Source organism: Amphibalanus amphitrite, unplaced genomic scaffold (assembly GCF_019059575.1).
Source record: "Amphibalanus amphitrite isolate SeventyFive unplaced genomic scaffold, NRLGWU_Aamphi_draft 000278F_arrow, whole genome shotgun sequence".
Lineage (NCBI taxonomy): Eukaryota > Metazoa > Arthropoda > Thecostraca > Balanomorpha > Balanidae > Amphibalanus > Amphibalanus amphitrite.
This window is the reverse complement of record NW_024881773.1, coordinates 1-135000: the sequence shown is the minus strand read 5'-3', so window position 1 is coordinate 135000 and position 135000 is coordinate 1. Positions and strand designations below refer to the sequence as shown.

General features: G+C 53.0%; 2 protein-coding genes across 4 annotated transcripts in view; both read right to left on the bottom strand.

Annotated features, from left to right (window-relative positions):
- Window positions 1–16907, bottom strand: part of LOC122387249 (forkhead box protein J1-A-like) — a 23587-nt gene extending 6680 nt beyond the window's left edge. Inside the window, exons 1-2 of the mRNA XM_043377305.1 lie at window positions 16853–16907; window positions 10097–10645 (exon numbers count right to left, since the gene is read on the bottom strand). Coding sequence (XP_043233240.1) covers window positions 10097–10453 — 357 coding nt within the window. The 5' untranslated portion in view covers window positions 10454–10645; window positions 16853–16907. The remainder of the gene's footprint in view (window positions 1–10096; window positions 10646–16852) is intronic.
- A 10688-nt stretch (window positions 16908–27595) lies between these two features.
- Window positions 27596–116382, bottom strand: LOC122387223 (caskin-2-like). Of its 3 annotated transcripts, none has more exons than XM_043377178.1 (12): window positions 104099–104310; window positions 100478–101369; window positions 79515–79724; window positions 67706–67818; window positions 65571–65696; window positions 54853–54992; window positions 54173–54311; window positions 34035–34145; window positions 31109–31447; window positions 29953–30705; window positions 29443–29561; window positions 27596–28586 (listed from the first exon to the last, which is right to left on the bottom strand). In XM_043377178.1, the coding sequence occupies exons 2-12, from the start codon at window positions 101181–101183 to the stop codon at window positions 28466–28468; spliced, it is 2877 nt and encodes a 958-aa protein (XP_043233113.1). In that variant the 5' UTR covers window positions 101184–101369; window positions 104099–104310; the 3' UTR covers window positions 27596–28465. The 3 variants fall into 3 exon arrangements, with proteins under 3 accessions (XP_043233113.1, XP_043233114.1, XP_043233115.1); XM_043377179.1 differs by having other exon boundaries at window positions 104036–104123; XM_043377180.1 differs by lacking the exons at window positions 100478–101369; window positions 104099–104310 and adding an exon at window positions 116294–116382.
- Between the last annotated feature and the right edge of the window lie 18618 nt (window positions 116383–135000).

Below are 135000 nucleotides of genomic sequence, written 5' to 3'. Positions count from 1 at the left end.
TAAAAACAACTACGTACTGGTAATGGTAAAAGGAATCTGTGTGTAGATAAACAAAGCAGAACAGCCTGGCACATTAGCCAGAATAGCAGAAATGTTGAGGATTGCCGGACTCGGAAGTAAGGACAGATTCACTCAACGTTTCCACCCAGAGGCTAAGTGTTTGTAGGTGCGGCATTAGTAAGCTGTTAGGGAGTGGAGAGCCATGTTATCCATCAGAGTGTGCTGAGGTAGACGATACTCTGCGCAGACAGGTAGTCAGAACAGGATAACGCTGGACAGGTGGGGGGGGGGGGGCGAGTCGGGTAGAGGGGGAGAGGGAGGGAGAGGGACAGAGAGGGGGAGGACGGCCGGCTCTCGCCAGCTAGGTCGATACCAGCCGAGCTGGACATGCCAGTGGCCGCAGGGGCGCGGCCAGCAGGCATACCTGGGGGCACAGGGGCGCGCTTAGGAGACACCACTAGGCGTAGTGGCGCGCTCAGAAGACACGCCTATAGGGGAAGACGCAGGGGCGTACCTAGGAGACACACTGGGGGAGACGCGCTCATTGGAGCCACATGACCCAGCCATCAAAAGACACTCGAGAACGTCCGGCCTGAGTGAGTCCAGCTCACATGACCACTCTGAGCTTATCACAGGCAAGACTGAGTCAGTTGAGTCGCCCCCTGGCCTCCTTCTCAGGACCCCTGGGCGCGCCCCTGGCTCTCGCGTGTCGGCGCCATGTCGCCAAAGGTCCATTTGCAGCAGAGGGACACTGGCTCTGCCTCTGATTTATTGAAGCCCACTCACCAGTCGTGTCCGGGCCATTTGGCCGCGCGGCCGTGGCTTTCTACGCGCTCGGCACGTCATAAGAGTAGGAGTCGTTGATTGGCCGAGCTATTCTCGGCGCTGGCCAATCAGCGTTCAGTGAGAAACCCCAGAGTGCTCCTCGGGTGCAGCGGTTAACCTGGTAGGTTTCTGTTTTGCAACTGGGAACGCGATCAAGGCGGGAAGTAGCAAGAACGTGCTTTGCTGAACCAAGCCCATTGTGTGCTGCTTCTTAGAGACAAAGTGGCAGAGTTTGCTAAACACAGTAGTCAAAGAAATAGGACCTAATGTCATCTTCGAAAGTCAACAGATCCTTTGCTCTGTAGAAGGATGGTGCCTGAACAGGGGCTGAACTATTTAATCTTCCGAGGCTATTCAGATTATGCTCCTGACATAAAGACCGTAAAATGAGAACACGATCAGCCACTCATCCTCCTCTCCTCGAGAATGTAACGCCCTAATTTTTACGAGGCGTGTCGTGATGTGCAATCATCACTGCATTTCCCACCTCAGTCTCACTGCACGTTGCACATACCTACATGCAGTGGCGTACCCAGGAATTTGCGAAGGACCAGGGCATTGGACGAGAGGGCGCCAATCAAGGAGGGCGCCAACAACAAGGAGGGCGCCACATATCTGAAACTTGAATGTGTCAGTTATGTTCGTACACGTGCGGAACGAACATAACTGACATACTGGACAGAGGGGCGCCACCCACCATCATCTAGGAGCGCGACGCTATCGATTGGAGGGGCGCCAATACTGGACAAAGGGGCGCCACCGGCCCACCATATCGTCTAGGAGGGCGCCACTATCACCAGAGGAGCGCCAATACTGCACAGAGGGGCTTCGCCATCAACTAGAAGCGCGCCGCTATCGACTGGAGGAGCGCCAACACTGGACAGAGGGGCGCCAGTCACTGAGGGCGCCGGGGACGATGAGCCAAAGGGACAGGGCATGCACGGAATGTCCTGTATGTGCGTACGCCACTGCCTACATGTCGGTAAAGAAGGTTAGCTCTATCCCAGCGTAGGCCAGAGACTCCTCCGTTGATGTCACTCACTGGCCACTGCAAGTTATACTGCACCGCAGTCACTGATGCTAAGCGGTACAGCCTATCTAACACATCGCAGGCAACGTCTATAACAACGCGAGCTTTGGGACCTACGGACTGACAAGCTTAATTTCAGTCCTCACGAACTTGTGATTTGTTTGATCTCAAGAAAGTCGAGCTAATCCCGCACACATGAATAACGAGCTTGTGTTGAATGAATGAATAACCTGCCGGTCGGCTTTGCATTTCTTTATCCGCAACTTCCGTGCAAAATCCTTGAGAGTTAACTCGCTCTATTTATGGACCCGAGCCACTTGCATCAGGCCCGCAATGCAATACATCCATCACTCATATCTGTTGCCCTCTGAAGCTGACACGTCACTGGATCGAACTGACTGTAACTGCCGCGTCATTAGACCTGGCTGAGACGCATCAAAAATGCAGAGCCCCGGACTGCGGCCTCCTATCAGCTGGTTGCGTGACAAAAGTGGAGGATGTGCGACATATCGTGAAAACGGCACGACATTCTGTGGAACGCCGCCTCGCACGGCATGTGGTCAGTAAAACCGTGACACGTGTGATGACGACATACACGTGCACCGCATGAGCCACGTGCATACACGGCACACACACTGGATCGTTCGGAAGAGCTCTCGCCTCGCGATACCTCTCGGGTGGTACCTACTGTATCCGCTCTGCGTGTAACAAAAGCTTCGAGATGAAGGCCATCGGAGCTTTGGATGCAATTGCTCGTTGACTTCTATTGCAAAGATTTAATTATATTGAAAGGTGATGCCAGCACTAGAATAACCCCAACAGTTTCTAATCATTCAATGAAATAGAAAGACCAGAATCACCTTAATTACACGATGGCCTTAAAATTCAATCTCATGAAGATGAACTTTCCAATCCAATCAGCCATCATGAAGCTCAGACTGGCCATTGCGGTCCCACCGACTGCTCCGTTGAGTCATTTTCAGCCATTTTCACCGCTACAACGTCTGCCTTTTCCAGCGACCCTGCCCCAGGGAGCGGTGACCGGAACATTCGACCGCCGAGCCGCCAATTAGTCCGTGTCTGACCTCGATCGCCACGTGTCGCCGGTCACGGGGTTGACCTGTCAGTCGAGGAGAGATGGGTGTGAGTCCCGCATGGGTTCAGAGACGCCAGAGGGGGTGCAAATGGAGAGGTGTGCAGAGCGAGAGTGAGAGCTTTGTCGAGAATAAGGCCTTCATTTGAATGAAGTTTTGAAAACGTTATGCGTACGATTTCGGGGAAACTAATGCAGATCAAGAGGGTTTGTGTGGTAACCCCCACGAAGTAGAACGTTGTATTCACCCAGTGTTCCCTAATCTCTTGCCCCTTTACGTAACTAGTGATATTTCCACCCCTAGTTTTTGTTTGTTTGTTTGTTTGTTTTGTTTTGTTGGGTTAGGCCCTTTCGGTCGACAAGACCATTGCAGAGCCGGAAGGATGATAGGAATTAGGGGGAGACATTGGTCTGGGCAGGCACCCTAGTGAGTCGCCGGGGCTGAGCCCGTCACCCCTAGTTCCACTGTCTTGGGCTTTATTTCCACCCATGCAGCTCTTAGCCCCACAATGGTTGGGGCGATATATGCCCCTGGCCCAGACCTCGCCGTGAATTGATGGTCGGCGATAAGACTGAATATGTATGGACGGGAGCGGAATTAGACTGGGGACCTGGGGCCGGCCAGGCCGTGACGGCCTATATTACATGAACGGCCATTGTGATAACGACACGGTCCTGCAATGGAACTCAAATGGCCGGCGAATGGCTGAGGTGGTGTGATTTTTATTTCACTAGACACTGCTGAAGTAAGTGGCATGGGAAAATGAAGACTTGTTGAGATACATATCGGCTGCCTTTCTTACAATCTCAAAAAAGACGTACCTATTTTAGAAACACAACCCTGTCCTGGGTGGAAATAAGGCTGGTCAGTGGTCACCGTTCATTGCTAATCGATCCATAGAAAATGACTTCCTTCGATAAATATTGCCACCTTTTATCCATGACTTGCAAAATTTGGTGTGTCTTTTTTTGCGGTTGTATAAGCCTGAACATTTCATAATAAAACCGAATAGCATTCACCATAGCAGAAACTACATGCCAGACTGAACAACCCATCATTCTATTTGCGGCCGCAGCCCGTAGGCGATTATTTCCCATGACGTCACAGAATCAGAGCGGCAACCAATGGAAGTGCAGACCGTTTGATTCTGTCGGCCAATGCATCAGGCCGGGACGGCAGCCGACATCGTTACGGCGACAGAAATGACGTATGCTCCAATCAGTGGTGACGAATGCGCCGCGGATGTCACAATTACGGCCACTGTCATTGGTGCGCCCCTGATAAGGAATGGTGATAGGGACGAGTCTGTTAGACAGGACGCGTTTGGGCTGGCGTAGGACGCATAAAGCGGAGCTGCACAATTTTTTTAAGTTTATTTTTTCGAACGTATGGAAGTTCCGAAACTAATGACATATACCAAATGCAATTAAACTGCCATCGGTAATTGGTGTATCATTTTTACGGGCACTGTTTATCCAGGCTAGGATTCTTTAAAAAATTCAGCACAACTATTTATAATTGATAAAGCCGGGATGTTAAAACAAGACGAGCTTAAATCGTTTCCTTGTCACTTATGTCAGCGGCTAATACACTGCCTACTCGTACTTCATTCTGTTACCTCATCTGTTAAAGGGACCCTCCCACCTTAACATTAGTTTTGAGTTGAGATAGCCAAGTTTGCGGCCAGGCTCAGAAACCACCATTTATCCTGGTCGCAACCCCCGCAGCTTTATGGTGTTCAAGAAATTTCTTCCCTTTACTTGCAGGGTGGGACCAGCGTGGTCCCTATCTCTTAACCATTACGGGAATCTGATGACGTCATCAGGCTTTCGAACGTCCGTTAAATGTTTGACTAAAACGTTTTGTAGCACGCGGTGGTATATGCTGCTTTGCGCGCAACAAATGCCGCACTTTCAAATAAAGTCGCTAGGAACAGCGGAGATCCCAAAAAGTAAACAAAAGTAAAAGTCTAATATCTTGAAATCCGGTGAATATTTTTCGATGAAATTTGGTAGATATTCGTTTTTGCTCTTTCTGAACCGAGCGACATCACTTTCATGCCAATTCATTAACTTTTTTGAAGGTGGGAGGGTCCCTTTAAGTTCCAGTGTCTTGCCCTGAATATTTTCTGCTTTTACCTATGCTTTTTCCCTGGGGCACATTCCCTTACCGATAACTGACCCCGTTCCAGCACCTATTTTTCACTGGACGCTGTAAGGAATGTCTGCGAGCAACTGGGTCACGGCACAGCAGTCGTCCGTCCCTGCCCCCCCCCCCCCGGGTTCAGGGGGGTCAGGGGGCGTCTGTCCAGCGTCACCAATTAGGGGGGGGGGTGAGCAGTAGCCGGTATCGACCGGTGGGCGCCCGTAGGTACAGGGCCGGACATGGGTACCGGGGGTCCGGCGCTGTAACGGAACTTGCACGGCTGTGCAATTGCTGAACATGGGACACAGGTTATGTTCAGATACTGAAGTTGGTTTACTCTGAGTACAACGTGAGAGTGTATGTACAATATCCAGGGGATTTCACAATCATTTGTGTATTCCGAAGACTCCTTCTCCCTCTTCCTTTCCCTTTCTCTTTCTATCCTGTTGTTGTTTCTGTTTATCTTCGTGTTTTCCTTTCTCTATTTCTTTCGCCATATGTTTCCTTTCTCTGTTTCTTTCGCTATATGTTTCCTTTCTCTATCCCTTTCTTTCTCTCTTCCTCTCTTTCTTTCTTTCTTTCTTTCTTTCTTTCTGTCTTTCTTTCTTTCTTTCTTTCTTTCTTTCTTTCTTTCTTTCTTTCTTTCTTTCTTTCTTTCTTTCTCTCTCTCTCTCTCTCTCTCTCTCTCTCTCTCTCTCTCTCTCTCTCTCTCTCTCTCTCTCTCTCTCTCTCTCTCTCTCTCTCTCTCTCCTGTCAATCACCGGACAAGCATAAGTAATCAGCCTTAGTACTCTGTAAGAATTGCATTGCACTTCTAGAGCCTCTGTAACAAGTACTGTCGGAGCTACACTGCACGAGACTGTTCACCGGAACACCGCGATCTGCAGTTGGACAGGGGTCAATGATCGTTCAGAGTAGGAGATTTATTTCCCTTCACGCCACATTAGGCCTTTTCATTTCCCGTCCACAGCAGCCTGTGCTCTGTATATAGTGAACTGGTTATCACCGGACAAATCAGACACTTCTACGAACACACAGGGAAGAATGTCACGTCCCAATAGCTAGTTTTTAGATAATACTTAGGAATCGAACTGATTGGGCAACGGCACACGCGCCAGTCAGTGGTACTCGTATATTGAACTTTTTAACAATGGCGACGCTGTAGACTGACTTGACAGGCCTGTCAGGCATTTCCAATGCCTCTTTTCTATGAAGGTAGCAAGACATATCTGGCTTACTCCTGTTCATCCGCCAGGTCTCTCAATTGAAGAAAACAATACAAATCTTATTGTTTCCCTGGGAACTCGATACGACATGTCTGTGTCTCGTATTCCCGCCGCATTACACCCCGTCCCTTCCCTCTGTATGGCGGTGCCAGCCTTCCCCCTCCTGCCGGCTCGGGTAGCACCCACAATCCGTGTTTTACGCTCGGCTGAATGCCCGATCCATTTCCCGGCGTGGGAGGGATCAGTTGGCGAAAACATGCGCCGCGTTATTAATATTAGCCATCCGTGGGGTAGGTTTCCCACAAAAATATCGCTGGGTAAGTTTATACAATTGCACTGTCCTGGAAACACGTCGTTTCTATTTAAGTATACCGCGCTCTGAATCAATAAGAGATAAGTGCGTTAGTCAGATTTGATGTTTTTAAAACAAATAGACATCCTTCTTCAGTAATCATTTGCAGTTTCTTTACCAAGAATCATGTAAACTGTTGGCATTATTACGCATTCTGTTATTTACGCGTCTTTCCCCAGTGACCAACAGCAGCTGGAAGGCCAATTGGCGTATTTTTACCAGCAAGCTTTATGACAATCGATCCATCCGACCCACCGGTAGTTATATTTACTGCTGAACAAAAATGTCCCATGCGCTACGTGCGCGGGTGTACGGGGTTTTATGTACGTCGTTACATATGTACCGGCTTGGCTACGACCGAGCTGCAAAGTGCTATATGTCTGTTCACGTGCATGAGCGTGTGATTGCACCATGCGGAGGGGCTTAGAAAATCACAAAATTTCCGGAATACACATAGCTGGGACTTGAGTTCGTGAGAAATAGCGTTTAATTGCGCTTTAAATAATTATTAATCATTTTTTTTTTGTAGAGCGACTAGGGAAAATAAATCGTCGGGGTACATGCAAAAGTCATGCAATTCTGGCAGTTACTTTCAACAGTTCACGCAAGCCGCAAGGTGACATGAAGCACGACAACCTCGAAAAACTGATAACCACTAGCCAGTAACGGCGCAAAATAAACCAGTTCATAATAACGTTCTTAGATTGGCATGTAAGGCATACAACTTTCAAATGCCTATTTACCTGTTTATAGTAAAATAAGACAGTAGATCTACGCATAAGCGTGGCACAACACCGAAGCTCGCTAGTTTTGTTCTAAACATAGCTGCTTAAGCATCATCAGGCATAATCCACGCTCGCTCGCCTCTAATGCGCATCACGTGTCCGGCCTATCCACTGCACCGAATGCCATAAGCGTGTCCCTCCCCTCCCCCTCCCCGTCCCGGGGGAGCGAGCCGCATAAAGCGTCATTCAGTGCGCTCCGCACGCCATCCGTTGGACCGGCGCGGTGAGCGGCCGTGCGCCGCACTCCCGAGACTGGTGGTTCCTTTGAGCGGCCGGGTCATTGGATCGCTCCCGGGCGGGGGTGGGGAGGGGGCAGGTAGGTGGGGAGGGGGTAAGGAGAGGGCTCTGAAAGGCCCGATCCAGTGCGCCGGACGCCCGGATCGATGGCAGGTAGGCGGTGGAGCGGCCGGGCCGATATGCGCAGCAAGTCGCCGCTGCCGGCGATGCAGAGGCCAGGCGACGGACGGGGTAAAAGAGCGATCTCGGACGGAAACCAGAGGGGAAAACATTGAGACTGGACATTGAATAGACAGTGAGACTGAGAATGGACAATGAAGCCCAAAGGGCTAAATACAGCCGACGTTCTTGAGATGAGGTTGGACAATCGGCTCCGATTGTTTTAATTTCAAAACTATCCCAGCCTCTCAAAGCACAAATATCGAATGATTCTTTTATATGCGAAACTTCGAGAGAGACTGCCGCTCTTTACATTTCTGGCAACTCGTCGGCTATGCCACGTCGCCAAGTCGCCTAACCAGTTTGTGATTTAATATCGGAGGTTATTCAGCTTCCAGAGACATGCTCTTAGCGAAACGCATATCGGTCTGCCTTTGCGATCCCATTAAAAGGAACTTCAATCTAAAAACCTCTCCGGCTTCCGTTCAAGTCAATCGCGCTGAAAGCTTTCATAATTTGCACATTGCTGACTCCATTAACAGAGTTCACTTCTTGCTAGAGGAAGTCCCATAAGCTCTGGCCAAGTGGTGCTTTCGCCAGTTGGATTGACTGCGTAGAATAATGGTGCATTAGTTTGATGTATGAACATGCGTAGATAAGAAGTCTGCAATCTGCATGAGGTTAAGTTATGATTTATGGAACTTAAAGTCTATGAGCAAATGGACATTGATACGGGTCGGTTATATTACTTTCTCTGATATTGGTATGACATGCACATTAACCCGCGCCCCGTAGGGCTACCGGCGGACCCTACCACCCGTAGGGGGGGGGCCGTTTCGGCCCCCCTAAGATCTCAAAAATTTACCGGCCGATTTTCAAAATTCAAACGGCGTTCGATGGCCCCATCCGGGAACTACCTTGTGACCAAATTTCATTGACCTAGGTCAAACCGATGACGTCACAGGTCAGGTCAAAGGTCGGATTTTCACCGTTCACAGGCATTTCAAGAAATGTGTTGTGAAATCGAGTAAATTTGTACGTTATTGAAAACCATTGATGGTAAATTGTTCGTCAAACACATACTTCGCTATCTGAGGTCACTGATATCAGGTCAGGTCACAGAGGTCAGGTCACTGGGGGTCACAATATGGAAGTGTCATGTGATACATGTTTTATGGTCCATTTTACATGACAAATGCGATTATGTGGGTCAGGCAGCCTTTGGGGCCAGCTTAGGTCACGTTTTGGTGAAGGTCAGGTCAAGGTCAGGTCATATTAGGTCAAATTTCAAAGTTGATATTTTTGCATAAAATGGGTATCGATTCGATGCAGCTCGTCACGGGGAGTCCAATGGTGGTCTTTGTTTTGCCCTACGTGGTCTAGAATTGCCAAAAAATGAGTTTGAAAATTTGACGTCATCATTTTTGAACAGTTTTTTTTTCGCTATAACTTGGCCAAAAAACGAGATATCGATCTGAAATTTGGTATGTAGATAGAAGACAGTGGGTACTATCACATATATTCCGGTTTTTCGAAACTCAAAAAACTTTTTGGATTTTTTGGCTAATATATCCAAAAAATCGCATTTTTGACTTTTGGGGTCAAAACTCAAAAATTTAAAAAATCCGAGATAGTAGTTTTGTAGCCCTGTCAATTCTACACCTTGTATGCCTCGATCATTTTTCTGTATCTTCAAAGCTGTAGGCCTGACAGCTCTTCTCGCGAAGGTCTTTTTTCGGTCGAAAATGGCAGAACATGACGTCATTCTGACGTCATTTGTGGCCAACCTATTATAGCCTCTAAAATTTTTTTTTGTCACAATGTGTAAAATTGATGCCCGGAGGGGTCCTGAAAGTTTGGTGGCGATATCTTTAGCCGTTTAGGAGATATCGACGGAAAAGGACAGGGGGGGCCGTTTCGGCCCCCCCCCCTACGGGGCGCGGGTTAAGGGCAACTTTGCAACTTTCTCTGATATTGGTATGACATGCACATTAAGGGTCACGTAACTTGATTCAAATAGTAAGATGGATACTGTTTAAGATTGTCGCTTTAGCTACGGAATTCGTTGCATCAGAATCAATTCCATTCCAGAACAGCTCCCAAACATACAAGTTCCAGACTCTCCAGACACAGCCCACTCACGCCACTCACCCATGCACCTCACTCCCTCCAACTCATTCAACTCACAAGCACTAAGTCCATCTCACTCACTAACTCACATCTCACACACTCTCTGAACTCACCTGCCAACTGGGATCTGCCGACTTGTAGTAGACGAAATTCTCCTTAATCCACTTGTAGATACTTGCCAAAGTCATTTTATTCTTATTTTCCTCCATCGCCATAATGATAAGCGTAGCGTAGGAGTAAGGTGGCTTCACGCAACACTGTTTGTAGTTGATGTTGGGCAGCTCGACATCCGCCTTCTTCTTTTTCCGTTCCCTCGCCGAGTCTGCCGGCGGGGAGGCCGGAGGGGTGGGCGGGGTGGACAGGGGAGCCAGGTTCAGGTTCTGTAACCAGTTCAGACTGGTGAGATCCCCTCCGTCGTCATCAGTGGCTGCAGGGAGTGGAGAGAGCGGCGCCAGAGGAGGCAGCGCCATTGTAGAGGAGTTGGGAGCTCGGAGGACGGTTTGAGAGATGCTGGGAGGACTCTGTGAGGACTGGAGGCGCTCACATGGCGCGGAGGACGGCGCGGGTACCGCGAGAGGAGATGTAGCTCGTGAGTAGTCTTCCTCTTGGAGCGGAGCGGCGGCCGGGTACACAGCAGCGATGGCCCGCACTGGAGTCTCCTCCTGCGGTGAGGGGGAGCCGGGGTTAACCTCCAGCCATACCCTGTGCCTCATAGTGAGAGGAGGACCGAGCCCACCACTGACGTCACTCAGTCAATACAGGTGACGTCACGGATAGCGACGTCACAGCCCGACACAGCTGAAAGCCGCGTCGGCTTAGTCACAATCACTCCCGTCTTAGAGGCAGCCTGGGGATAACAAGCTCGTCAAAACTCGAGCAAGAAGCCGGATATCTCTCGAGGCTCAATAATTGCCACAACACTCGGATGCCACTCAGTCACAGTTAGAGGCCAGTGACACTCAGAGCCACAGTCCAGTGACAGTCCAGTCCAGTCCAGTGACACACACAGTCGCACTTGAAGCCACAGTCCACAGCCACAGTAAGCCTTAGTGGCACTCACAGTCCCACAGTCACAGTCTCACAGTCACAGCGGGTAGTTCCTGTGACACTGCTCGGCAGTCCCACTCACAGTCCACAGTCTCACAGTCGCAGCGGTCAGCCGCCAGTGACGCCGCTCGACCGACTGCCGGCCCTCTCCCGCTCTGTGACCGAGCAGCTGGTAGGGCGGCGGTCGACCGGTACACCGGCAGCACCCGTATCCGCTGAGCCAGTGCCGCGGGCAGTGAACCGTGGCCTCACCTGTCCCTCTGCTGCCGCTGCCGCCCCCGTCCCCGCCGCCGCGCCCGTCCCCGCCCCGGCTGTCCCTGCTCAGCCTACCCGGGTCCCGCCCGGGGTCCGCCCAGTCTGAGCCCCGCCCCGCCTCTTCCGCCCCACTTATCCTGTCAGTCCGACCATACTGTCCAGTGTCCATCCTGACAACTGACCGTCCTATCAGTTCCCAACGGAAAAGACATCTGTCCCGTCCTTACCGTCCTTTCCACCCGTCACTGTCTTTCTCTGTCTGTCAGTTTCTGCCCGTCGCTGCTCTTCGCTATTCATTCACTGTCCGTCAACTTCAGCTGTCCAGTTCGGCTATATGTAAGTAACTACTTTCTTTAAAAGTTGGCCAGTGTCCGTTCTCATTCGAGGCCGTCTCCCCCGTCTATAATTGCATGTTATGGTTGTTCGTTTCCCATCCGCTTCTGTCCCTTCCAGCGAAACCTTTACTGTCTCCATGCTGTCAATCCCTACGAACCCTCTAGGCCACTGTATCCCTGTCTCGAGTGTTCCTTCTCATCTATGTGACATCTCCACCGTCCATGCCTTTTCCTGTGGGACTGTACTTTTTTTTTGAAACTTGAATTTGTATACTAGATTTAAAAGTGGTCGTTTTTTCTGCCTTTCAAAGAAAGACATTCTAAACACCATTTAACTGAGATATATCTGTGCACTGTGAGATAAATAGGTCCAATCAGTGCGAAGCTCAACTATCATCAGTTCGTATGTTGGGCTTAATTACAATCGATTTGTGTGCCAGTCTGTTTAGATCTTTCCGCACCTCGCCCTTTCAGCGATTACTCACCGCCCCTCCCCAACGGCACGTGCCCTCCCTCCCCTCCCCTCCCCTCCCCCGAGCACGCGCCGAGCCCGGCACGCCGAGCGGTTGGCGGGAACTGAGCACCTGCCTCCGGCTCCCGCCAAAAATCCAGACACGATAATATACCGGATACACAAGGGCTCTATCTGTCTGGCGCTGTAGATTCAACCTTTGCCGTGGGAATCATAGTAAAAAATGAAAAAACCGAGGACCATATGCAATACATACAACACACTGAAACAGAGATAATAAAACAAACTCTGCCTTACCTGATAAATGAGCGAATGATTTATCAATTATAAGAACAAATCGAGATTTGGAGCAGATGACTAGAGGAATGAAAACATACAAGATTTAAAAAGAAAACATTCTCCATGAAGACAAACCTCTAGATTTCGGGTTATAAATGTTACGATCTTAACTTTATATATCAGTACTTATAAACACAGCATTTACAAGCGACCATAGCCACATCTCTAAAGTTGTTGCGTCTCCTCGCGAGCCTCGCTAACCCGCATAGTAGATGCCTGATGGTGAGATAAAAAAGCTGGAAAGAAGGATTTCCCAAAATGTCTTTGCCATAGAAGCGATTGTGCAACTAAAAGACCATCTATACCAAGGCCATCTATAGAAAGTACAGTCACTCCCCCGCCGACCAATCAAGATCCTCCTGAATGACGTCACCCCTGATGCTCGCAAAGGGTATAACTCCATTCCTTTACAACGTAAAAATGACTAATTTTATTTCAAGATTATTGATGGCATTCTACATATACCGCTCAACCATTGATGTCAATGGAAAGCTCAACTAATTTTCTAGCGACAAAAAAGAGCAGCAATATGCTAAGAAATGGCCGGTTTTGAAGATATAGACGATTTAAAAACCCTCTGCAGTAGCAGGAAAGCAACGTAAAAACGCATCGAGCTTATATTTTTACTATGAATAAATCATTTTCCAATAAGATTTTAGATAAGGTATCGATTTAATAAACAACTTTATTACAATATTTTTATTATTTGTAACTTTATTTCAAAATAATATTTTTCAAAAATGGCAGCTGTTGGCAAGTAGCTTGGAAGCGATTGTGGCGCACCGCGCCATTATTGTCCTGAGGCCCCCTTATGATGTCATCAAAAGTGGAGTGACATGGGCCTGATCTATACAGCTATGAGACAAAAGCTTTCGGACAGGAAGCAAAATAAACATTAATTATGTCAAAAATAGCTCATTACCTCAATACCATGCATACGCTCGTCGGCAAGTAATAGCGGATCTTTTTTACCAGAAAACAATTCATATGCCATTAGCTAATTGCCAATTGCCAATGCCATTCATCATGTGTACCAAAGTGGTGAGAGCATTTCGCTACGGTACCAAAATGTATTGTATGTGGCCCGTGGGTGCTGAATAAGTGATGATTTTGCCGGTAAAGATATATCTAGGCACGAAAAGACTACAGTAATGCATATAGGGGTTCTGGCCAGACTATTGCACGTTGACGAGCGACCTCATGCGGATTGAAGGCCCTCTGGAATCGGTTTGAAGACCTGCAACAGATCTCAGTGCAGTGTAAACTGTAGGCCCTCTGAAATGTAGTGTCCTTGTAAAATGAGACCCAAAAGCTTAAATAACGCTTCTCAGTCCTGAAACAAGCTAGCCGCACCAATCCCAGAAGCACCCAAGAAATGTAGCCGTGTTTGCATTCAATTGACTCTTCGTTTATCATTTAGGTAGGTGCGCCTGATTATTTGAAGCAAGCAGTATGGTACTTTTATCGGAAAAGGAATGTGAAAATGACGTAGCGGTGCATCACCTCATCCACCGACATGTCGGTTCGAACGTGTGAGAAGCGTTCCGGGAACGATTGAACCGCACGTCACAGCGACATTATTCAGACGGCGACTGTCCGCCTCTGACGTCACGCTGATGACGTCAGAGGGGGGCCGATGAGCCTCGTTGACGCGTTAAACTGCAGTTTGGTGTCGGGAATCTACCGAAGACCGTGAAATTATGGTGGATCAAGGTTAATTCTCAAATGTCATATTCGTGGAGAAAAGGGCGAGAGAGAGAGAGAGAGAGAGAGAGAGAGAGAGAGAGAGAGAGAGAGAGAGAGAGAGAGAGAGAGAGAGAGAGAGAGAGAGAGAGAGAGAGAGAGAGAGAGAGAGAGAGAGCGAGAGCGAGAGCGAGAGCGAGAGCGAGAGAGAGAGAGAGAGAGAGAGAGAGAGAGAGAGGGGGGGGAAGAGAAACCTACTAACTTGTGCAATTGTTGATTTAATTGAACTGCTTCGTTGGAAATGGTTTCGTTGAATCTATTTCCAGTTCCAGTTTAGTTAGTTCCTTTTAGAAAACGAGTTTGAACATCTATGATGATCCAGAACTTTTACCCGGCCAAAATTAGAGCTATTAGAGCTATTTACCCTCACCAAAATCTGCATTGACAGCTAACAAAAGTCAGTCTGTAAACTTGCACAAAGGCAGCTGTCTCAAATTTCTTTCCGCGCGTGCAAAAGGCTGAACAAATTACAGCGCCACACGCTGGTAATATTCAGCGTGTGCTGCTGCGAGGAAGTGAGCCTTTTGCAGGCAAATTACTCTGCCGACCTCCGCTCTGCCCGGCGTACTTGTGATCTGCAGATAGTTGCCGCAGCTGCCCCTCTCACTAATGACCCCCCCTCATCAGGCCCACCTGCCCCCCCCCCCCCCCCGCGCCGCCGGACGCAGCGGCGGCTGGTCTCGGACAATAGACTCGATGTAGCACCTGCCCGGCGCGCCTTCGGGTCTCTGCTGCTGCCCCGCTCTCTGCACCCGAGCGCGAGTGATCAGAGTGAATAAAAAAACACCGAACGTAATAATAGAGCTGCCCAGAGCTCACGTAATGACGGCAATGTTTGGTATTGTGCCGGTAGGTATTCTCCCGTGAGCAGCAGTAACTAGCTTCAGCCTTCAAAGTAATTTTTGAAAGCGTTTCATTGCCTTATTTTCTTCCTTATTTTCCCTTTTGCTTACCGTATTTCAATATTTTCCTTACTTTGTTTGCCAGTTCTGTAAGATTTTAGCACTTTACATATTCTTCCCTTCCCTTACTTCATTACTTATCCCTCTTTTATTTTACTCTCGCTTACTCGTCAGCTCCTTCCTCTCGGTCCTCTCGTATAAATTTCCACACGTTGGGACTTGTGAGCAATATCTGTGTTCAATAACTACACCCCACTCATGCTGTAACGTATTGTTAGCCGCAGCACCAATCTCTATCAACACCTGCCACACGTGCGGCGTGTTTTACTGCAGCGATCAGCAGTCGCCTACACCCTCCAAAAATACCCCGGCAGCTGCCGAGCGGTCAGTCCGTGTCCGCAGCGCGGTGACTGCCGGCGGAGAGAAATAATGAGATACCTAACGAGGTGAGATCCCGAGGCCAACCGAGCCGACCAGACTCCCCAGCTAGCTACAGAGAGAGAGGTACCCGAGGGAGAAATATGTTAACGGCGGCGTGAAGGCCGGTATTCTACTATCAGTTCAGGAAGTTGGGTGAAATTGGGGGTCTGATTTGGTTTGGAGATATTGGTTCTCGACTATCGGTGAAAATTGGATGTAATCATTCGGTGAAATTGGTTTTCGGTACGCTACTGGAACTTGGTCTGCATAGGTTGACAGGTAATAGTGACCAGATGACGACAGTCTGATAATTTTGCGACTGGTCTCGTCGCATCAATGCTATGGTGAATGGTGATATCTATCCGCTATCAATACGTTCTTTGTGCAGTTCGGATGCCAGTGAAGCAGCGATTTCACCTAGCAATCAACACAAATATCTAGGGACATTTTGGAGTATCGTCTTTACGATCCCATGAGAATGGTAGCACAGCTGCCATTTACGAAGCCTGAAATACACCATGGCTCTCGACCGTCAAATAGTTACCAAGTATTAGCATACACCGCTACCCCATTCCCATTCGTCTTAGTCAGTCTCGTTAACCACCCAACCCATCTTCAGTCGTTCTCTATCTTTTGTCCTTCAGTCTCCATTACCTAAATCGAGATTCCCTGATTTCTGGAGATGAATTAGCTCCCCTGAGCAATCAAGCCCAGGTGGTGAGTGCTCAGGTGGAGCCCAGGCGGGGCCCCGCTGAAGCCCCAAAGCAAACCAACCTCATTCAACAGCCCGCCTCCAGCCCCAATGTCGTACACCTGACTTACTCATTCCATTTCCAGACCCATCCGGATTCTTGGGTTCAATACAAGAAACTAACTAGATCCAACCTACCTGACTATCTGTATCCAAACTTACTATCAAGATCCAACACACCTGACACCACATCTCCAACCCCTAATCCAACCCACCTGACTCCTAAGATTCATCCCAGATCTACACACCTGACTTACCGCATCCAGCCGAGATCCTACCTGCCTGACTACCCAGATCCACCCCCCCCCCCAGATCCAGCTCACTCGGCTCCCTGATCCAGCCACCTGACTCTAGAGACTCAACACACCTGGCTGAAGATCCAGTCCAAGATTCAACACACTTGACTCCCAATGGATCCAGCAAAACTGGCTCTCTGGGTCCAGCACACCTGACTGTAGATCCAGCTCCCCAGATCCAGCTCCCCAGATCCAGTCCCAGATCCAGTCTCAGATCCAGTCCCAGATCCAGTCTCAGATCCAGTCCCAGATCCAGTCTCAGATCCAGTCCCAGATCCAGTCCCAGATCCAGCCTCAGATCCTACTCACCTGTCGTCGCCGGCGCCGGCCCTCGCGCGGAGCCTCGTCGAACCGCCGCGTCGGCAGCACTGACCACCTCCGTCGGTGGCGTCGGTAGCGTCGACGTCGACAATCAATACCTGTCGGGTCGGAACGCACGCGCCCGCCGCCGCCGACGACGGGGCTACCACCGCCGCCGCCGCCGCCGCCGCCACCACCGCCAACGATGACGATGACGATGACGATGATGACGATGAAGATGACGATCAGCTATGAACTTCCCGCGCTGAGTGCGATTTCAATGCTGCTGGTAACGATAAGAGTTAGACAGACCTAGTAGCGGCACGTGCGATAGAGATTTTTTTTTGTTCGTGGTAGAGGCGATAAAAAACTGCGAAATTGAGGTGGACATTTGAAGAGAATGACTTATGGTTGGATGACTTCCAATCCATAAGGGCTTATAACGGGAATCGACGCGAGCTCGTTAGCTTTCACCGGTCTCATGAAGGTTAATTTCGATTTGATTTGGACCATCTCCTGGTCCTGACGCCGGGCCTGTGAATCAGATCATTCATCTTGTCTGACTGGCCTATACAGGGCTCACTATTGCCCCCACTCGTTTTTCGAGCAAGTGTTCCACTGGGAAAGCATTGCCTTTAATTTTGGCGGTGCTTTAGCCTTCTGCCTGCATCTGTCCCATGTCCGATAAGAAATGATCGAAGAAAACGTTCATCACTTAAAAACATTATTCTAGTCACATTTAACTCAACAATTACCACACGTAAAATTAATGACCTATAGCATAGTCATACCCCGCGCCCCGTAGGGGGGGGGGGGCCGAAACGCCCCCCTGTCCTTTTCGGTCGATATCTCCTAAACGGCTGGAGATATCGCCACCAAACTTTCAGGACCCCTCCGGGCATCAATTTTACACATTGTGACCAAAAATTTCTCCAGAGGCTATGATAGGTTGGCCACAAATGACGTCAGAGTGACGTCATGTTCTGTCATTTTCGACCGAAAAAAGACCTTCGCGAGAAGACCTGTCAGGACTACAGCTTTGAAGATACAGAAAAATGATCAAGACATAAAAGGTGTAGAATTGACAGGGCTGCAAAACTGCTATCTCGAATTTTTGAAATTTTTGACCCAAAAATCAAAAAAGCATTTTTTTGGATATATTGCCAAAAAATCCAAAAAGTTTTTTGAGTTTCGAAAAAAACCGGAATATATGTGATAGTGCATACCGTCTTCTATCTACATACCAAATTTCAGATCGATACCTCGTTTTTTGGCCAAGTTATAGCGAAAAAACTGTTCAAAAATGATGACGTCAAATTTTTAAACTCAATTATTGGCAATTCTAGAACTCGTAGAGCAAAACGAAGACCACCATTAGACTCCCCGTGACGAGCTGCATCGAATCGATACCCATTTTATGCAAAAATATCAACTTTGAAATTTGACCTAATTTGACCTGACCTTGACCTGACCTTCACAAAAACGTGACCTAGGCTGGCCCCAAAGGCTGCCTAACCCACATAATCGCATTTGTCATGTAAAATGGACCATAAAACATGTATCACACGACACATTCATATTGTGACCCCCGGTGACCTGACCTCGCTGTGACCTGACCTGGTATCAGTGACCTCAGATAGCAAAGTATGTGTTTGCCGAACAATGTACCATCGATGGTTTTCAATAAATTACCAATTTACTCGCTTTCACAGCACATTTCTTGAATTGCCTGTGAACGGTGAAAATCTGACCTTTGACCTGACCTGTGACGTCATCGGTTTGACCTAGGTCAATGAAATTTGGTCACAAGGTAGTTCCCGGGTGGGGCTATCGAACGCCGTTTGAATTTTGAAAATCGGCCGGTAACTTTTCGAGATCTTAGGGGGGGGGCCGATACGGCCCCCCCCCTACGGGTGGTAGGGTCCGCCGGTAGCCCTACGGGGCGCGGGATACCCTTCACCAGCAACACATCAGCAACTGCAATCGACCCAGTCACCATTCACAAAATGCACCATGATCTGATCAGTGACATGCCATATGAAACTGAACCTTTCCATACAGGCCAGCGGCCCTTCTGATGGCCCTTTGACAGACATGACAGCAGTCCGGCCACGCCATGACGTCACAAAGGGCCAAAACGTGTCGCGCGCACGACCACTTGATGGCAGGGGTGATACTGACCGGTGACACGGCGCGGGGGACCTGGGGCTGACAGCGGCAGGACTCTGTGGTCTGTCTCTGACGGCCATTAGCAGCTGCACCAGGCAGTTGGCTGGACTTTCCTCTGAGAGCAGTTACACACGGCTGCTCAACGATCTGTTCTGCACAGGAGCTGTATGGGTAGGTACCGGAGAGTTCGACATGTAAATAAAAATGTTTCGAATATGTTTTTAGGACAGCCGTCAAGTGATTGCAACAGTTCGAGGTAGCCGCAGGCTGTTTGAAATGAAATAGACAAACACTATTCATTAGAAATGTGTTTTTCTATTGATAGTTGACTCCCTGGAACCCCATTTTAATGGCGCTCGTAACGAAAAAATCACTGAATGTAACGAGGATATGGAGCACCGAAAGCTAATGAGCCTGTTCCACGTCTAGAATGTAGCGACGGTGTACGAGTATTTCATGCCAATGCTCATCTATTCGCTTATTCCTATACAATCATCTAGGGACAAATCGTCCACACATTGATAAGGTTTCCAAATACCCTGGCTTACCTAAGCCTAAAACAAGGTCACAGAATATCAACTTGGCCAGCTCGTGAGTAATCACAAGTCTCGTGAGGCGTGACCATCGCTAACCGCCCCTCCCATCCTATACGTGCCGGCGCGGGCGGCGGTCAGTCGGTAACACCTCCCTTCCAGTCTCGGGTCCAGCACCTGTTTTTCCATCGTCCACGACCCTCAATTTTATCGATTGCGACGGCCCCAAGTGCTGGCAAATCGTCGACCAATCGCCGCACGGCTCTCTGAGCGTCCGCCAATCAGAAGGCGCGACGCAGTTGGTCGGCATCGACCGCCGACGTGCACAGGTAATAGTCGTCCGACGCCGCTCCTCGACCGACGACGACGACGTGCAGGAGCTTGTGGAAGGCTGTCGAGCTCGTCAGGCCCACAAATCGGCCGGATTGCTCGGCAAATGACGGGCTTGTCCGATTGAGCCGGGCTTGTCCGACTGAGCCGGCTCAGAAGCGGCCTACCTGGAAAGGCCGATCGGACGTGCGCACTGGAAGCGGCGGCGGGGAGGGGGGGGGGGGGAGGGGGATGGGAGAGGAGAGGGAGCCAAGGAGCATACGAGGAGATGGGGTGACTGCGGCAATGTGACGCATCAGGTCCCTTATGACCTTGCAGGGTTATCTGAGGATTCTGGGGTCTTTGCCTGTGGCCAGCCTGTAAAAACGAAAAGCGTGGACCGAGGATCGGTTCGAAAAAAAAACTAGGAACCAAAACAAATGGAGCAGTTCTCGAAATTCAAGGAGTTTCCGAGCAATATTTTTTCTGCGTTGGTTATATAAAGACAGGAGAATATCGCCTCATAAAACCAATGAAACCACCTCGAGAAAAGCCACCTCAAGTCACAAACATAGTTTAGGCCCTTCAGCATGGCCATCATTGCCCTAGGGCCATTGTGCAGATGAGCGCTCGTTTGTAATTTTACTTCACTTGCGAGAACTTCTGAGTGGCAGACGCCGACCTCTCCTCGATGATGAGTCTCCTTTTTACATCATTGGGTGATTGGCCGTTTACTGCGAATGAGTCTTTATGGATAACGACCCCGGTCCCCGGGACAATGGTGGTAATCGATCCTCTGAGCGGCCAATCTCAGCACAAGCGGCTGATAACCATAACGGACAATGATGACGCATGGCATTGTGTCCACCGAGTGTCCGCTCTTCGGCGAATCGGTTTGGTTTAGATTTAACCCGCGCCCTGGTGGGGGGGGGGGCTATTTTTTGCCCCCCCTCCAGACTTTTTGATATATCTCCAGAACCGCTGCGCCGATCGTCACCAAACTTTCAGTACCCTCCCGGACATCAATTTTACACATTGTGACCAAAAATTTTTCCAAAGGCTATGATAGGTTGGCCGGAAATGACGTCAGAGTGACGTCATGTTCTGCCGTTTTCGACCTAAAAAAGGGTTTCGCGGGAAGAGCTGTCAGGCCTATAGCTTTGCAAATACAGAAAAATGATAAAAACATAAAAGCTGTAGAATCAACAGGGCTACAAAACTGCTATCTCGGATTTTTGAAAATTTTGGATTTTGACCCCCAAAAATCAAAAAATAAATTTTTTGCATATAATAATCGGAAAATCCAAAAAGTTTTTTGAATTTCGCAAAAACCGGAATATATGTGATAGTCCTTACCGCCTTCCATCCACATACCAAATTTGAGATCGATACCTCTTTTTTTGGCGAAGTTATAGCGAAAAAACTGTTCAAAATTGATGACGTCAAATTTTCAAACTCAATTTTTAGCAATTCTAGACCCCGTAGCGCAAAACAAAGACCACCATTAGACTCCCCGTGACGAGCTGCATCGAATCAATACCCATTTTATGCAAAACTATCAACTTTAAAATTTGACCTTTTTTGGCCTGACCTTGACCTGACCTTGACCTGAACTTCACCAGAAAGTGACCTAAGCCGTACCTGATAGTCTTATAACCAATACCATTGAGTTGGAAATGAAAAATTGGCCATAAAACATGCATCACACAACCTTAGTAAAGTTGGGCTCATGTGACCTGACCTGTGACCCTTGGTGACCTGACCTGTGACCTGACCTGGTATTGTCAGTGACCTCTAATAGTAATATATCTACTAGGCAACTGACGCCCTATCGCTGATTCTCGACAAAATGCGTTTTCCTCGGTGTTATAGCGCATTCCCTAGAAGACCCGTGAACGGTGAAACATTTCATCTTTGACCTGACCTGTGACGTCATCAGTGACCCCGAGGTCAATGAAATTTGGTTTTCCTCGACAAATTTGACAGGCCTTTCGAACGCCGTTTGAATTTTGCGGATCCGTCCAGTAGTTTCGGAGATACGAGGGGGGGCAAAAAATAGCCCCCCCCACCAGGTCGCGTTATAAACAGACCCCACCAGGGCGCGGGTTAATATCTTCAACCTTTATTGCCGTCAGGGACGTGTATTTTCCACTTATTTTCAACAAAAATCTATTGTGTTGAGGCATTGGCCGTCTTTAGTCTATAGGGCATGCCTATCCATGTGCATTGTGCAGTTTGAAATAATCTTCACTGAAGCTTCGAGCGAGCAGAGTTTAGCGTAGTTCTCTTCGCAACTCATAGATGGCGCTGGTATACAGCGCCTGATGGTAGGCTGTACCGCACGACACCAAGGCGAAACGGCACATTGCCCGATTCGATCGAGGCGATCGAATCGGACAATGCTAAAACACCAAATGGCACGGTCTAACTAGAGAGTACCTAGTGGGACTCGTTGATTCGCTATTGAATCAACCATACAAACACCATACCATACAAACAAAGGAGGCTACTACAAATAAGCTTTACACGCAACCAAGCGATATGGCAATAACCCTATTTATAAGCAACTAACCACAAATACTGATGGTCATTCCCCGAAAACCCAGTCCTATGCGATTACCGTAAGGGGCAGTCCCGTGGGGACGGCCGTGCCGTGGCTCAGCTGACTGAGGTCACGTGATTCGGTCACCGGACACTGGGCAGATGATAATCGTCCCTGAAGCTAACGATGTCAGTTCTCTTAACAGGCAGTCATGAGCAAAATTCCGATTTCTCCGCCCTAATCGTAAGATGCTGCGAATTTCAAAGTGCAGTAAAATAGTTAAAGAACAGTTATAGAAGAAATAGAAATAGAGAGAAATGGGCTATTTGATTACCTCATGACTTTCCATACGATAAGCCTTAAATTTAGCTTCTGCTTGGAGCGATGGAAAGGCTTAACCCTATTAGTGGCAGGGGGGGGGGTTGTTTTTATCCACCCCTCAGGTTTTTCGGGAATATCTCCGAAACCGCTGAAGCTACGATGCTGAAATTTTCTGACTTTTCCTAAAACTAAATTGGGCACATTCCCTGAAAATTTCAAGTTCATAACTTTACCAGGGGCGCACTGGGACTGGGACTGGGAATTGGGGGGCACTGGGAATTGGGGGGTCCTATTCGTGAAGCGAGTCATTTGGGCGAAGATCACGATGCTGCACCATTTTTACGAACAGTGAATGAAAGGTATCATGTGGTAACATATACAAAGTTATTGTGCATCCTCTTTTGACACGTTTTTGCTATAATAGGCGGATCCAGGCGTCCAAAAAGGGGGGTTATTTTTTACCTCCCAACATAGGTGCCCTGACACCGCCTATGCATGACCAATACAATTTTAGTCGTTCTCTCATAAGAAAATTGTAACATAACAAGACCATTGCCACCCTTTTTAGAAACAGTACCAACAAAAACCTCATAGGCGTAGGAACAGGGGGGGCCAGGTGGGCAAGTGCCCACCCACTTTTCGAGGTGGGGGGGGGCCAACCATGTGTTTTGGCCCACCCACTTTTTACTCGAGGCCCCTCGTCTCGATTTGAGAGGACGTCGTCACCTTCCAGAATAAACAAACTCGGTAAAAATAAGTTCCACGAATCCCCACGCACGGACTCCAAGGGGCCGTGATGGATCCAACGAGGCCCTCTGTTCATCTTGTCAGTCGAAGCCCCTGAGACTGATGGCCTGAGAGGCCCTAGTGGATCTGAGGAGGCCCTAATATACACACTGGTCTGGGGAGGCCCCTGACACTGGCGGTCTGGGAGGCCCCTCTATCCACACTAGTCAGACGTCTGAGACTGGTGGTCTGGGAGGCCCCTCCATCCACACTAGTCAGAATAGGCCCTGACACTGGCGATCTAGCCGAGGCCCCCTACCCTCACTAGTCAGAGGAGGCCCCTCTATCCTCAATAGTCAGAAGAGGCCCCTGAGACTGATGGTCTAAGAGGCCTATCCATCTACACTGTAGTCAGAGGAGGCCCCTGAGACTGATGACCTGAGAGGCCCTTATAATCACACCAGGCAGAAGAGGCCCATGAGACTGATGGACTGAGAGGCCCTTCTATTCATACTGGCCACAGGAGACCCCCAAAACTTTCGGTCTGGGAGGTCCTCAATCCGGCACCAGTCAGAAGAGTCCCCTGAGACTGATGGCCTGGGAAGCCCTTATATTCACACTAGGCAGAGGAGGCCCCTGAGATTGATGGTATGAGAGGCCCTCATATTCACACCAGTCAGAAGAGGCCCCCGAGGCTGATGGCTGTGAGGCCCTTCTGTTCATATAACTGGCCACTGGAGGCCCCTGAAACCGGTGGTCTGGGAGGGCCCTCTATCCAAACTAGTCAGAAGAGGCTCCTGAGACCGATGGTGTGAGAGGCTCTTATATTCATACTGGCTACAAGAGGCCCCTGAGACTGATAGTCAGAGAGGTCCACTCCTAATGAATCTGAGGGGGGCCTTCTATCCACATTTACACTTTTCTAGGGAGGCCCCCGAGACTGATGGTCTGAGAGGCCCTTTTATTTATACTGTCCACAGGAGCCCCCTGATATAAATGGTCTGAGAGGCTCTTTTATTTATACTAACCAGAAAAGGCCCCTAGGTAGGATTGATGGTCTAATAGGCCCTTCTATCTATACTAGCCAGAGGAGGCCCATGAGACTGATTGTCTGAGAGGCCCTTCTATTCAAACTAGGCAGATGAGGCCCCTGAGAATGATAGTCCGAAGAGCCATGCGGCGGCAACTGGCCGTGGCCATATTTCGGCCCGGTGGGGCCCCACAGAGCTCATGAGAGCACCTCAAGGGCTCCTAAGTAGACACGCTTATCCCCATAAGGGTGCCACGCCGGCTTCTGAAGGCTCCTTGCAGGCATCTAAGGGCCCTTTCCGGCCTCTAACGGCTCCACCCGCCTGTGATGGCTCCACACCAGTGTTTATGAGCGTCACACAGCGGCGCCTTTGAGGGTCATACTAGTGTCTCTTAGGGCCCTATATCGGTGGCTCTGGGGTCCCCACACCGGCGCCTCTGTGGGCCACCACACCTGTGCATCTCAAGGCTCTATAGGTACATCTGAAGGACCCACACCGACACCTCGGAGGGCCCCACACCAGTATCTCGGAGCTCTGAAGGCCCCACACCGGTGACTCTGAGGACTCACCGGCTCCTGAGAGCACCATGTTGATGTCTAACGGCTCCACAAGGCCACTGAAGGCACCACACAAGTTCTCACTGAGCTCTAATGTCCATGTACCGGTCTCTGAGGGATTTAAGCCAGCGCATTCATAGTTCCACACCAGCAATTGTAAGGGCTTCACACTGAAGTATCTGAGGGTTCCACACCGGTGTCTCTAAGGGCCACATACCGGCATCTCTGAGGGCCCCATACCGGCGTCTCCGAGGGTCCACATCTGGCGGGCACCCATCAGCGACTGAAGGTCCCACACTGTCGACTCCGAGAGCCCCATCTGCGTCTGGGAGCAACATGCCGTCTCTAAGAACCACAGCGGCTCCTCCGTACGAAAGATGGGCGTCTGCATGCCAAAGGGGAGCGGTTCTGAGACAGTAGGGCACCTACGTGCAATATCTAGAGGGGCGCCTATGAAGCCCATAGGGGCACCTCAATGCGCAAGAGGGGCGCCTCTGAGGCCTACATAATATATGGGCGTCCACATGCAATAGAGGTCTGCATTGATCAATGCCATGGGGGTGCATTCATAAGAAACATGGGCGCCGGCATGGCAAAGAGAGGCGCCTTCAAGTGTCCATAAAAGAGAGACGCCTATGATAAGTGCACATTGTATGCGACAACGGGGCGACTGTGGGACATATAGGATGTCTCTGATGACTATACATAGGGCGCTTATATGCCAAAGAGGGCGCCTATGAAGCTAATGGGGGCACCTGGGAAACGAGGAAGACATTTGTGTAAGGGTTTTCAGGGGTCATGCGCCGTTTGCGGCAAATAGATTCTAAAAAAAAAATCGGAGGGGGAATAAGTTTTAAAAATGGTGCGGACTTTCCGCACTGTTCGCTTAAGCGGTTACGCCCCTGGGTACATCTGCCCGAGCCCCGATCTCAGAAGCTAGATTTGGAGGTCATACTTGAAAGCAGCCAGCAGGACGAGGCAAAAGTTGGAGGCCCCTGAAAAAGGAGGCCCCTTGACAGGGTGGCCCACCCACTTTTCATGACGTTCCTACGCCCGTGAAAAACCTTACTTACTATACTTTTTGTGTACCCCCAATCTCGATGATCTGTATCCGCCTATGATTTTTGAAAATGCATATTTTTAGGATCCATGTAAATTCCTGGTTCATTCTCTATCGATCGGCAAAAGTTGCGTTAGGATTGGTTCAGAAACCTGGCCGTGATAAACAGTCTAAAATGTATCTGCAATTTGCCCGTTTTTACCCCCCTCTACCCCCCTATTGACATTTTTTAATTTTATTTTTTTTAGAAATGTAGATCTCGTTGAGTCAAATCGAATGCCGTTTGAATTTTGAAAATCGGCCGGTTAGATCTCGAGATATCAAGGGGGGGGGGTCGTAAACAGCCCCCCTGCCACTAATATGGGGTAGCCAGGAGCCTGCCACTAATAGGGTTAACTGCTTGGAACTATTAGCTCTTTCAAATTTTATAGCTGCAATACAGCAATCATAGAAATTGGCAACAGCTCCGATCAACCATCCCATTACCTGTTTCCAGGAAACGTCTCAATAATTATCTATACAGCGCAGCCTGTCCAAAGTCTGATACCACCTATCTCTTTAACTGATTTATTTGGTCGGGCAATGTCAGCTTAGCCAACAATCATCTGGTATTCGGAACAGCGCGGGTTACCAGAAATGTCCTTTGTATCTGATATACGCTCGTATGCCTACTTTTTTAATGAATGTAACATGCTGCGCAAACTTAACTGTTAGCGAACGACATTGCCGCATCTCACAAATGAACCCGAAAAGAGTAAGCCTCGGAGATTGAAAGACTAGTAGATGGGTAAGAACGGGTATTGTCGTCTTTAAGCAGATCGCCTCATGCGGTCGTATCATAAAGTAACATCCGTTGGCATGAGGCCAAGTGAACAAGCAGCTTCCCGCATATTTTGGTGCCGCTGATATAAGTAAACTTCATACTAAAAAAAAAAAACCACTTTGGTTTTCAATAGAAAGAGGGCATTTTATTAGAGATAAAGATAATGCCTAACACGTGAAACCCCGAATGGACTGCCAGTCAGTCAGTCAGTCAACGAGAGACGTCTACCGCGGCCGTCCACTACAGGTAGCGGCTATATGGGGGTAGCCGGCTATATAGCCGAGACGTTCGAACTCCAGGCCGGGATATTCAGTCACGGTTTGGTAGTTCCTCCCTCTCTCTATCTCCGTCCTCCTCGGTTCTGCCGTAGTGCTATCTCCCTCTCCTCTCTCTCTCTCTGTCTGTCTCTCCCTCTCTCTCTCTCGCTAATTTTGTCTGGCACGTAACTAGTTAGGGAAGCTGCACCTTTCCTGACTAAATTCTTACACAAGCGCTAAGTCGCACATCGTGTTTAGGATTGATCGTTATTTCTGCGTGTGGCGATCATCTAGGCAGACTACATAATGGAGAGAGCAGTTCGTTCCACCATTTGTGTGAATAGCTGTGTATCTGCAGGCGTCGTGTTCGTTCCAAATCTTTCAACTAAGTACCCCATCCTCCCACAAGACCAACACCATTGAAAGTGATCGACTCATCTTATATTCTTGAACAATGTCAGTACAAATATGCTCTGTCTCTCAGTCCGTCCTCTCACTCCCTCTCGCTGCGACTCACATACGGTCCGAACTTAAGACGCTGAGTACTAAGAACAACCGCCAAAACAGATAGGGACACCCAGACAGAGGTGAACGAACGGGGGCCAACTCCGGACAGGGCTACATAGAGGCTCCAACACATCCGGGCCGCGCTGCCCGGGCAGAGCGGCCGCCCGAACAAAACACTTCCTCGCTCACTAAATACAACACAGACCAAGGAGAAAACTCGGCGATCATCGCAAAATGGTTCAGAAAAACAGAAAGCTGACGCTTCTGGCGGCAAGCTTGACACGCCCTCGGACAAACAAGCTCATTATATTAAAACAAATGCGTTATTCTTTCGATAAGAAGCGGCTAAATGCGATACAATGCGGCGACAATTGAGCGAACACAGCAGGACAAACCTCGCGCCGCTCCCGACAGGAGCAGAGGGACACCACACACGGCAGTAGGTCTCACATCTTCCTGTACATCATACAACCATCAAACGCGCCACATTGGTCGAAACCGCGCCGCGCTCAGCGCTCCGGCGGCAAACGCGGCCAGCCGTCCCTAGTCACCGTCCGGTAGCGCCGGCAGCGGCCGCCATCTTGGCGTAACGTCCGCCATCTTTGTTGCCCTACTGCCGCCGTTTTCACAGCGCTGTGACTGTGCCGCTCGCACCACCGTGGTGATATTTGCACCACAGCACCAGCACAGCAGCACCAACGTACCCTCCAGTCGCGGCCGGCCTCTCTCGGTCGGATCGGCCGGCGCGCGCGCAGAGACAAACCCAGTCCGTTCAAGATGGCGGCGCTCAGGGCGCTTCACTCTCCAGTTCCAACATGGCGTCCAGCTCGTCGGTCAGGTCCGCCAGCATGGAGCCGATGTCGTTCAGCACGTCGCCCTGGCCGGCGCCGGCGGCCGCCTTTCCCGACCTGCGGCGGGGACGTGTCACTAACGCCGACTGCAGCGCCGCACCGCGGTAGACGAACGAACCACACACTGCTGACACTACGCAAAACAGTACAGAGAAGCAGAAACGTCGGTGACGAGCCTCATTATGCTCACTATGGAGAAGAAACGTTACGTTTCTGTACTGACCCGCTCAACAGAGGCAGGATGATACAACGGTGATAAGTGACGCTAAAAATACAATACATCGCTCTACAATTGTGCCCAATACAGTAATACAGTAACCATTATCGCTAAAGGAACTCAAATGCTAAGAACACAGGACAACTAGAAACTAAGAGAAAAGCTCTTAACAAAGCCCAAAAATATGGGAAGGTCCAGCAGAAAGTTGCACCAGAAATGCATCGCCAAACAAGTGATACAGATAGACCACCAGAAATCCAGACCAAAGTGCATACCGCGTGCTTTTTACAGGTGCAGAGAATCATGCAATGTGCAAAAGACCTCAACCGGTAGGTGAATGACAAGAGCATGCGTTTCGAACTAGGAACACCACAGGTAATCCAAACAGAAACCAGGTAAGTCACAGAGAAACCCGTTAACCGCTCGACCCATGCAGAGGCACAAATGCCTCAGTTTACATTAAAATAACGGAAACATCACGAGAGATAAAAGTCCAATTCACACCGTGCAGAAATGTGCAGCGAGGAAATCTACACAGTCACGCATGAAACCCTCGAAAGCTCGCCATGCATCCACTTCCATCACCGCCTCTACCACCACTAAATACCAGGCACAAAGTCACCGCCACTACGTCACAAACTGACGTCACTATGACGTCACCCAGTGTCCTGCTCAAGTCCGTCCACACACACTCACTTGGCACTTAGACTAGACGGCAGGTCTCCGGCGGTGTGGGAGCGCTGTGTGCGCTGTTTGATGGTGCCCGCGTTGTCGTTGGCGAACGGGAACGAGTCGGACTCTGTGCTCGACGTTGACTGCGGGAGAGACGAGAGGGTCAGAGAAACACATCCATTTAACAATGCCTGAGGGATAGGGGCTCGCGGCCCTCGAGGGGAGATATAAAAACAAATGAAGTGGGTGAAGAGTACCTAGCATTGAGACTAGCAGGAAATACGATGTAACAGGGAGGATTCATCTGAGCTTTTCACACTGCAGAAATGAGACGTGACCTGTCTTCCAAGCGTTATAAGAAACAGCGTATCCGGTCTATGAATAATGCATACAAAGAAGGAAATAAAGCGTTCCAAGCACACAATACGTTTTAGTCTCACTGCCTATACAGCCGAGTCAGGCCTTCCCTGCCAGCAGGCATCAGACGCCACTAGCGCCCCCCACCGCCCTACCGCCACCCCAGCCGCCACCTACTTTGAAGCTGGCGCTGCTGTCGTTGCGCGTGGCCCGCCCGGTGGCCGGGCTGGCGCTCTCGCAGTCGGACGCGTCGCTGGCGTCGCCAGAGTCTCGCACCACCAGCGGCAGCGGCGGCGGCGGGAAGTCGTGACGTGCCGCCGCCAGCGCCTCAGCGCGCAGACTGTCGCGCCGCGGCGGCGCCGGCACCGGCTTCCGCGGCGTGCCCTGGGGCGTGCTGAACGGCGCCGGCGGCGCGCCCAGCACCTCCATGCGCTTCAGTGGGTCACGCGGCAGGCTGCCGTACTGCTTCACCGGCTTCACCGGCGCGTCGCGGTCCGACTCCGGCTCAGAGTCGCGCGTCTTGGCCACGATTTTGGCGACGGGCCGCTGTCGGCCGGCGCCCGGACGCTGACGGGGGAGGGTGCCCGACGCCTCCAGCGGGACTGGCTCATTGGTCGGCGTCAGGTCGCCGTCTTCGTAACTCCTCCGCCACGAGCTGGGCCCCTGCAGAACATACCTCTGCTGCTCAAAGTACTGCAGCTGGGTCTGGGGCGCCGGCGGCGGCGGCGGCTCGTCACAGCCCACATCAGCCGAGGTCTCCACCTGCACCTGAACCTGCTGCAGCGGCAGCGGACGGTACTGCGAGAAGCCCTGGTAGCGGCCCGGGTCGGCCCAGGAGTCGGCACGCGCCGCCGCCGGCTGCTGCTGGAACGTCTTCAGCTGCTGGTAGGTGGGCTCGGTGGGACTGGCAGTGGCCGGGATGGCGATCTCCTGAAGGCAGGGAGACGGGGTCGTCAGTTGGGGAGGTGGGAGGGCCGTGGGGATGCTCGTCACAACCTGCCTGGGTGGCATGAGGGCTGAGGACGCTCGCTGTATAAAAATAGCGCAGTGTCGCGGCTCCAGACAAAGCGAATGATGCAAGACACGGTTTAATTTGTAAATGGGCTTCAACAATTTACAAGCAACACCTGCTATGAAAATAGCACGCCAACACGCGGTATTATGAGTTCAGTGTCTAGCCATGCTATCAGTTCATCCAATATTCATCCAGCACTCGTGAAACTTTTACACGTAACATCCAGGACTCCAAGAAAGATGCGAATTACTCCCAAAATTATCAGCAAGTAACCAGTCTCTCTCCCCATCCCAACACCGCCCAGCCTTTTCCACATACCTGCGTAGTATACTGATGCTGGTATTGTGACGGTACCCTCTTCCCCGTCAGTATATCCTTCGCCCTCTTGATAGCCAGCGTGATCTTCTTCTGGTGGCCGAGCCGCGAGATGCCGATCTCCTCGAGGTCCTCCCAGGTGATCTCTGTGGCCTGCTGGACGCTCGAATAGCCCTGCGCCCTCAGCAGCTCGGCGTAGTCGCTCAGACGCAGCAGGTGCAGCCAGCCATCCAGACTGTCCGGGATGAAGTCGGGGATGCCGTCCGAGATGTTCAGACGAGCGATCTCCGCCTTCAGCTTACGCCGGTGCGCTGGCTTGGTGATTCCGATGGCGGTTAGATCCTGCGGATTGCGGAAGATGGTGGTGGTTAGATTATGCGGAAAATGACAGTAGCCCTACGCACGCAAGCGCTCTGCATAGGGGAGAATACGAGACACACAAAGACCAGACTGGAATTAATATAATGAAGTAATTAATGTAAAGAAGTGAAGAAGTTCATCTAGACAATGCAAAAACAGAAATGCCCAGGTAGAGGACCGAACACCTAATCAATGATCAGCTAGCTCCCCAACCACAAAACACCGTCTCAGGTGACGCTATTACGGCCGCTTCCCTGCGGCAAATCCAAGAAACCCGCAATATTCCTCGTCTGGCGGCAATACCTCGCCCGACGCGCACACAAACGTCTGTGAGAGTAAACAAAATAAACAGACCCGCCGGGACGCGGAATAAAGACACACACATACTGTCCAGGCTCTCCCGGGTGGTCGCACGCGCGGCGGCCTCTGGAATATTCCGTGGTGCCCTGATTGGTAGCGCCAGTTCAAGCGCCAGTTTAGGTCAGCGTCGAGCATCACCATTGCGTGACTCCAATTTACAGATAGGTTTTGTTCCAAGAAAGGAGTGTTTACAATGCCGATATGCACCATTTAAAGGAAACAGTTCACTTTCCTGAAATTAGTATTTTGCTATTGATTTATGATTTTTTATGCTCAAAATGATCATGAAATAAAATAAAACCTTTTTGTAAAAACAATTATTTTCTATATTTTAATATAGGACGAACTATATTCTATGTAAAATGATGTTTGACGCGGAAGCTTATTACGTGCTGACCAATCATATTGCGTAGTTCAAACCTACGCATACTGCATTGGCTGTAAGCAGCATGCTGATTGGCTGACGATGACGTGGCTGCATTCCTGTGCAAGGCACGCATTCCTCTGCAAGGCACTCTTTTCGGAACGAGAAATGGAATATCTTCGTCTAGGGTGATCGTTGAGCCGTAAAAGCTCCTGATTTGTGCTAGTCTCAGCTCAAGCTACGAAACTGCTATTCCAGTTTAAAACCCCATGTTAAAAGTGAACTATTTCCTTTAAGTGCCATACGCCTGCTTGGGCAGGTAAGTAAAGGCAATTGCAGACATGAAAGCGCCGCAGTGGTTCCAGTACGAGCATTCGATGAAGTTCCGCAAAACCTGCTCAGTTGGCATCCAAAATATGAACATTTCCGTTTAACGGATCCGTGAATTTGTATATTTACATTTCACAACCCGCCTGAATCCACGTCAGTTGCAGCGGGTTGCAGCATTCGCGGAGCAGACTGCACATCCGGAGTGGCAGAGCGTTTCCACCTAATTTCCTGCGCCACGTGCCGTAGCTGGTCGGCGGGCCGCCGAGCCGCTAACATTAGCCACCGTCCGACGGCCGTGTCGCTGGCCGAACGTCTGTTCTGCATTCCGCCCGAGGGCGTCCACGACTGGCTGATTAATGGACTTCCAGGCCGGTACCCGGCAATGGCGGGCCGGCGCCGGCAGGACTCCGGCCGCCGCCCGCTGGGAGGGACCCCAGGGTGCCGCCCCGGGGATAGACGCGGAATGGAGATGGAATGGGTACAATGGGTGGAGAATAGACACGGAATCGGTAGAGAATGCGGCGGGATGAGAGAGGATGAGGCAATGAAAACAACGAGAGAAGGACAGAGGAAAGGGACCGGACTAATCCGAAGTCATGACTAGTGGCACTACGCGGTTCTTAGTACTACACACTACACAGCTATTTTGATTGCTAGTGCCTGCCGAGGAATAGGTGGTTTGATGCAATATCTCATGAGCAGTGAGCAAGCACTCTAGATATGCCTACGAATAATTGAATTTCCCCTGAAGCAGACTATATGACACAATCACAGCGCAACACCGGCAATCCGGTGACATTTAGACGCCGCCTGTCACGGCGCACCGGAAACAGGGCCAAGTTGGGCCACCATCGCAGCGCCTGGAGTGTGTCCGGGTTATTTCCGGGACACTCTGGGATCCAGGATCCCGGATCCACACTAGGATCCGTCAGGGCAGAGAGGGGCTCTAAGGGGAGTCGGCAGAGTGATGCCAGCAGCACATCGCAGACGGGACAGACTAAAGTGCACTATCGTGTCACGCCGGGTTTCGAACCGTTCGGGGTGTGCCTGCTGGAGTTAATTGATCGGGACAGTGAGCACTGCACTAAAGCAGGCAGTCTCAGAAAAACTACGGACTGGAAAACAGAGTGGAAACGAGGAGCGGGTGAGGGTCCTGACGCGAAACGAGAAATCGTCGAGACCAGGCAAGGAGGCCCATTGTCTCTGAGACACGGACCCACTGAGCTGACAATTTCGCAGTCTCGTCACGGTTCAGCCCCACTGGTCTAAATCTACCCGTCGTTCACCGAACCCGTTCAAACTTCTCTCCGATCAGTGGGTGGCCATTTCCGGGCGTCCCGGTCCCGTGTCGGCCGGCGGCGGCGACCACCGGCGCCGGGCCAGCGCGGCCCCCAATCACCGCCAGTTACGTCCCAAATGACAGCCAATTTGACACTTCAGTGCCGGCGGACGGCCGCAATCTGCCGCCCGGTGACGTCACCGCTCCACCCCAGTGACGTCATCACGCTGTCTCACCTCGGGCGTCATGCGTGAGACAGTGGGCATGTCGTAGCCGGCGTTGACGAACAGCTGGTAGTATTCCTCAAAGTGGAAGTCGGTGAGCCAGGCGTTCAGCACCTCAGAGTCCTGCGAAAGAAGGAAGGACGATGTCAAATCACGGGTTCGATTCCCAACAGTTCTAGCCTTTTGTTTCGTTTGGCAACATTCGTATTTTTTCAACAAGGAGCATTTTACAATAGTCACAACTTTTGGCATAAGTGGAAGTGATTATGAATTGCACTGAAATTCTGCATCAACTCTCAACGCTCATTTGATAAGCGATATGATAAGAAGTAGAACTCTATTCTGCCTGAGCTCGCAATTTAATTCGGCCCAGTAACTCACGCAAGTATTTGCATATCATCTGCACTAACTCCGTGCTAGGAATATGTAATTCTGATATTTCGCTCCATCCCACACCCTATCAGCACAAAGGCTTCCCGACCCCCGTATGTCATGGCAGGAGCGGTATCCAGTAAACCCCAGTCTCCTTGTAAGTTGTGGTGTGACATAACGGCCCAGCATTAGCACAATACTTGGATATCTCTTCTCTTCGGTTGGGGATTGGTAAGTGAGAAACGTCCATTTCCCCTGCCTTCTACAAAGTTTCTTAGGCAAAGCTCCTTTCCCCGCTTACTTTGAACCATGCCCGCCAAAGCTCACAATAGGCATTGCACCTCTCATAACACCCCTGTCTTCACCCAATATACCCTGCCCCTGTCCAAACCACTTCGCCCAAAAACCTCGATACTCTTCAACATTCCCCAGGTCGGAAACCAAGCGAGAGAGCATCTCACAAAAACGTGTCCGCCGGCTGAGCAGGAGCACTCCATAAAAACGGAACGTCTGCACGGGCCCTCACGACTAAGACGTGCCTCTATTGACGGAAATTGCGAGCTCTCTGTCGAAGCGAACGACGCCGTCGACGGTCACGACAATGGGGCCGTCGAAGGCGACGATGGGAGTCGTCGGAGGCGTCGGAAGGCAGACGTCGACCGCGGCGGACGGCAGAGGGCGACAACGGTGGGTGAGGATGAATGGAAACTGACAGGACAGACAGGTGAAGGACATACGGGGACGGGAGGGGGAGGGAGGGAGAGGGAGGGAGGGGAGGGAGGGGGAGGGAGGGAGAGGGGAGGGAGGGGAGGGAGAGAGAGAGAGAGCCTGTAGACGTTCAGGATGAAACAATGGCGTGACGGGCCAGGCGTGAGGTCACGAAAAGGTCACGAAAGGTCAGAAGGGGAGGGGGCCAGACAGTCGGCAGCGACTGGACGAGTTCTAGCATGGCAAGACGGAGAAACATCGCGGTAAGTCGCGACCAATTAGCTAATTACCATTCCAGTTCACATAAGTCGCTGCGCGGAGCTAAGCCAGTTATGCTCTAACACCCACATTTAACACACCTATTAGCGCGGCAAAATCAGCCCTGTTGATCCACGCTTGTCTCACACCTCACCCACAGCACCTGGGGTACTATCTCTTCATCGCCATCAGCCAAACCAACAAACTGTTCCGCTTCGACCGCCGCCCTTCAGAGCCTCCAAACATCTCCGTTCGCAGCCGGCCAGCATCTGGCAGCTCAGCTCCGTCTGGCAACCGGGCTGCACCTGGCACAGGTCACCGGTGCCCTCAGGTTCGTTAACCGGCGCTCAGTCGAGAGGCCCATCCATCACAAGGTGCAATGCTAGCTCGGGTGCTGACCTACCATTAGTGAAACGCGTGGCGATTTGCTCCAGACGAGTATCAACACATTCAGTAATAGGCAGATTGATGATCGAAAGACGAAAGATCGAAAGAAGGGAGAAGGGTAGGGGATAAAATGGAAAGGGCTAAAAGACAGACAGGCCTATATACACAGACAGGTCTATATACCTACACTCTATAGCCTACAACAAAACCTATAACAAAAGCCATAACACAAAAAAACTTATAGCGAAACATCTCCTGACGAACAGGCATAACCTGACAGACAGAAACGTTCAGACAGACGGGTCTGGCCTGATGACCGAGCCGGCGCCATTGGCGTCATCAGACGACGTCATCGTGGTCGTCATCCGGTGACACAAACGAGATACGTCCCGTGTGTCACGAGATACGTCCGCTGAATGACAGTTATGACGTGAGATATAAACACAGCTCGCACATCCGACCGCAGCTGGTGAATGAAATGTCTCAATGAGTAGAACTGTGAATGGGAGTAGTAGGCTATCAAATGACGGAACCGCTTCAACGTAACTTCTTTATAACCATGGAAACGAGTGTTTAGTGAAGTCATGCTGCATATCTAAATTAGCCACGTGTTTAATGAAAGATGAATTGCCTCGTAAAATGCCTGCAGCATCATCCGCCACTTCTGTTCCTGTGTCTGGCACTCCCGTGTCTGGGACTGACGAGGCCCCGATGTTATCACTCAGACAGAAAACATGAGGTCATGCCTCCCGACAAAACCAGGAGGGGCGCGCCAGGCACCATACCGAAGAAATACACCCTTACTATCTGAGAACGTTGACAGCCTGGCTATTCCGAAATCCTCCCATGTCTCTCATTCTTTCCACGAGTCTCGTCTCTGCAGCGATACAGTGCGCCACAGTCGATAAAACCGGCTGCATTATTCCTTCCGGGTGCGCCGGAGCGGCACTCAATGCGCCTTTATCGCCCGGCACCGCGACCAGTGGTGTTTATGAGGCCATTCCATCACCGGGTAGGAATGCCCGGCCGATGATATGTGACGTCATTTCATCCCGAGCCGGCCCGCAGCGGCCGTCCTGTTCCCGCAGAAACACCCCTCCGAGAACGCTAAACATTCATGGGCTGGGGGGATCCATGTGATCGCAAGGCACCTCGCAGTTGCGATCAAACGTAAGTTGAATCGGAACAGATATTGGAGGGATCCATCACATCGTAGGCTAAGTAGATACGCAAGTTGTATCGCAAATGGTGAAGATACGAACTAACTTTACGAATCTTCTCGGTCGATCGGAAGGCCGATCGTAGTGAAGCTTTACCTCTTTCTCAAGAGAAAAATATAAGAAATTTTCAAAATTTTCACAAAACCGAAATATATGTTAAACAAATATGGTTGATGAACACGTGTGCAAAATTTGAAGTCGATTTCTTCAAAAATGGCTGCGCTAGAGCGTTTTAAATTTACACGTTGAAAACGGTCACTTTCACGTCATTTTTGTAATCACTTTTTCAAAATTTAAAAAGTGTTTTGGGCAATTTTTCGCGTTAATTGCGAAAATCTGACCAAAACATGTATCGCACCATCAATGATCCGATACGCCATCAGAGGCCGCGCCGCGGACAGGTGGGCGCGGCGATACCTAGGCCGCGTGGGGGTTACACTGGTGTTCGGGAAGGGCTATGTCAACGCGAGGCAGGCCGCGGGGGAGCCGGTTGCGGCGCCGGTCCGTATTTGTCGGCGCCTAACAGTGCAGCGGTGCGTTTATGGCGGAGGGAGGGGAAGCGGTGTAGTGTCGGCAAGGCCGCACACAGGAGAGGGCACACGGGCCTCCCCACATTCGAGTTGGGACCCCTAATCTTTAGACCGCCGAAAACCATGTAAAATGAACTGAAATAATGATTGAAAAGACCGGGAGGGCCCATCTCGTTCCCCAGCAGGCCCATACGATGAATGAATGGCCCATACGGCCCATACGTAAATTTGACCGCATCACCCCCGCTCTCGGCGCGCTCGGCTGGCCCAACATTGGGGAAGTGATCGCGCGCAGGGACGCAGTGAATGTGCATCGCGCCCTGTATGCCGCTGGTGCCCCTGACTCGCTACGGGCAATGTTTCGCCCACGAGCCGTCGTCTCAGAGAGGGCCACGCGTGCCACCGCTGCGGGCTCGGCGGTGATCGACTTGCCCCGAGTCCGCCTGGCGGTGGCTCGGCGGCAGTTCCCGTACAGAGCCGCGGCGGCTTGGAACGGGCTGCCGCGAGAGGTGACAGGGACCGCCTCCAGGGCACAGCTGATGCGGTTCTTCCGATAGAGACATGTCGCCACCTGAGTGTTTTTTTTTTTTTTTTTTTAGTACCATTGTACATTTTGTGTGTCTTTTACTATGATGATTTTTGTGACTTAGGTACTCTCATATTGCTTGTATTGACTGGGCCGTAATAGCCACCTGTGGATCAGCCCTAATAAACGAATTACGAATTACGAATTACGAATTACGAATTACGAATACGAGTCCATAAATGCCCAGTAGCGCAGCCAGGGGTATTGTGGTGAAATTTCAATGGCCCTCAAAAGACCTCAAAGGGCCCACAGATGGGGTCACCGGGTCCTCAGATGGTCTCAAAGGGCCCTCGGTTAGCGTCAAATGGCCCTCATCTGGTGTCAAAGGGCCCTCAGATGGCCAAATGAAGGGCCACAAGATGACCTCAAAGGGCCCTCAGATGGGTTCAAAGGGCTCTCAGCCAACGTTAAACCTACCTCAGAAGACCTTAAAGGGCGTCAAAGGGCCCTAAACCTGCGTCAGAGGGCCCTGAGCTCGCGTCAAACGACCCTCCGAAGGCCTTAAAGAGTCCTTAGCTTGTGTCAGAGGGCCCCCAGCTGGTGTCAGTGAGCCCTCCTCAGCTGGCGCCAAAAGTCCATCTGAAGGCCTCAAACGGTCGTCAGCTGGAGTACAACGGTCCTCAGATGCCGTCACGCGGCCCTCAAAAGTCTCAAGGAGCCCTTATAAGGTCTCAAAGGGCCCTCATTTGGCCTCAAAAGGCCCTCCGCTAGCGTTAACCGGACTTCAGAAGGCCTTAAAGGGCCCTTATCTGGTGTCAGAGGGCCCCCACCTAGTGTCAGAGGGCCCTCAGTTGGCGCAAAATGGCCATCAGAAGGCCTCAAACGGTCCGTAACTGGAGTCCAACCGCAACGGTCCTCAGGTGGCGTCAAGCGGCCCTCAAAAAGCCTCAAAGGCCGCTTAGAAGGCAGCAAAGGGCCCTCATATGACCCCAAAGGGTCCTCTGCTGGCGTCAAACGGACCTCAGAAGGTCTCAAAGGGCGTCAAAAGGCCCTGAGCTCGTGTCAAATACAAAAGCGCCCTTAGCTGGTGTCAGGAGGCCCCCAGTTGGTGTCAGCGTGCCCTCAGCTGGTGTCAGAGAGCCCTCAGTTGGCATCTACTGGCCATCAGAAGGCACCAAACGGTCCTCAGATGGCGTCCAACGGTCCTCAGCTGACGTTAAGAGGCCCTCAAAAAGGCCTCAAAGACCCCTCGGCTGCTGAAGAGGCCCTTAGCCTCAAAGGAAACTCAAGAGACGTTAAACGGCCCTAAAAAGGCTTGAAAGGGCCCTCTGCTGGTGGCAAAGGGCTCGCATATGACGTCAATAACAGCTTTGTCAAAAACGGACCTGAGAGACCTTGCCGGTCCCTGGTTATAAGGGACTCCTGTCTCTTGCAGTAACCTGAGTGGCCCACGTTTACTGAGGGGCCCCTGGTTATTGAAGGAGTCCCTGGTTACTGGAAGGACCCCTGGTTATCAGAGGGTTCCCTGGTCACCTGGTGGGTCCCTGATCAATTGAAACCTCCCGATCATCTGAGCGCCCCCTGATTGCCTTGGTCTTGGCGTTGGCGTACAGTTTAAAGTCGTCGGCACACTGCGGCCTCCTCTTTCTCAACAAGTCCCTCTATTTCTTCTGCAGCGAGGGCGATTTCGTCAAAATACTCCTCCATCGCGAAGCCTCGTGCGCAGACGCAGTCTTCGGGGCGCTCGCTGCGCCAACTCTTGACGCCAACTGACGGGCTCCAAATGGAACAGATGGACTCCGAAACGAACATGGGAATGCCGACACATGATCCCTCCAAATTTACAGAGGAGGAGATGTCCCTGATAGCCTATTTGCAATAAGGGTCACTTTTACACTATAGACGTATGGGGAATTCGACCTTATCGACATGGTACTACGAGGTCAGCTGATCTGCTTGGCATTTAAATCGTAGTAAAACTGGCATTTAAACGTTGCGAAACAACTTACGTACAACGTAGCTCCGATTTGCTGCTCTTTCTTTTTCATCCCTCCGATTTCCTTCCGATCAAGAGAAGTTTCGTACCGAGAGAAGTTTCGCAGCCACGTCCGATATAACTTACGATAGCACGGATCCCCCCAGCCATGGAGTGGTACATTGATCAACATTTCGTAAACATGACCCGCTCTCCCTATCAGAACCGGGCATGGCTTCTTCTTCGGAAACGGGCCTCACAGCGGCGGCGGCTGGTCCCAGCAGCCGGTCGCGGTTCGTTTTGAAGTACAGGCTCCATCCCAGCTGCGCCCGGCAACGAACGGGCTGGCGAAATGAACCTATCTCATGGTCGGCCGCTATAATAGTTTGTCACCTCGCTGTCTCTCCAGCCCGCCTGCTGCGGCGGCGGTGCAGGGATAAATCGCCACAGGGCCGCGGCTGGCTTCGTAAGCTGTGTGGCACCAGTGGTAGCCAACCGTGTCACCAAGTTAATGAACTTAGAGTTAGAGTGTGCTAAAGTGTGAGTTTGAGTGAATCAAGTGGTTTAGTGAAGTTGGAGAAGCACCAGTGGTAAGTCGCCGAGAGACCACCAATGAGCACCACAGCACCAATGGTCAGTCACCAAGGGATCGCCACTGACACAGTGTGTCACCAGGCAGCCCCCAGGCACCAGTGAGCCCCATGGCACCAGTGGTGGTGAACAGCGACCAGAGAGTTCTCTGGTGCCGACGGTGGCCATCCATTTCTATTCCACATCCCAGTGTGGCACAGTGGGGCAATTGTCCAGAGACAGCACACAATGGCTCGTCATTTCTGCGCCCGGACTGCAGAGCGGAATAAAGGCGGAATAAAGACAGTCTGCAGGCCGGATAAGGGCGGAATAAAGACTGGCTGCGGGCCGGATAAGGGCAGACGCTGTAGGGACTGAATAAAGGACTATGGGGACTGGGAGCTGGGGTTATGGGGTACACAGCAGTTGCTGGGTCAGACCAGAGTCGGATGCAGCGGCTGGGAGATAAGGCTCAACGGAGTCGAAACATTATTATGCAGAACGTCAAGTGTAACTCTCATTGATCCCATATGCAGACGAATGCCTAATGTATGTTTTCCATATCTTGACAACACCAAAGTGATAAAAATTATGCATTGATGGAGCGAACCATGATCTCACAGAACCTATGTATTGCAAGCAAATCAGAAGAATCCTCACATGGCAGGACCGCAAACAATGGGATTCATCCACTGGCCCATTGCTACCGTGCACCTCCCCTCCCCTGAAAGGAGGAGGGATAGCTCAGTGTGGCGGCATTCAATCGGCCCTACAACATGACCCACTATGGTCACACGAACTGAGCAGACAGCCCGTGCGGCCCCAGACGGCCGAATTCGGCAGCGTTCCGAGCACACGCCACCACACGCGATTGTGCGATGCACAGCGCCCTGCACGAAGCACCTACCGCCGCACGGTGGGCCTACGAGGGGTAATTACCGGCTACCGAAACCCGAGTGAGTGATATAAGTGCGCCAACATTTTTCTGATCCGTTGAAACCGTATGGTGATCTGGTTCTGGAACTGATGGTTCCGCGGCACACATTTCCCATTCGGAATGACACACGGGCCTCGATAGCCGTCATCAATTTCACTTTGAGCCCATAGTCCAAATCCGCTGAACCATTTCGAACCGGGACCGGCTAATACATTACCGGCGTCACCAGCCGCGCATTCAAACCTCAAACCCCACTCTTATTCGTCTAGCGTACCATCCATCTCACTTCACACAAAAGACCGCTAATATCACCCACCGCGCTACATCTCCGTACCCCCACGTCAGAGTGGCGTCACGATGACGTCAGCCGTGAGTGACGGCCGTGATAGTGCCGTGAGTGACGGAGGTTTACTGGCAGGACACGTCGGTCAAGCGGTCGATGGCCGGGTCGTGGCGACAAAACGGGAAAACTCGACACCGGGGCACGGCGACAGGGCTGTCCGCGACGCCAGTTTGGGTTTTAGGACGCTCCGGACTACACCGGTCATAGGGTTATGGTTCTGTTCGGTGGACGGGTTGATTTTCCTACGTTTTATGTTTGGATGCGATGTAGCGATACAAGAGAGCAGTGGAGGAGCAGGCACAGGGTCTTAATAAAGACCGAAGTCTAAGCCCAGCAGAGCAAGAAAAGATCACTAGAATTCATGATAGCCAAATTCCATACTGGAGTAATGAGTATCTATCAAAAACTCTACGAAGGAGGTAGGCTAGCATAGCAAGCACACAAACAAGTAACTAACTAAGCCACTAGCCAAAAGTCATTCAACCATCTTCTCTTTCATATTTCTCCAAGAGCAGCCCACAAACCCCAGCCGCCATTGACTGGCCAGCTCCCTGCCCGCTATCGCCGGCCACACCAGCCCTGCGGCGGCGGGACCATGGCCGCTCCGTCAGCCGGCGGGCGTTTGAGACGACGTTATCTGCCCGACGCCAGACCTCCAGCTGCAGTGTCGGCTGCGACGGCGGTGTGTGGGCCGTACGGCGACGGAGATGGGGGGAGTCTACCTCGGGGGGGGGGGATGGGAGGTGCGGGAGAGAGAGAGAGAGAGAGAGAGAGAGAGAGAGAGAGAGAGAGAGAGAGAGAGAGAGAGAGAGAGAGAGAGAGAGAGAGAGAGAGAGAGAGAGAGAGAGAGAAAAGAGATGTTGATAGATAGATGGAGAGATAATACAGAGACAGAAAGAGAGAGGAGTGTGAGGGAGAGGAAGGGAGAAAGAGACACACCTTTAGCCAGACAGAGGGGACAGTCGCCGAGACGAGACACCGGCGTCGTCTGGTGTTACGACAAAGTGGCCCAATCAGACGCCCTGTCCCGCCAGCTGTCAGACGGAGGTCACGCTAAAGGTCGCCAGGGAACACGGGGCGACCAGCGGTGTCAAGTTTTACGCAGATGAGGAGCGGCTGCGGTGCTTGGGTGAGTTTGTGGGCGGCGGGCGTGAGATGAAGGTGAGATGGACCGTGACATCGACCGACCACCTACAACGTTTGAGAGAAGAACACGACTTTTATCAGACTTTTTATGAGACTTGTTCACTTCAGAAGAGAATATATTCGCATTGATTACCGAAACCCATTATAAGGATGTGGTGTCTTTCTCACGCAATGACGCGACTTATCACTCATCAGACATGGTTCATTCACCCCTTCAACGGGACGAATATAATTGGCTTTTGAATACTTTTCTTCGGGGGCTTTCGGCAGGTTATGCAGTGCCTGGAGGTTGATTTAAATTCAACCACGCAAACGGGATCGATTCGACTTAAATACCGACAAAGAGCCGCCGAACTTCTTGAGTAACCGACTTCCTCCCCGTCTAATATCACAACATTGATGATGATCTTCGGTGCATTCAACTAATGCTCATAATTTCTGAGCAAAGCCTCACGCTTCCATCCAGCGTGCTAGTGCGCATTCATCATCCAATTTTCAACAAACTAAGGGGTACCTACCGGAGCGGAAGTTCGCTGACCTCTGACTCAACCCCGTCGATCACGACCCCCCCCCCCCCGCCGACGTCGACGTCGACCTGTCGGTTGCCACACCACTGACCGGGTGAGATCTGGCATCGTCTAATTGGGCGGATAAATCTGAGGTGTGGCGGCGCCGGCTGCTCAGGAGAGGGAGGGGGAAGAGTGAGGGGGGATTGAAGGTAGACGGGTCTCGGGTCAGATGGAAGGAAGACACGTACCTAGGGGCTCCTCGATACTGGCTTGTCCCAGAGACTAATGACTCGGATGTAGTTGAAGTCAGATGTACGAAAGAAATCGCAACCATATTTTTTGGGGAGAAATTGTGCATAATTTTACGAGGCTATCACGCGAAATGCCAGCATACAATTGTATGCACGCACTTAAATGTTGATGCGTTAGGCTACGTTATTTGTACGTACTGCGATAAAAACGAACGGGAGACGCTAACCGTTTTGGTGGTAGCCCTGTCACCAGTCCAATCCAAATATGTCATCATCAAACACTTCAGGAGACATCTTTCAAATCCTCACCACTTTAGTGACAACTTCAGAGCAGCTCAGTTGAAACTCGGCAAACTTGTCGGTGGGCTCTCTGAGTCGATTCTCACCGCCCGTCACTCAGTCGCACACAGCGCCTGGCAGCTAGCCTCAGCTCGACAGTCGATTTCTTACTTAGTCTATCTACACTATGCTTGAGTGCAGCTTTAAATGCTTTCCCAGTCCTCCGGCCTCTCATTCCTCGCTGTTCTCAGTTCCTCTCAGTCCTACGTTCCTCATGGTCCTAAACTCCTGCTCAGTCCTCATTTCCTCTCAATCCTCACATCTCCTCCCCAGCAGGAGACCGGCCACTACCCCCAGATCGATGGAGGTCGGACAGGGATTTAATTTCCAGCCAGCGCTGCTTATGAGCGCCGCTGCCCCAGCCCGGTAAAAATACACCCTCACTGCAGCGCCTCGGACGGTCGTCCAAACGCCGGGGGCGTGTCACTGATGACGTCAGAACCAGCGGCGAGGACTGTGTGTGACGTCACAAAATCACCTGTTGGTGAAACCGATTTAACAGTTCTCCAGCAGAAGATATCGATATCCTTCGAACGAAAACAATACGACTCCGACTCCGTCCGACAGCAGCAAGCCTGTAGGATTGGCTTCGTTGCGTTGATGAAATTGGTTTCATTGGTTATCTCTCACCCAGCGATTGGTTACATCCGGTTACCTCCAAAGATCAAATTACGGATTTTCGTCATCAGACGACCTTCATGACGTCCAATGACGTCAGACGTCCGTCACGTGATCCAAGATCAAAAGACGATCCACTATCCTGGATTTGATAACAGATCAACGGCCACCTCACGTAGATCTCCAGACAAATGACCTTCCGTAGGGATCGAGTATAGTCGATGGCATCGGAGACCACAGAGTTGAATGAACAGATGTCGGGCACAAGTCAGCCTCCACGGTATTTAAAAGGTCAGAGGGTACACCGGCCTCTCATAACGGAGAGAGACGTCAGAGAATGACGTCAAAAGACAAAAGATGACGTCATTGAATAGCCAAGACGGTAACAGCATGAGAGAGCAAAAACACTGAAAGCGCATCACCAAAAGTCAATGAGGGATCACCGCTTCGTTCTTGGAGCTTTTCGATATGTAGAACCCCAGTATAAAGATTACGTCATGCTCAGAAGTCACACCGAAAACCTCCCCGTCTAGTGTTGTACCGGTCAGAGGTTGTCACAACACCCGTCTCCACGTGCAAACATGGTATTACACCACGCCGCCGATCGACCCGTACCCTGTCTGGCCCCTGCACCCCTGGCACTAATTCTGGGGGTCGCAGGCAGGGCCGCATCGATTTCACTCGCACAACCCCGGCGGAACGGGTCGTCAGAGCCCGCCTCATCAACATCCAAACTCCATGGCGCTTCCTTCGGTGAACCAGGCTCTAATTGAAACCAGATGAGGAAGCCGTCGACTGCCATGAACCTGCGAGAGGATATGATTACGGCGCTGGGTATAATTATATCCGAACATGATTGAGAGTCCGTGGCAGGGCGGCGTTTTGTGCAGCAGCCGGCAGCCGTAGCTGCCCAGCTGGAGGAAACTGGAGGGCTACAGGCACCATACGCCGCACAAAGTCAGCAGATAGCGCCGGGTGGCAGCCCTCAGCTCCACGCAGCCGCAGCTCTGAGAGTGGCCGCGACCAGCCGGCCAATCCCGGCTGTCGAAGCCATCAATTGCACCGGCTCACCGGGCGCCGGCTGTGGCAGCTCGGGGGGGGGGGGAGACCACGCCCCAGGCGCCGACCGGTCGCCTGACCGACCGTGACCGGCCGGTGACCGCCGGCGGCGACAGGGCGAACAGGCACGCCGGTAAATAAATAACTTATTGAAAACACCGCGCCACCTCGCTCGCTCGCTGAAAGCATGAAGTGGTTTGCCACTTATCGGCGACACAGGTCGTATGTCAGGCCAAATGCGCTTCGAACCATTGACCGGATGCTCCAGGAAATAGGTCTGAGCATGTTGAGATGCTCATAAAATATCAATACGTTAGCTCCAGCCGTTTCTCATGTTAATGAAATCACCTTGACAGGTCCTTGACCTTGACATTTGTCCTGACCTCGACGCCGACCTCAGCATACTGCCATCTCTCAGTCTGTGCCGTTTCCAATAACACACGTGGGTCGGCGTTCATCATTTGAGCGGAGAGAAGCTGCAATAGACCTCAGTGACCTCTCGACCCCATATATCGCACGAGGGCAGACACACCCGGGCATGCGGCTTACTTCATTTCACGGGAAACGAGCACCGAAAACCAACAGCGACCTAGCTAGAGAGTAGAGTATACTAGGGTGACCCGCGTGCTCCGCAACGCGAAAAGGGATATTTTCGATCGGCGGGTGTTCGGTTGTTCTTGTGTCGGTTGGGTTATCTATCCATTTCGGTCGATTGCTTTTTGACGGCTAAACGTTTTGGTTTGTGGAAAAAATATCCACCGCATCGAGGTGCCCGTGTCTGATAAGCATGCTTTCCACTTCAGAATCTGTCAAATGTGCTTTATAATTTAGGCGCGTAGTTTTATGACAAATTAAAGGCGTAGATAATTTTCACTAAAAATCGTTTTGCAGCGGTTTGAAACATTTATATTTTTAAGAATACCGTTGCTTGTCATGCAAACGTGATGGTTGGATCTTGGAGAGAATTGAATGCTCTTTCTAATGATAGCATTTTCAATTGTCAAACTTATCAGGTTAAGCAGCAAAATCCGCGTAATTATTTAGTGGCACATTTTGGACAAATACCATTTAATTCAGCGATTTTTTTCCACATTGTTTTTGATCAATTAGCTTTTCACAATTTTTCCATGAGAGACGGTACATTTTTATTGCTAATAGGCGCTGTTTCAACTCATTCCGTCTGACGATCACCTGAAATTAATATAAATTCCAAAATCCGTCCAAAACGTCCATTTTTCAAAAGAAAGTGTCCTCCCCGGTGCACGTGGCGCGTGCCAACCCCTGCACCGCACACCATTCGATAGCCCGTTCGATTCTCTACACGATGCTGTTTTCCCCGTACCGGTCGGGCCCACGGTTACCGAGATATTGCACCGGGACCGGACCCGTGTCGGGCAAATTTGGCTGTTTTCGCCCGTTTTTACCAGCCGATTAATACATGTAAAGTCTATGACGCGAATTTGCACTTTTTGGGCACGCGCCACGCGCTCGCTATCGATCCGATCGAGCTGAGACCCATCAAAGGCACGTTGTCCATCCTTGTTCTATAACTTGCGCAAATTTCAGCGCGGTAGGTGCAGCGGTGTGACTTGTAACCCGCGCTACGTAGCACCATGTCGCGACCTTCGTAATAGACAGAAACTACGCCTTCCTCAAATAGTTACGAGCGAGCGAGCGCAGCGAGCGAAGTGAGTCTTTTCAATATAACGGAAAAATCTCAGTATGAGCGGCCCGGCCCGGCCCGGCCCGGCCTGTAACGCTTTTGAGAGGCTTATATCTCAGCAACCGCTGGACCGATTGGCCTGCGGTCTTTTTTGTTGGCTAGCCCCATCCCTTCTACCCCGTAATTGACTACTTTTGATACATCTCAGTGACCGTCGTGGCACGTGCCACGTGAAAAGTCAAGGGTGTTCAAGCAGTTTTCCAAAAGTAGTGATTTTGAGAGGCTCATATCTCAGCAGCGGCTTGAGCGATTGTCTTGCGGTAATTTTTATAGGGTAGCTGCATCCCTTCTACCAAAGGTCGGATACTCTTGATCTATGTGAGTGACCCCCAGTGCACGTGCAAAATACAACAATAAGAGGTGTCAAATTTGTTCCCATTTCAATAACTCGGTAATTACTGGGGCGATTTCGCTGAAACTTGGCATACAGGTAGGCACCCACCAGGCAATGCATTCCCATGTGTTGCGGTTAGGGTGCTACTGCACGTGCGCACGTGCAGGGGGCGTTTCCAGATCTCGAGAACGGCTGGGCCGATTGCGCTCAAATTTGGTACACGGTTGGGGACCAGTTAGTAGGGTGCCGTGCAAAAGTCATTTTGGACCCCGTTTGCACGTGCGCACGTGCAGAATGCCGCTTCCAGATCTCAGGAACGGCTGGGCCGATTGCATTCAAATTTGGCACACCGCTAGCGATCAGTTAGAAGGGTGCTTTGCGCAAGCCCGTTGGAAGCACCCTCTCGCCCTTCCGCACGCGCAGGGCTCACTATCTCGCTCGCTCGTCCTTCGCCCAAAAGGCGTTTTACTGGTAATATAGATGGCTTAAATGTGAACTTCTAAAATCCGTGCTCTTAGCAACATGCGGTGGGGTTGGATCCACTAAATGTTGACAGATTGAGGGCGCATAACTTCATAAACTACCTCGGGTTTGCGGAGCATGCCATGAGCGCGAAATTACTTTTCGCCGAACGCATTCGTGTTGAGGGACACGATTTAAAATTTAGTGCTGGCGGCGCCGAATGAGCCGTCACATTTGATGATGGTAATCCATCAACATGGACCGCCCGCATGGAAAGGTTGTCCACGGCGTTGCAGGGGTAGCGTAGTAGGGGAACTGTTCTGCATACCCGAATGTTTTAAAACCGTTCTTGGTCAACGCTTATCAACAACCAATTTCTTGTCCTGTATCATCACGCCAAAATTTACCAACAAACTGCGTCTAAGAGCCAGCCAGTCCCGACTAAGACCAAGGGTCACCTCGGGTCCCACTCTGGCTGACCTCAGGTCAGTGACCTGTCCTCACCTCGTCCCTCGTGCCGTCTTCTCCCGCCCGGAGACACCAGGCCATCGCTCCGTGCTCGGCTGCCCGGGGCGGGGGCGGGGGCGGCCGGCGGCGGCGGGGTGCTCGCCGGCCGCGTCCCGCTCTGTCATCCTCTCTCACTCGCCCGCACCTCTCACCGGTTCTCACCCTCTCACCGTGCCCCTTACCGCGCCCGCCGCCGGCGCCGCGCCGTGCCCGACTGAGCGACCGGCCTGTTTGTAGCCACCTGGCGGCCGCGGCGCGAACTAGCCCGCCGGCCGCGCCGGACCGGGAGATTGGAGACGCGAGATTCGGTGGTCGACCGAGCGATCCCCCGGTGGTGATCGGCCATCACCGACACCAATCGACGGTCACCGGACCGACGGCGGCTCACTGGGCGCCCAGGAAGGTCGAGCTGTTGAAGCTCGCGCCGAGGCAGCCGCAGAGATGGTAGCTTCGAGCGGTCATTCACCGGAAGCTAGAGTAGTGACCCCAAGGGTGGCCGGCAAGCGAGGGACTCACGGAATAGTCAAACCTTCAAGAGACGCAGGACGGTTTCACGCTTGAATGAGTATGTACGTCAGGGGTATTCGATTGCCTCGCACGGAGACTGGATAAATTATAGCATTGAGATTGAGCTAAAATAATGGCTATAAATCACGTCAAACATCCTTTACGCAGGTCACAGTTCATCCCATCATTTCCATCAGAGCCCGGACATCTCATCTCCCTCCTCCTATCGCCCACTTCCCTCACATACTCCACCCAGGCCACGCCTCATTCATACACAAAACGGCATCGATTTGACGGTCGGCGGCCGGCGGGGCGGGCCCCTTTGTGCCGCGCCGGGTCACACTGGCCTGGGGGCGGGGGAGGGGGAGGGGGGCGGCGAGCTATCGATTGGTTCGGGCGGTGGCGCGCGCACTGGAGGGGGGGGGGGGGGGTCCGCCCGTGCCGCCACCGCTCTCAGTTCCTGGAACGGGGGGCGTGGGGGTCTAGTGAACCCTCCTGTGACCTCAGGGAACCTTGCAGTGACCTCGATGACCCTCACGGTAACCTAAGTGACCTCCGAGGAACACCCTGACCTTCTGTGACCCCAATAATCCTCTGTGAACTCCGGAACACCTAAATGCTCTTTCCCTCCATTGAGCGGCAAATATATCCTTAACAGGCCCAGAGAGCGGCCGACGCGGCCGAAAGCTCAGGCTGGAGCGGCTGGAAAGCTATGCCTTCTGTCCCTTGAAGCTATAAGCAGCCCAGTCTTCAATGACAACATTCAAGTGATTTGACTGCAATGAGCAATCCATCGATCAAATGTTCTTCGAACACCCAACCAATAGCCTCACAATCGAACTCACAGACTCGCGAAATGAAACCCCAAATGACCTCCTCGACATTCCAACCAATGGGTCAAACATCCGCACCGGTCATCGTCGTGAGCCGCTGGGTCACTGGAAGGTCATATGGGGCCACCGCGGGGGTCCAGTTCACTGCAGGGGGTCGACTGAGGCTGGCAGGGGTGAACAGGTCACCTCCACGGAGACCGTTCTGAGGAGAAGTGCAGCATTACGAAATGAAAGTCCAGAGTAACCCCGGAAATGCTCGCCGTCCCAATGAGATTTCTTCCCAAGGAACAGCCATTTCAGCCTTTTTATTTAAATCCAACGCTCGGAGAAATCGCGCTCATAACGAGAGACCTGCTGAGTCACTGACTTCCCTAGAATAAGCATTTATGCATCTTCCGAGAAATTCCACAAACTTCGCAGGGCCAAGATCCTACAACACCGCTCTAAGTGCGTTCCAGGATACATATCGAAGCCCTTGTCCGATCAACAATGACCGCACATTATACGCAAAGTTTTCTTTTACATAAAACATCTTCCCTGAACAAACCTCTTAAACTGACTCGGCAGGATAAGCCGATGTGGCCCCGGGCCCCAGATCACCCAAGTTTCGCGATGCTGGTTGTTACATCGTGAACAGTTGCAGCCCCGGGCTGAACCTTTCGCGAACGAATATACTCCCCTTGGCCACTGCGTTTACTTTAATTAGCATTTCATCAGGGAATACTGTCGGTAGCTGCCTTGGGAGCTGTAACACCGCAGTAGAGCCGGTCTCGCAGGAAGCAGAATTCCGGATGTAGCCTGAGCAAGGGCTAGCTGCTATGAGCACGCACTGCGCAATAACGCTGCTGTAGCGAATAAATGGAACTCTTGGGCTCGGGTTATGAGATCACTGCAACAGGAGATAAGCACAAAGAGAGAACTAGGGAATATCTTCACAATTTGCAGGCACTTAGGCAATCTCCTTGGAACCCAAGGCAAAATCAGCTTCATCAATTGGATTCTTTTCGCTCGGCACTTTACTCTTGAAAGGATCTAATGCATTCTTGCACCACTTTCCGTTCATGGCCTCTACCAAGTGTCGCCATTTCCACCAAATATATCCAAGTGTCACCCATCATATCCCACCCCTTCCCCATCCCCGCCGACCTCGTCCGACCCTTCCAGTGCCATGTAGCACCGCCCCAGCCGATGGCCTCTTCATCTGACCCCCCCCCCCCCCTCCGGGGATAACTGGGCCTCGAGTTGAGTAAGTGCCCCGCGGTGCCGCACCACTTTCCACACAACTCGCCCAGTTCCGGGTCCGCTTTCCGAGCTCTGGGCCGGGGCAGTCGGCGACGCGTGGCCTGGGAGAGAGAGAGGGAGAGGGGTTCTGCTCTGCCGAGAGGAGGAGCTAAGGGATCCCCGGAGGGTGTCTGATGTGATCGGATAAAACCAAATCAGGAGACTGCAGTCTGCAGCTGCTCGAATTCGAGTCGAACACCCTTTTCAGTCGATTGGGTTGTTATATCCCCATTTCCCACATCGACTGAAATGTGTTTTGACGTAGTCAGCTGGCGACACAGGGCACAAGACACTGAACAAATGCAAAGGATAAGACGAAGACTGTTCAGCAAGAGACCGATAAGGTTGCTATCTGCTGGTCGTAGCTGCTATTCCACCGCTGCTATTGAACTTTTAAAGGCAGCCATCAACGTGAGCTATAAGATTCGCCATTGAAGCAGTCATGACCAGCAACCATCCCAGCAGTAGCCAGTAATCGTAACCGTGCCGCTCGTAGCCATGACAGTGCCGGCCGTAGCGGTGGACGTGCGGCCGTATCCACGTAGCCGTAGCCGTGCCGTCCGTATCCACGGTCGGCGGCCTCGCTAAATAAACGCCGCCTCTCGACCGACCAAACAGCAGGGGGTGTTTATACAGGGAAGATACCGCCCGGTCGAGGGCCGGAGGGTCAGATAAACCCCACAGACTGGCCTGCAGAGGGGGCTGGCTCAGAGCGCCGGTAGGGGCCCGCGGTACAACCAGAGCCTCTGGTGTTATACATGGTAGTAGGAGAATGGACCGGAGTGTCCTATCGCTCCCTGACACCCTGGTGGCACAACCTGGCCGCTTGATGTCAGATCAAGATCCATTGATGGTCACTAGTTACGATCCAGTTTAAATGAAAACACATTGCGTGGGTACTTTTGTCCACAAGAGTCCACAAGGTTGTAGCTGTATGGAAATAACTAACCCTTGCAGTCGTGCAAGTGACATCGCGCACTCTCCACACAAGTATACCGCTGTTTTCGAACTCATTTATCCAAGTCGTTTATGCCACCAGCAGATAATTTCTCATCTAAATCTGTTCAGCGATTAACAGTGTTGATGTTAACACCAAGGACCTCCCAAAGCCAAACGAACCACAATCTGTAACTGCCCTAATGATGATAAACGCCACTGACCTCAAAACTCACCGGCCACTTGGGGCCATAATTTCACCGTGAAAAATAAACAAAAAGCCCATATGATCAACTGCGTTTTAACGGCCCAATTGCGTTGTGAGGGACGAAGCGTGCAGAGCTCGGTTTTAGTTCTGTAAATTAGCGCAGCTTGACTCTGGGCACGGGCCAAATATGGTCACTAGTGCGGCGGGCTAGCGTGCCTGTGATCTAGTTTCGGAGCGGGAGGTTCAGAGCGCTAACAAACAGGTTAGGAGACAGGGAGAGGGAGAGGGAGAGGGAGAGGGAGAGGGAGAGAGAGAGAGAGAGAGAGAGAGAGAGAGAGAGAGAGAGAGAGAGAGAGAGAGAGGGAGGGAGGGAGGGAGGGAGGGAGGGAGGGAGGGAGGGAGGGAGGGAGGGAGAGAGTCGCGACAGTTTCTGTCTGCACGGTTTAAACGGCCGATACGTGTCCGTGCATAAACAGAGAACTCATTGCAGACAGAGGGGGAGAGGAGGGGGAGGGAGGAGGGATCCGCAATGCAGAGGTGGGTACTGGGAAGGTCAATGGGTCAGTATACTGGATATGGAGGTCGCCCTTATGGTGTGAGGTGACAGGCGGACACAGTCAATAATGACCAATCCGTCAAGCCAAGCATCACCTGAGCCAAGAAAACGTACCTTACCATAACATCACGAACAGATGATACTCCCGTTAGCTTACAAAACATCCCTCTCGTATTCTGATTACAGCTGGGATCCTACTTCTCTTTGACACGACTGGTATGGCACGAAACGCTCCCCAAACTCTGCCCCAGAAAGTCCGTGGGCTCTCTCAATCCCATGGACAATGTCCAACACCCCCCCCCCCCCTACACACTAGTCCTAATCAAACCACCTCGTCCAGTCCCAGTGTCCTGTCGCCAAATGTCTCTCTGCCTCTGGTGTCTCCCTTTGTCTCTGTGGCGTCTCGTTAGGTCGCTGATAGTGGCCGGGACATAGAGGCGGCACTCTGATCAGATCTACCCTGGTTGGACACGCCCATCGGAGAGGGGGGGGGGGGGTGGCGGATTAGATGTGTTCAGTCCTTACCTCCCTTCCTCGTGTGTTTGGCGAAGGGGAGGGGGACTCAAGCTGGATGGCTCAAGCTACAAGCCTCCTAAATCTTTTCCAACCCACTCCTGTCTCTATCTCTAATCACTCCGCTGTTCCGCTCTACCCCAATCCCTCCGCAGCGGCTGACACCGACTATGTGATCAGCTAGCTCTTTTCCAGGTGCGCCTGAGGCTGACAAAATCCCAGGGCACTGACGGGGGTTCCCCAGATGATTGACATGATCATTGATCGTAGCCCTAGGGCAGCTTAGAGACTGCTTACGATAATGGCAGCTTTAGCGATATTTCCCAGATGAAAAACCAAAGAGGCGAAACATTATTGAGCACCTCACTTGTGACGGTAAGAAGCTTAGTGGTGAATGCATTTTTACAATGAAAATATTGTCTTTGGTCCATCATGTTTTTAAAGTTACCTATGTGCTGCCCATCTAGTTTCTCTCGTTCCCTATTTCACATCGACTCTCCTTACGATTCCTAAATCAAACCCCACCATTCCCCATGCCTTACCTTCATGCCGTCGGCGAGCATCTGAGCGACGTGCAGACGAGAGATGGCGTCATCCTTCTCCAGGGAGCCCAGACTGGAGCTGGAGCTGTGGTACGACTGGCGGTAGCTGCTGCCAGACTCGTACGACTGGCCGGACAGTCTGAACGGAGCGAAGGGGGAGGGGGGGAGGGTCAGAGGGGGGTACAGTTAGCTGGGCCGAGAGGGTGCGGTGTGCAGGGCGGATGTGGACCTAGTATCAGACGGGTGGAGGAAGAACGCTGTAAATGGGGCTGAATGCATGAATAACTACGAAGTGAAACAGACAAAGAGGTGCAGTTAGATAGACAGTAGGGGATGTTGTGAGGCAGGGAGCGATGGGGTACGCGTTTTAAACATCATAAAATGAGTCAATCCAGACAATCAAGAACAATAAGTGAGACAATGTGAAAGTCACGAATTCCGTCGTCTAGAACGAAATATTATGCCAGAAGACGTGTTCAGTTCAGTGTTCATCAGATAATTCAAACTTAATTCAAACATTGTTCGCTCAGGGTTCGTTCAAGCTCTGGTGACTGGTGACAGGCTCCACAGGCACAGAAATAAATCCACGGGGCTCCTCATGCCCAGTGCTGCCCTCTATCTCGCCGTCTCCCCGTCCACCGCCCGTAGTTCCTCAGCTGACCGCTAGGCGTCGCTCGCACCTGTTCAGGCTGGTCGGATGGGAAGCCTTGCTGTCGTAAGCCGAGGACGCGCGGCCAGAGTCCAGGCTGGAGGTGCTGTTACGGCAGCCGAAACTGCTGGTCGAGCTGCCCGCGCTGGATGGAGAGTCGCGGCCCGGACTCTGCAAAAAGGAGAAAACGACCAATGTCAAAATGTGCGTAAATAAACAGCAAAGGAACTTAAGGTAGACGTAAAATCCTCGGTCTCTGATACAACTTCTCTCATGGATAGGTGTGTTTGCACTAGCGAGAGAAAAAGCTGATAGTGACTCCGTTTACTTCAGTCCTTTGGTTGCCATGGCTACCAAGATAAAATGCTACGGAAATCGCATCGATGCACTGCTCCAGACAACGCGTTACCCGAGTAACCGATGGAAAACAGCGCGTTACCGGGACCCCTCATCTGGAAACTGACTGTCACCATGGCAACTGCAGACGCAAACATCCTAGATTCGTTACTCCATAGAACACGCCGCATCGCGTTGCGCCCAAAGCTCAATAGTACAGGCACAAGGATGAATAAAAACATGAAGAGTAGGCATCGCAAAATTCCCCTCATATAAGGCGTACGTACCTACCAGTGACACATACCTACAGTTAACGGACACATTTCATTGCTTGTATGCTATACCGCATCGTCTGTCCTTGGATAGCCATAGCTTGAATATATTACCCCATGTATTTTTTTTCTTTGAGGTAGGTAGACACCACACCAGTCATGGGCTCCATCACACCCAAACAGCCAAACCCACTCAGCAACAATATCACACAACACAAAACGTCCATCATTCGGGAGACACCTGTCCATAATCTGCCCGAAAATCTACCCAACAGTCATGACAACACGGGTATACTCTCCCAGTAACAGCTACATCAAAACCCTCTCACCCTCCCCCCGCCGACTACCCCCCGGTCAGGTAACGCGGTAAGAATGCCGTCTCAACGCGGCATCTCCGCAGACGCGCGGCGACAAATATGGTGACCATTAAAACAGCAGGCACGCTAAACACTAGGGTTTCTGCAGCAGCACGCCGAAGCCTTGCAGCGCCCGGCTTGATCGAGGCAGTCTGGTGCAGTACCTTTCATGGATTCATTGGAAGTTGGTTTGATATTAGTGAGCTATTAACGAGCCATAGTGTCTAGCCTAGGAGAGTTCATTATATTGTGTTATTAGTAAGGATCACATTTGGGTCACGATGCCTATTCCAAATATCTCCCAGCAATCGCAAACTATCGTGGTGCATTTTTCCGTCCTGACACTAATGAGACCCATGAAATCAGACACTAATCCCAGTTCTGCCCCGGGCGACCGCCCACGTGAAAATTCCGATAAACCAGTTTGGGTCTGCATCATACCATTGGAAGACCACCCACACCAGACTAAGAATTCTCACATCGAAAGAAGGAAACTCAGATGACGTCACTGAGTTAGTGACGTCATCATGGGATGAAACATCCCCGACCCGTAGCCAAAACGGCCTCTTGGTCCATTGGACATCCTGTACACATGAACTTGGCAGTCGGCCAGGTCATGACGTCATAACTCGGAGGAACAGCCTCATTGGAGCAGTGTTGTGGGAGGAGACAGCGGTAGTTGTCAGCGGCAAACTGGCAAAGGGCCAGCGCAGTCACAGGTAAGGAAGATGTGTCATAGATTCATGGGGCCGGGTACGCCACAGTTATACGGGAAAATCTAGGGACGATTGGGACACATTCAGGTTCGAAGGTGAAATTATTGAGCAGTCACACCCACCACACGCAATATCACAGTTAAATACCGAATAAAAGCAAACGACATCACTCCCATGAGCCAAAGAACAGTTTGCGACACGCTGAATTCACCGAACGTTCTATGAACCGAATGACAAACAACTGTCACTAGATCACCGAGAACTCCCTCGAAAGAAGCCACCTTTACGAGCAAATGATCTCATTGAGGAAAATCAATCGCGTGTTTCGTTCCAGTTTCGACCACCACCGCATCAACGATAGGCATATCTGGACGCTGCAACAAACTACAATGAAATTCCCGTCTTCTTTTTCTCAGAAATCACCCATGTCACTGCGGCCGTGTGCAGAAATCACCGTCAACTCTTGGTTCCGACAGTCTGACCTGCCGCGTGGCACCTGACCTTTGACCCCGAGTGGCCGCGGTCGGTACTTCAGATCCCCAGGTGCGCACAGCTGGTGGCGGGGCGGTGCACCGGCCCTCTGCTATCAAACCATACGGCACATCATCGGGGGACATCACAGGAGCCGCCGCCCGCCCGGCCAGCTGGCAGCTGCACCCCCTCCCCCCGCGAGGGAAGGGGGGTTTAAAGGGTCTGACAGCACCTCATCAGAGCCAAATCAAAGCCACCAGCGAAGGTTGAGCTAGTCTGAGCTGTATTGAGTAGGTGAGTTGACCCACAGCGCGGGTAAGGGAGACCAACGGCAGGGCGCGGTCGTGAGTGGGTGGGAATGACTGACACTCTATTACCCACTCCCTCAAACACTCTCCTAGTCACTCCCTCTTCCATTCCCTACCCCACTCCCTCCCGAGACCAGGAGTGTCACGGTGACCCAGTCCGCGCCACTCCCTCTCACGAACCGACGGACCAACGGACGGTGACGCCTCACGAGCAGCAGTCTGCCGAGTCTCACTCCCAGTCACGACAGAAGACAGGCCGCCACCAGCTGCTGGCAAAGTGTCCGTATTTAGGCACACATCCCCTCTCGCGTGCCGTGATAGGGCCCAGAGGCGCTCCCTGACAGAAAACTGAGCCGAATCACGCACCGGCTACCAAATCGAACCGGTGCAGACTTCATGGGGTGTTCCAGTTCAGGACAGGTGCAGTCGCCCGTATCGACAGGCGCCGTTACTTAGCATTCAGCCGTATGGTCCCGGCGCTGGCTACTACAAGGTAAACAAGGATGCGGAGTAGAGCTGCGACTTTTCTCCGGAGACGAACCACAGAGCCGAGAGTGGCTGGATTTACAGTGCGGAATCTGAGAGCCGAGAGGTTCCAAAGCACACTTAGCTTGGGTCCAAATCCTGGCAGGTGGCCTCATGATGAGACTGATGTCTTGACTAGTTTCTTCAATAACGACGGTAACAAATTGGTGACAAGTTTGCATCTCCAGCTAACAGGATCCGCCTATAACAGGTTACGGTAGCAATGCCATCAGCTTTGCACATGTCCCTAACTGATGTACCCTGAAGACGTGTTGACATCACCACTACACTAAAAGGCCTGTGTTCATCGACGCCATACCTCCCGAAACAAGCACATCCGGAACTGCAGAAGGACCTCGGGTGACGGGGAACTAATGGGTGGACAGGTGACACGCGGGTGATATGGGTGACAGGTGATGTCATACGTGACAAGTGACGTGTCATCTGTGAGGACATCCGCAATGGGTGTGTGAATTTGAAATAAGCCGTGATCATGAGCGAGCATATTGGACATGTGGCTGCACTGTATTGCCCTTGACTTTGCAATACGCCATGTCGTTAAAATGGTGCAGCGCCACAGAATTTGCGGTATGTAGAGAAACCAATGACCCAGTCACAACGGCACTAATGTTAACACAGAAACGACTCTAAGCTGGAGATAGAATCAGCAGGGACAAGATGTTAGCCAAATGTCATCTCGACTAATCCAGCCCGTTTAGCACAACAGGATTCTGGTCTTGTCAACGGTCAGTTACGATTTCCAACTGACCAACGTAAAACTAGCACACTGCAAAAGCCGGGACGAACACTGCTGCGCCAACATAAATGTACAGCGGCAGTGAGTTCACAATGGTTTTAGTCACAAACAAGGAGCGTAAGCATTTGTTTACGAGGTTTAAATGGAGTTTATGGTCGGTTTTCCTCGAAAGGTGCGTCTTGGAACAAGCAGCTGTTAGCATTCCAGCATGATTGTCCTCATGGGATTCACTGCGACAATACGACGCTGTATGTTTCAGAGTAGCTAAGCCTGGCACAAACCCCGACCGCACCCTACACATTAACGTCAACAGACGCGCATTTACCGCGTCAGGGCCATCCTGACAACCCTCTACCCCAGTGCCCCACCCTCCCCGGCCGCCTGGCGTGTCCAGGACCGGTTATTGTCCAAACCGCCGTCCGTCCGAACTGTCCAGTGTCCGTCGCGGGTCCCGTAACGTGCAGCGACATCACACTGATGTGTATCTCACGTCAGTCTGGCGACAGGTCTGAGCTATCACCAACGTCACCAAATGTCACCAGGAGTTACCACTGTCACCACCAGCACCACAGTCGTCAGGCACTGCCTTCAGTAACTTATTGATCTTCATACTGTATTGATCTTCTCAACTATCCTCCCAGCCTTCGACCATACACCATGTTTTCATTTCGCAATTCGCCCGTCCCGTGAGAACGACCAAACTCTTCCGCTTCCGTTCGAGTGTTCTGCTCAAGAGCCGCCGCCACAGCGCCGCCGATATCCTTCCAAACATTTCCTCTGTCGTCTGAAGTCTCCTTCCCACGGCGTACCACTTCAAACACTTGAGCGAACCGATCCAATTCGTCGACCTACGGCGCTGGGGCGGCCGTCAACCCCGCATTCCAGGCTCAGACAATGATGGGTGACTTGACGCTCTCGCCTCTGAGCAGCCGTCGCCTGTCAGTCTGTCCTGTCTTGTCCCGTCAGTGCAGTCAATTCCTGTCCGTTCCATTCTTCGACAGTACCCAACGTCGTTCACTCCGCCAACGTCCCATCCCAACCCACCACCCCACCGGCACCCCACCGCTGTCCATCCCATCTCAACACAGGTCCTTCACCTCCCCTTCACCGTCCCATCATCAGCATCCCACTCCCATCACCACCCCGTCAGCGTCCCGTCACCACCCGTCAGAAACCCGTCAGTCACCACCTCTCCGTACGCAAACACTCATTATCCACCGTATGCGTTTCTGGGCCACGGCACGGCCAACTCGGCGGGGCGGATCTTCGCCACGCCATTGTCAGAATGTCTGCGCTACCGCGCTGACGAGACGACACCGATACCCGTTACCCATTGACAGATCCGCGGAGACGGGCGGGAGGTATTGTCCCGGCAGGAAGCTGACAAGAGACCCAGCATGGTGGCAGGAGTATCTGTCACATCGCAATAGAAAAACATCCGGCAGACGGAGAGACATTGCTGGACAAATAAATACACACTGTCGGAATACGTATGTACGGACGGAGGAGCTTTCGACCCGAGTGTTTCTTTTGGCTATGCTGTTGCGATTAGAAAGTGGAACGCCCCCTGCTTTGATGCATTCAGTTTCAGAAGACAAGAGGGTGAACGAATTTCTCTCTCGGACGTCTATACAAATACAAACATGTCTTGAAAGTTGCTCGTCTTGAAACCAAACCTCAGTGAAATCAAACTCCGACACTTGTCTTGTAGAGAGGCGCGTCTCCAGAGCCTGAAGACGTCTGTTTTGAAGACTCCCATTCAAGACGCGCAGTGACGGAACGTGTGGCATTCAAACTTTGCGTCTATCGTAGACTGTATTTCTTCACCCTTCTTACATCTCAACGCGCACACCGACCCGTCCTCTCTCTCTCCCGCCCTGCTCTCCACTGCCCGCCCGTCTCCCAATGTCCAGCCGGGCCGCCCGATATACGGGCCGGCGTGTCCCTGCTGCCGCGCACATGTGTGGCCATAGACCTCCATTTATGACCACTTATGACCCGACGCCGACCCTACGCGACAAGGCTAGAATACAAACTATGTGAACAAACAGAGAGACACATTCCCCCCTGTTCCTAAAGAACACATCTAACTACAGTTTAACTAATGGGGGATGGGAGCGCCGAAGAGTTGCGGCGCACGCCTGCAGCGCAAACCCCTTCTTAGCACGTCACTATAACTATCGATATTATCTACACTTTCCGCTGGCGCGCTACCTTCGTTCACACGGTCGTTTGACAATCCCTCAGTTTCTGTTTTTACAACTTTCACTGTATGGATCCGCTCCTCTGTTCCGGCACCGCCATCCGCCTCAGCTGCTGCTCGAGGGACCGGCTCGGTCTGCTCGGTCGGCGCGACAGCTGGGGTCAGCTCTGACGGCTCCACCGCCGCCGGCGCCTCAATGGCCAGCTGTCCAGGCACATGGGCGGTCGGAACCGGACAGGCGATCTCCTCTTCCTGCTCATCATCCGTCGAAGCAGCCATTGCGTCGTCACTGTTGTTGGCAAGACGATGACGAATGTTCCGCACGTGCCATGGGACTCCATCCACTTCAATCGTCTGAGCGGATACGACTTTGGTGACAGTGCCCTCCTTTGACACGGCGGTGCACCGATCGCCCCGTTTTCGGACCCACACCGCATCACCGGGCTGATACACACCAGGCTGGCCGGCCGTCTGAGGAGGAGCAGCTGTGTTTCCCTGTGACTGCACGCACAAGTCTCTGCCAGCCTGACGGTAGGCACCATGTATCGGGGCCGTGGTAATATCACGCCCGTCCTTGGGCGTGACATTATAGCGGTGCACGGCTTCTGGTACGGTGCATCCTTGACGGGCGGCCATCACTTTGATGGTGCGATGGTGGCGCTCGATGATGCCATTCCCACCAGGTTCATAGGCCGCGCGATACCTCAGCTCGACGTCCCACCGCACCGCGAACGCCTTCAGCTCGCGACCCTTGAATTCGGTCGCATTATCCATTAGAAGCTCGGCCGGTGCTCCTCGCTCCAAAAACAGAGCCTCGAGTTGTCTGACGATCTCGCTCCCGTCAGAGCGGCGGATCTCACGCCACATGGCGTATCGCGACGGCCCACAGTCAATCACGGTGAGATAGTGTTTTCCGCGGAAATGGGTTACGTCCATTGCCAGCCGCTCCCAGTTGCGCTCGACCGCCAAGGCACCATGCTTCCAGCGCGACGGGGCTGGGTCGATCGACGCACACACCTGGCACGATCTAACGATCTGACGAACGGCCGACTTCGTCACGCTCTTTCCCAGCTCTCGGCGCGCATACCACCACGTCCGCCGCACTCCCTGGTGTCCCACACTTTCATGCACCGCCATTATGTCCTCAGGTCGAGCTGTCCTGACGGCCGCCACCACACCTGTCACCTGCTCGCTTCCGGTTCTGATCCACTCTTTTGGTACTCTCGTGAGTTCGTCTGCACGGTTGGCAGCCGATGGCACGAGCTCCACTGTCACGACGAGGTCGTACTCGCTGGAGAGCTGCTTGAAAACGGCCACCCGCCGCCGAACCAGCATTTCCGACTGTGCCTTCGTCCTCAGTCGGGCACGGCCTGTCAGAGCGTCGGTCAGCCAGCGCTGAACAGTGACAGAGTCTGTGCGGAGGATCACACGCTTGAATCCCCACGCCACCGCCATATTCATACCGTTCAGCGCGGCATCCAGCTCCGATAGGTTTATGTGCATGTCTGAGTCACTGTCAGATCGGAGCCACGCGGCGTCTTCGATAACCTCACCCGTGGTGGGGTCACTTAGCACTACGCCGCGGGCGATAGAGCTGGCATCGGTCCACACCGTCACCGAGTCTCCTGAGACGCACCACTGTCCTCGTGCCGGGTCACACTCTGCCAGCCGCCGGGCCACATCACTGACTTGTTTGCGCAGGTCATCGTCGGTGATCGGTGAGTCCCAATCTTTGGTGACCTTGTTCGCCGCCCTTTTCAGCCAGGCGGCGGCCGGCCGCAGCCACCCGGCGACGGGCACGTGTGATGTTAGCTGACCCGCCCAGGCGAAGATTGACCGCCTGGTCAGCACCCCGGGTGGCTCAGCTGGTGTCTCGCCGTCCCGAGACCATCTCAGTGTGCCGTCACCGCCAGACTGCCGTCTCACTCGGAGCCCCAGCATCCGGGCTCCGGCCTCATCCGCTACCCGTTCCGGTGGCTTACACGAGAGCCCGTATGCGGCAAAATGTTCGGCCACCCGCTCAGCAGAGATGAGCGTCTCGTTGACGAGCAGGTCGTCAGCGTACGGGAGCACTGCTTTTGCGATCTCTGGACTTTGATCCAAAACTTCCCGCACTACCGCTTGCATGATGCCGCTTGCAACGCTGAGACCAAATCCGACCCTTGTCAGACAATGTCACTGGCCTTCCACGATTACCGTCTGAAACGGCCACAGCTCCTGGGCCACGTGCAGCTGCAGAAACGCCTTCTTCAGGTCGATGACGGCCACATCGTCGCCGTGTTGCCGCCACTTGCGGAGCTGGTCGCGGCACACATCAGCTTCAGCCGTGTGAGCCACCAGGTGCTCATTCAGTTCACGGTAGTCGAGCACCGGCCTGACCTTGTCCTTGGCTTCCTGGGTGACCGCCATGAGCGGAATTAGGCCACGCACCGGCCCGTGTTCCTGCTCATTGTACGGTTGCAGCCACCCTTCCTCAACCCAGAGCCGTAGCTCTGCGTCGAACCGCTCCTGCGACTCTGCCGGCACGCGATATTGCGGCACAGTATTCTTGAGTTGTTTTGGCTCCTTTCCGTCGGCCCACTTCCACCAAACTGTCCACTTTCCGTCGCTGAACTTAGCCACAAAATCAGCCGTCTCGATTTGTCTGTCCACTGGACCACGCCCCTGAGACACCGCTGCCGACATACCGCTCGATTCTGCCTTTACACCGGCGCACCCCGAACGCTCCCCCGTCACCACTTTACCACCAAAACGCACCTCTCCACCACTAACAAACACACCACCCAGCGCCTCTAACCCGGTCATGCCCAACAGCACGTCAACACCCAACAACCTTTCCGCCACTACCACAGCACGGACCACCGCCCGCCGGCCTTGTGCCTCCAGCAGCACCTCTGCACTCCCGCAGCATCGCACGACACTCCCATTCACCGCGGTCAAGTTTGTCTCACATCGATCCCATTTATCGACACAACCCGCGAACACCACGGTCTCCTCGCAGCCCGTGTCCACCAGCGCGTGACACGGTCGCCCGTCGAGCAGCATCTGGATTACCGGCGCTCTGCTGCCGGCTCGGTGGACGGCGGAGGAGGTGCTGGCGCTGATGCAGCTCCCCCGCCGCAGCCGTTTGGGCACATCCGGGCGATATGACCTGGGCGACCACATATCCAGCATCTGATCGGAGCCGGCCGGCGACTTGACCTTGAAATGTCACGTGATGGCCCACTCGCCGCCGCCGCCGCCGCCGCCGCCGCCCCCGCCGCCGCCGCTGCCGCCGCCGGTGGCGCTGCCGTGACTGCTGTCCTGGACAGTACGGCTCTCGCTCGGTCCAGGACGTACTCGAGAGTGAACTCGTCTCCGAGCCCGTCCCGAACCGCAGCTTGCGCAGCCTCCGGCAGCCCATTGACGAAGGTGATGGCAATAGCTCTCTCCGGCAGACCTCCCATCAACTCAGCGAGCTGCTGCAGCGCCGCTAAGTACACATCCGCCGTCTCTCCGGGATGAAGGCGACGCCGTGCCATTTCCGCCTGCGCGGTGAACGGGTCCATGGCGAAGGCCCTCAGCAGCTTAGCCTTCACGCTGGGCAGCTGATGACGAGTCGCTGCGGGCATTCGGGACCACACCGCGAAAGCACCGCCGCGCAGGCGAGTCGGCAACACAGCCATCAAGGACACTGATCGCAGCTCGCACAGGAGAGCAGCCTGCTCCAGCCACTCCACTACGTTTCCAGTTCCGTCGAACTCCGGAATAGTCCTGGCGTCGAACGCCGGAGTCACCTCCATCACCGCTCTTCCCGCGGCGTCACTGGTCTCCTCCTCGACACTCGGCATCTTCTCACCACTTGTCAGAAAAATGCCGAAATAGCTTGTGGCATTCAAACTTTGCGTCTATCGTAGACTGTATTTCTTCACCCTTCTTACATCTCAACGCGCACACCGACCCGTCCTCTCTCTCTCCCGCCCTGCTCTCCACTGCCCGCCCGTCTCCCAATGTCCAGCCGGGCCGCCCGATATACGGGCCGGCGTGTCCCTGCTGCCGCGCACATGTGTGGCCATAGACCTCCATTTATGACCACTTATGACCCGACGCCGACCCTACGCGACAAGGCTAGAATACAAACTATGTGAACAAACAGAGAGACACAGAACGTTATGCGTTTGTGTCGCTCCGTGTGTGGTCGTTTTGGTGCACGCAGTGGACTGTGTACGCGCGCAGAGGACACTGTATTTAGACAGGTCACCCTCCACGCCGCCTGTGAGCTGTTTACAGAGTGACGTCCCTACAGAGGGGGAGAGCAGGGGACGGACAGAGGAAGGGGGCCTCCCTCGACTTCAACGACTAGTTGGGGAACCTAAGGATCGATCCAAACACCACGGTATCGTGGTCATGTAACGCTACGGTAGCTGACATTTCAGACAACGATTGAGAAACGCTTTTACCAGAAGCCTGGAACAAGTTAACAAATGTATCCAACGGCAGGTCATCAACTATCGCGTACAAGCTATCATAATCATCAATGAACATTTAAACAGTCCGTTTATATCTCCAATTTAGGAGCATGAGCCTAAACAGGTGCCGTTCAGTTACTAAGTAAACTGCACGCATGAGAACATCCCATATACAAAGTCGGTCATCGAGACCAAACAGGACGTAAGTTTCGAGATACGGTGGCCTAAGGCTTCATGACTGGCTGAAGCTTATGACTTGAAAAAGTACAGAAGGTGTCAAAACCTGACAATGGAAAAGCGTTGGCAGAATTTCTCACACTTCCCGGGCTTTGAAAAATAACTAAGAGACCGTCTTACCTGGACGTCAATGCCCTGATCATCGCTCTGTTGGTGCTGGTACAGATGGTTATGGAAGTGAGGCACAAACTCCTTTCCGGAGTGTGAACAGGCCGGTCCGCCCGGCGACGCCACCGCCCGAGGCGCCTGGGGACACGACAGGTCAGCGCAGAGGTCAACAAAGGTCATAGAGTTGGATATCACTGGAAGTCGTCAATAGATAACACTAATTAACAGGCATAGGACTGACTGGGCGGGTAGTGGGTAGGGTCAGCGCACTTTCTAATAGCGTGGCAAGTTTTCTGTTACCCTTGCTTATCCAGCTTACATAAGAAGCTTACATAACTTACACAAATACATAACGACCAGAAACCGAAGGGTAACATTCGAGCGACTATCTTTTCTACGATATCAACCCTGGTAACAAGACACGCACTCTCGCGGGCGTTTCCATTTCCACAGCGCACAACGCCACAGATTCACGGTTTGTTGAACTTTCCATCGCACACGCGGAGACAAGTCGGCCCTATCCAGACTCAGTTCAAATAACCAAACCGCCAGCAGAGCGCCTTTTTCCTGTCAACCCACCTCCAAACGGCCACTTCTTTCCAAAGAGCGGCACACCGATCGGACACACGACAGGACAGAGGCTGGACGTTATATCGACAAAAACGACCAGAAACCGCCTATCCGCCTGGTGACGCGATATAAACAAATCGCTACAGCCGAGGTCAGTGTGCTGCGATAGCACCACGGGCCTCAACAACAATGACGAAAAATGACTCGGGACGACATCAAACCGGTCTGTCCACTAGCAAACAACTCGAAAAACTGCTGCGCGCCACGCAGCGGAGGCGACACCTAGGGACGTAAAATTCAACTGATGTCCGGCTGCTGTCCGCGCTCCTCGAGCGTCGAGGACACCGAAGAGAGAGAGGACAGTGAGGGAGAGGGACAGTACAAATAAGCAGCGATGACTGGCCGGTCTGCACGCGCTAAAGGGACCTCACAACGCGACCGGCCGGCTTCCGGGGTCAATGAGGTCACCGCCAGTCATCGGGGGTCATCCAGACACACCACGGGTCATTCGGGGGTCATCTGGGGTATATCGGGAGCGGTCTATGCCACGCGTCGTCCCCAGGGGTCCAGCGTAATCAGGGCGGGCTTTTCATGTCGTAACCGGGGCCAGATATAGTCGCCCATATGCGACCCGGACGCAATAGTGGCCGCAAAGTATGCATACGGGGTGTTGTTAGCAGAAGACGAGCCCCAACATCAGCATATGATAAGGCTGAATACGCTCCCAAAACGGCTAATCTCAGCAGTTTTGCTTCAGCCAGGTATTATCACATTTTATAAGTGAAAAGTTGTCCGCGCTAGACCGATTAGCAATTCGAAGTTGGGTACATTCTAATCATCGGCGAAGTCCAGGTGTTAATTAGAATTAATGAGCGCGGGTCGATCGGCCAAAGGTCAGCGGACCCGGAGCGGGCGGGGGCCGGATCTGAGCGGACGCTCCCCGCGACCCACCGCGACCGGGACCGCACCCACTCCATCCGTCAGCACTGCGCCCTCAGACACAAGGGCAAGAAGGTCGACACTGCGTGCCCCTATCGCACAAAAAGCGACCTTGAGGCGGACGACCGCAGGAGCCACTTCTGGAGCCTACTGCTGACGGTGCAGCCATATTGAGATAACCACACTTCAAAAAGGCGCAAAACAAAACACATTCAGACTCGAGTGGGCGGCCCACCCACGTCACAAAAAGTAATATCAGAACGAGAAGAACGCAGAAAGAATTTCGTCTTTCGACGCCAATGGGCTCCGGTACCACCTTTTGTGCAGTGTCCGCAGTCTTTGGGCTTTTGTGGTCCGGCGCTAGGACTGGACTCCATTGAGCTGTCATGTCCAAAACCGGAGGTCAAAAGAAAACCAAGGCACACGCCGCCGCTTTTGTCCTATCTCTCAGCTTCCGTCTGCCGACAAATGAACTACTTCTTGAACAAAAGAAACAAGTCTTTTGATAAAAAATTCACATATTTTTATCGTAAATCTGGATTTTGAGCCTGGTTGTTCTCAATCGATAAAAAACCTGGACACGGAGGGTTTCGAACTCGCGACCCTTCTATCACAGCTTATTCCCTTTACATACTCACCGGCGCCGTGGGGAACGAGAACGTGTTGTAGCCGGCCTGGGGTCCGGGGCTGAGGCCCGACGACCCCGAGGAGAGGCGGTTCGAGCCCGAGTACATGCTGCCCTCCACAGAGTCTGCGAACAGAGGTCACACAGGGGTCAAACAGAGGTCATAAGGGTCACAGAGCGACACAGGTCAAATAGGGGCCGTAGAGATCACCCAGCGGTGTGGAAGTCAGGTATGGGATATAAAGAAGTCTCTGCTGACCTTAAACGAGGCCAAACAATTAACACATCCCGCACCAGACCACATGTTGCCATACAGAACAAGAAAAACAGACAATAGAATGAAAGCCAAGTCCATAACAGTAAGCGAACAATGCATTATTTACGAGGCCTCTGATTACAGTTTCAATCAGAAATTCATTACAACGCCTTACAAGTAGGCGGAAATGACAGCAAAATATGTGAGGGCTTAATTCCACTCACTAAGACAACAAAAGACGGCTCCCAATATGTCTACCAAACAATCAAGCTTCCATTTGACAACATATCACAGGAAAACTTTCCCAAATACTACATCCAACCGATATACCAGGTCCCAGCCCACCAATACAGCCACCACTTGCAGCACAGGTGTGCTGCCAGTGTTCCACCGCCCCGCCCATTTCATTTCACCTGTCCCCATCAGTGTCTTGTGGGACCCTCCCCGTGTCCTTCCCTCAGTAAGCGAGGTCCGCAAGTCATCGCCAGTGAAACCAGACCTCCCAACAGGTCCGCCAACGCTCCGCTCTGTGGCTGTGTTCGCTGCCCCCGTTTGGGCAGCGGGCCATGTCAGACAGAGTGGCAGCCACGCCCCGCATTGTTCCACACAGGGACCACTTTCGGGGCTTCACCACCTGTCGCTGTAAGAAGCTGGAGTTTGCTTCGAGGGACAGCGGGACATCTTGAGGAAACTATGAAGGGAATGTCAATAGCTTGATTTGGGGCTCGAATAGAGGGAGCGGAGGATGGCCAGCACGAGGAGGGAGGGAGGGAGGGGCAGAGGGGTGGGAGGAGACCCGAGTCGTGGCGCGGTTGACGACCCGGGTCCAGGGGAGGAGACCGGGCTTCGGCCGAGGCGAGATAAGACACGCTCAGTACACAGGCCGCAAAACAGGTCGGGCAGTCCAAGGCGCGCGCTCAGAGGCGGCGGACAGTGCCGAAGGGTGGAAACGAAGCGACAGGCTGTGGAAAACGATCGTGCGGTCGCAGAGGTGACGGACAAAGCGAGAGAGTGGGAATCGAGCGTCGAGCTAAGCGCTGTAAAACGAGCGAGCAGGAAAAGTAGACAAGGCCGGGAGACAGGTTTGTGGAGCGACAGAGTACCTGGTGCTCAGCAGAGGGGGACCAAGGGAGACGGACATGGCCGGTAAGTCAGGCTAGCGTGCTAGCGATACTAGTCATATAAGGAGCCTGCTGCCTGCATGGCTGACTCGCCGAAAAGTCAAGCGAATGGATTATGCTGATGCGGTGAACGAATCAATACCAGTGGGATAGACCGTTGTGCAGAGACCACATGGCAGATGTGTGTGTCCAGAGTCATTGATAGTGAACAACTGATACAATACCACCCGCTCCATCTGGGTATGAATGTATATACCGGCTCGTCGTCTATGTCACAGACCACAGTAACACAGAGCGGAGAACCAACATGTCTGAACCATGTTGACCCAGTTAAATTTGCTGTTCGTCAGGTACGACAGAACCGTACCGACGCTGCTTATACACATGGCTGATTCGTGTGGGCCCATTAATGCGCCTGGTATGCCTGACCCATACCGGTGCAGAGCAGCAACAATCAACATGCATGAACCATGTAGACCCAGTTAAATTCACTGTTCGTCAGGTACACGGGCTCATTTGGCGACCGGTCTGACCCAAATCGCAGTAAAACTCGCTGTACGTCAGATATGCCTGAACCATATCGACGCAGCGCCAAGCCACACATGCCTGAACTATGTGGGCTCATTTATGCGCCGGGTACGCTTGCACCGTATCGGTGCGGCAATGCAACATGCCTGATTCATGTTGACAGAGTAAAACTCGCTGTTCGTCAGATATGCCTGAACCATATCGACGCCGCTTCAAGCCACACATGCCTGAACCATGTGGGCTCATTTATGCGCCGGGTACGACTGCACCGTATCGGTGCGGCAATTCAACATGCATGAATCATGTTGACACAGTAAATCTCGCTGTTCGTCAGGTATGCCTGAACCATATCGACGCAGCGCCAAGTCACACATGCCTGAACCATGTGGGCTCATTTATGCGCCGGTTCCGCCTGCACCGTATCGGTGCGGCAATGCATCATGCCTGATTCATGTTGACAGAGTAAAAGTCGCTGTTCGTCAGATATGCCTGAACCGTATCGACGCAGCGCCAAGTCACACATGCCTGAACCATGTGGGTTCATTTATGCGTCGGGTACGACTGCACCGTATCGGTGCGGCAATGCAACATGCATGAATCATGTTGACACAGTATAACTCGCTGTTCGTCAGATATGCCTGAACCATATCGATGCAGCGCCAAGCCACACATGCCTGAACCATGTGGGCTCATTTATGCGCCGGTTACGCCTGCACCGTATCGGTGCGGCAATGCAACATGCATGAATCATGTTGACAGAGTAAAAGTCGCTGTTCGTCAGATATGCCTGAACCGTATCGACGCAGCGCCAAGTCACACATGCCTGAACCATGTGGGTTCATTTATGCGCCGGGTACGACTGCACCGTATCGGTGCGGCAATGCAACATGCATGAATCATGTTGACACAGTAAAACTCGCTGTTCGTCAGATATGCCTGAACCATATCGACGCAGCGCCAAGCCACACATGCCTGAACCATGTGGGCTCATTTATGCGCCGGGTACGCCTGCACCGTATCGGTGCGGCAATTCAACATGCATGAATCATGTTGACACTGTAAAACTCGCTGTTCGTCAGATATACCTGAACCATACCGATGCAGCGCCAAGCCACACATGCCTGAACCATGTGGGCTCATTATGCACCGGGTACGCCTGCACCGTATCGGTGCGGCAATGCAACATGCATGAATCATGTTGACACATTAAAACTCGCTGTTCGTCAGATATGCCTGAACCATATCGACGCAGCGCCAAGCCACACATGCCTGAACCATGTGGGCTCATTCATGCGCCGGGTACGACTGCACCGTATCGGTGCGGCAATGCAACATGCATGAATCATGTTGACACAGTAAAACTCGCTGTTCGTCAGATATGCCTGAACCGTATCGAAGCAGCGCCAAGCCACACATGCCTGAACCATGTGGGCTCATTTATGCGCCGGGTACGCCTGCACCGTATCGGTGCGGCAATTCAACATGCATGAATCATGTTGACACTGTAAAACTCGCTGTTCGTCAGATATGCCTGAACCATATCGATGCAGCGCCAAGCCACACATGCCTGAACCATGTGGGCTCATCTATGCGCCGGGTACGCCTGCACCGTATCGGTGCGGCAATGCAACATGCATGAATCATGTTGAGACAGTAAAACTCGCTGTTCGTCAGATATGCCTGAACAATATCGACGCAGCGCCAAGCCACACATGCCTGAACCATGTGGGCTCATCTATGCGCCGGGTACGCCGGCACCGTATCGGTGCGGCAATTCCACATGCTTGAATCATGTTGACACAGTAAAACTCGCTGTTCGTCGGGTATGCCTGAACCATATCGACGCAGCTCCAAGCCACACATGCCTGAACCATGTGGGCTCATTTATGCGCCGGGTACGCCTGCACCGTATCGGTGCGGCAATGCAACATGCCTGATTCATGTTGACAGAGTAAAAGTCGCTGTTCGTCAGATATGCCTGAACCATATCGACGCAGTGCCAAGTCACACATGCCTGAACCATGTGGGTATGTATGTATGTATGTATTTACGATCATGGGCGATCCACACATGGCGTGGCGATTACTGCCCACTCATCTATGCGCCCGGTACGCCTGAACCGTACCGATGCGGCGATTCAACATGCATGAATCATGTTGTCAGTTAAATTCGCTGTTCGTCAGGTATGCCTGAACCATATCGACGCGGCGCCTCACCTGACTTAGATGGAGCCAATGACGCTATTCGTTGGGTGCCGGGTGACGTCACCAGGACAAATGCACACATCAAAGCATTGTCGCTGTGATGGCCGCCGGGGAGTGCCAGCTGTACTTCCGCGGACGGGGCTCCCCCACCCATTCCGCTGTGCGCGCCCACCGGTCGGGCGGCCAACACTCGGCCGTCAGGAGTAATAGGGCCGTTACGTCACGTCGTGACACCGCCGCCGGGCGTCGCGGCGTGTAAAACCACCGCCAGCTCACGAGGGGGAGGGGAGCTGTTAATGGCCGTCTGCACCCAAATCGCGTTATCGTTCATATCATGATCGATAACAAGACTTAGGCCGACGACGAATGTGTCTATAGGACGGTATTTTTGGATTGAAAGTTGTTATTGGGGAGGGTGGGAGGGGATCGTTTTCCACAGCCTGTCGCTTCGTTTCCACCCTTCGGCACTGTCCGCCGCCTCTGAGCGCGCGCCTTGGACTGCCCGACCTGTTTTGCGGCCTGTGTACTGAGCGTGTCTTATCTCGCCTCGGCCGAAGCCCGGTCTCCTCCCCTGGACCCGGGTCGTCAACCGCGCCACGACTCGGGTCTCCTCCCACCCCTCTGCCCCTCCCTCCCTCCCTCCTCGTGCTGGCCATCCTCCGCTCCCTCTATTCGAGCCCCAAATCAAGCTAATAGGTGGGCCCTATTACTGATTAGGGTGTCTCATACCGTACGCTCCCCAGATCTGTTGTCCAGTATTGGCTGTTAATGGCCGTCTGCACCCAAATCGCGTTATCGTTCATATCATGATCGATAACAAGACGCCAAACTCGCCAACGGAGCAACCGTCGGGGACAAAAGGTTGTGTCATTAAAATGTTTGCGATGCAAGCGAGTTGATTTCAGATCGCCCCATGTCTGTCGAGGAATCTTTTGAGCAGTCAATGAACATTTGACAAGGAATGTCACCGCCACCACAGATTTAGCCATGTAAGCATCCAATGTCATTCACGAAGGAGTACCGATCGATGACAACCTAAGAAAGTATGAGGGTGAGCCGGTGTCCTCTCGGGCCTGGATGATCCTACTCTTATTCCCAGATTCCGTACAAACACCTCCCTGCGGAGTGAGTACCTGCCATCCTGCCGGAGTCATCCCGGCCATCGCCACCTAGTCGCGACAGCAAGTACCGACAATCAACAGTCACCATTCCAGCGATACGCTCAAGTGTTTACCGCTGTCCGGCAGCCCGACCGAAAACATAAACACACCTTTGGACTGGCGGCGCGTGGCGCAGCGCGAGCTGGCCCGCAGGCCCGTCCTGTCGAGGCCGGTCGGTGACCCGCGCTGCACCACTCCCCCTCACCCCATCGCCGGCAGTGCCCTCGGTGCGGGCCGCGGGTGTTGTTCCGCACAAACAGCCGCGGCCGATAGGGTCCGGTCGGGTGCCATTGTGCCCGCGACCGGAGGCGAACGGGAACAAAGCCTCGACAACGGACTGAGGGCCGACAACGGACCGCCACCGCACACAGTTCCGTCCGTGAGTGAGGTATCAGCTCAAGGTGCGGCAGGTGGGATTTGAAACTGCAACAGTAGCGCATGGTGACACCGGTCCTCCAACGGAAATCTGGCGGAATGTGAGCTGGCGCAGAAGAATTTCCGGGAAATAGCACCAAGTGGGGTGCAGCCAGCAACCGATTTCAGCGTTCACGGGTCGTTTGCGCAAACAGTGCACCTTGCGACACCAGCTCAAGCAGTATCAGCTTATCCAAACATATCATTGCTAAAACTAACCACTTAGCGTTCCCTCACGGGTCCACAGACAACCGCCTAAAAGAAAGCGATCTTCGCTTTACATTCACGTCTTCCTTTCCTGTCTCTGGCATTGAAAGCACCGATCTCAACACTCTAACACGGCGACACCAAAGCCGTAGATCTAATCACTGATCGATCGAGCCTTGTTCTCCCTTTGCACCGTGGTGTTGCAAATAAGAAGGCAGACAAACACAGTTGTCCAGTGACGTGAACAATGCGTCCATCAGCATCTTGATGTCTCTCTGCGAGGATGTTTACAATTCACACTAGATTGAGTAAATAATGAAATGGGCGTGCAATGCAAGATAGCTGATAACGTTCGGAAAACACGTTTTCTTCCACTTCTCGGTCGGAATAACAGCAACCAACAAGCAATCAAACCTACCAATTTTCGGTCGTCAATGAAAGGCATAACGCCACCAGTACCTCACACTTTGTGGCACTGACAACCATAAACTATCTCAAACGATGACAATAATTCGGGCCCACGGCGCCGCTACCATGTGATTACACCTCCAAGGCCCCAGCTTCAGGATCCCAACTACCTCCTCGGTCTGATGTGTCGGCTTCTTTCCTCACACCGATAGCGTGCTAGCGGTGATTCAGGCGAGATATCTGGCGGCTGATGCCAGTGAAAGCATCTGGTCTGGATCATCATCTGGTCACGCAGACCAGGTAATCATCAGAGCCACGATGACCCGAAAGGCGCTAGATTCGGTGATGAAGCGAAGGCGGTATGAATGAAGCAATCTGAGCCGCTGTATGTGCGACAAGTTAATTAGGGGTTTCTGAATGTCGCAGGTAATGTACTGCCGCGACCCTGCCAGGAACCAACCAGTAATCAGATCGCTGTGCGTCATCACGAAGAAAAACATGGGGCAGCATATTCATCCTTGAAGCACACCATCAACTATATGGTTTTCTTCCAAGGTTAAAGTTATTTGCTCTAACTCTTACGACCCGCGAAAGCATTCCCTCCGGTAAATCCTGGTTACCAAGCCACTATCAGGCGTCATGAGAGTACAACGTACTATCCTCTCACTCGAACGTGACTTCAAACGCTCCGTTTAGATCGCCGAGATGCGATGCTTGAAGGCCACCGAGGAACTCCTGACGTCGACCCAGGCCGCAACAAGGAAGTGACCGTCGAGCGCTCGGCTCTCGAAGCCTTGGAGGTGAGCGCTGGCCGCGCTAAATGTGAGCATGGCCGGGTTATCTCACAGTGAGATCGGACGCTGCGGGTCTCGCCGAGGGGCGGAGTCGTTCCACCAATGCCCGGACACGTTTCTTCCGAGCGAGAGGAGCTCGATCGACGCCGATCACGCCAGGGGTCCGCGACCACGCCCAGCCAGTGTCCGCGCCCCGACACAGGAACAAAACAACCGCCAAGGCGTCTTCGTTATCGGCGCTAAGGGCGTTCGTCGCTTCACGGCCCGCCCAGGGTTTTTGTGCGGCATGTGACCGTTCTCATTAGCTGCTATGCTGGCAGCGCATTCCATCATGACAGTATCCAGCTGGCATCGAAGGTAACATCGCATTCTCGCCACAGCCTTTGGATTCAAATTTATCATCTTCGGACAAGATGATTGCGAAATTAGTAGGCTGGGAGCCGCTCGCTCTATATCCCAGAGGCCAGCTTGGACATGATGATAAAATGTAGCGTCGAATGGGCATATTGATGGGCTGACATAGTTACCTGATGACCGTACACCAAAAAGCCCTTACGGCTTACCTCTTCCCACGCTCAACCTCTCAGCCCTTGTCACCACCGCCCCCATCTCAACGGGGTGCTCTAGTTCCCGCATGGCGGCACTGGTCACCAACATTCTCTTCTCCGATGATTCCCGCCATTCCACACCAACACCGCGGTCCAACCTCTACCACACCCGGCGGCGGCGGTGGCGGCGGCTGTCCTCGTCAGATCGCTATCGCACGAAAACAAACAGCCCGCTTCGCGGCAGAAGTAGAGCGCGTCCCGCGTCTCACCGCGCCGCGTTGGCCAGCGCCGCGCCATGACTGTCTGTTTTCTGAGGTACCACAATCTTACAGGGCGCCGCCGCGGCGGTGACAGACGCCCGCATCGGCGCCGCGGCAGCGCCATTCAGAAAACGACCTCCCTTTCGGCGCCCGAGACGCTCGAGACGCTAGTACACCCAAACAAGTTCCGCATCGTCGCGGCGGCGTTCCGTCTCACTAGTCGCCGCACCTGCCGGTGTCCTGCTGTTTCGGTAACAGCCCGCAGGTCTGCGGTCGGCGGCGCCCGGGTCAGTGCCCCTGGCAGCCCGCAGCGGCCCGGGGCGACCCTCCGCGTGATTAAACTCGGCAAAAAGCCGGCGGGCTGCACGAGTCGCGCACGGAGCGGCCGATGGTATCGGTGCTGCCTGGTCCAATGGAGGTCGTCACGGCACGCAGTTGCGGGCCAGATAGCGTCATCGCGGCCCCAGGCAGGGCTCGGCACTCCGCCGGGGCACTCATGGTGGGGCGCCACTTCACTCAGCAATCCGGAGTGGTGATAGCCAGGAGAAAGGGTGATCGTTTGCTGGATGGAGATGGTGCTGGAGAAAAACAGCAGCATTGTCTGGATATGAGACCCAGACACGAGAAAAGTGATATGAAATGTCCGCCAAGAGTTACTGTAAATTACGCTGTGAACGGTTTACTCAGTGCCTCATAGCGTGCAAATCAACTACGCATAAAATGACAGGGATACGTTTCTTGCACACACACTTGGTGATCTAGATTCCGATACCGACGTGACTGCAGTTCCATTGCGCTTATCATGCCACAATTTCACGCAACCTTCTGCAGTCAGGTTCCCGCAGCGAACGCCACCGATAACGAATTCAAACAATGATTGGCGCCGTAATTGGCGACATTGTGATTGCATAGGCGTGGGACGCCCTCAATCCAGTCAGAACTGCTGGTGGGTTCAGGATTACTGGCATTAGCGCAGTCAGATAAGGCCTCCGAGGCACACACGATAACGCAGAATCTCACGACGCGACGTCAAGGATCTCCGCACGCAGAGAGCGACTCCTGCAAGTGCCGAGGTGAAGTTGACTGAACGCTTGATCAGGCCCTCTTCCACACTGGCCGAGTCATTGTCCAGTGCGTGTCGATCTGATACGCATTATCCCTGACACTCAACAGGCCAGAGAAGGTGTTAGATCTAAAGCCACTAAAAGATGTGGCAGTCCTGGTCACGCGCCGGATTTCATGGATGAGAGATGTGATGATAACTCAGCAGATGAATCAGAAACACCAGAACAAAGCAGCTTAACATCATATGATGAATATCCGTAAAAGAATTTTTAAGTCAAGCTGCTTAGCCGAACCGGCCAAGCCCGAATCTTCCAAAAGAAATGACATGAATCACCCCGACAAAAGCTTAATTTCTCGGTTTGCTTCGAAATGCCACTGGCCTCCCCATCACATCCACATAAGCCACAACATGAATCTCAACCAAATAAGACGCCGCCGTACACTTCTCGCAACCCCCACAACCTCAACCACCACTCTGGCCATCCTAATCGCACCTTAATCAGCCCTTCCCACAACCACCATCACGGCCGGCGTCTGTAATCGCCGGCGGGGGTGGCGGGGTCACCACCTCTGGCGCAACCTCTGCCACTGAGCGGGGCCTCACCCGGAGACGGACACCGCGCGAGGCAGAGATTGGGTCTAAGTGCCCAGCCGGCCAGCCGCTCGCCCGTCTCGATTGGGACAAATTGCCCTGCCCACAAGCAAGGAGGGAGTTCGGTTGGGCCTTGGGTGACATCTTGGGCGACGCGACACAGTGACAAACCGCACTGATGATGATGATTTAGGGCCAGGAGCGGCGTAGCGACAGGATCTGAACGCAGAACAGGTCAAATGTCACACTCCTCCACAATTACCGGGCGAGAAAGCGAACCGAATAGAGCGGTACGGCCTCGTCCCAATCGTTTTACAGTTGTGTTTTGATTGCCCAACAGAGGATGTTTGTGGCTACCGCCACCGCGTATTTGGAATTTCCGACCTCGACGAGCGTCTGTGGTAGAAAACCACCACTTTGGTAGGGGAAACTACTGCTGTCTGCTACCGTTTGCACTGCATGTCTCGCTGTAGTTGCGACCGATTGCGACATCTATGCAAGTCAGCAAGGGTACGTACCTTAGCGATATACGTACTTTATAATTTACGTACTTTTTCGATGCGTATTTTCTTCTTTGACGTACTTTTGTCTAGGTATACGTACTTTGTACTGTACAGTGTACGTACGTCCTACCTCTGCGATACGCCTACTTCTGTCCTTGACGTACTTATGCCATACGTACTTTATACTCGACGTACTTTTGCGATACGTACTTTTGCCCTTGACGTACTCTTGTCCATACGTACTTTATGCTGTACGCACTTTTACGATATATGCTTTTGTCCTTGACGTACTTTTGTCCATGCGTACTTAATAATGCACCTATACGTACTTCTTCGATACGTACTTTTGTCCTTGACGTACTTTTATCCATTCGTGCTTTATACTGTATGTACTTTTGCCATGCGTACTTTTGTCCTTGACGTAGTTTTGTCCATGCGTACCTACTTTGTACTGTATACGAACATTTGCGATACGTACTTTTGTCCTACGTGCCAGGGGCGTCGCCACAGATTTTCGACAGGGGGGACGGATCGGCCGACTAAAAACCCAAAATTAGGTATCGTTACCGTACTTTTTTCAGGCCGATGCACTATCTGTTCAACGATACTGGGCTGAATTCCTACGCGGTACGCGTCTGAAGTAGAGTCATTTTTACCATGGTAACCAGAGCCTCCGGTCTTCTATCAGGGTATAATTGTTGACACATGCCGTCAATCTGATAGTTAACTGTTAATGTATACCTACATCATACGTGCTGGTTGCTTTAGGTATTTGTCACAACTCTGAACTCATAATCTCTTTTGGTCTCCAGTATGAATGGGCGGCACGGGTCGGCGCGAAGCGCCGCGAGATTTTCGTCGAGGTCGGAAATGTATATGCATAGATGTCGCTACTTGCCATGCAGTGCAAATTGTAGCAGACAGCAGTAGTTTCCCCTACCAAAGTGGTGGTTTTCTACCACAGACGCTCGTCGAGGTCGGAAATTCCAAATACGCACCGCCACCGCAGGCGAGAGCTACACCACTACCAGCAGGTGTGGTCACAAGTGATGGCTTTCGTCTCAATCTCACTGAAGTCCTCGTCTAGATCAGCAGCTACACAGACCACGTGCGGCAGGAGAATACCTCGCTAACAAGGGGCAATAGTGTTCGGAAGCACTCTTCATGATCAACAATGAGCAGACGCGCATTTTTCCATCAGGCACTGCTTGCATTTTGAGTAGCGCGGACATTCTTTACGTCATTCCCTTTGTTTTACATGCATGCGATTCGAAATAGTAGCATGAAATAACGAATTCCTCACGAGCTGTCTGTCAGAGTTGAGCGATACCGGCTTAAAATATGTGAACATAAATTATTTGCATGTCTGAGGTTGTGAGGTAATGGCTGGAGGTCGTGGGAGCCAGTGATTTCGCCATGACAAGTTGCTACATAAGCACCTAATAATTGACAGACTGAGGAGGACTCAGTAGTTCACCGCTCCAGAACTATGACCCGGCGAGGTTTGAAAACCACACGGAAATGACCTAACGGCACCTCTGTGACCACTACCAGCAGCCGCGTATATATCTATGAATTAAATTATGGAACGGCGTAGTCACGGTTTATAGGTACGTGTCCAGTTTTGTCAGTTTTACTGAGCAACATGCCCATCACTTAGCCGCATCTCCAAGGCATCCTGAGCAGCGATCCAACTTGTCGCTAGGGACATTATATTCAACATACCACATCCCCTACCCGTTGGTCACGTTGGCGAGCTCACCTGGTCCGGGGCTGGGCGGCAGGTCCAGTGGCGAGTGGGGCGGCACCAGGTGTTCGTCGCCACACGAGCTGCGGCTGTCGGGCTGCCCCAGGCTGCCGTAGCCGCTGCTGAAGCTGCTGCCGCTGTGCCGGTGGCTGGTCTGCTCGGGAACGGTCGGCGGGGGCACTCTGCGGATCTGGGCCGGCTTGTTCGGCCGGTGCATGCCACCCACTGGAACACAGAGGAGGATGGACGTCAGCGTATGGGCTTGGAACGTTAACGGGCGACCGAACTAAGGAAGTCGATCGGACGACAGTGTTATCAACGTTAGCGAGTAGTGTTCAACAACAGTGGCCTTTTTACGCTTCAAGAGACATGAAAACATATAAATAATGTTATATTGTTGACTTTATACGAGGATAGGATAGGATGATCCCGTTCAGCAACATTCAATTTAAGGGTTATCAGCTGTTCGTACACGTTTCGAATAACAAATACACAGACAACAAATTGAGTCGTCTCAATACCGCTCAACGACAAGGGCTGAGAAATGAGAATCTTCGACTCGATCCTAACAAATGACAACACATTACGTGACATGGAGCTTTGCAGGTGGTCTATGCATACAACTTTGTAAGATAACACTTGAATATATCGACGCACACATGCAGCGATCGGCGTCGAGTGTGAAGTTATGGCCTCAAGACAAACACTACAGACGACGCCCATGGCAGCCACGTGGGATCCGTCAGGAGTCAAGGTCTTCCAGATCGTGCACACTGAGGTTCAGAGTCGCGAGCAAGTCGACGTTGGAATAGAGGTGCACAGTGAACACCGTTCAAATATTCCTGGCACGGAGATTCGGTGATCGACCAGGAAAACCGCGGTCACACTCCTTGCAAGAGCTCAAACCAGGGCAGTTGCATTTCAAACGACGCGGTAAATGAATTCGCCATCACGATTCCCAACCGTCCGCTGCCTCGCTGCATCGAGAGGCATTGATTGGCATATGTGACAAAGGACAGGCAGATACAAGGCCAACGTAAGCACAGACAGAAGAAAGACCATTGAAACCACTTGCGACCTTGGTCATTGAGTCAATAGAACTACAGTTTGTAAATCGAGCATGATGGGTGGATTATAATCCTCACCCAGCAAAATATCCACAGACAACGACTGATTGCAGGTGCGGCGTAACTGGCCTTCAAGTTGCCGCAGCCCTACGCTTGGTTGACAACAGATAATGCACCCACTCAATCAAATGGGTTCCGGCAGAGATACGCCCTTGCAAAAAAAAAGGAACCGCTACAGCCGCTAAAACGCGCTACATGCTCGCTCACTTCAAGCAGCAAGCGCTCTGTCTTAGTAAGGAAGTTTTACCATCGTAAGACGAATCCGTGCATATCGGACAGCCTTGGGCACGCCCGATACTGTTTTTGAAGTCGTTTCCCCTTGGAATCCCTCGCGAGCACAAAGAGCGCTGCAGGAGCGAGGTCAGCCAGCCCAGCCGCCACCTGAAGAGCCATTCGCCACAGTTGGCCGACTCCAAACCGACCTCAGCCTCTCACCACCCTGTATCAACGCCTTCCCAGAGCCACAACGACCTTCTCGCTGCAGACTACCCCGGCTACCGCCACACCCGATCATTCTCTACAATACCCTCCCGGTGCAGGGCTTTTCGTGCCTGACTGCAACTTCACTGCTCCAAATCAGCGCTAATGACGCATGTGTGTGCTCTCGCTCTCCCCACCCTGGGCCGGCCGCAGCTCATCAGTCGAGAGGTCCCTGATTGGAGGCCGCTCTCTGCAGCTTCTCACTGATGCTGCCCACCGCGGCTGCCTATTGCGGTTTCCTCAGTGCTCTTGCAAGGTCGCCGCCGGTCGTCCTGCACAGAGAAGCCGCGGCTATCTCGGCGATGTTCCTGGCGCCTCGTGCGCCTGAGGCCGGTCAGACCTGCCGGTCTGCGGCCGGTGCGGTCTGCTCAGAGCTCGTCCGGCGTGTAGGAACCGGTCCAGAGCCCCGCGGCGGTCCCCGGACCGGTCGGCAGAGTCCGCCACAAACCGTACTGAGTGGCCGAGCGGACACTGAACGCGGCCGGAAACATCAACGGCAGACGCCGCGGGCAGCGCGAGTTTTTGCACTGAGTGCTCGGTTCAGCGCGGGTTGACCCGTCACAGAGGTCACCAATTCGCTCAACCCTCTCGGGTGGGTTAGAAAGGAGTCGCTCACCACCGCGTGGGTGGGATGCAGAGCGGACTTCCCGACAATACCCCACCTGACACGACTCAACCACAACACACTTATCCATTGAGCTACTGCCTCACTGCGACTTCATGGGTAGCCGCGACCGGGGCTGGGTCATGACCCCGAGCCCGACATGTGCTCATTTCCTTTGTTTCATTCCCTGCGGCGGTGCGTGAGCGGCAGTGGAGCGGCCACAAAAGGCCCCAAACGGCCACCGGTGCCGGTGGCCACTTTCCATCCCGCGTCGGACACGCCGGTCGTTGGGTCGGCAGCGAAACGCCCCGCTTTTGAGCCACCTGGCGCCCCGCCGGCGGCCAAAGGTCGGCACAGGTGACCCGGAGGCAGCGCCGGATGGCGGGCACCTTCGACGATAATAGCCGCACGGAAGCGAGCTCCACGCCATATTCGCCGCATGCGCCACATTCCGTGTAATTCGCCAGCGCCGCATCTACAGTCACGTTTCAAGGCAGCAAGGTTCATGTGGCAGCCCCTGCTAGGAAATAACATTTTGCAATAAATGAGTAATGCATAATTAGTAATACCAGAACGACGCTTGTGACGTTCGAAGTAAGCCTAAAATCAAGCTACGGAACGTGTCTAGACAAAGAAACCACCCAAGATCGGCGCTACCAGCCCCGAGCTCCAATAATGCCCACCAGCCTTAGTTCATGTAACGGAACTAGCAAGAATACGTTACTTTGCCCCGGGCAGCCATACTCGCCCCATTCAATCAACTCCAGGCGTAATTGAACCACCGAGCGTTATCCTCTCCTGCCATGAGACAACAACGCCACGAGCGCGGAGCATTGCCCGTTACGGTATTCGGGGCACCGTTGTATCGCGGCTTGCATCTCCGTCAAGCCGTTGTATCAATTTTTGCATCTCTACTGAGCCCCACCCGGTCTTCTAGCATCCGGTGCACCCAGTGCCTGTTTTTGTTGGCCAGTTAGTGATGCATGCCGTGTTTTTGCGGCGCTCATTTTCGCGTCCTGTTTCGTGGCGCGGCGCCGACCAAAGTGTGACACGACGACTTACTGCCGGAAGTCGGAGCGGTTTAGAGCGGGCAGCTGGATGCGCCAGTGTGGAACGGAACTGAACCCAGCAACATAAGCCACCGATAGCACATCTCACATTCGTTTGCATAGATTAAATGATGCCTAATATGCTTCCTCAACCACTATTTCTACGTGCCCGTTACAGTGCGCAACCCCTCATCGAGTGTGGAAGCTTACTACCAAAGCTTCACCGCAAGCTAGAGCCGCCTTAGGGTTCACTCACCCCACGACCGCAAACCTCACCACAACGAGCTTCCTTCCTCACACAGCTCGTCGTCGCTTCATTCCGAAACGAATCAGCCAGCCATGCGCAAATGAACTGACGAAGCACAGCGGGGACTGTCGAACCGGGACGGTCCCGTGCGTGTGCAGTGTCGGCGACCGTTGGCCGGTGGACCCGCGTGGGAGCCTTCCCAAGGCCGGTGGAGCCCCCGCGGTGGACCCGAGTCTCGTACAGTCTGACTAATGAGCTCAGGTAATGAGACTGGCGATGACCGGGAATGGTGGTCGAGGAACCAGAGAAGTCATGAATGGGGCGAAGCTGCAGTTCAAATTGGGGACTTGGCGTGCTCACCATGGGAGAAGGCTGCGCCAAACTTGAGAATGCGGCTACGCTGTGATTGGTAAGTCATCCTAGCCCGTCCCGAATTGATAAACGCAAAGGTATGTGGTTGCAAAATAAATGAATGCATCAAATCAAAGGCAATGATGAAATGCTGCTTATGAATGCTTATGAATTAATTTTGATTAAAAATTCACGATTGGCGAATCGTTTGCCAACAGATTTACCAGTTCCGAATTCCAACACTTGATTTCCATAACTTCGCAGCATCGCTAGCTCATCAGAGAGGCGCCTTCCTTCGGCCAGTAGCCTCGCTAGTTATACAGGGAGCCGGCGACAAGTGAGTTGCCACTACCAGGGTCAATCATGGCCGGTCACGACGAAACCACACCGCATCACCTCCGGGTCAGCTCCAACTGATGAGGTCATCATTCACCTCAACAAGACACCGCGCCACTCTCCGACTTCACGGGGCACGGGTCAGCAACAGGTCAGAGGTCACGGGTCAAGGGTCTAGCAACACTAGGCGTCATCACGACACGGGTCATCATCAACAGCGTCATCAAGCCGCTGGCGTCATCGCCATCCAGCGGAGGTCAGCTCGGTAAAAACTCCTCAGAGACGTACCCCCAACCGCAGCAGGCACTTCGAGACACAACAGAGTCGATGAATTATTGATGTGTGATCTCTGGGCCCGGTGGCAGAGAAGGGACAGTTATTGTGGCTGCATCCAGGTCAGGTCAGGTCGGCCGGCGGGGTAATGTAGATGGAGATCGTGATGACCCAGTGAGTGGCGGTACGGCAGAACGAGCGTGGGACCGCCCGCCGGATGATGATCGTAGTGATGAAGACGTGAGAGAGATGAGGCGGGCAGGGGTTAGGGTAGGTCAATAACGGAGGTGTGGGGTACAAATGACCCAGACGACGGCTGCAAGCAGGTCAGCAGGAAGGAAAACAGTAAACAGGAAGCAGGTAGACATGTTGATAGCTCGCGAGCGAATAATTTTACTAGATCATTGCCGATCTAGTTGAATATTTTTTCAAATCAAATAAATTCAGCTGGATAAATTCAATGCCATAAATTCACTGATATTGGGCAGTCGCGCATTCCAAATTAAATAGTCATTAGACAGTAGATAAAGAGTGATTTTATATTCGTTCAAAACACTCAATTACACTCTAGTGACCATTTTTAGCGACAGAAACCACATTCACGCCGCATGAGTCACCTAACCACCCCATTTGGGAGTCACAGCGTGACGCGTCACGGCGTGACGGTGTAACAGAGCGTCACGTCACGCCCGCGGCCTTGTGCACGCGCCACGCGCCGCCGCGCGACACAAGGTTTGCGGTCGCTAACGAACTGTTCAGCTGGTCTGACGACAGAGCTGATACAGGCAGGTGACGATTGGGGCAGATATGGAGGGTGTCCAACAAACGGAGGAGATACTGATGTGGTGGATGTAAATAGGAATATCGATAAAGTTATCCTCCCATCGATAACTGTAATTTGAGTGTCACAATGATTGATTAACATTTAAGTAATTATCTCCAAACCCACCACGGTGTCTTCGAGATAAGACATGAAAACAAAGGCGCAATTGAAGAAAAGAGCAGCTGCGACGGTTCTTTAGAATTGACGTCACCACAGCAGATTGTCGAGGCGTTCGCACGAGCCGCGCCTCTATGAGACCATATCTATGTCTAGGAATTTATCGGGTTTGTGGGATTGCTGCATGTGTTTCCGAGTACGCTTTAATGATTGAATAGCATGGGGGCAGCTGAAGAAGACAAGAATGAAAAGACACAAAGAAAGATAACTTAGCATCCTCATAATTACGTCAGGTAACGAGGAAAATGACATTTCATCTTTTCAGGTAATTCCATCGTTTACATCCCAAAACACCATTCAATACAGGGTGCGGCAAAAGTTTTGATACCTTACCATTCATTCCCTCCCTCCCGTAAAATTAAAACAACAGTTTCATTTCAGCGGTCAATGTATTCTCCACGAAGCTGGACACAGAGTGAGAGACGTGCGGGCATGCTGGCCACCAGGCTCTTCAGAGTCTGTTGGCTGATGTTCGCACACGTCCTCTTGAGCGCCTTCTCGAGCTGTCCAAGGTTGCTGGGAGGTTTTTTCTTGTCCAGCTCCTGCTGCATTATCCCCCAGAGCTCTTCAATTGGATTCAGGTCAGGGCTGTTCCCTGGCCACGTGTCCTTAGCCCAGAAGTTGGGGAGGTGCTCCCGGCACCACTTCTGCGCTCTGGCAGACCGATGAGCTGGAGCGCCATCCTGCATGAAAATGCTGTCCGACCTGCGCTCGACCATGCGGCGCGTGAGGACGGAGCCCGTCGTGGCCGTCCTGTTGATGGCAGGGAGGCAGACTTCCTCGAGGATGTGCTCCACGTAGTACTCGGCATTGACCGACGTCTTCTGTGGAATCACGTGCAGCTGGCTCAGTCCCTCGTAGGACGTCATGCCCCACACCATCAGTTTCGGCGGGAATTTGACGCTGAACGCCTTCGGGACTTCAGCCGGGTTCTCAGCCCACAATCGCTCGTTCTGGCGGTTTTGGTTGTGGAAGAGTTGAAAGGGAGACTCGTCGCTGAAGAGTAACCGTTTCCACTCTTCCACAGTCCAGTTCTTGCGTTCCTTGCAAAACTGAAGCCTCTGTGCTCGCTGTTTTTCCGTTAATTTTGGCCTTACGCGGATCTTGTAGGCCTTCAGTCCAAGGGTGTTCCTCCAGTACCGGCGGACAGTCCTCTCGGACACCGGATATTTCTTCCGAGTGAGCTGTTTGGACAGCTTCCTCGCCGAGTGGCCAGATTTTCCAGCCGCTTTCTTCATCACGATCTTGGCGACGGTCGAGATGCTGGAAGGGCGCCCTGACCGCGGTCTATCTGCGACGCTCCCTGCCTCCTTAAACTTCTTCCACCAGCGTTTGATGGTGAGGACTGGGACCCCAAAGTGTGAGGCAACGTCCCTCTGCGTCTTGCCGGCTTGGAGCATGCCAACGGCGCGGCTGCGAGCCCCCAAACTGTATTGTTTGACCTTCATGGTTCGGCCGTGGCTACTGCAGCGGCCACCGGGTGGATAATGACCCCGGCCGGCGACCCTCTGGGTCGAGGTTAGCTGTTCAGCTAATCCCCGCCTCGGGGAAGGATGCGGGTACGCAACGGCGCGCTCAGAAATGTCATATTCGGGGGCATGTAGGAAATGCATTGAGTTAGTACAAAAAGACGGAAGGTATCAATACTTTTGCCGCACCCTATAATCGTCATCCCTTCCCACCAAAACACAGAACACCGAGGCCGAGCCAAATCCCGACCCGCCACCTGTCCCGATCTGGCCCTGTCGCTGCCTTAGACGGTGTGGGCGGGGAGCACTACAGGCAGGGCGCGTCTCTGATCCAGGTCTGTGCAGGATCTCACTCAGGTGAGGTGGTACAGGGTCCACGACACGCGAGCGTCCTGCGGGGGAGGAGACGCCGGGGCGACGACCGGTCCCTGACACGCTATTTATACAGAGAACCTGTGCAGGAAGACTGCAGGAAAGCTGCGGGAAGCTGCTCAGGGCGATATGCAAACGTCCGAGCCAGCCAGAGCTGTGTTGGGTGAGTGGGATGCAAGTGGGGTGAAGAGCCTTCCGGTGGAAAAAGCACGAGTGCGAAACTCTGTAGCACTGCAGCCAAGGTAGGTTTCGGCTTTCAACCAATGCCAGAAGTTGGAATCAGAAGTTGAAGCAGCTTTCTGCCACCACCCAAAGTGCACGCCATGTGCGTCCCCTCACCTGTCAACTTCAAGTGCCAAAAATCCCACCGCCCAGACGGCGTGATGCCTTCCCAGCCCTACTACGCCGCAACCACGAGTGGCGACCTCCCCGACTGCAACATCACGTGATTTGCTTCGCCAGACAGCCTGTCGCCTGAAAATCCCACACACCCCACCCCCACAGCACGGACACAAGTACTCTCTTCACCGCCTATCGCAACAGCCGCGAACAGCTGCGCAATAACACAGGCTTCGCACCGATAGGTACTACACGATGCTAGCAGCGTTGTTGATAACCTGCAAGATTCGCCTGCGGGAGGTGGCTTGCGAGGAACACCTGGCGCTATCGTTTGGGGAACACAGCGGCTGGGGCGCTCTCAGGTAGCCTGATAGTGTGTGGACACAAAGCTGCTTTGTGCTAAGGACGACAGAAGGTAGTCGTAGCAACAGTTCGAGGGTTGGTTTGGGCCACAAGTCCACTGAAGCACCACTGTATCACTGTAGTCTGAAGGCCGAGGATTTTCGACCCATAGCAACACCTCGCCATCGGACACGAGCATACACGAAAAGAAAACCCTAGGCAAATTCAATAGGTTTCTTCGAGGGATAAGCAAAAACCTATTTTACAAAACCTTATGTTAAAGCTCTTCGGCACCAGAAATAATATCCCCTGTCACCTCCGCGTGAGGCAACTGCCTTACCGCTGCCAGTGGACAAACAACCCTCCTGACAAGACATATCGCTCTTGTTTGCATCTATTTACACAAAACATCAATGATAAATCGGTCCTGTCGCGGCCTAGCATCGGGCTCAGCAGGACGTCCCGTGACTTCTGCCGGGGCAAAAACGGTCACTGAAAAGCGGCCGAGGTGATGAATAACTAGTCGACCCCGAGGGTGACGAGCCTCAGGGAGCCTATTTCGGTCTCAGGACGACCTTCGCGGAGGAAAAGATTACGTATGAGTGATGCAGTGATTGGAGACACGTGTGCCGCCCGTTACCTGCAGGAAAGATGCTACGATGATGGAGCACAAGGTATTTCGGGGACGAGGACGGTGACAGGCGACTTAGAGTGCCCAGCTGGTGCAGTCTACAGGTAAGTACCTACAAGGTTGCCAATGCAAATTTTACTCAGATATAGCAACAGAATACAGCACATGAGATAAGAACTAATAAAAACCTGATCTTTAAACATTTGTCAAAATTCGGCAAGGACTAAAATCACGTAGCAAAAGCGCTTCTTTACTCGCCTTCTAGGTATCATTTCATTACCATGCTATTGCCCTATCCAATGAAACATTACAACAAATAACATGCCGAATGCAGCACATCAGCCTGTGAAACACCCTCCAGTGCTTCAATAAAACACTAAAAACATGCCAGCCCGTCATGAAAAGCACGACTCCCCGGTCAATGCATTCACTCAGCATGAATCCGCGACGCACTCTGCACTTCAAACGCTTACCGGCTCTCGTCTGACAGACCATCAGCCTGTCAGTGACACCGGACAGGTCCAGATGTCAGGCGGGCTGTCCTAAATCGAGTCAGAGAGAGTCAACTATGCTGAGGTGAGTGGTTACTGGAGTCAAGGCGAGTCCTCAATCACGTCAGCATGCAAGACAATCGAGTCAGACCGAGCCCTCAATCGAGTCAGACCGAGCCCTCAATCGAGTCAAAACCAGTCTTCAATTAAGTCGGCACAAGTAGTCAATCGAGTCAGCACAAGCCAGCTTTCGAGTCGTGGCGCATCGTCAACCACTCCGACTCGAGTCGTCAACCGCCCACGGCGAGTCACCAGCCGAGTCTGTCACCACACCCGCACGTCCTGGGAGGTGCGGTATCACCATGCCCAGGCACTGACCGTCCCCGTCCGCTCACCATTCACCACCGTTCTCATACATCGACAATGAGACGACGCTTAGAGACAGGGGCGCGCCTCGCCGCGTGCCCGCGTCCTTCTGCGCCGCCACAGGTGCGCGGGTCACAGAGAATGTTCTAGATTCGGAGATCTGTTCCTGCTACTGACTGACAGCGTCCTGAATGTTGTAACGGTCTAAATACCAGAAAGAAAGGATGTTACATGCTGCAAATTATCAGCCAGAATAGCACTCATGCAGATTACGACACAAATACGCATTACATCCAAAGCTAACTAAGAAAAAACGAATGTTCTCAATGTAGTGTGGACATAACTTCTCCCGGACTGCCTATCATAATCAAACCAACCAACAGCAGATATCAGTGAACTATTGGACTTCGGCTCAGCTCAGTCACCCTGGCCGATAGACCGTCGCAGGTGACTCACTTGAACACACAAATCGAATGCCATCGGTGCCCCAGCAGCCAACCATGGCACCTGACAACCAACTGGGGCCGTCTGGCAGCCTTACGATGCCGCCTGGCAACCGGCTGTGTTTCTCCATAGACTCTGGTCGCTGGGAGAAACGATTGGGCAGCCAGACTCCACCGAGTATGGTCATATACACTCGGGGCAGCTCCAAATGATAACAACAACGGTCCCTGGAAGGCACGCATGAATGAGGCTGCAGGGAAACGAGAACGCAAGATGAATGGGTCCAATAAATGTTTCTTGGGGCATGATCAGGGTCGGGTCAGCCCGCATGTACTCGCTCGTCTGTATCCGGTGTCCCGCGGGGCCCATTAGAGACCGTCCCGCCTTTTCCAATGTGGCCAGGTCATTGGAAGAGATCGGGTTGCTCATGGCATTGACCTTACAGCGGGACGCTAGCCAGAAATGACCGCCTCTGACCACTAACGCTGGATGGAACAAACGGTCGGCCTCCTGACCAGGTGGACGACTGGTCAGAATGATCAGCCTGATCAATCATAGTTTGACATTAGATCATCATCAGAGCCAAATGTCTTGTCATAGCAAAGTCCAGAAAAAAATCAATTTGCGCCAACCGGAGAGGAACGATACTATCGAGCAAGACCACCTCACGCCGCTGCATTTCCGCAATATGGGCGCGGCTCCTCGTCTAATCCACTAATGTGTCTCGTACTCCCAACTCCCTCCACCACCCTTTCGACCCCACCCAACCCTACCCCACCCCACTATGCCTCACAGTTCCCAGTCTACCCCTCGCGAACCAGCATGCAACCCAGCCGGGGCGTCAATAACTTCAGCTACCGTGGCTGTCATCCAATGTGTCGGCCGGCAGCTCGGGCTTGTTAACTTAATTAACCCCCTCAGGGACGGGAGGCGGCCGGCGGGCGCAGCGGCGGGCCCAGCGCCTGAGAACGGTCCCGTCTTGCAGCTGGTGCACCCTGTGATGATGGGGGTAAGGGCGGTGGGCTGCATGACATCCGGGATGTGCGGGATCAGTGGTGCCGCGGCGCCTCCTCCAGATGGTTTCGTAGCAGCGATTATAAAGGAGTGGATGAGATTAGTGGGGTCTGCTGTGGTAAGTGGTAAGGTGGTAGCTTAGGATAAATATAAAAAATCTATCCAGAGTTCAGCAGTATTATTTCTAGGCACATACCTAGGTCAACCCTGGAATGTGCAACTAAATGTAGACTGGAGCTGACTGACTGGCTTGGCTAGTTGGTTGGACCTTTCTATTGCAGACCATATTGCAGGCCGCTTAATGCTACTCACGATTGCTGTTTTGAAAAAAAGGAAGCAAAAACAACCACCTACAGCTCAGCTCACACAGCCCCACACCCCTCCACCAGCCGTCGACTCCGACGGGGCTCCGTCGTCGCCGCCGATAGGCCGGCCCGCCAGGCACGCTGTACCGCGTCGCAACCATCGCCAGCGACGTCTGTCCGTCGTCGTCAACGAGCGGCCCTCGCCGACAGGCCGTCGGTGGCTACTTCATTTCACTAACGAGACGCACGGGACAAATGGACATGCCGCTGCCGACGCCGACGACGGCAACGACGACGGCAACGACGACGTTGACGACGACGCCGGACACGACAGCTGAGATAACAGAGCGGGAAGGAAACGGGGGATGGCAGGACGGAGGAGATGTAAGATAGAGCGGGAGGAAGAAGACGGAATGGAGAGGAAAATCGTGGGCTATTCGAGAAGTCATTTCCCGGAAGATGTAGAAGGCGACATTAAATCATTGTAGTGGATGCTAATGCATTTATAATAGGAAATAAACGGTTACTAATGGCATATAACGAGAACAATCATGGCTATCCGAAGAATAATCGAGTGTACTCGGGAATTACACTAATGTCTCGTGCCGCAGCACACGACACAAACCACTCTCCCACGCCTCCCCGATCAGCCCGGGCCTCTCGAGTGACCTGTCAGATCGAGATACTTGGGGAGACCAACGACTTGCGTCAGCCACACTTGACACAGTACAAAGTGCACTCAAACAGACCCACCCGGCCACCAACGGCGATCGGTCTGTCCTCTGGTCCAGTCAGAGTGTGATCAGTGGCCAGTGAGGCCACAGAGGTGCCCTCAGACGCGGTACAGCTTCAGAGGCAATCGGAGGACAGATTGAAACTGAGAGGCCGTGATTGGCCCACTGACCAGCGGTGATTCACCCAGTTCAGTGGCACACTTGAGAGAATCGAGCATCAGGGTCATGATGCTGTCTACGAGGGATGGCGGTGCAAAAGGAACTGCGCACTTGGGCTTGATATCGTGTTTATTTCAAAAGTCAATTATTCAAAATAATTTATATTAGGACCAAAACGCGTTTCGATAATATCGTCATCAGTTGGTCCTAAATGCGCCATTTAGGACCAACTGATGACGATATTATCGAAACGCGTTTTGGTCCTAATATAAATTATTTTGAATAATTGACTTTTGCCATATATGTCACTATGAGCTTAAACAATCGTGTTTATTGTTCAAACTTGATAAATGTCTGTTGTTCGTGGAAGTATAAAATGCTTACGTTTTAACATCAGCGAAAATAAATACCAATGATAAGCACAAAGGAATCGACAGACCACAGCTCACCATAACTGAGTCAGAAACTACCAAGCGATAGCTGTCGGAACTGTCCCGTCACGGTTCCTGTTCGAGCCGCCATCAGACCGTGATGCCGCCGTTACCTTGTCCGTGACATTCCGTGACAACACCCGTGACACTCCGTGACAGGGCGCGCGCTGCCAACATGCCGCTAACAAGATCCCCCAGGTGCTAACTGGCGCTCTGTCTGGCAGCAACGAGGCGGAACGCATCGCGGAAATTAGGTGTCCGCGCTACACGTTCGTTCTGCAATGCCTTGCATGCAGTTGTGGAAACAAACAGGTGTATGTGAGCTATTCTCCATACGGTCGCTGGCTGCCCTTGGCTGGGCGAATTGCGCAGTTGCTCAGGCCGGGCGAGTTTTTCTTCCCCGTTGCCATGAGCACACTGCGCCGGTTGGAGGGGAGGGGAGGGGCAGCCTCGCCAATGTCTGGTGCATGTTACTCGCAGCGATGACTCGCCGGTACAGTGGCCTTGTAAGCTATATCGTGCATATGTCACTCTACATTCTACACAGCGAGGAATTGATTCAACGCCTCATTGTGAACTGCTTGCTGCTTAATCACAACACTGAAAGCTTGGTCAGGGCATATCAAGTATCGGAGGCACAGCTAATCTCACGGCTAATCGCATCAACAGCTGGGCAGACACAACGACCAACAACGACCACGTGATGTGGCGAGGACCGGGACCTAATACACGGTCCTAACGACAGCACAGCACGGCAAGACAGAATACTGCACAGCTTAGCACACCAAGGTAGGTAGTACTGTAAATCGTATTCCATCTGCTCGCTCGGACATCAGCCAAGGCTCTGGTGTTCGGGCAGCTGTATGACAGCGAAGATCTTCCTGGAAGAACTGACGCCTAGCCGGACGACGCCCTCCTCAGCATGGCATCGCACCCATATCCAGAAAGGAGCTGAACAGGTTCTGATGAACGTCAACTTTTGGGTGTGAAGCTGAGAAACTACTGTACTGATACGCATGCAATTTAAAAGCCAGGACTACGATTAGCCGTTCGAGCAATGTTCCCTCCCCAACAAAGACTGGGCTCAGCTGGGCGCGAATGTAGCACCTTTGTAGTTGCACCGGTATGCGCTGCAGCATAAAGAGCCACCAGGTAACCACAGACTCCTGACTCTGTAATGACTCGGGGGCCAGTTTTACGACTCAGCGGCCGCCACAAACGCGTCCGGACCACACCGCCGGAGCCGGAGTCCGGAGCCCGGAGCCGGGGGCGGCGGCGGTTCGGCAGCTCAAGGACACACGCGGCTGCTGCGCTCATCCCTCGGGAGATTCGAACCCATCCGGAGAGGCACTCCGTCTGGAGTGTCGGCGTCTAACTTTGGACGTCGCCAGCTGAGGGCCTTCCCTCAGCCAGTTAAGCGCTTCCCGTGACAACTTCTCCAGGCCGACTGTCAACATCTATCACGAGGTGAATATTGGTGTAAGACACCTGAGCCGGCAGTTGAAGCTAGCTGTGAATTTACTGCCAGTCCCTGGCCGCGGACTGACGGAAAACTGCAGAAGATGGAGAGACTCTGGAGAGGGGAGGGGAGATCTTCGTCACCCCGCGCCCTGTTCACGGTCACACAGCTGTTCTCCGGCTGGGCAGCGCTGGAACGTTCCCTACACCTCACCCCCTTCCCCTTCCTCACCCGTCCCACGCTGACAGCTGGCTCATGACTGAGACAGTTAGTCGGGACCCCGCGGTGGATTTACCACCCTGCCGAGAGGTGCTAGTGATGAGATCCATGTGTTGAAATAACCCGAACCATAACAGATGTTATTCATCGCTGCCGTACGCGGCGACATGCCAGAGCTCCCGCAATCAGTAGCACCACAAGCTTCACATCATTCACAGTATCAAAACGTGGCTCTCAGGGTTCAGAAGCCCGTTCATGACGTTAGATAAACTTACAAACCCAAAATTACGAAGTCGATTAGAGCTATATCAAAAGTAATCATTACTCATGATGTTCCATCGCGATGTGTCTTGCCGTTTTCATTTCCGCGTGACACAAATTTGTTTAATCATAGCGACTGACGACATCCGCACGTGCTGAAAGGTCCGACAAACTTCTGACGGCTGAGCGGCAACTGAGAGCTAAATCGTCCGATGACAGTTTCCACTGGGCCGTGCAGCCCGTCCTGCACCTGCACACCTCAGTGACACCTGTCATCGGGTCAGTCGGCGAGGGAGACCACGTCAGGTCACCAGGTCACCAGCTCTCACTGCTCCAGGTTGGCCAAGCTTGAAACCCTTCACAGCTGAGACCACACAAGGACCACACAAGGACCGGAAGGGCACGCACAATGGACCTAAACAGGACGAAATTAACACACCGCAGACCACCCAGCGCTGACAGACCGGTACGGGACAGGGAGACGACCACCCCGCCCCGACGATAGGTCGGATCAGTAGCCGACTCGACGGCCGCCGGGACTCCGAGAGAACGGATCTGCACAGGAGCCCGTTCAACAACAAACAACTGTCCGACTGTCGGGGGGTCGCGAGGGTCCTGAGAGACGGGGAGGACGCCCGACACGAGACGGAGACCAGTGGCAGGACTTCCCGCTGAGAGCAGCGCCAGTCTGAGGTCTGGACTTATTCAGAGGTGGACAGGATCTCCCCGAGGGGTCCCAACCGGCACAAACAATCAACGCTGACCCTGCAAGCCCCTCCAACATCCGTTCGTTCACCTCGCAAACACCCTAATGATCGTGATCACACTTAATCTGAAACATCAGGCTCTGACAGTGACGACCACCAAACCTCCCCCAGCCTTGCTCTGAACTCAGTGGTGCGGGTCCCACGACGTCTGAGGGCCCGAGGAACCTGACACCGTCTGCCATGCGGTGCTCCCAGCCCTGAGCAGCTCGGATGTCGGTCCGACTCAGCAGCAGGACGGGCTGCTCCAAGGGCGGCACTGCGGAGGGCGGAGGGGTCGGAGGTGCTCCGGGTTCGGCGGGGCCAGAGCTCGGAGCGGAGCGGTGCGTAAGTGGGAGCAACTACAGTGTGCAGGATGAGGCGGATGAGCGGTGGGGGAGGCGACACAAAAAGAGAAGGTGGGGAGGATGTAGAGGGCATGTAGTAGAGGGGTTTAAAATACGACTCGAGGATGGAACTTCACAAACAGACTTAAAAACGAAGTTCTCAGTCTGAGCCAATCACTCGAAAGAAGCAGAAATGAAAGTAGATCCGTGAAGCAGTTTCGTCGAACACTGCCACGAGCACGATTTAACCACCAAAAAGCATGTTCAGTTCGTGCCCACAGCGTGCTTTTCTAGCGTGTTTCAGTCAAGCCGAGACGAGCTTACGGCTTGCTTTGAACACGTTTCGAGCTCGCCGCCGGAATTCGACATCTGCCCAGTGACCCTGACACAATACCAGTGAAACAATACCAAAAGAGCGGTTCAGACCACGCTCTGACATGCCGTCTGAGCCGCCGCCGGCACGCGCCTCTCAATCACAGCTACTCGGGGTGGGAACTCGGCTTTTTTACCCCCAAAACAGGAAAACGAGCACGGCTCCGTGCCCCCATGACGCCCATGATCGGACCAGATCATAGATTAACGTTTTCGAGCGGACGGATGCTTCAAAGAAAGAGTGCTCGAACACAACAGCGGAGCATGGAATGGAGCCAGAGCACACCTGTTGTTGCTCAGAAAATCGTCAGCTGGCGCCCGTCCCCAGCCACGCAACTGTAGCGTTACGGCACGTCCCCAGCCGTCCCGCAAGGTCAGACACCGAACACTGAACAGCAGAAGTCACGACTTTCAAACAGAAATAAAAACGCTGACGCGTGTTCTGCTACAATGCGTGAGCAACAACCCTGAACAGCGAACACACAAATGCGTCAAAGCATTCAGATCCGTGAGCTTTGGTAGCGGACCTACTTGAGTAAGTTAATTATTAATCGCGTGATAATTGAACAACGGTTTGGGACTACGGACCAGGAAAAGAACCGCCGTTGTGCGGTGTATTCCGGAGGTTCCCTGTCGACCTTCAGCGGCTGACTTTAGCTCCGTTTCAGGACGTCTGCCGCCGTGACGTGACCCAGCCTGTGACCTCAGCAGCGGCAGGAACACCGGACGGGCGTGGCCTAAAGTCGATTAAACACCGCACGAGGGTGGCCTCAGAGCAGTGGATATCTGTGGCAGGCGAGGGTCACCCTGAGCCCTGGCGATGATTTTTAGTTCAGTTTCACTAATAGATGTAGTGGAAATCTTTATTCAAGTCCTCCAGCAAGACTTTTCTGCTGAAGGCCATGTGCTGCAGAAACATAAGGCTGTAATGCATTGCATATCCCAAACAGATATCACCGAATCATTTTAGCATCATTTGTCACATGATCAAACGCAACGTATTTCCGGACAAATTGTTCAGATGGGGCAGCCATAATGCATTCTGCGGTCGCATGCATAATGTAGCGCGGAATATTTACATTAAAAAGCACGCGTTTACGTCTTATTTATGCCGATCGTATTCGCGGCACAACGCACCCGGCATGCATCGACATTGTCCCTGCATTACTAGCGAAGCATCGAGCGTGGCTTCAAGGCACTTTCCAATGAGTTATTCAGTGACGCAATGAAATGCGCCGCTCTGATTGGTGGGACGGTGCGTGCGTATCCAACGCACGCAACTCGACAAACACTCTCCGCTCCAGCGCATAACAACAGTACCGCGGAGGCCGGGCATTGTTTGTGAAAGTCATGACTCGCCGAGGTAGGCACTAGCGCCACACGGCTCCGACCGTGCCCCGTCCACACACTGGGAACCTTAAGTTGTAAACGTGAAAACTCGACTCAGATGTAGACAGAGAGCTGATGCGGGTGAAAGTTTACCATCACCATCAAAAAGCAATATGCTCGACCTGCGCTCCACTCCTATCGTGCTGTAATACTGAGTTGTCCGCCATGTCCGGCCCCTCAAGCATCAACACTTGATTCATGACAGACCTTTATCGGACAATCCCGAACGGGTAGTGCGCAGTGGTCGCACGGGAATCACACACAACCTTGGCAGGGACGCCGACACGACAACCTTACACAGCTGGGAGTGAGTCCCATCGAACCCGAATACAATCAAAGGAATCGAACGCAAGGGTTCACCTTCAAGACAGACCAAAGGCCGAAAGAAATGACCTATTTCCACTCGAACAAATATTTCCATAGACCAGTGAAAGAAGTAAAAACATGCTGACTCTCTTTATCCAATTAGCCTTCTGTCAGTTGGTAAAACATTAACCACGTTTGGGCATAATTCAGCTTAGGTAGCACGGTGACCTTCCCTGTCAGTCTCCGTCAGATCCGGGAAGGTCGGGTCGCCGCGGGCCCACGCAGTGAGGCAGCTACACGGGTAGGGTGGAGCGGAGAGAACTGGACAGGGTGGAGTGGACGGGACAGGACAGGGTGGGTGGACCGGGAACACCGAACGGAGTGGAGACGGGGGAAGAGGTGGGAGGAGTGGGAAAAACGTGGAGAGATGAGAGGGATGGGAGCATCAGCACTCAGCAGGTGGAAGACACGATGATGAAAAGAGGAGAAAGGGATCCCAATGATCAAGGCACACAGCGGTGGAGTGTAAGGAAAAAATCATTTGATTCGACGTCACGTCAAGAATGATGATGCGCCTTTCCAGATAGGTACGCCAGCTCAGACAGAAACCACAAACTGCATTCCATCGGCATCCGATGATACGAAGTGACTCATTCCTCCAAGAACGTACCGCCTCTCATGATCGCGCTACCTCGCATAAAACGAGGTAACCTGCATCAGCAAGGTAAGTGGAATAGAAACAACGGCATGTCTGGTATCGTTTGTTCATTTACACCTGTGCGATAGCACTGGCGGTGTTGAAGTTCCCGAGCCATCCTTCGTTGGCCCTATAGGACCAAATGACGTCACATGTGTTCCCGTGACGTCATCTGTGACCGCAGGACTGTCAACCGGCTGTCGAGGATCGGTGGTCCATCCGAAGATTTACGGCTTTCCAACCTGTAAACTGCTATTCTGAGCTGGCGACCAGTGCAGCGGCGGCGTCGACTGTGGTCGGACCCATCGCCATTACTCGACCAATATGGCGGCCTTGACTGGGCCTGACCAGTTTGACGGAGAGTGTTGTTACCACCGGCGCTGTAGGCGGGGGTCGCACTTTGATGTGGTTACCCGTCGCGGTATTAGAGTGAGCATTTATATCCGCTTTGCTAAATTCTTACAGAGGAGTGGCATAAGCCGACAAAGGCAGTTGTCATCAAATGACGCAGACGAGCCCGTCAACAATTTACGAGCCATTGCCCTCTTTGGGCATCTACAATAACGTTGTGAAGGATCTTTCTAAATGTTCCCAGGTGGCATCACAATTGTTTTAAATGTTTTGGCAATTGTTTTAAAGCCGTTATATTCTTGGAGATGCCACTTAACAACATCCGTGTCACGAACCAGTGACAGATTACATCAGAAATACAGCCGTCATAGGCGATTCTAAGGGCGTATAGCGCTAACGAGGCTGCCCGAATCCGTTCTGGATGTTGTTCTATTCCTGAAAGACGTCCATGTCTTTGGTCTGTGCTACCTGCGCGTCACACACTAGCCACTACATGCGCCTGTGGGAGAAGTTTAAATACACTTGGGCGTCGTAGCTTGAACCCTCCACTGTATCATGCACTGCTGATAGCTGAATGACGCACCAAAATGTATTTACATCCGATCAAGATAGCGGTAAGTTGATCCATTAGGGTTGTCGTAACTCTAGATCAAGTGTCTAGAAGATATTATCGGTACAACTTGTAATGGACCCACTAAGAGGTCAATGCGAGAGGCTAGCGCATTAATCACTCATTGTTCGGTCAGAGTTCGGTCGACTTATCCGAACAAGTCGTGATGTTCTTGAACCAATTCTGTCCAATCGATATATTCGATATTAGCTACTCTCGAGTCATTCAAAAACTCATAAAACACCTGAATGTTGTCTCTGCTGTCTCTTTCGCGAGCCCTCATCTCTAATGAGCTCATCCGCCCCCATGATGTCATTAATCACACACAACTCAGTGGCCATTAACGATCGTCTTTGATCACCGCGTCACCGGTGCGCCCACACGGGCCGCCCCGGTGGGCGGGGGCGGGGGCGGCGGCGGGGGCGGGGGCGGCGGGGTTGGTGGTGCGGAGTCACCGCTGTCTTTGGCAGCCGTCTCGACTCTCCTCGAATCACTACCGCTTCGTGTCAAACCACCGTTCGTCCAACAGCGAAGCAAAGCACTGAAGGCACGGCTTGGCTCGGCACAGCACGGAACATCCTCAACGGTCCGGCACGGCACGGAACGACACACGGCATGCGAGCCGTGTCGCCGTACGCAGCCCCCCCCCCCCCTGGTGTTGACACAGCGCGTATCAGCCGGTGGCAGATAAGCGTCCCACATTGGCACCGACCGACCGGCGCGGGCGGCGCTGGCAGACTACCCAGGTGATGTTTGGACGCAGAACGACAGCCAGGGGTGGTGGGGAGGCCTCCCTGCCCCTCACCAAGTGCGTGCGTCTGTCTGTCCTACCCGACCCAGCTCTCCCGAGCGAGTAGGCCAGAACTGATGCAGCGTCAACATTACAGCAGTACTGTTGCCAAGGATGACGGTAACACATTACGGTTGAGACGCGGTGCTCCTTCCAAGATTATCGATCTATACCTGTTCGAACGTTAAAATTAACGCTAATTAGTGACTGTCTGGCAACCATAACTCCTTGGAAGTGGTAAAATATCAATGTGACAGGATTGCGAAACGATTTTTCGATGTCCACTAATGCATTTTGATAATTTTATGCGGCTCGTCGGGCAGGACAAAGCGCAATCTCTGTACGTTGTTTCACATCAGCAGTACGAGCTCCATTTGACAGAATCACAGCCGACTGCAGTCGGGGGGGGGGGGAGGGAGGGGGGTGACAGGTGATTTGACGGGCGATATGACTTCTGTCAGCCGCAGAATTAGCTGTCACATGCCGTGTCGGAGCCGGCTGACCAGCACTGCTTCTGTCAGAGCTGCAGCACGGCGGACTATCATGCTCTGCAGGGGACGTGAACGGACCGACGGCCTATTATGTTGGTGCGCGCCGGTTGACGGAGCCTTTGTAGAGGAAGCTAACCAGAGGATCGAGATGGCAGTTTGCGCTGATTGTGCCAATCATATGTCGAGTTCACTTTTTGTGAGTGGCTTGAAGTAAGCCTGCAAGCTCTACAAATGGATAAATAAGATCGTAATCAGATAACGCGGTAATAAACCGGATTGGAAAAATACCCCGAGTCAAGCTTGTTTGCAACAAACCTGATTTAACCGGATAAGCTCTCAACAACAAGTGCTTCCCCGTGTTCACCTCCGGACTACCTACCTTGTTTGAGCAGGTTCCTCCAGCTGCCACTGAGCGCTCTCATGCTCCTCCTCAGTGAGTTTCTCCTCTCGCGATCATCTGCCCGTCCCCCTCCTCCTCTCAGTGGTGGTCTGCCCAGCTCCGCGGCTGCCACAGGGCCGGTCAGCGCGCCGGTCTTCTGGTACACATCGGTGAAGCTCTGGCTGCGCACCATCCAGACACTGGGTCGCTGAGCTGCCGCGGCACCGCGAGGCCTCCTCTCGAGGCTGCAGTAGTGCGGCAGGGCGGTGCTGATGGAGCGCCGGTACATCCGCTGCTGGGTGACGCTCGGGGGTGGCGGCAGCGGCAGCACGCCCGCCGCCGACGGCACCGGCGCGGGACCCTCCTGAGCGCGGCTCTCCACCGAGCGACCCTCAAACATCCAGCGTCCGTCCAGGGAGCGTCCGTCCAGCTCCTTCAGCGGCGGCACGGCGGGCACCCTGAACTCGGGTACGGTCTGGAGGCGCTCGGTGAGCAGCTCGCCGCGACCGATGTAGTTGCTGCTGTCCACGCCGCGGCCGGCCAGCGACATCTCCGTCAGCTTCTGCTCCACCTCGGCCTCGTAGTCAGCCTCCATCACCGGCATGGCCGGGATCTTCAGCTCGCTGAAGCTGTAGCCGCTGAAGCGCTTGTTGGAGGCGTCCAACACAGGCTCAGCGGCCGGCTTCTGCTTCCGCTTGAGTGACATCGCGGAGACGCACGTCGGTGATGGAAAAACACAGTCCGAGATGTGAAACTCAACACTCAAACGTTCTCTTTCACAGGGCGACAGCACCCTGCTTCCTTCTCCGCCGAGACACTGGCGCCTGTCTTCTCATCGGAAAATATCTTGACTGGTGATTTTCTCCGAGAAGCAGAGACGCCCTGCCTCGCTCTGCACAGAAGCCCTTTGTTAGTACGCACATCCTCGCCAGGACCCGGTCCCAAATAAGGGCGCTAATCCGCCCATCTCCATGCCGACGCACGCTCCCCGTGACTGACACCTCAGTCTCCACACCTCCGTCAGCTCAGCGCGGCGATCAGCAGGCGGACGTCAGGTCCCCGCTGGCACCGCGGGGTCGCTCGGACCGCCCCACCCACAGCCGTCACTGCCACCCTCTCTGACAGCCCTCGGCCGGCCGGCGGCGGGCAGTGTGGAGGCGGTACCAAGGCCGAATCAGTCAGGGCGACCCCGGTGTCCAGCAGGGCCATCCGCCCACGAAATAGACCAGCCGGCCCAACAGCCGCAATCGCCGCTGACCGGAGGGGTCACTCAGCGGCGGGTGGTCGACGCGATCACGAGCTCCCCGGCGCCGGCGAGTACGCCTCACACTGAGCTGACCGAAATGGGAGAATCCGGAGGGGCGGGGTCCGGGGTGCGTCCATCGAGACAGCGTGCATCGTAAGCTGAACGGACCGGGCGCTGACGTGGCTGCGAGTCGCGCATGGCGGCGCCGCCCCCAGTTTCTCCTTGATCGTCTCTGTCGACAAATACCGAACGATAATCGCCACCCCGCGCCACTCTACGGCTAGGAGACGGCCGAACTCCGCCGATGAAAGCGCTCATAATTACGGCGGTGCGAGGCCGCACATAACTCATCCGTCGGACGCACTATCGACAGGGAGCCGCGGTTTCGACACGGGCCGCCGAGCGAAGGTGCGCACGGCGCGGCGGGTAGCCGAGGACGTCAGAAGGACGTTCGAACGACGTTAAAAGGACGTTTGATAGTCGTTAAAGGATTGTTAGACGATGAAAAGGACATTCAACAAACGTCAAAGGGTTGTTGAATTGATGGACTTTGATGGGACATTCGATGGACAAAAATATGAAGGATGAAAATCCGACATCGGGAAGACGTTATGTGGCATGTGCTACCTAAACCAACACACCTGTCTAGATATCGCACCCATGGAGGTTTTAAAGCCATCACAGAGCGCAGCTGTAGGCGTTCATGGATACCCCGCGCAGAGACCTTTCGAGCCGTAGATCATCTCAAGCGGGCTAGTCTCCATGACACGCTATAAGCGGGACGCGTGTGCGGCCCCAGCTGTCCACCTACGCGGCTGGTGAGAGATGGGCGCGGGTCAGGAACGGGGCGCTAGATGGACAGCGACCCGGCGCCGCGCCTGAAACGCCCGTGCCGCACGCAACGACCCAGCAGTCGACCGGCAGGGGGTCGCTGAGGTGATGGGGACAGCTGAGCAACACTTGGATGGTGTGAGGGGTAGATGATCAGAGATATCAGGTCTGACATGATCAGTCGGGCGAGATTCAGGATTTAATGAGGTCAGCACGTTCATCAGAGCGTGACCACGCACATCTGGCGCACGTAGCTCCGAGCTGGCTCAATGAGCCATAGCTCAGAGCTATGACTGCAGCCGGGCAGAGCTACTATTCAGAGCTCCCAGGATAGACGGAGGGCCGCATAAAACGGCACGGTGCACCGGGTAGCACGGCTGTATAACAGGTCTGAACAGCGGCGGGCACAGCCGGCCGTGCACCGACTGACCTCGGCACGAGCACGGCCGAGAACGACCGCAGCTGTGCACGAGCACGTCCTCCGAGCACGGCCTGACTACAGCCGAGGCACAGCCTGAGCACCGCTCTTTCAGGAGCACGAGTCCGACCAAGGACGACTCGGGTAAATACATCCCAAGCGCGGCTCTAAAACTCGGCTCAGACGCGGCTTAGACGCCAATCAGAGCTCGAGAAAATCTCAAGCACGCCTTAGCGCCGACTGGAGCGTGGCACGCCATGAGCACGCCCTGAGCACGCATCCAGCACGGCCTAAGCACGGCTTGAGCACGCCGGTCTGCACATTCGACAGCTCCTTTCTGCAACAATTGCAGAGGCACGTGCGCCACTGCGCCGTTTGGAGCTGCCGTTCGGCGCTGGCCATACGGAGCGCTGATTTACTGACCCGTGATCGGATCGCGTCGGATTGGAGAGGTCGTGCCGGTGGCCGGTCGTGCTAGGACGGGCGTGCAGCACGGCGTAGGAATGCGCCATTAGAGGCCGGGCTTCTGCGCCGCGAGGTGAGGCCACGCGCGGTGACCAGGAGTTGACGCTGAGGGGTTTGCCATGTGACTACATTACACCGAGTAAATGGTTCGAATTGGAGGGATTCATAGGTAGACGTCCTCGGCAGGGAAATGTAAATATTTTATAGGTTACATAGTAAATTCAATACTGAAAAAGGGACGCTATCCTATCTCACAAAGCATGAACTCGACTCAGCCCTGCGAAGCACGCCAATCGCGATCTGTCCATGAGCCCGCACACTGCACAGTCCCACGGGTCTCTGTTTACGCGCACCGTATAAAGTCCCCCGCGCGCTGTACGCACTCGCTCCCCTCGCTCGGCGTCGGCCCGTCGCTGCGGCGCACCCCGGCGCTCCGCGTCCTTCACGGCGCGGTGGGACGACCTCCGCGACCACCTGGCTTCTCGCAGAGTCGTACTCGCCGTCTTCTCCGCACTACGTCCGACCAGACACCGCCGCACCTTCTCTGAGCCCACACGAGTCTCCTCCACACCTCTCCTCACTCCTATCTCACACCCACAGCCTCTCAGACACTCCTGGGGCACTCACTGGCCGCGGCCAGCACCCCGCGCGGCACACGGACCTCCCTCTCACGCAGACGGACGAACACTCCGCGGCCGAGCAGCGTGAGCCGCTGCCGAGCTACAGCAGCGCCACTGAGCGGCAGCGGCCGGCCGGCGAACTACGACTGCGTGCCGAGACGCCGCTCGGTAGAGTGCGGTGGAGGGACAGAGGGAGGGAGGGACGGGCAGAGGGAGGGAGGGACGCAGATGGGAGCCCGCTCCGGTGCGGACTGAGGCACGGTACGGTCCGGTCCCCACGGCACCGTGTCGGGGCGATAACAATCAGTCATTTGCCGGGAGTGGACGGCGGTCGGTCAGTCTGTCCGCCTCCCCGCGGGAGCCGGGCCACCGGACACCCCTGTACCGCCTCTGTGGCTCACATCACAGCTCCATACAGTCGCGGCGTCAGATGATCAGATCCAGTTCCAATGTCGGCGCGGTGCGACCCCGCAGCTGTCTAGTGTCTTACTCTCAAGTCTCAACTGATGGCCTAGTCGAGTAGTCGAGTAGCAGTCAAACCTAGCCGAGGCTCCGATTGGTTTGTGTCTACGGCGTTCACCCAACACCATCCACCGTGCTCGTATCACCCCTCCCGCGGCGTCTATGGGCGGTGATCAGTCACTGGACGTCACCGAGTCACTCCCCATACCGTCGCCGTTCGGTCTGTCGGTGACGTCGATAGCTCCTATCAATGGCTGCTGCAGGTGGCCGCCAGAGCCACTGACGAGCTCCATTCATCTGAGGGGTAGCAGGCGGTGGAGCAGCAGCCAAAGGCACAGCGCTCCCCCCAGGAGCGGGGGCTCCCTCAGCAGTCGCTGAATTCCCCTCACGAGCGGCCGGCATTGTCCTGGACTCGGCCCGTTAGCAGTATGAATCCATTGAATTCGCCGGCCCATTTTGGCCTTGATAATACCAGCTCTTTATCGTGAGACCTCGATTCATCTCGCTCAACTTCTCAGCTGTTTTTTTAATATCACTCCCCATTATCATTTGTCATGAAACGCAGATAGAATTTCTCCTATCACGCTCATATTATAGTAGGGTGACCGGTTTTGCAAAAAGTTTCGAAAAGTTTTGCTCCCCAGGTCTAATCTAACGTATTTGAGGGTGCTGATCACGAATCCGGCGGAAAAATTATGAAATTCGATTTTTTTTTTGACCGCCCCGGCTCTTTGAATATTTCCGGTTTTCTCAATTTTTGCATGTTTTTGAATAATATGATGAATGTAATGAAAAAATATTAACAATGTATCGCTAAATGCATGTACCAGTCGATTCAGCATACAGCGGCGTCGAAATCGGCACGCCGCCTGCTTCACCGGCCTCGCAGGAAAGCATAAGGCTCGGAAGGTTTGCGTTAGTTACCCGACTCTCTCCATAGATGGCGCTGGCGTAGCCGCCCGCCGGCCGGTCGTTGCCGTGCCGTTCACAGCCCCGGCGGTCACTTGCGACCGTCGTGGTCGTTATGCTACGTCTATCAAAGCACGACAGAAATGTTCACTTCATTTTTATGTTACTTCAGACATATTTTAGACCTAATGTTGAATTGGATAAATGACTATCGTGAATTGGCGAAATAGTGGAGTGCGCTCGGGAGCCATTTACAATAGCGAGGAACGTAGGAGGATTGATCTGAGTAACACATGACACTGCGTTCACTGTTGATATGAAGTTTTTTCACACTATGTAGTCGGGTGACATGAGAACAAAGTGACTAACATACCTTGTGTACGACACATGGATGAAGCTAATGCTACTTTTTTCATTTTGTTTCGGTAGGCCCGTTTGTTCAGAGCGTAGCCGTCCTGTCGGTCTGCGCCTGTTACAGCTGTGACTGATTCGGTGGTCAGCTTTACAGCCCTTTCGGTGGATTGGGTATGGCAGGGGACCCCCGTTTTAAGGGGAGTCTGTAGAAAGTCGCGCAACTCATCCTCGTTCATGTGTCGTACACAAGGGGGCTCGATGTCTCGGCCCTCGTCAACCGCTCGCTGCACGTTAACCAGTTCCATATAGTTGTTCGCTTGAACGTTAATTTCCGGCAGCCGGAAGTGCCGAATGGGCTGCTGCTGTGGCGGTGGGGGTGGCAGCTTTGGCGGCGGTCGTGGCGGCGGTGCCGGCGGCGGTGGTGGTGGTGGTGGTGGTGGTGATGGCCGCCGCCGTTTCAGACGCCGCTGCTGCTGTTGTGGCGCCGGCGGCGGCGGCGGCGGTGGTGGTGGTGGCGATGGCCGCCGCCTCTGTCGCCGCTGCTTCTGCTGTGGCGGGGGCGGGAACGGCGGCTGCTCCTGTCGCTGCCCTTTTTGACGAATGCTCTGGATTATGCGGACTGCATCTGCCCTAATCCCATGATTTTCATCGCCGAGCATGGCGAGCAGCACATTTTCCTCATGAGCCATGTAAGCATTCCTCTCGACGCTACTTTGCATGCACGCCAGCGACTCGCCAGTGAAGTTCAGCCGCTGGCGGCGCAGCTGCTGGCACACGTGAGAGGGTGCATACACCACGTCCGATTTCTGTTTGATGCAAGTTATACCGGGCACATACACACAAACTATGTATCGTGCCAGCAGGCACAGCTCGTCAGAGGGCTGCTCTACCGACATGTAATACCGGCGCCGCCCCGCCGCCGACGCCACAACAGCAGCAGCGGCGTCTGAAACGGCGGCGGCCATCACCACCACCACCACCACCACCGCCGCCGCCGCCGACACCGCCGCCACGACCGCCGCCAAAGCTGCCACCCCCACCGCCACAGCAGCAGCCCATTCGGCACTTCCGGCTGCCGGAAATTAACGTTCAAGCGAACAACTATATGGAACTGGTTAACGTGCAGCGAGCGGTTGACGAGGGCCGAGACATCGAGCCCCCTTGTGTACGACACATGAGCGAGGATGAGTTGCGCAACTTTCTACAGACTCCAAAACGGGGGTCCCCTGCCATACCCAATCCACCGAAAGGGCTGTAAAGCTGACCACCGAATCAGTCACAGCTGTAACAGGCGCAGACCGACAGGACGGCTACGCTCTGAACAAACGGGCCTACCGAAACAAAATGAAAAAAGTAGCATTAGCTTCATCCATGTGTCGTACACAAGGTATGTTAGTCACTTTGTTCTCATGTCACCCGACTACATAGTGTGAATAAACTTCATATCAACAGTGAACGCAGTGTCATGTGTTACTCAGATCAATCCACCTACGTTCCTCGCTATTGTAAATGGCTCCCGAGCGCACTCCACTATTTCGCCAATGCACGATAGTCATTTATCCAATTCAACATTAGGTCTAAAATGTGTCTGAAGTAACATAAAAATGAAGTGAGCATTTCTGTCGTGCTTTGATAGACGTAGCATAACGACCACGACGGTCGCAACTCGCAAGTGACCGCCGGGGCTGTGAACGGCACGGCAACGACCGGCCGGCGGGCGGCTACGCCAGCGCCATCTATGGAGAGAATCGGGTAACTAACGCAAACCTTCCGAGCCTTGTGCTTTCCTGCGAGGCCGGTGAAGCAGGCGGCGTGCCGATTTCGACGCCGCTGTATGCCGAATCGACTGGTACATGCATTTAGCGATACATTGTTAATATTTTTTCATTACATTCATCATATTATTCAAAAACATGCAAAAATTGAGAAAACCGGAAATATTCAAAGAGCCGGGGCGGTCAAAAAAAAATCGATTTTTTTATTTTTTCCGCCGGATTCGTGATCAGCACCCCCAAATACGTTAGATTAGACCTGGGGAGCAAAACTTTTCGAAACTTTTTGCAAAACCGGTCACCCTAATATTATAGTCAAACTTCCTCATTTGTCAATGACACGTCATACACTACATCGTCGGCTCTTTCTTTGGCTCCCTTAGCTCCTTGCCATGTTCTCTCTCCTTTTTAGCTCCGTCGGATCGCTCTATGGCCTCCCACGCCATGCTACCGCCGGTCTCATACCTCTCGCAGTCCTCAAATCGTCCTCAAACCGTCAGCAGCTCAGCCGCCGCGGCCGCCGGCCTCGCCAGTAATGACATCCGGCGCTGGCCACTGTCCTCTGCACCCCTCAGCACCGGTCACACGCCGCGCCGGGACGATTTGGGGTGCCTGGGGTCTCAGCGCGCCAAGGGTCGGCTCACGGGCAGAGCGCGATTCGGCGCGCCTGGGGTGGCGGTTCAGGGGAGGCGCGATTTGACGTGCCCATGGGGGCAAAACTCGGACAGGGGCAGAGAACGATTTGGCGCGCCTGGGGTGGGCTCAGTGGCAGGGCGCGATTGGATGAGCCTGACGGCGGCTCAGGAGCAGGGACGGGCTTCACAGGGGACGCGGCACAGGGGAGACGTAAGACAAACCGGTATATAAAGGAATAAAGCGGTAGAACAGATCCTCGTGCTGGACAGGAAGCATGCTTAAGTCATACTTTATTGCATATTTCAAACAGCGGAAGGCATGGGCGTAGGAACCTCACGAAAAGTGGGGGGGCCAGCGAAACTTCAGTGTCACTTTGTGGGAGCCCCAATACCCCTATGAAGAAATTCTTAGCAGTTTTGTGTTCATCTCACCTTGCTGAACCATTTCCTGCTCTTAGTTTTGTATTTAAATCAAAAATAAAGATTTTAGTTTAAACAATCGCTGAAAAGTGGGGGGGCCATGGCCCCCCCGGCCCCCCTGTTCCTACGCCTATGCGGTAAAACTGTCACACATCTCAATTTGGCATGGTAACGAAAGTTTCGCCACCATACACCGCCAGTCCTGACCTTGGCTCTACCCTACCATTTCAGCCATGACACCCGCTGTTCAACCCTCCCCTCCCTCGCCGACCCGTGGCAGGGCCAGCCAAAAGTCCCCCCGCTCAGGGCGGCGGCCGATCCCGCCTGTCCCCTGTTTGTGGGGAGCTATTACGGGACGTGACCGGGGGCACGGCCCGGAGCGGGGTCGGCAGGGGAGGGGAGGGGAGGGGAAGGAAGGGGAGGGGAGGGGAGCCACACAGCTGGTCGGAAAAGGGGAATTCCGGAGATTCACACTTAGTGGGAAGCACTCGTGGCATTGTGAGAGGATTATGAATAAGCGGCAATGGCGCTAGTGCTTAAGTGTGATGGGAATGCATAAGGATCCTTTTAACTGCACGCCATTCTAGCTCAGTCTGACCGTTTGCGTGACCCCATAGAGCACCGGTCAGGTGACTGACGTGCCGGTGACAGCCCGACCAGTGACCGCCCTTTGTGTCGTCACCACCCGCTGTCACCTGTCCTCCGCGAACGGAACCAAAGTCACCAGCGTTAGCGGACGTGAGCGACCACAGTCACCGTCTGTCACCAGTCACCAAATGTCACCCAGATCACCGAATATCACCAAATGTCACCAGGTGTCACAGCACCAGCCCGTTCCGACCCACTCCCCGTGATGACTTTCGCAGGTTGTTTGGCCACGAGGCATCCCACGCTAACGATATCCTGCTCTGTTTGGCTCGAGCTGATGGTTGCACACACGTAGGTACGCAGCTGTTGACAAAGGCAGAACACGCAGATGGACGCAGAGCGAATAACTCGTCCATTGAGGATGGACGCGTGTCGCTCACAGATAAACAGCAGGCTCGGAGGAAAGACATGGATGGTGGGCTTAGGGACATGGATTGAAAACACACCATCTCTTTGACTTGAAGAGATCTATGATGCTTGCAGCAAACACCTAAAAAACCGCTTAATGTCCGCTGAACGACCACAAACAGCGCAGCCCAATCCAAACACAATCTTTGATCTTCTTCAGTCTTCGAGCACTGGCAGTTCACAGCTCCCGATTACACGACGGCAAACGTAACAATCGTTCTCCCACGGCATTCACGGTCAACTCCCACGCCACGAATCGTTCACGATCCAACATCATTTATCATTGCAGCATGAGCGCCCGCGATCGTGACCCAGATCCCAGCCGAAGCTGTCTCACTGTCAGGGGCGTCAGCTGCCGTGAAGACGTGGCCAGGGGCATTTCGCTCATCCTCTGCACCGCACCGTGACTGAGATGTGTTACGCTTCACCGACTGAAGAACTAACACTAAGGCATCAGACAGCGCTGGCTAGGTCGAGTGCAGTAGTAGCTCCGAACAACTTCAATGGACTGTGTCAAGAGATTTGAAGCTCCATCGGATCGCTTAATGACTTCAGTTGCAATGCGTGCCGATGACATGAACATGCTGTACGCGAGACAGAAGACACGGCAACACTGACATCGACTGTGACATCAGCTCCGATATATGACATGTTTGGACGGGTGTGAGCATAGAATGGCACTTTCCGTACTGCCGGAGAAACCAAATATGGACTAGTTGATCGTACCTACAGATTTGTCTAGGGATTTTGGATAAAATGCGCCATGCATCAGCTCAGTCACCTTTCTCAAAGGTCAGATTTTGATGCCTACAGAGTTTGACTGTTGACCGTAGGACTTACGAATGACAGGTGTCAAATAATACTAGGGGCTCACAGTTCCTAGAGCTCTTTTCGGGTCCTCGCTGCAGCTGGATCACGTGACCTGTCAGCCCCGGCACCTCCACCCTAATCAGTCAGTGGTCAGTCGCATGGCAGTACTACGCATCACCACCCATCGACCCACCGACCACGTGACCCCAGCCGCACTCCATATCTGAACACCCCTCCGGTCACGTGATCGCCGTATCTCCAACAATCACGTGCACGTGCAAACACGACCGTTTTCAATCTCCCAGTCTCACGCATAACGATACTGTCTCTAAAAACCGACCCGGAGAGGATCAGCGTCAGACATTGAAGAGTTCGCCCAGCGCACGATCCGGCCATCACGAAGCCGGTCTCATCCATAGAGCCAATCGTTCTAGCTGAGGACTCCACACGCGAGCACGACCATCTCAGTGTGCACAGTCTAGTGCAGAGCCCATGCACGGACGTTGTAGACGTGCTGAGCCTCTCCTAGCTAGGCGGCGGACTTCACCGAAGTCCATGTGGACGGAACACCCACCTACCTACCGTGCAGAGCGAGCTGGGATAAGCCAGAGGGTGGAGCGTTTGCGCCGCGTTCAAATGCCGCGATAATGGTGCCGCAAATGAACAAAATGCGGGTGGAGTTTACAGGAATGGGTTACAAACGAGCCGGGCACGGTCGGAGCCAACAGATGTAACAATAGGAGCGGCCGGCATGCAATGATAACACGAGGGAGCGGAGCGATGCTAGGAATTTCAGGGGCGAATGCCGAGAGAAATGGTCCGGGGATGGCTATGGGACGCAAGAGATGCCACTAAGACATAACGCCGGTAGTTGAGACGCAATTTACAGCACGTCTTATAAATAGCTGAATTGCAACACATCTAGTGCGCCAGCAAGTCGACAGCAATGTTTACCCTTTTCCTAGTCATTAGTGCATAAAATGCGACTATTTGACCTTGGCGGGCCCCTCCATTGACCCCTGGAGCCCCAGCAGCCCTGTCGGACACGGTGCAGGCTTCCGACTATCGCCGGCGGGCGCTGCCAGCGTCTCACCCCCGGACCGTTAGGGGAGCCTCACAGAACCGCGCTATCGGAGCTCGACTAAACACGGCGACAAATTGCAGGGACGCTGCCGGACCGTCGAGCGGACCAACCAAACCGGCGCCCGAGTCGAGGTCACCGCCGCGGCCCGGTCGGCAGTCCTGGGCGTTTTCAGGATAGTGTTGAGCGCATCGACAGAGTGGTGACATGGCGGCACTCCCACAGGCGTGCCCGGCCATTGTCTGCAATAGCGTTGCAATATGTTGCAGCATTTTGGAGGCTTGTCTGCAATAACAACTCCGGATTGTTAAATGTTTTTGTTAATGATATGACTGTTCAATTTATTATCCTTGCGGAGTAATTCAGCCATCATTAAATCACTCCGTATTCGATACGCCCAGCATCATAATTATAATTACATCGATCAATTATGGAAACAATGTGTTACTGTTAGGAATGGCGAATCTATTACTTTATATACCGTTAGTGGATACACCGTACAAGAGCCGGCTCATCTAAAAAACAATCGCATCAAACAAGATCGTCTGGAGCCTGCAATAAACATTCGCATAAAGCACAGACGCTCTGAAAGTGAGGGCTATAGTCTCGTCATAGTTGATTGAACGGGACCTATTGGCATACATAGTTCGATATGGGCGACTTTTAGAGGTCTGGGCAGTTTGAGCAATCGATATCCCTACCCAAGCCAGCCTTTTACCAGCAAGCTATCACTAACGTATGTAGAGTGCCACTCAACGGACAACTCTATATAGAAGATCGCACGCCAGCCCGGCCATCGGTCCTTCGACTCACTCCTTCAGCATGACCAGGTGCTCGAGGTATGTATGAATAGCAGCGTCACAATTTTCCCCAGCGACACTGAGAAACAATGCTGTCAAAAAGTCTCCCTAATTAGCTGTGTCCAAATACGGCCAGAACCTGAGCGAAGCAGCGCTCGGCCGCAAAGAAAAACGTCCGCCCACCATGATGAATATGTTCCGTTCCGAAAGTGATGGTCATACCTCCTGGTGATTCAAAGTCCGGCAGTCCATTCGCTGTGTCAACACAACAGTCGAGCGCCCGACTTAAGTCATCGACTCAGCAAGATAGCGTGACAGGTACCATTAACAACATCAGAGCACAGGGTCAGGAGACGTCACAACGCTTGTGTCTTGGGAGACAGCCAGAGGAAGTCGGAAACAAATACCTCAGATGTTTTGTATCTGCATACCTCATGTTACGACCCACCTCAACTGACGGAATTCATCCTCCTTCTTCCAGCACTTCCGTTCGATGTAGGAACACCTGAATCACCACGGAACCACACTAGGAAGACACGGACACCTTTCCACATGTCACACCTTCCCAGCGCACAGAGCACCACTGCAGGACACCCAGCGCGCCACTGACCGGTCTCCTCTGGACATCACGGCCACCTTTCCCACGGACGGCTCCGATACCCCGAACAGCATCACGATATCTCACACAGACATCGCCCAGACAACATCTCTCCAGTGGGAAGAAATGGCCGCAAAACAGGACACCCTATCTGCGACGCGGTTACCTCATGCCGCCCGCAAAAATCGTTCAAAGCAGGAGACCAGACAGCTGAAAGAATGGCTCGATCACGATAGTTGTCTTCATGAGCGATCAGATATATCTGGTTCCGGTTTGTGTGAAGTAGCTCCAAGGCCGCGAAGAGTCAGATTTCGTGCGGGGAAAAGGGGTGGTCAGTGTGCGCTATGTAGGATATTCTGGGATTCGGGAGATGTTGCTAAGCGGCAAAGGGTAAGCAAGGCGCATTTGGTTTAGCAACTCTAAGATAATCTACCTAGAGATCAACAAAGATGACGATGCGCATCTAGCACGACCCAGCAGAGCGCAGCGTTCCGTTTGTCATTGTCACTGTGGGACCGCGACAAACATCGTCCCAGTGCGCCAAACATTGTCACACTGCGCCAACAGCGGTCACGCCGCCTCTGCTGCTCGACATGGCGACTGATAAACAAAGGCAAGGTCGTCCCGGCGAACTCAACCGGCCACGCAGGTAAAAACTGGCATCACCGGCCAAAAGACTGGAATAGAAAGATTGGGACAGGTTGGGTAATTCAGAGTAAGCGGCTAAATGCAGCGGATCGTGCACGCCCGTGGAAAGTACGCCGGCCCGATTCCGCGTCAACTGACGTCATTTTACGGCTGTCGTTTTGATGGGAATCACGCGTCATGAAAATGAGCCGTGATTTTCAAGGGACAAGTTTAAAAGACGCAAGTCACGGACTTCAGGCACCGTCTTCACGTAAAACTAGCAATGCATTTGAATCGCAGGAACATATGGCCATATCCGAAAATCGTTTTTTTTTTTTGTCAAAATCACCTAATAAAAAGTTCATCTAGCTGTACATTTAAAAAAGGTACCACAGCTTTCAGCAGAACACAATCCTGGTACCAACATGGCCTCCGACGCACGGTCTCTCCTGGCAGACCCCCGCTGGCAACTCAGACTCGCCCGCGCCACGCGCGCCCGTGCCTCAAGCTGCGCTCACAACAGCGTCGGTGCCGACGACGCTATCGTCGGTACCGACGCAGCAGCGGCACACGCGCGTGCAGCAAAAACGCGGCCATGAATCCGCCGCCCCGTCAGCGAAGACACATGGCCGAGGGGAGACGGGAGAGGGGGAGGTTTTGGACCAGGGGAGAGCACCCAGATTGTGGCCGGAGAGTGAACAAAGCGTCGGGAGTTCAGAACGGTTTGGGTACTTTCAGTGAGACGCAGGAGCCAGGACTCTGATTTTTTTCTTATTTAACTATCGCCTGCTGGACCTTGTCTCCTAAGGACTTTGGTCTTAGTCAACCGAAAAATAACCTCGAAAGGAATTATGACGTATATAAGGAAACAAGTTGGCCGGCAAAACTAAGCATGGATACTGGGAATCTTCGAAAATCATGTCATCAGGATCCAAAGCCTTTGTATTTCTGAAGGCGTGCTTTCGCAGGAATTTCCGCAAGTCACAGCTTTGACAGGTGAGGAGACTGACGACACAGAAGACACGGACATCGGCAGGAGGACCTCATCAGGAGGTCACCGAACCCTGGCGGGAGGCAAATAGCGCTCCGCATGTCGTTATTAGCGGCGACAGTTTGAGACGACAGTACAAGAGTGACTTCGAGCCATACGAGTTGGAAATGTAACGACGACTAAAATTTACAATTTTGATGAAATTCATAGAATAATCAAGATTATAAAAATAGTAGCAAGGTACTGGTAAAAAGTCCTCAGACCTGACCTAATCATTCGGTTACCGTTAGGTCATAAGTGCAAAACTCAAATCATCGTTCGAAATGCGTGTAATCTATGCAAAAACGAGGCATTAATCAAGCATGAAATACGCCGACCGGAGCACCATCAATCGCCTGCATGAGTTATTATGTGTGGCTGTAAAAACTCGGCCGAACGAGAAACGCGATCTCGACTACGATCAGAGCGCACATTTAATCTTCCACGAAGACAGTGCCACACATGTCGCTAACTGGATTAATAAACCATTTCAACCAGGTGGCCATGGTTAAAATCTAGACAATCAGGTCACGCAGCCGATTAAACTAGCTCATCCCACCGATTGGCTTCAGTCCCGCTCACAACATCGTCCCACTCAAGATAGCGATGGTTGAGGTTGGTTTTAGTGCCCTTGGTCAACCCGATGAAACTTTGAGCCGCACTGCGCGGTCAGCGTTGTCTTAACTTACACCGCCCATCTTTCCACGTCTCCATCTATCTCTGGCGACCTTTTCTCGCCTGTCCAAAACTCGGAGCTGCCGCAGCTTCTCTGGCCAGCTGCGACAGCCGTCGGTCGGCCAAGCAGTGACCGTGGGAACGCAAAGACCCGAGTTCCCACGGCTGGTCGGTTCTGAGACGACGACGGAGAGTAACGACCCAACACCAAGGACGGGTGTGTTTAGTGGTCAGCACATGAGAACGAATCACGCAGTTGCTGAGGTGGGGATATGGGATGATTGCACTGAGACCTGATGGATAGCGGTGGGATGCGGCGGAGATATGCAAATTGCACAATCAGATGTAGGAAATATACGCAATGCCGAGACGTTATGCGGATAGGGAGAGACGGAAAGCGATGTAATTACAAAGAAAGCCAGGCTCTGTGTGTACCTTCTTGCTTGCGGAAAGCAATAATAATTGCCGGTACATAATGGATATGTCGTTCATTGCCCTCCATCTCCCAAAAATGGACAAAAGATTCAGCATCGTGGGACGCTGCACCAAAATTTGTCACACATTTGCGTCGGAATTTGTCACGCTCCGCACCAACGATCGTCTCTCATAGAGCGTAACTGACCCTCAGCTACGCAACAAAAGATCGGAGCAGTCCCGCGCAGCTCCTCGCATCGACCGACGTCCACCATCACAGTCCGTGACAGGCGTAACGTGCGTGACGTGACAGGCCCGGGACGTGACGTGAGAATCGTGACGAAACGTGACGAGACAGCCGTGAAAATCCGGCACGCAAACGATGGTAAATCACGCCGTCCCGAGCTCCACGTCTGCCGATTTCTTCGTGTTGGAGGGATATAAATTACACTGATGGCCAAATTGGAGATCAAGACGCTAAGATCCTGTCTGGCCCGAAATAGCCAAAGTGCAAGAGAAGCGCAGAACTATTGAAGAATTTCGTCATTTGAGTTTTGTGTGCATGCGAGGTATACAAAATGCCAACACGATACCTTTGAACGCGTCCATGGCTGGCTGTGTGAACCCGGATCGCAGGCTGGTCAATCTGAAGCTAGCTCGTGAAGCACAGGACTCACCTGTAAGAAAGAAAACACACGGATTAGTGGCATGTCACTTGACTCGATACATAGCCGGATAAGTATCCTAACCACATGACACGTCGCCAACATTAAACACATTATCACAAAACAACAAATGGCCATGCCCAGACAGGAGATGACACGACAGACAACGACACAAACGGAATGTTTTAACGAGGCGAACAGCATTCAGGACACAGACAGATAACAGTTGTGGAACAGCCTGCATGTGTTGTTGCAATAACTGCAATAAACATAGCATCAGAGGCTTCACCATCAACTCCTCCCAAAATAATAACACTTGAGACCCATATTTCACAACCCCACCCTGCTATCAGGTGTACTACTGGGCTGGGGTTCATCAGGGATGAGGGAGGTCCTCCTCAACACCTGCTATTACCCAGGACGAGACGGAGGACTGACACCACCTAAAACGTGCTCAAATGAATCCAGTCTGACTTCTGAGTATGATGACCGAACTTCGCTGATTAAATCCAAACAAGAAGCAGCATGTGGTGCACCGATCGCACAAAGTTGAAGTCGATACCAGCTTACGTTATTGAGTAAGTCAGAAATGATATTCATCATCATAACCATCAACATTATCAAAACGAGGAAGCACCGCCAAGTGCGGTCGTTGGGTAAGTTGGGTTAGTTGTGCAACTTCAGTCTTCCTCCGTAGTTTACCGGAGCTCGCTTCTGCGTTGAGGAAGATTGCCGATGCAACGGACAAAGGCTGGCTACAATCACTTTTCCTCCGATACAAATTCGAGCCATGAAAAATAGGCAGGCGGGAACTGATCCACACATGTGCAAAAAGCACAGCATGGTAGGAGCTATAACGAGCTTCCACACAGTAAAAATTGTGACTTACATCAACCGGCGATCGCATCGTCCATCTATTCGTGAGCTTTCGCCCGAGCGAGTCCAGCATTTGCCAAACAAAAACGTTGCAAATCCACCACAACTTTGCCCAGGGAAGCAGCGACGTTGCACTTTGTGGAGGCCAGCCTCCAAAGTCAAGCTGCCCTGCCAGTCAAGGCCGTTTCACCGAGGAGCATTGGAGGCACTAGTGCAGCTGAAGGGAACGGTGGGGTAGGGGGTCAAATGGCCAAACTACCCACACCTGTGTTTGACCAGAGTGTTGACCTCTCCTATCGTCCCCGCACACCGGCATCGGCCCAGGACGCAAACAGGTCGCGATAAAAGCTCCCTCCACTGCACCTTCCCCTCTCCACTGAGCCCTCCCCTCCCCAATGCGCCCGCCCACCATGCGACCCGAGGTCGTGCCTGGTGGGGCAAGCCCAGATTATCCCAAGTAGCCTGCTTCCAAACTGCTATCGCTTCCAAAGCGTGTCATGCAGTATGGGTTTTAGAGACTTAACGCAATTACAGATCGAGCCACTGCAGATTTTGCCTGCACGGTGGTGCATTAATCGCACGCAGCAACCATAAAAGGACGCCACTTCTGTGCGCTGGCTCTCCACGTGCGCTCATCGGGTGGGCCTCTTCTGAAAACAAAGCCAGCTGGTGGGTACCGGTTATCTCGACGCATCTGGGCCTGCGTTGGAGAGTAAACGAACAGACCACTGATGAGAGCAGCGTGCTCCGATCGGGACCAGGCCGCGCGAGTCTCGCAGAAATCGGTTACACCACACACGCGTCACGAATGAACCCCGTGAGCGTAGTCACGTAACGTAACGATGTGACGTCAGCGCGAAACCGTGTTACGTGAGTGCCACGCAGGAGCGAAAGTCGAGCAACTCGAGAATGACACGAAGAATGACCAACGATCTGGCTTTGATCTACCCGAGGCGATTTCTTCTCGCGAGCGGACGCAAGACCTCCAACAGCTGACGCTATCTGTCGCCAGCTGACTACGCCATGGGGGCCGCCATCTTTGGCGATAAGTCGGAGCGAAGACGGCGGTGAAAGATAAAAGAACAGCAACGCTGAGGTAATGGTGATAGTTCAGTCGATGGAAACTAACGTCATACCCTCGAAGGTAATCCAACGCCCATGCTGCATACGAGTGAAATGACAACCGCGCCAATAAAAATAGAAATAGGTGCAGCACTGGCATAAACAACAATACATTGCTAAACAAAGCACGCTCCGGCAACCGATACGCCTACAGACCATCACACGGCGCCTCGAAAAGCACTACAATCGAACCGAAGCACCTCATTATGCATGCTCGCCGACCCTTCAACCGGACCGACTGGCCGGTCAGTAACTTTGGACCGCTAACCACTATTCGCCAACAGCCCCGTGGTCTAACACTTGAGGGCGGCGAGTGGTCAAACGTGCCACAATCATCACCTAGCGCAGTCACGCGTCATTGCTAACACCCGCGGCACTCGGCAGTAGAATTTCAGCGCTCATGGCCGGCATCCGTGACGTTCGTGTTGGCGTTCCGAGTTCACATTCAGCGGTCATAGTTAGAGAGCACCGCAAGACAGTCATGACTGGACCGCAGAGCCTTCGACGTGGTCTCTCCTCACGTGTCGACGTGCCCGGAGCGCGAGTCATGTCGCCTCTGGCGTCGTCTGACAGTGCAGTGGACGATGTGCCTTCAACATCTGGTTTTACGACAATCCTGCACGTGACAGATCTGGGCGTGGGATAAGAGATGACACATGACGATATTCAGGGGAGTGCAGGATGCTGTTGGATGGAGGAATGCGGATCTTACCGGACACAGCTACCGCAAGAACACCTGACAACACACGGGTCATCCGGCAGCACATCTGGTAACACACGGTCTTCGGGTCACCAGCCTGTCCTTTGACCTACCAAAGTAGACTATCGAGCGGATCAGACGCGGATATGGCGTCTCGCAGCGGCCTAACTCCATCCAGTCTCTGGGTTTGATTCCGGTCACTGCACCTAAGTCTGAGTTATCTGCGGTCTGTCTGCATGCACCAAAGGAGCCACACGCCAAAGAGCGGGCGTTGCCACCGTGGACGCCCACCCGATCAAGGTTAGCCCTTTGTGGGTCGGCCGGCCGGCTCTCATGTGCCGCAACTGGGCGGGCGGTGCTGTAAGGTTGCGTAACTTTAGCGGAACCCACTGAAGGTTTTTAACCTGGTGCGTGAGATTTTCTGGGCTAAAAAGACCAGCACTTTGCTGTTAGGTTGGCTCAGCTAAAAATTTGGGTCACAAATGAAACATTGACAACATTTGAGAAGACTGCAGGCATTTAGTCTCCACCCTTTAAATATCCGCGAGCATGATGAAACTAAAGGCGAAGAAAACAGCACAAAAGTTGGAGGGAGAAAAAAGACACCAAGAGCAAGACACATATTGAGCAAGCGCCGTCCAAAATAGAGACCGCCAACCGCACAGGAGCGTGTCTCTACCCGCCGCGACCTGTTGGCGTCACGGCTCTAATGACCGTCATCAGTGCGTCCGGCCCCACCCGCTGTCACCCTGCCTGGGACGAGCCCCGCCCCACCAGCAGAGACAGCACAACAACGGCAGACGTGTTCTGGGACAGCCCCCGCGGCCGCGGCAGAGCTCTGACTGCCCCGCCCCTGAGCCGCTGCCGCCCAGAGCTAGACCTTGACCTGTGGGACGAGGTCCAGACAGCACGACAGGAGACTGTTCGTGCCCAAAGCTGACGTGTTCAGCTACAAGACACGAGTGGTATTAGCTGGAAATCTGGATGTTCGCTTCTGTGAAGGTCTGGAGTCTAATCCGATTTGAGTCACCAGACGTAGGAAATCCGACAGGTAAAGAACCAGACGCTTCACTGGGGACAGAACGTTGGCAGCTTGACAAAACTTCACTAGTTTAAAGCGTCGCATAAGACTATGAAAATGTATTGGGTAACAACTGTAAAATGAATTTACTGTATGCCTGGCCTATTCAAATACATTAGCCTGAGGGGTGTGGTAATAACTGGTGTAAGCAAAGTGACCACGGTCAAAAACGAATTACCAAGTCAACATTTTGGGATGGCCTCGTTCAAAAAATGGCTAAGAGCTTCGGTCTAGACAATTATTTTATCGTTGGCATACAGTAAAATACATATCAAACTCGGCCGGTGATAAATTTTCAAGACCTCAGTCCTTACTGATTTTTGAACTCGGCCTTCGGCCTCGTTCAAAAATTCAGTAAGGACCTCGGTCTTGAAAATTTATTTACACCGGCCTCGTTCAGTATTGTATATTACTGCACCGAATCCTATGGAACAGACGTTTCAAATAAATAACCTTGATATCCAACAAGACCCCATTCCCAGTCGTCTCGCATCTACTGTAATGAGCGCAGCCCACCTCCCCACTTGGCATGCATACCAGAGGCCCCTTCTCCCCAGTTCGGTGCCACACTTCCTCACCAGCCGCTGCCTCCAGAGCAGGGGAATGACCTGCACATCAGAACGGCCCGACTTAGCGCTTCTAAGAACAACGACCTCTCCTCCTTCCCCAGAACCTCCTCCCCGCTCCGGAACCCGACTGAACCGCAACGCACGGCGCTGCACCGCACCCCACACCGAGGTCCAGACGTCACCGCTAGGCGTCAGGATCTGGCGGGCGTTCTCGCGGCTGTCCCGGGAGGGTCACCGCCCGATTCACGCTCAGTGGGTGCCTTCCCACTGCGGGATCGAAGGCAACGAGCGGGCAGACGCCATAGCAAAGGAAGCGGCGGAGCTACCACAGGAGGACATCCCCGTCGACTCCAGGACCATCTGCCGAGCAGTAGCCAGAGCCGCCAGAGAGGCTACTATCAAGAACTGGCCAGCCGGGTGGTTCCGGTCCGTGATGGGCGACCGCCTACCGCCCCGAGTTACCGGCTTGGAGCGGTCCAGCGCGGTGGATGTCCACCAGCTGAGGGCCGGACACTGGTCTGGTGCCCGGTCCTACCTGCACAGAATCGGTCGCTCCCCGTCTCCGATCCCAGGCGGATGCCAGGGGTGCAACAGAGATGACTGCAGAGAGTCCTGGTGCCCCCTGTGCCGGGAGGAGCCGGACAGGCCGGACCATGTCCTCCTCCGCTGCCCCGCCCTGATGGGGACGAGATCAAGGACGTGCTACACCATCCACCCGGAACCGGAGGAGGTCCGGGAGACCGCCGTGGTGGCGGCCCTGGCGGCGGCCGCCAGAGGCGCCCAGAGCCGACAGGCTACACTTCATTAGAAGCGGAGGGAAGAACAACAACAACAGGTCGAAGTCAATCCCTCGCGAGGTCGCGAAGATGACGTGTCAAGGGCGGCAGGATTCTGAGAATGCTTGGCGAGTCCACCAGGTGAGAGGTTTATCGTCCTCCTCGAGGGCAGGAGTGTGGCGGGGGAGGCTAAACTCCCGGAAAGCGGTGATGGGGTCGGTGACGGAGGGATTCGGAGGATGAATGCTGACCGGCTCACGATCGGAAGCGGTGAGTCAGAGCCAAACACGCGGCGTCGGCACGTGCGATCGACTTGGACCGCGATACCAGCAGTTTGTCCACCTGTTCGGGTAATTGTGATCCAGGTGGTTATCTAGCCGAGCGGTATTTCATTGAGGAAGCGGAACGTTTCAATGGCACCTCTATCGCTGTTTTACGAGGACCGGAACTTCTGAAGACTTCTTATTGTCCGGAAACACGCTTATGATTAATTTCGCAACAGAAGTGAGCTCTAGCATTCGAGTGGCAACAATCAGCTTTCAGACCAAACAATTGAAAGTGGCCATTCACGACGCAATCAGATCTGAATTAGGCATTGTGTCTAGAAAAACTCACTGCAATTGCCAACAAAGCTTTGAGACAAAAACAGCAATATAGACGGTGAAGGACATCGAAATCCAGCTCTTATACACCTCTACCGCCTTCCAGAGGCGATTGCGACCCGGCACAGCGGCCCTCTGTTGTCGGAAGTGACATGTCACAGGCGCAGTCCTCTGAGGACCTGTCCAACACGAGGCGGCGTCTCTCACTATGTCGTCACTGTGATCTGTGGCACCGCCCCAGGACACTAATGAGACCTGGCGGGGGCGGGGGCGGGGGCGGGGGCGGGGGCGGGGGAGGGGACAATACACCTGGCAGAGTGCCGGTTCACCTGAGTGATCGCGGGTGGGTGGGGACATGACAGACAGCAGTGCCTGCCCCAGCCCGGTAAGGTGCCCTGGGGAGGGTGCCAGGATCACCTAGAAAGAAGGGATGCTTACCGAAAGGGAGGAGCAATGCAATGACCCATGATTACAGGGACTCGTTCGGAATGGCCCGATCGCTAAACTCGGCACGTTCGCCCAAATATCGTTACTGGCGAGGTGGCTTGGATGATGCATACTGCCACGGCCAAATGGCGATGCAACAGCGGTAGAAATCGTGCAAATGCACAGTCGGAATGGCGCCATCTATCATCTGCAAACAACTGGGTTTGTCCAGATCCGCCGGGTCAAACAGTACCCGCCGGCCCAGTGGACGGTACCCGGAGCGGTTTGGTGAGGGGTTGTGAGGTCAGCAGCGCTTGTTAAAATACGTTTAACGAAACTAATTAATTATATTAAGAAACAAAGGTCGCAGGTCATTGGTCGTTTGGGCTATTTTTGAAAGCATGATTTATGTTCATGACTTGCTTTAGCCTGTAGGCAATTTCGCGTGATTGCGAAGAAAGAAAGAAAATAATAATTGTGCCGTTGCAGACAAATACGCGGCACCTTTCAACAATCAAACCAAAGGAGCAATTAAACCAAAGGAAGTTTATAGCACATTGCATTCACAAAATTCCACGAAACATCGGACTCTACCACATATCTTAACACCCGATCCTCCGCACAACCCTCTTTGACCCCTCGCACCCCTCAAATGTCCTGTCTGACCTCACGCCCGACCCCAATCTCCGCCCCACCAGGACACGGCAAAAACTCCCAGTACACTCCCTGGTGCACTGTCCCCCGTCACCGTGTGCGATCGGGTTCCTGATGCAAATCGCGTCCCGCACACGGCTCGCCGAATGTCCGCTGACGTCTGCACTGTTGCTGGCCATCCATCACCCGGTGGAGGGCCATGCGATCGAGGTTGTGATCGAGATGGAGGGATGTTTTCCGGTTGGGAGAGAGGTCAATTCAGCATGGGTGCCTCGGAGCTGGGTTGGTGGTGCATTTTTCAGCAGGCGGAAGTGAGGAGAGATGTTCTGCATGTCGTCATGATCTTGATGGTACTGTATCGGAACATTTGTTTGGAGGTCCCTATACGGGGAGAGCGAAGCCATATTAACGCACATAGTTACATAACCTGAGCAATGAGCACGATTAGCGCATGACAGCGACACTACATACTAGTCCAATTTAGAGTAGATTCTTCTATGGCTTCCAATATTTCGAGGACAGTAAATGCTTTCCCATGAAAAAACCGTCTCTGCTATATTTAGCCAGAAGCCATGGATCGGCCAACTTATACAGGGCAGCCACAGAGCAGCGAACGCCAGCCTCGCCCCGCCCTCAAAGCACACATTTCGCGTAAGACTGGGCGGCAGTTCAGCACGCACGTGCGTACGAGTGTGCTCACCGCCCGGGACCAGCCCCATGAGCACACATCAGCCAGTCGCTACCGCTGTTAGCAGGAGCCGGAGAAAGCGCACAGAGGCTGTAGTACAGGTGCTGTAGTATAGGTGGAGGGACAACGACACAGCTCTTGCCTGTTATTGAGGTTACTGGAACACTGTTCAGGGATGAATAATTAACAGTTCAGAAGCCATGTTCATGACCCGTATTGTGTCAAGAGCTTATGAATCCCCCCAAAAATTGTAAATGGCTGACAAATACGCTAGACATGTCGAACACATCAATCAAAGCCAAGCCATACTCTCGAAATAGTCCAGCGAGGTAACGGGACCAACAACTCTTCTTCCCCTTTTCATTGAAACGTCCAGCATATTCATCCATCTGGAGCTTACAAGCGACTCCTCTGATACGATTCGATCGCTCAGACAGCTGCCAACATCTGCAGCACATCTGGCGGTCAGCCTTTCATCGCCGATCACACCCATGACGCTGCCGTGTGATGACAGTTCGATGACGTCATGGAACCCAATCAGTACGTCACTGGACCGAAACACGGCACTTCGCTGCTGATTTTACTAGCCACTGATGTCCACCACACCCACATGAGCTACTTCTCGCGTGAGAAATGCCCCGTTAGTGGGCAGAACGATTTAACCGCGAGACATACCGCCACGTACTCGGCTATAAACGAGGCAGTTACGCTAATCCATTCAGGCTCCGCAGACGTTTTGCGTAACACGGCCGTGAGAAAGGTCGTTCCCAGTTTCGACATAGGCCTGGGGCGTCATTCTCGGCAGTCGGGAGTTGGCTTCGATCGCGTCACGTACATCGGCAGCGCACATGTTGGCTGCATCGAGATCAGAGAGAGTGCGAGCAAGGTCGATTGAGCACATACTAAGGGGAACGTTTCCTTAGGGGACTGCAGGGATCGTGCAATGAGCGGGCTCCAAAGAACAGCTGATCGTCGTGTTTTATACCGCAGCTAATTCTGAGCATGCGACAACAGGTGGGAACTGTTGGAAGTTTTCCAACGCCGCGTGAGCTCCTAAGCACTTCCCAAAACATACAACACATTCATCCAGCGAGAACTGCCGGAATAAATCCCCAGATTCGATAAATCCCTAGATTTGCCGCGGGTGTTTTGGTTCAGCTGGTTGCAGAGTGTTCAATATCGTTAATCACGTGAATCGCATGACATGGCTAGTCCGCCAGATTTGGAGCAGAGCACAGAAAACTGGTTGGACGGACGTGTGCATGTCAGTACCGATGTGACGAATGTTTCTTAAAACCTGCCTGGAACGGGGCCAACAGAGTTGATTTCAGGACAGCTGCACACAAGCAGTTGACCTAAAAGGCGCATATGACGTGAGTTTGATGAAATGATGATTCAGTGATTATAAATGAAGGGCCGCACACGCCGTTCAGATTATCCACAACTCGCTGACTCATTGAGTTGAATAAACATTAAAGCCTACGAAGTCCAGTTGGTGTGCTGAATGCTGATATTCTCTCTTTAGCGGAATCACAACATGTATGTATGGTACAAATTACCAGCAAAAATAGCGGCTCTGCAAGATTAAAAACCATCTTGAGGACTTACTCGTACTGATGCCTTCTCTAGAAAACCTCAAATTTTTTTCGAAATTGCAGCCAATAGCCATCAAAAGGCAGCATAGGCCCGTAACACCCCTATATTGTTACTGTACCAACTCACATCTGCGCACAACTGCGCTCCCATCCCACATCCACCCGCCCAGGAACACACCGGTACTGTACAGAACCCATTACCGTCCAACTGTCTGTGCTCAGTCGAGTTGTTTGCAGAGCTGCAATCATCACTGACAGACGTGAGAGGGCGACCCACCCAGGTGAGGCTCAGAGCCGTCAGACCAAGTACCGCCCAGTGGACGACACGGGATGGTGGGCGGCAGCGTGGGATGGAGGGAGATGGAGAGAGAGAGAGAGAGAGAGAGAGAGAGAGGGGGGGGAGGGAGAGAGAGAGAGAGAGAGAGAGAGAGAGAGAGAGAGAGAGAGAGAGAGAGAGAGAGAGAGAGAGAGAGAGAGAGAGAGAGAGAGAGAGAGAGAGAGAGGAGAGAGCAATGCAGCTCAACAATTTTACTGCAGACTTCGCTTGCAGAGTTGATAAAAAGATTGGTCCAATGCAGCGCGTTTTCTTTCACTACATTTCTTTTACATTGATCAGGTAAGCAAAGTAAATGAAAGGAGCTGCTCAAAATAGCACCCCAAACGTTCCCAGAATGAATAGCTGGAGTAGCGACATCTCTGTCCGCCTGAACAGCCTCTACAGAGTGGCTCGTTTCCATGGCAACATCGGTACCTACAGGCAAAACCAACAGCGACATGATGAGTATTCCATCAGGAAAACCGGTCATGCGAGATGGCCTCGAACCAGGCAAACACCAAGGGCAGCGCAAACACGGAGCGAACACGGCGAGTGGGGGCCACAGAAAGAGAAAGAAAACATCTCGGCGTGATATGCTGATACGGCTACCTCCAGTGTGACGGATAGTTGCTTGTAAAAACAAGGCGACCCAGATACACGCGCCGAAAGAGCCATCAGGGAAATGCCGAAGAGAAATATGATACCCCAGCGCAGGCACGGAGAGCGTTATTCTCTACCGCCGATCTGGAGAAAACAATCCAAGAAAGAATAAAGCGCGCCGGGGTCCTGAGACGGCAGCTAGCACGGACCGGAAACGCGCGACATCCGGTGCGTTTCCGGCGAGTTTCCGGCGCGCTGAGTTGGTGTGTAGAGCGCTAGGCACGTCTCCGAGGGGCGGGCGCTAAGTGTGCCAGACTCGAGGGTCCCGTGTCCTTGTAGGAATCTGGGCTGGTGCTGGCCGGGTGAGCAGTGAGCGCCCATGGGGTGGGGGGAGAGGGGAGGGAGTTCGTGGGGGAGGGGAGGGAGTTCCGGCGGCCAACAACAAAGCCCGCACATGACACGTGTCTAGCCATAAAGCAGCTTACCGAACACTTTTACAAAGGCCTTGACAACTCGTGCGGTAAGGTCTTTTCTATGGCTGATCCCATAACAATTGACATGGCAACGGAAACCCGATTATGATAAGCGAAATTGTTTGCTTAGAAATAAAAGCGCATTTTTGGGGATTTATATCACACCACTGAAGGCACGTGCCCAACCAAATCCAAATACCTTTCCTGATCTAAATCTCATCCGCGTCGCGTGCATGTTTTAGAATCTCATACACCGTTAAACCAATTCAGTTGACCTTCACCCACTTTTTCTGTTGTTAGATCAGCCCCTCTGCTCACCTCTGCTCGCGACCATCTGGCGGAGCCGGCGCACCCTACATGTGGAGACCATACGAGCGGACGCCGGCGCCGTCGGAAGTCACCTTCTGGCCTCTGCTGAGGGTTTCCCTGCTCACCTCTACTTTAGAGCAGTCCAACAGCAAACCATACCGTATCGTACATATATCATGTCATACCGTCCAAAGTAAGACCAGCAGTTTCAGAGAATTTGGCTCCCAAAAGTCCCGGCTTTCAATACATCGAAGCATAACGACGCAAGGCATTTCATTATAAATAATTTTGACGTCTGGCCTCTCGTCCTCTATCTCCCGACCGGATGCACCAGTAACAACACAGCGCAGGCACAGCCCCGGTAGCAGCTGTAGCGACAGCGGCCGGAGGGGGACATGGAACACATGGCCGCATTCCTGGTAAATACGCCCGTCCCCCTCCCTCATCTGAGGGGGGGGGGCTCTCAGAGGGGACAGAGGGGTCAGGACAGGGGGCAGGGGGAGCTTATCTGCGGCACGTTAGGCACGCGTCGCTGGTCCGATCCAGGCTCCACGGATCACTGAGGCCAGGGGCGGACTCTGCCAGTTCTGGCTGAACCGGGGTGCACCCAGCACGCTCCAGGCTCCGGGGGTGCACTGGAGGGTGCTCGCGGGTGCGTCGGGGGGGGGGGGGGGTGCGGGGTGCCCGATGAATACACAGGACAAACAGCTGAGTCATCAGAGCAGCGGTCGTACCAGCCAATATGAGAGCGAGCGGTGGGACAGTGCAGCTGTCCCTATCCATAGATATCAATACGGGACAAACAGCCGTTGGTATGACTGAGCTATCTGGATACACTGTGGCAACCGCAACTGGGAAGACAGGCGGACTGAGGACTGCACTGACGATTGGACTGGAGTGGAGGATACCAAACCCGACGAGTCGACATAACGCTTGATATAAATATGCGGTAATAAGGAAAGTCCAGAAGCAATTAGGTGGTTGAATTGCCGTGAGAAACATTGAGGTGACGTTAAAAATAGAACGACAGGTGTAAATGCAGGCCGTTTAGCTAAATTTTACGTGCTGTTGTGTAATTTTCCGCATGAGTTATGCTTAAATATACGTCAGCACAGGTAAATATCATTCAAGTTCACATGAACCTAAACCTTCATGCTGAATTAACCCTGCCCGTATTACACTTTCTACGCTCTTTCCATTACATATTTCGTGTGACGTATTTACGCATAACTTGTGCAAAAGGAAAACAGCCACCTGAAGAAAAACGCCTCCAAGGACAGCGTCGGCAGCATGTTGGCAACAGCGCGCAATGTTTGGCCCAAAAGGCGCCGGGCGGACGCGTCACTACGTCGAAAATGTCGCAACGTGACAAATCCACGGCGGGTCCTCGGCTGCAGCGCGGCACACACGCAGAAATAGCCCCGTCGGCTGGCCGGCGCCGGTCGGACGACTCAAATAAACAGCGCCGGGCGCGCCGGTCAGGGCTGCCCGCGGTGCTAACTGGCTCCCCTCCCCACATGGTACCCCTCCCCCATCCGTCTGTCCTCCCTCCACCGACCGACACCCATTCCCGAGAAGCCTGTGGGCAGGGAGGGACTGGAACGGAACCGTGCTAGCCACAACAGTGGAAGGGGTGTGGAGAGAGAGAGAGAGAGAGAGAGAGAGAGAGAGAGAGAGAGAGAGAGAGAGAGAGAGAGAGAGAGAGAGAGAGAGAGAGAGAGAGAGAGAGAGAGAGAGAGAGAGAGAGAGAGAGAGAGGGTGGATAGAGTGGAGAGGGGCGGAACAAAGTAGGAGGACGGGTAGGTTCCGGTCGGGCCCATAAAACAGGTGCGGCATTGGCCGGGGAGATGGGAGGGACCGTTTGGAACCAGCGGGGCTCTTCAGACGAATAACAGACGCTGGACGAAGTAAACAGAACACCGCTCCAAGCACCCTCACTCCCAGTACACAATCTACGACGGATGCATGTTCATTAGGTCTGAGATATGTCTGATTCGACCATGGCATACATAGCTGGACGACAAAAACACAATGACAGCCGTTTACAGACCAGATCCGAGTCGACCTCGAGTTTAAAAGTCTGACCTTTAAAACGTCTGTCACGAACATAACGTCTCCTTGACAAGGTCGTAGCACCACGTGGAACATGGGAGAGACCCGCCCCAAACCCTCCTACCCGCCCCTCCATTCCAAATCGGCCACGGCCCGAGCGCTACCGTCCCCTCCCCTTCCTCCACACCTCGGCACCCCTCCCCAGCAGGGTGGCCAGGGGAGGGACAGGAGAGGGGGAGGAGGGGAGGAACACCGGACCCGGGACCTAGACCGGCGCGGAGGCAGCGCAAGAAATCTGACACTTTCTCCTGTGATGAGCAAAAGACCAACGCGCCAGATCTCAAGAAACGCGCCGCTCCAACACTTGAACTCCGTAAGAGCCGCGGTCGTCATCACTGCGGTGGCGCCGGCGGATGACGGCACATTCCTTCACACAGTCAATATTTGCGTGCCATGTGCGTGCGTGAGCGTGCGGGGACCAAGAGTGGCGCCAGAGTCCAGCCCAACGCCAGAACGCGGCGCGGTCCGGCGCGGGACGAGCGCGTGTGCGTGTGTGTGTGGGAGTGGGCCTGTGTGGGCTGCAGAGGCCCGGGTGCCTGTCAGAGGCGTGACATCGCATTCCTGCCGCGGTCATTTCACCTCCTCTTTCCCCCTCCCTCCTCCCAATCCCGACTTGAGGGGGGAGAGTCGCACGCACAGAGGGCCACCGGGATAAGACGGCGCTGTGAATTGTCAGTGGGTGACGAATGACGATAGACAAAGAACAGAGGCAGTGGCGGCGGAAGGTATTCTAGGATAGGGGTGCAAACGATATTGAAGCGCCCCTTCCCGCTGGGCGCCCCTTACCATATACACGGTTGTAGTAACACAAACAGTGAAGAGACGTTTGACAATGTGTTTTACCTGTTAACACGTTCAGAATTTACAGTTTTTATGTAACGAGAAATAGTTAGGTACATTCCATAGCGTAAATGTAACCTTCATAATGTTCGTTTAGAAACAACCTCATCACCATATCATAAGATTCTCCGAATAAGGCATATCGAAAAGAGTTCCACGGTTCCAATACCCTCGTGTGGACTAGTGAATAAGGCGCCGAATCCATAACACTAACTCGGTGACAGAGAATTGCTAAAAAAAAAAAAAAACACTCATTTAAAGGAAAAGGGCCACCTTTAACATGGGGATTGAAACTGAGATAGCCATCTTGTAGCCCGTGTCCGAAAACCTATCTGTCTACCTTCTGACGGCCTATTTCGGCCTCCATTCGTAGTTATCGGCAATTTTAAAAGAAAATACGCCAGGAATGCGTCCTTATCCAAGGAATGCGTTCTTATCCGACAATACAGCCACCCGCGGCGAGGCTTTGGTTTTTTACCAATCAGCTCCAACCAGCTCAGCTTTAACCAATCAGCTTATCTGACACAATCCGACGAGTCTGTCTTCTGAACGCTGATTGGCTTGAGTGTGACGTCATCGCTATGCCATCATACAGTAGGTGCCGTAGAGAGTATCAACATAGTAGGTACCAATATGTTAAATAGTTTTAAATACTTTTTCGCGAATTGTGCACTTCTGGCACCAGTTTTAAAAAGAAAATGAAAAATAATAATGTCAAAATGGAAAACAAAGATATCTTCATATTTCACGAAGGTGGCCCTTTTCCTTTAAGTTGCGTTTAAGTTGCATCCGTCCTCCCGGCAAGTTGGTTAGAGCTGCGAAATTTCGATCGTTAGAACCCGGTTTCTAATCGCTCCGACGCGACGCAATGATACCCGAGACTATGCCGAGACTAAGCCTCCCCCTATGGATCCCCCCTAAGAGACTTCTAGTTACTGCTAACGTGAAGTGAATAACTAGGCTGAGGTTTATGGTGGGAGTAGCAGGTTTGTGACGCCCCAGTGAAATAAATGCCGCCTTTCAACACCGATAGGAGCCCAAAATGAATGAATACAGGCAATCAACGCCGGTAGGTGTCCCAGCGAAATGAATGCATCTATTACCACCCAGAGGTGCCCCCATTTCAAAGTAATACGACGGCGACGCCTCCACACCGATATAGGGGCCCATCCCAGGGGAACGGAATAAATGCCGCCCCCTCATTGCCGGGCGCCCCAGGAGAATGAATGTTACACATCAACACCAATATGCCTCCCAGTGAAATGAATTATGAATGCCTCGCCTTTCGACGCCGGTAGGCGCCCCAGACACCAGTGGATTTACTGCCGCCTTAAAACACCGATAGGCACCTCAGTGAAGCGAATGCCGGCCTATACCACCGATAAGCGCCCCGGATGAATAAATACCACCCGTCAACGCCGATAGGCGCCTCAGTGAAATTAATGCCGCCCCAATCTCCGATAGGCGCCCCAGGTGATACATGTCGCCCATCAACACCAACGGGCGCCCCATTGAAATGAATCCCGCCCTTCAACACTGGCAGACGCCCCAGTGGAATGAATGCCACCCCACAATGCCGATGGCCGTCCCTGCACTGGAAAATCAGTTTCGCCCCTATACAGGCGCCCATAAGTTTGCAGAGTGCTTTTCCTGGTCATAATCATCTCCCCAGTAAAAAAAAAAAAACGCAAAATACGCCCTAGCACTAGGGGTGTAACCGCCCATACGGACAGTGCAATTTTACAGGCCCCAATCTCGGACCTCCCTTAACATTCATATGTTGTAAACGGCAAACCGCCCCCGATAAATGTTACACAAACTAATTTCCTCTCGCATATCGGCCATCAGGCGCCCCTTTTTGTCGCATGGAGCCTGCAACGCTATAAGCCCTCATATGTTCGTGTTGGCGTTCGGAGGCTATCGCCTTCAAAGACGTCTCCATAAATGTTTCTTTTTCGTCCCACACACAGGCGCCCCTCTTTCGCATGCAGGCGCCCCTCTTCCGCATGGCGCGCTTCTCGAGTGGCTGCGCCCTCCTAGCCTTTATCGCCTGGCAAGATTATATTCGACAGGGTCGGCAGCATCTGCCTTTGTTTCAGATAAGGATGCCCTCCACTCTTCAGCATATCAAAAGATACTTTTCCCACGTCATTGCCACCCTCTTCGTGTCACAAGTGCCTTTATCAGTTGCGGTGTCGCACTGCTCAGCTTTATGGCTGCCGCACCTCTTAACTTCCTGCCTCCTCTACGGATTTTCGAGGCGCCCCTTTCCATAGCTTTAGGGTGCAGCTGCCCCCCTTGCCCCCCCTGCTTCCGCCGCCACTGAACAGAGGTGTCGGGAGGAAGGGGAGGTCAGATGGAGATATCCGGGACAGTATAAGACTGTCCAGGTCTCCAATCTCTGACCGCTGTCCAGTTAGAGCGGTATTCACTGTCAGCTGTTTAATCGAGCTGAGCAGCTGGACAGCTGGACAGACCCTCACATTCAATTCCACTGACCAGGGCTGACTCAGAGCCCGCCATCGTGTCATGACCAGACCACATTCGAATGGACTGAGGGGATGGACATCCCCGTCCCAATCTACCCAACGACGAGGGGTGACCTGAACCCCTGGTCTGCAGACAAAGACCCCCTGTGTCACACCCTGCCCCCTGCCACTTCCTCCCCCTCTCGGTCAACACTAGGACGAATTGCATTTCCAATCTACGCCAATCGTGAAAGGGCACATGCGATTTATCGCTATCGGCACGGTGCGTTCCTAATTTAGCACGGAGGGGCGGGAAGCGTAGGGACAAATGTCGAACCCTGTGGCACCCCAGCCGCGCTGGTCAGTCCCCGGTGCTGATTTGTCTTCGTTTATCGGCAGCCGTCAGAGGGGTGCCCCCCCCCCCCCCCCGGGTACCGCTCCCGAGAGTGCGTGGCAGAGGATCAAATTCACACTATTACCCTTCCTATCGGCCCTGTCACGTGTTTCACGTGACAATCACGCCCGAGAATATAACATAAGTCACGGTGCACGTAAAACCAAATCGAGCCAGACATCTGTTATGTTCGTAGCGAGTAAGCAGGATGGGAGATCATCGATCTCTGCCACACCTCGGCTGCCAGATTTGGTGACAATGACGTCACAGATGGTTGGCAACAAGGTGTTAAGTTGGCAACATGATCGCAGTCATCAATATGGACGGTATCAGTTAGCTGTTTTCCAGAACGGTAAACGCTGGCAGAGGTGAAGATCTCGGGGGGGGGGGGGGTCGGGGGGGGGGGGGTCAGGACCCCCTGAAAACGAATTACTGCTATGCAAGTCAATGGTACTGCATCCAGCCCGCCTCCATCTGCCCGGCCTGGACCCCCCCCCCCCCCTCCTGACATTTTGACAGATCTCCACCCCTGAACGCTGGGAAGCTACAGATGCGAGGGTAGGAAAGGGGGCATAATGGATTGTGGGGACTGAATACAATCCGTATTGGCTAGACTGGCGCTGTAAGAATATTATCGTCGCATTAGGGATGTGTCGTGTAGAAGGGCTGTGTAGACAGACTGAGCCTGTGTAGAAGGGTGGGTGTGGTGGATAACAGATGAGACAGCCGAATATTTGTATTCATACTATGTAGGAATCCACACGATGTGGTTGTTAATAAGTCCTTTACGTTGTTTTGACGTTAATTTATTGCACAGATGCAGCATGGAAGATGTAGCGTTGTCATAAAACAGAGGCGCTGTCTCTCACTGTGAACGGAATTCAAATTGACCACCTGAAGACAGCCGTTCCGCATTCCAATAGCTCCGCCACTTAGTTATTCAATGGAGAGGGCATATTGTCGAATTTATCATGCTGAACGGCAGTGGCTTCAGCCTTGTTGACGGGACTCGTGTGGCTTAGGAGCGCCATCTGGCTGGAGTCTCGACTGCCAGGACATCTATCGAACAGAATCAGAACTAATAGTTCGATCCCCAACGCCAGGTACAGCGAATCCAGCAGGGGATTACGGAGCTCACCTGGAGGAAACTGCAACAGGATTAGCTGTCATCATCACTTTTCACCGTGTTATCTGATGATGCAGGGAATATCGTCTCAAGCTATATCTGGGCGGGACGAGCATCCAACGTGAAACTGAGTTGACTTGTGGGCTGGCGCAAAAGGTCGACGAACTTAGCCTGAAAATTATATAATCAACGACTAAATTTCAGTACACTTGAACAAAAGACAAGGTGCTGCATAGTCACACATTATAGTACCTAAATCGGTATCCATGTGTCGAGCACTCAGCACACCCTATGCGACAAATCCACTAGACTGTTACTCGACCGTCCTTAGCTGCCACCTTCCGGTCGCAGACGGAACTAACGGTACGTTTGCCGGACACTAGACCACGGAGGCTACGCAGCAGCGAGATCGCTGCCGTGGAAATATGCTCGATCGAGAGTTGGTGCCTGGTGACGACTGTTGAACCCCAAATATGTAGAACAAAGACAATCTTCTCGTGAACTGATGGCAGTTACAATCGCTGGAATGTTTTATACCAATCAATAAAAACGCTATACCTAAAACAGCTTAGGGTTTGATATAAGTCAACTTCAGCTCACTTTAGAATGTAACGCAATAGCAGCACGAATTTGGGAAAATCCTGCAAACACCCAGTCCTCTCTTCAACCCTCCGTCACTTGCATATCACAACAAACGACCAATACCAAAGACAGACCTCGACCGATGCCCCCTCCCCCCGTCCAATTGAACTGAAGACAGCAAAGGTCCCCATCCCACCCGGTCCGACAGACAGTGTCGAAGGTCCCAAATCACCAAACCCGCCGGCGCCTATACCGGTCCCGAGTGGTGCCGACCAAATTTGCATAAACCGGCATCCCCGGGACCGGTATGGTGACAGCGAGCAGCG

Bases quoted from the DNA above. Each gene is read 5' to 3' on its own strand.
- LOC122387223 (XM_043377178.1), bottom strand. From the start codon at position 101,183: ATGTCACTCAAGCGGAAGCAGAAGCCGGCCGCTGAGCCTGTGTTGGAC. The intron at 79,725-100,477 runs GTAGGTAGTCCG...TCTGTGTTCCAG, and splicing joins GAGGAACCTGCTCAAACAAG to TGGGTGGCATGCACCGGCCG. The intron at 31,448-34,034 runs GTGAGACAGCGT...CGCAATCCGCAG, and splicing joins TCTCACGCATGACGCCCGAG to GATCTAACCGCCATCGGAAT.